Consider the following 144179-nt stretch of genomic DNA (forward strand, 5'->3'; position numbering starts at 1 on the left):
ATTCAAAAAGTGATAATAAAAGTTGAATAAATTGGTCAAACTCAGTTGAGAATCTATCTTTAGGATGTTTTTCACATATATATCCAATAACGTCCCAGACGGAGCATTTCTTCGTGTCTACCTAACGCATTGCAGACAACGATATGACAAACCTAAGTGCGTAGCCAAATACTGCCAATATGGCTGACCTCTCACTCCAACGACTCCCATCCGGTCCCACAGAAGGCTAGACACTTCATTCCACGTTCTACTGCCTGTTGACATCTAGTGGAAGGCATATGAAGTGCATACAGATCCATAAATACAAGACAATTGAATAGGCAATGCCTTTCACAGAGACCCATTTCAGAATTTTCACTTCCTGTTTGGAAGTTTGCCTGCCAAATGAGTTCTGTTTTACTCACAGATATAATTCAAACAGTTTTAGAAACTTCAGAGTGTTTTCTATCCAATAGTAATAATAATATGCATATCATATGATCTAGGACAGAGTACGAGGCCGTTTAAATTGGGCACAATTTTATCCAGAAGTGAAAAGGGCGCCCCCTATTTCCAAGAGGTTTTAAGCAGGTCATACCAAGTATCATTTTGCTATTTGTTTTAGAATTTTAAGACTCCTTGAAACAATTATTTGATAAAATGTTTTGGGGCCTTACTGCTATTAGCCCAAAATGCTACAAACGCATTGAATAACAGATGCACGACATGGAACAACAGATAGATAGTCACAAAAAAATAAATCAAAAGGAAGTTTGTTCTGAATTGTCTTTCATATATCTGAGAGATACAAGAAAGATCAGGAAACATTATATATTTTTTTACATTACTTTTGGCACTAAACAGTCTCCATCAGTGGAGGCTGCTGAGGGGAGGACGGCTCATAATAATGGCTGGAATGGAGTCAATGGAATGCTAACACCTCAAACACGTGGTTTCTATGTGGTTGATACCATTACATTGACTCCATTCCAGACATTATTATGAGCCGTTCTCCCCTCAGCAGCCTCCACTGGTCTCCATATATACTTCCGTAAATGTTTAAGGCGGATGCATTGGATTGAGATGCATCCAATGCAAAAAGACAGAAATCTCTAGTTTAAATGGACAGATTTGTATGGGGATTTTTTTGTATCATGCTAATTAGATTTCCGCAGGGGCAAGGACATCGACCTTAGGGGGTTAAATTAACTTTGATTTGTGGTTGCGATGGAGACTGTATATCTACTGTAGATACTGTATATCTAACATATAAATATACATTTGGAATCAACCAAAGCTTTAAACCCTAGACCTACAGTGTATTCGGGAAAGTATTCAGACCCCTTGACTTTTTCCACAATTTGTTACGTTACAGACTTATTCTAAAATGGATTAAATAAAACATTTTCCTCATCAATCTTCACACAATACCCCATCATGACAAAGCGAAAACAGGTTTTTAGAAATATTTGCAAATCTATTCAAAATAAAAAACAAATACCTTATTTACTTAAGTATTCAGACCCTTTGCTATGAGACTAAATTGAGCTCAGGATCATCCTTGAGATATTTCTACAACTTGATTGGAGTCCACCTGTGGAAAATTCAATTGATTGGACATGATTTGGAAAGGCACACACCTGTCTATATAGGGTCCCACAGTTGACAGTGCATGTCAGAGCAAAAACCAAGCCATTAGGTCGAAGGAATTGTCCGTAGAGCTCCGACAGGATTGTGTCAAGGCATATACCTGGCGAAGGGTACAAAAACATTTCTGCAGCATTGAAGGTCCCCAAGAACACCGTGACCTCCATCTTTCTTAAATGGAAGAAGTTTTGGAACGACCAAGACTCTTCCTAAAGCTGGCTGCCCGACCAAACTGAGCAATCGGGGGAGAAGGGCCTTGGTCAGGGAGGTGACCAAGAACTTGGTGGTGACAGAGCTCCAGAGTTCGTCTGTGGAAATGGGAGAACCTTCCAGAAGGACAGACATCCCTGCAGCACTCCTCAATGGTAGAGTGGCCAGACGGAAGCCACTCCTCAGTAAAAGGCACATGACAGCCCACTTGGAGTTTACCAAAAGGCACCTAAAGGACTCTCAGACTATGAGAAACAAGATACTCTGGTTTGATGAAACCAAGATTGAACTCTTTGGCCTGAATGCCAAGCGTCACGTCTGGAGGAAACCTGGCACCATCCCTACGGTGAAGCATGGTGGTTGCAGCGGGGATATTTTTCAGTGGCATGGACTGGGAGACTAGCCAGGATTGAGGGAAAGATGAACGGAGCAAAGTACAGAGAGATCCTTGATGAAAACCTGCTCCAGAGTGCTCTGGACCTCAGACTGGGACAACGGCTCACCTTCCAACAGGACAACAACCCTAAGCACACAGCCAAGACAACGCAGGAATGGCTTCGGGCCTAGTCTCTGAATGTCCTTGAGCCTGGACTTGAACCCGATCGAACATCTCTGGAGAGACCTGGAAATAGCTGTGCAGCGACGCTCCCCATATTGGGTATTGGGTGTAGATTGATAAGGGGAAAAAACGATTTAACCCATTTTAGAATAAGACTGTAATGTAACAAAATGTGGGAAAAGTCAAGGGGTCTGAATACTCTCCAAATGTACTGTATATGTATTGTCTATTTTTAGTTGAATCCTGGGTTAAATTTAAACAATAGCTGCTGATGACTTCACAAATGCTATATAGGCCTAAATAGAATTATTGATATATGATTGATATAGTGTAGTGTTTACATTTAATTTGCATGGCTCAGTTGGTAGAGCATGGCACTTCCAACGCCAGGGTTGTGGGTTTGCGTCCCACGGGGGACCAGTACTAATGAAACTGTACAGTATGCACTCACTACTGTAAGTCGCTCTGGATAACAGTGTCTGCTAAATGTAAACATTTTTAAACCTAACCTTTTGGAATTACTTTGACAGCAACAGTGAATCTTTTCAGTTTTTAAGTTGAGGTTTCTCAACAATTATTCTCATGATAGCACATTAGTAATAGTCAGTGACAAATATCGATGCTAAGCAGGGCTGAGCTTGGTTAAAACCCTCGATAGGGGACCAAAGGGATAGCTCCAGAAAGATCAATTTTCCAGTATTATTTGCTGCCCAGCCAATAGTTTTTTTTCTTATAGTGGATGTAACGTTGGAGATCTGATGTTATTTCAAAGGTATAAATTCAACCTATTTTATACAAGATTTGTCTATGTTGAAAATTGGTTACCATGATGACATAATCCTGTTTTTGACATTTCACTCTCATAAAAACTGCCTAAACAGTTTTTGTACATTGATGACTTTTTGCAAATCCAATGTATTTTGTATTTAGATTCCACACCACAATATGTTGAAAAATTACATTGAAACAATGTTGATTCAACCAGTTTTGTGCTCAGTGGGAGGTTAACAGGATATGTTAGCACAGGTGAGAGGAGAGAGCATATGGTTCTTGTTTTTGTGTGTGGTTCAAGCAAGAACACCGAGGTAACCTGCTTAAATGACTACCGACCCTTAGCACTCCCATTTGTAGCCATGAAGTGCTTTGAAAGGCTGGTCATGGCTCACATCAACACCATCATTCCAGAAACCCTAGACCACTCCAATTTGCATACCGCCCCAACAGATCCACAGATGATGCAATCTCTATTGCACTCCACACTGCCCTTTCCCACCTGGATAAAAGGAACACCTACTGTACGTGATAATGCTGTTCATTGACTACAGCTCAGCATTCAACACCATAGTGCCCTCAAAGGTCATCACTAAGCTAAGGACCCTGGGACTAAACACCTCCCTCTGCAACTGGATCATGGACTTCCTGACGAACCGCCCCCAGGTGGTAAGGGTAGGCATCAACACATTTGCCACGCTGATCCTCAACACGGGGGCCCCTCAGGGGTGCGTGCTTAGTCCCCTCCTCTACTCCCTGTTCAGCCATGACTGCGTGGCCAAGCACGACTCCAACACCATCATTAAGTCTGCCAACAACACAATGGTGGTAGGCCTGATCACCGACAACGATGAGACAGCCTATAGGGAGGAGGTCAGAGACCTGGAAGTGTGTTGCCAGGACAACAGCCTCTCCCTCAATGTGATCAAGACAAAGGAGATGATCGTGGACTACATGAAAAGGAGGGCCAAGCACGCCCCCATTCTCATCGACGGGGCTGTAGTAGAGCAGGTTGAGAGCTTCAAGTTCCTTGGTGTCCACATCAGCAACAAACTATCATGGTCCAAACACACCAAGACATTCGTGAAGAGGGCACGACAATGCCTATTCCCCCTCAGGAGACTGAAAAGATGTGGCATGGGTCCTCAGATCCTCAAAAAGCTCTACAGCTGCACTATCGAGAGCATCCTGACTGGTTGCATCACCGCCTGGTATGGCAACTGCTCGGCCTCCGACTGCAAAGCATCACAAGGAGTAATGCGTACGGCACAGTACATCACTGGGGCCAAGCTTCCTGCCATCCAGGACCTCTATACCAAGCGTTGTCAGAGGAAGGCCCTAAAAATTGCCACGGACTTCAGACACCCTAGTCATAGACTGTTCTCTCTGCTACGGCAAACGGTACCGGAGTGCCAAGTCTAGGTCCAAAAGGCTTCTTAACAACTTCTACCCCCAAGCCACAAAACTGCTGAACTAATCAAATGGCTACACCCCCACCCCCCCGCCCCCCCCCGTATTTTTACGCTGCTGCTACTCGCTGTTTATTATGTACACTGCTCAAAAAAATAAAGGGAACACTTAAACAACACAATGTAACTCCAAGTCAATCACACTTCTGTGAAATCAAACTGTCTACTTAGGAAGCAACACTGATTGACAATAAATTTCACATGCTGTTGTGCAAATGGAATAGACAAAAGGTGGAAATTATAGGCAATTAGCAAGACACCCCCAATAAAGGAGTGGTTCTGCAGGTGGTGACCACAGACCACTTCTCAGTTCCTATGCTTCCTGGCTGATGTTTTAGTCACTTTTGAATGCTGGCGGTGCTTTCACTCTAGTGGTAGCATGAGACGGAGTATACAACCCACACAAGTGGCTCAGGTAGTGCAGCTCATCCAGGATGGCACAACATGTAGCTACTGGGGGTATTTTTATATAGTGTTTGCTTTTTATGGGATTGCCCTTTTTTATTTTTCAGTGACAATGCACTCGTGTAAGTTGGCCCAACACCCCCATTACACCCACAACAGAAATGCGCCCTGGACGATTTTATGTTTAGTGCATAGCACCACCTTGTGGGCAATGCTGCATAGTACTGAAGGAAACAGAAAATACTGCTGGTTCACATTCTGAACAGAAAAAAAGTAATGTGAAAAATGACCAGTGGTAGAAGAAGTACTCAAATGTCATACTTAAAGTAAAGATAGCTTAACAGAAAATGACTCAAGTAAAATTGAAAGTCACCCAGTAAAATACTACTTGAGTAAAAGTCTGAAAGTATTTGGTTTAAAATATACTTAAGTATCAAAATTAAATGTAATTGCTAAAATATATTTAAGTATCTAAAGTAAAAGTGTTAATAATTACAAATTCCTTATATTATGCAAACTCAGATGGCACAATTTTTATTCGATTTTGTATTTACAGATAGCCAGGGGCACACTCCAACACTCAGACATTAATTTACAAATGAAGTGTTTGTGTTTTGTGAGTCTGCCAGATCAGAGACAGTAGGGATGACCAGGGATGTTCTCTTTATAAGTACATGAATTTGACCATTTTCCTGTCAAAATGTAACAAGTACCTTTGGGTGTCAGGGAAAATGTATGTAGTAAAAAATACATTATTTTCTTTAGGAACATAGTGAAGTAAAAGTTGTCAAAAAGACAAACAGTAAAGTACAGATACCCCCAAAAACAACTTAAGTATTACTTTAAAGTATTTTTACTTAAGTACTTTACACCACTGAAAATGACACAGTTCTGGAAGAGAGGGGATTCAGTTACGGGAATACCAACATTTTACTTTGTCTAAGGCCATATTCTGCTCAAACATCTAATACAATGCTGTACTCTATAAATGAACAAATATAGTGACTAAAAGTTATTGGATTTTTTTTGTGTGATTATTCTGTCGGTTAAAGAGACAGGCAGTGCAGTTAACGTGATTTTCCTTCTTTAAAAAAAATATATATATATATTTCCACACTGAATTTGTGAAAATTATGAAAATAACTTTTTGTTTAAGAGCTGTTTGAAAAAAATGGCTGGAATTTCAACCTGTTCAGGTGGGATGGGGTTTTTGGCCCAGATCATGACATCACAATCTGATGTGATTATTCTGACCAATGACCATTCATCCTTTATTTGCACATGTATCCTTCTACTTTGAAGGGGTAAGCAGGGTAGGCTCTAGTCATCCTATCTGCCAATCAGGGCTGTGTATGTAAATATATTCAAATTTGTATTGACGCGCCCACGATCAGACTGAGCATTTCAATGGCAAAAGGAGGATCAGGGAAATAAATTATTAAAAAATATATTTTGAGTTATTTTCATGAAATAAACACACACAGTGATTTATTAGACATACAGTGATGATTTACAAATACAACATGGGAGCTTTAAGGAAATGTCTGCCATTAGTTTTTGCAAAGCATGTTGGGAGGTCGTGGTTGATGATAATAGACTGAGCAATTATTGATTCAGTTGTGTGATTCAGTTCTTAACATGACATCTGTTTGACCAACTGCCAAGTGTTTCAAAAAGGAGCAGTATTATTGTGAGCATCCTAATATTACCATGACTGGTTAGGCAATGTAGCCAAGTCTAGCAGTCTAGGCCAGCGGTTTTCTTGACTTCGTAACCGGACCAATTTAAGAAAATCGAGTCAACCTGTTAGGTTGGGCTATGGGCTTCCTGATGCATTCTCTCATTCATTTATTAATTAACTTTATTCATTCCGAATTTGAGAGCCATTTTGAAGGACCAATAAAATAACTGAGAATATTATAATATCAGTAGGCCTACTCTTATATCGAACAGGTGTTTTGTTGCAGGGTCAAAGTGGTAGCTTTGATCAGATCAGATGATGGGTGGTTCATGGCCACCAGAGGCTCCAGTTGCTCCATGGATTGATTTAGAATCAGCAGGCACAGAAATATTTCTCATAGTACCAAATAACTCTGAGTGGACACAAGTTGAGCTATGCATATAGAAATTGTGATTTTTAAACAATGCTTAATCTGAAAGGTATTTGGCAAAATTAGCCTACTGTAGACTATTATACCAACGATTTACAAAGTTTTATTGCACTTTTTGAATTCGACTAATCGTTTTCAGTAGGCTTGGGCATTTATGCATTTACAGACATAAAGGCACTTATTTCATAGGATAACTAATTTCACTGTTGTTGAACTATGTATTGTCGATTTTGGAAAACGAAATGTTAATATACAAGCTACATGTACACAAATATAATTTATTGAGGCAATACTTCATGTTCATGTTGAAAATATAAGTCAGTTCACATAACATTAAACAATCATCAAAAAAAACATGTTTAGAAATACATTTTTCACAGATTGTTCACACTATTCTAGACGAATAAATTCGACTGGTTCATGATAGGAGGAATACATAAGAGAATAAATAAGAATATACATGTATGGCTCCAGTGCCCAAAAGTATTTCCATCTTTAAGAACATTCATATGTGACTTTGAAATGGTCTCAACTTTGTGACATTCCAAGAGGATGAAAGGAGTTTCTGTCCAGCAGCAATGTCCCTATGTGGTATAGAATGTCTGAGTACCAGTCTATTCCATCTCTCTGAGGGATTCCCTCGCGCTCTTTGACTAGACCTGTCAAAGACATCAACGCGTGACCCAACCGGACTGGTGCAAAGGCCCAGTGCGCCCTTTTGTGGTCCTCGATTACCGCGTAACAGCTCGCCAAAACATGGTCAACTATGATGGTTCCTTGTGAAGTCACTGGGGAAGCAGCCACCCGATTTGGCAGCAACTGAATTTTCTAGAGAAGAGCAGAGAATAAATATAATTAAATAATACAGAATTTGGACCAAGTCACTATTGCCATATACAATTATAAATGTAAACCGAATGACCTGGACAAATATGGGACCTACTGCTCTAACAAATGAGGCATAGCAGTTGATCGGCTACATTGCAACATGAGTCACAGGCATTGTCTTATAACTTTGTAAACAAGGCACATACATAGGCCTATCGAACACAAAACCTAACGAATAAAGTGTTTTATTGGCATAGCTACGTACCACGTATGTAATAAACAGTTCATGGACGGTTGTGGAAATAATGTTGACATTTTTTGGACAACATTTGAAATGTACATACAGTATTATTATTATTATTATTTGTTCATCCGTTATTTACCTGCTTTCACAGAACAATGAATATGGGCTTTGGATTCATAATTGACCCAGTCGAATCCCGCCTCCACTGCGAGCCTGGATAACATTCCATACTTGTTTTTATCTCTGTCAGAGGTGGTGATATCCACAGCCCTTCCTTCATAGTGTAAAGATTCCTCGAAATGGTGTCCATCCTCGTCCCAGCCTTCTGTCACGCGCAGCTTCACTCCCGGCCACTGATTCATGACTGAAATAGCCAAAGAGTTCAGTTTGTCCTTACATCTCTGAAAAGGAGAGAAAGATAATTGAGATATCAGGAAACACAAGGGGTTAAACAGGAGGGTCGCACACACGCACTCAATATCGGTCTATAGCATGTACAAGACAGGGTGAAGACAGAGTCGTATATAGAAGCATCTGTTGATTTATTTTTCGATTTGAAAGGCACGGACTTTGAGGTCGGAAAAAATGTAACATTATTTTAAATGATTCTTATCATATGTGTATGCAGATATATATATGTAGGGGTTGCATAACTTCATTGCACGCTTGAACGAGCATCAAATGCAACTGACCATCCCAGAGACCCTGCGGCTGTCATCGGTCAAATTAAAACATACAAATCCCAAGCCACTTTCGATCGATAACTGAGTGGTACTAAAAAGTAGGCTATTCAGTCAGATTTTACCAAGTCATAATTAGAGGAAAAAGTTGTGTCTGTATATAGGGCTTGGGCTCCTGCCTCCGAACTATGCAAATTAAGCATAGATCCACAGGCAATACATAACGCAACTGTTTAGGATATAATTACAAATTACATCTACTATTATATCAACTAAAATCAGTTCACCCATCTACACATCAGAATTAAGTTTAAATATCAGTCAACTTCAAAAGGAATCCTCTCTCTCTCTCTCTTTCTGCGTCTGTGTGTGAGAGAGAGAGAATATGAGAGCGATATACAGACAGAGACAGACAGATAAACAGAGGCAGAGATGTAGGCTATTGTTAATGCCTATTGTTATGGGTCCAGCTGAAACGATCACTTGTTATTGATAGATCATAGACCTACTGAACGACTGAGAGAGGGATGGGAGGGAGTCTATAGTACAAGTGTATCATAGCCTAACATTAACCGTCTAGAACCAACCCCTTTAATGAGTTGTAGCAGTCGTGCACAGGGCATCCATAACGACGTCTTAATTTTCATGCTCGGATAAGCCCAACTGGAGACATAAAGGGTAGAACTGTCCATATACAGAAATAGTCCGATATGGTGCATAGATAGTTTGAAATTGCTTAAAATCTATCATAGCCTACATAGGTTTGCATAGTAACCATACATGTCATTCATCGATGTTTAACAACTGTCACTTCAAACTGAGCTGTCATTCATTATTCTCGTGCCAAATGATCACCCAGGACTCACAAGATGCATCTCCATGCGCTTTCTCAATATCTCACTATACGTCTTACTATCCCCACCTGTGTCATAAGTCTGTCAGCATTAGTGTTTTCCTCATCTTTGAAAATAATGTCAGGATTGTAGTTTGGTGTCAGGTCTTTAAATCTTTCAGAGTTCCTTGTGGTCTTCCCTTCGTATTTGCCACTGGCCCCAAGGGTCTTCTCTGCCACGTTGGGAATGAACTGCTTGTAAGCCAAAGGCTTCAGTTTTTTCGGATGTCTTCGTTTTCCATATCCCCTACCTGGACCACAGGCGAAGCCAGCGGATACTAAAGACAGGCAGATGAAGCCCACAAGCGCAAGTCTTATCGACATCAGCATCATGTCCATTGGATTAATTGTCTAGGTTCCTGTGGTGTAGGCTGACTATATCCTCTCGCTTATCTCGGAGTATCTCACTCTCTACCCTGTATCCGTTTCCTCGTTTCTCTCTCTGTACTCTAGAAGGAGGATATCAAACGACCCTCTACTGAAGCAGGTGCCGTAATGACAGTTATATTTTTGTCGCTGCGCTCAGAGCACATTGGAGCTGTGCTGCTGCTGCTTCAGAAATCGCTGTTCGACGGTGGATAGCCGTAGCCCAGACTCCGGTCCAGACGCATGAATGAGTTGGCTTCATTCTGCTCTAGTGCTCTATATTAAGATAGCTCATCAATGTATGTGAAGTAAAGAACCTGATTGGCTCCACTTGACAACCCGTTTTTGCTCCATGCTATTCAAATAGCAGGGTTGACAGTGTCAATAGGCCACTTAACATTAATTCCTGATTAATGACACTTTTTTGTATTATTATGAGATACACTTGGATTATATTCATATTGAATGAAATGATTGGGGGGTGGGAGGCTCGTATTTTTTTATTATAATACCGGCTCACGAATCCCGTTGATGATGTGATGCCTGGGGCAATTGCCTCTTATGCCTACATTTAAGTCTGCCACTATGGTCTGCATAGTCATTTCGATGCAGGTTAGTTGTACAGAAAGCATATGCAGGTCAGAATACATTAACTAAGGAGGATGTGAAGTGAGGGACACAGTCGTCAAAAGTACTGAATTATATAGGGAATAGGGTGCAATTTGGGAAGCAATCGGAATGTCCCTCAATGGGGATTAACATGTATGAGAGTTTATTGCAATCTCCGAGTTTCCCTCTGCCTCTGGACTTCTGTGCATATCACCACCAGTCTTCCAATGGCAAGCATCTGTAGGGCCAGCTGAACTTTATGGGTCAGCAACTGCCCTTACACCAACAATAGCTACTAATTCCAGTGTGACAGTAAAACAAGTGAATGGGATTTCTGTGATCAGATGTATGTGGTTGACATTTCAGATTGTTTCTTGTCCCCGAGTTGAATTGTGTAAAAGTATTTTCCCCTTGTCCCATTGCTGACGTTTGCTTGGTCCTGGTTTGCACTGGTTCAATGAAATTACATTGAACCAACGTGGAATAGATGTTGAATTGACGTCTGTGCCCAGTGGGATGTGTTCATGACTTTAGTACAAAATGTGTTTTCTAGAGGAAGCACTGCTACCTGTACTACTCTGGCATTAATATGTATTCACCTTGCTTAACCACATTTTGTACTAAAGTCATGAACACATCCCACTGGGCACAGATACATTTTTGTAGAATGACGTATGAACTAATCCATAGGGTAACCGGTGTGAAATGGCTAGCTCGGGGATAGGGAACTTGTGGCCCATGCGACCTGCATTTTGAAGGCCCTCGGATCAATACCCACCCCCCCAAAAAGTGTGTTGTTTTTAAATTATTATTATTTTTAGGAACTCAGTCGTGGTCTCAATGCTAAGTTAGTTTAGCGTCCAGCCATCTAAACTTGTTATCATGGTCGAATTACAGGCCGGAGGGGCCCCCATTGATTTTCTTAATCAGTCAGTCTCACTCAGATATCATATTAAAAACTGCAAACAATTCTCTCCACCCTATGGCAAAATGTGTAGAATTGCAGAAAATGTGCGGTAAAACAGCTAATTTCCCTCTCCGCCCCATAGCAAAATTAGTAGAATTGCATGAAATGTGTTATAAAATTGCTAAATCTTCTCTCAACTAGTATTGCATGGTATACCGAAACTTCGGTACTTTTTCGATATTAGAACATGAAAAACGATTCGATACTAGAATTTTTGTTACTTTCGGTACTTCTGTCAAATGTGTCTCACGTCATATACGGATTGAGAGGATCGAGTCTATTAAGTTGCCCATCCCTGAGATAGCTATTAGCGGTGCACACTAGTAGCGTTTCAATCGGGGACGTCACTCGCTCTGAGACCTTGAAGTAGTTGTTTCCTTGGCTTTCCAAGGGCCGCTGCTTTTCTGGAGCGATAGGTAAGGATGCTTCGAGGGTGACTGTTGTCGATGTGTTCAGAGGGTCCCTAATTCGAGCCCAGGATGGGGCGAGGAGAGGGACGGAAGTTACAATATCAAAATTCTAAATGTTTAGAATTACAGTAAAAAAAAAAAAAAATTTAACAGTAGAAAACTGCTTTAAAACGGCAAAACTTTCTCTCAGCCTCATGGCAAAATGTGTAGAATAGCATGAGATTATCATAAAAAGCTAAGGTTAAGGAGGAGGAGTGAGACTGGACTAGGTGAGGTCTGAGGAGGGATGACAAAGTTCCAAAAAGCTAAATAACCTTTAGAACGATGTTGCAGGTGGACAGATTATCGAAAGTATGTTTGTAGAAATACACTATATGGCCAAAAAGTATGTGGACACCTGCTCGTCGAACATCTCATTCCAAACTCATGGGCATTATTATGAAGTTGGTCCCACCTTTGCTGCTATAACAGCCTCCACTCTTCTGGGAAGGTTTTCCACTAGATGTTGGAACATTGCTGCGGGGACTTGCTTCCATTCAGCCACAAGAGCATTAGTGAGGTCGGGCACTGATGTTGGGTGATTAGGCCTGGCTCGCAATCAGCGTTCCAATTCAGCCCAAAGGTGTTCGAAGGGGTTGAGGTCAGGGCTCTGTGCAGGCCAGTCAAGATCTTCCACATTGATCTTGACAAACCATTTCTATATGGTCATCTCTTTGTGCACAGGGGCATTGTCATGCTGAAACAGGAAAGGGCCTTCTCCAAACTGTTGCTACAAAGTTGGAAGCACAGAATCGTCTAGAATGTATGCTGTAGCGTTAAGATTTCCCTTCAGTGGAACAAAGGGGCCAAGCCCGAACCATGAAAATCAGCTCCAGAGCATTATTCCTCCTCCACCAATCTTTACAGTTGGCACTATGCATTAAGGCAGCTAGCGTTCTCCTGGCATGTGCCAAACCCAGATTAGTCCGTCGGACTGCCAGATGGTGAATGCGATTCCACTGCTCCAGAGTCCAATGGTGGCGAACTTTACACCACTCCAGCTGAAGCTTGACATTGCGCATGGTGATCTTAGGCTTGCGTGCAGCAGCTCGGCCATGGAAACCCATTTCACGAGGCTCCCGACGAGCTGTGCTGGTGTTGCTTCTAAAGGCAGTTTGGAACTCGGTAGTGAGTGTTGCAACCGAGGTTCAGCACACCGACGCAGCTCTAGCAGAGCAGAAATTTGATGAACTGACTTGTTGGGAAGGTGGCATCCTATGACGGTGCCACATTTGAAAGTCACTTAGCTCTTCAGTATGAGCCATTCCACTTCCAATGTTTGTCTATGTTTGTCTATTTGTCTATGGCTCAATTTTATACACCTGCCAGCAACGGGTGTGGCTGAAATAGCCAAATCCACTCATTTGAAGGGGTGACCACATACTAGTGTACCTCGATGTTAAAATAACAGTGGAGGCAATGATTTTTTTGTGTTGCAGCACCATATCTAAATTAATGCTGTGGAAACACTGACAGGTAGGCCTACATACAGTATGTTCTTTTTAAAATAAAATATATATATAATTATTAACCCCCCTTCAGAGGACAAATATATATTCGTTTTTTTATAGCTTTTTTGCTATAATTTTTTTTTTTTACATATTCATTTTACATACACATTTTGCATACACATTTTACATACAGTCAGAAGTTTACATACACCTTAGCCAAATACATTTAAACTCAGTTTTTCACAATTCCTGACATTTAAAAATTCCCTTTCTTAGGTCAGTTAGGATCACCACTTTATTTTAAGAATGTGAAATGCCAGAATAATAGTAGAGAGAATTATTTATTTCAGCTTTTATTTCTTTCATCACATTTCCAGTGGGTCAGAAGTTTACATGCACTCATTTAGTATTTGGTAGCATTGCCTTTAAATTGTTTAACTTGGGTCAAACGTTTCAGGTAGCCTTCCACAAGCTTCCCACAATAAGTTGGGTGAATTTTGGCCCATTCCTCCTGACAGAGCTGGTGTAACTGAGTCAGGTTTGTAGGCCTCCTTGCTCGCACACGCTTTTTCAGTTCTGCCCACAAATTTTCTATGGGATTGAGGTCAGGGTTTTGTGATGGCCACTCCAATACCTGGACTTTATTGTCCTTAAGCCATTTTGCCACAACTTTGGAAGTATGCTTGGGGTCATTGTCCATTTGGAAGACCCATTTGCGACCAAGCTTTAACTTCCTGACTGATATCTTGAGATGCTGCTTCAATATAAAGCCACAGATTTTTCCATCATCATGATGCCATCTATTTTGTGAAGTGCACCAATCCCTCCTGCAGCAAAGCACCCCCAAAACATGATGCTGCCACCCCCGTGCTTCACAGTTGGGATGGTGTTCTTTGGCTTGCAAGCCTCCCCCTTTTTCCTTCAAACATAATGAAGTCATTTTGGCCAAACAGTTCTATTTTTGTTTTACCAGACCAGAGGACATTTCTCCAAAAAGTACGATCTTTGTCCCCATGTGCAGTTGCAAACCGTAGTCTAGCTTTTTTTATGGCAGTTTTGGAGCAGCGGCTTCTTCCTTGCTGAGTGGCCTTTCAGGTTATGTCGATATAGGACTCGTTTTGCTGTGGATATAGATACTTTTGTACCTGTTTCCTCCAGCATCTTCACAAGGTCCTTTGCGGTTGTTCTGGGATTGATTTGCACCTTTTGCACCAAAGTACGTTCATCTCTAGGAGACAGAACACGTCTCCTTCCTGAGCGGTATGACGGCTGTGTGGTCCCATGGTGTTTATACTTGCATACTATTGTTTGTACAGATGAACATGGTACCTTCAGGCGTTTGGAAATTGCTCCCAAGGATGAACCAGACTTGTGGAGGTCTACCATTTTTTCCTGAGGTCTTGGCTGATTTCTTTTGATTTTCCCATGATGTCAAGCAAAGAGGCACTGAGTTTGAAGGTAGGCCTTGAAATACATCCACAGGTGCACATCCAAATGACTCAAATGATGTCAATTAGCCTATCAGAAGCTTCTAAAGCCATGACATCTTTTCTGGAATTTTCCAAGCTGTTTAAAGGCACAGTCAACTTAGTGTATGTAAACTTCTGACCCACTGGAATTGTGATACAGTGAATTATAAGTGAAATAATCTGTCTGTAAACAATTTTTGGAAATATTACTTGTGTCGTGCACAAGGTAGATGTCCTAACCGACTTGCCAAAACTATAGTTTGTTAACAAGAAATTTGTGGAGTGGTTGAAAAACGAGTTTTAATGACTCCAACCTAAGTGTATGTAAACTTCCGACTTCAACTGTACATGGTACTTTTATATTAAGCAGTCACATAACAATAATACATTACCAAACATAGCTCTTTAATCCCAACCCTCAGCCACTCTCAGCCTATCCCACCTATCACCATAGACCACCCTCGTTTGGTTTCCATGTGCCATATATTTTTCAATTGTGCTGTGATGTTTTACATCATTTTTTAACCTTTCTAATCGCATAGTATCCACAGATCTTGAGCTAAAGATGAACACTTTTCCTACGAGTATTATTATACTATTTATTGACTGACTATGGCTTTCCAAATCACCCAACATTATTATTTGTAAGGTTAATTTTAGGTGCATGTTGTGATTTCTTTTAACCATATGGCCTAGATATGTTTATTAATAGGAAAAAAATATCCAATAGCAGAGAAGCTTTGCATTATCAAAACACGTATATAACAAGCTGTAATATCTCAGTAGGCCATCTCTCACCTATATGGTGTTTATGTTTTATTCATTTGTAAAGGACATAATTTGAGTCATTAAGAGGCAGAATTCAGGAATGAATTGTTAAAATGTTCAGATTTAAAAACAACATTGATCCTGATCCTCAAACTATGTTAAGAGTCTTAGGACTCAAATACTCAATCCGTAACATTTTCAAATGAGGACACTCTCTTTAGTATACTGGTGGTGGTACATAAAAACACATGGGACAAAGGTCAAAGAAAACAAAATAAATGTAAGAATTGAGTGTAAGGATCTCAAGTATTCTAATTTGGATTGTGCCTATGAAATCAATAGAATGGTTGGAAACCTTTCTCTTATAACATGACACCAGATTTACACAGACATATTTCTTGGTCAATCGAGCTCAAAAACCCTACCATGTCTACCTTGAATTAGTCTTTTAGCATGAGGTAAGCCATACTCTTCTCCACTGGCACTCTTAAAAAACAAATGACATCACCCCCAATGCTCAGACAGAATACTACTCTCGATTAAAGACGGATAAATAAATAAAAGGGAGAGGCCAATTTGCAGATTGAACATTTCTTGAGTAAGTGTGTGATTTAAAGGCTGTTTGCTGCAAAACCAGACTTCACCTCAAGTCCCAGGGTATCTCAGGACACAGTATTCTTTCAACCTACCAATTAAGTTTAGCTTCATATAACAAAACATAATACTACAAACATAAGAAAATACTGTATATAATCCCCATATGTATATTGCTCTAAAGATTGGATTACATTTTCAATGTGACCATGGGCCGGCCTAATGTCTATAGAAAAAAAATTAATATGAAAAACTGTGATTGGCATACCGTAGGTCTACTACAGTAGGTTTGTCTGTACTGTAGTTGGTTTGTTGGCAGAAGAGACATACAGAGACTCACTTAGATGTGGGCTCTCCATAGCTGGCCTTGTACAAAGCAGCTCCAACTGGGTGAAAATACAATTTAGGAACAGACTACAACCCAAATGGAACTACTATATAATCGTCCAGTCCTGTGAACAGTACACTGCTTATCCAACAAACCCAGTTGTAGATTTACAAAAGTGACATATCTGTGTATGCAGTGCTCCTTTCCATTGCTGCTGGTCACATGTATCCATCATGGACCAGGATGAAAATGAGCACCTCCAGTTTAACAGAATGAATGCGCACCATGTAGCACCACACACAGAACAATGATGTCCAACAGCCACAACTGTGAAATTCAAAAAATAGGCCTATCCTTGAAATTTCATGGTAATTAATCAGAAATCATCTAATCATGTTTTGAAACTACTTTATGTTTTCTTTTAGTTAATGGTAGAATTCCACAGTGTCCGTAACCCTTATTAGCAGGTCAAAAATGTTAAGCTGTTTCCATGTTGTTTTTTTCCTTCCTTCACTTACCATAATCCTGTATCCAAATGAAAGTGGAAGTGCTTGAATATCCTCAATAACCTTAATACATTATTCTGCGTTAGTAGATTGACACTAGCATCTCCAGCCTCAAACATCTAATCAACCATTTCTCCATAAATAGTTGACTATTGTCTCTAATTTGCACTTAAGTGCTAAATTACCCACAGGGAGACAGAAAGGTTAAGCTGTTGCAAACATGTTGAGTCTTTTTCCTAGGCAATAAAGAGGCTTAGAGTCATTTGTGTCAACTGGAAATCCCATACGTTCTTTTCAATTAGTGGAACATGAGAGAATATGGGGGTGGCCCATGGTGTCCATTATTTCACAATCTCATTACTTAGCAGGATAATAATATTGTTCCGAATTAATGGTAACCTCTGAGTGACACACCATTCTGCTTGTTTTTTAGGCATTATTCACTTACAGGTAGGGTCATTTTGGACATTGCTTTGTAAGGTGTTATTTGTAAAGAGATCCTTACCACTCATTTCTGAATTTTATTTTATTTAACCTTTATTTAACTAGGCAAGTCAGTAGTCCTTAGGTATTCTGGATGCAGATCAACTGCTTCTATACCCTCTCCAGCTATTCCTTTCTCATTTCATCCTCATATTGTCCTTTTACGAGCAAGTGAATCTTCAGAACCATTTGTCCAAGCCAACTGCAGTTAAGAGAGGAGACACAGAGGTACTATTTTCATCAATCAAAACTTGGATCTGTGGTTAGATCGAACAGTCTATTGCTATAGCAACCACTCTTTGCCCGGAAGAAAAGTGGCTGGCAATTCCACAAGGTGAAGGAAAATACCATTGTGAGGTGGACAGGATAGACATAATCAATAAAGCCAAGAATAATGAAGATTAACTGTGAAGATTAACCTTCCTCTGAAAGATGCCTCCCACCTGAACCACAGATACAGCAAAGAGAAAAGTGTATGTTCAGTTGGCCTAAACGAATGTATGAAACCTGTTCAGTGTATGCAAAAACAAATATCAAAAAGTGCATTGCTTATCACTGTCAATATCAAACTATAAATTGTTCAGATTTATCACCACTTAGACCTACCTCCACCCCATCCATAAGTATACAAAGTCATTGAAAAGGCCCTACTAAGCTTGACAATAACCATAATGATGAGCAACCTATTAAAATGTGCCAATGTTGACACAAGTTCCTCAAACTCACACACCCAAAACTCACAACCACAGGATTTTTGCTCAGCTATAGTATATCAAGTATTCCACACCTTATTCCTCTGTTGAGTCTTGTCTCATGTTCTAGAGCAGGAGCCAGAACAGTGTGAAGAAATATAACACTTCCACCAAAGTAAAACAATTTAGACAGAAAAAACCCTTCAGCAAACCATTTCTCCTTTCTGACTGACACCTGTGGTCATGGCCCTTCCATGACGTAATTGTAGATGTATTGTATTAGAAACGTATTGTGCTAGCCGCATGTATGCGGTTCTTTTTAACAAGTGATGTATTATGCTCGGATCCTTGTCTTTTAGGAAGAATAGAAATAGGAGGAAAGTGAAGATTGTTATAATAAATCCTCCACACAAAGCTCATTCATGGGGACATTTTCCTTTCGCTTTACAGTAGATATCTAGTTAAGTCGGACACATTCTCTAGTGCTGAAAGGGAGAAAAGGTCACCATAGGTTCCAGATTGTTCTTGACAAGCCTTTTGCAACAGTTACAAGCTAATTAAGGCAATCATTTTGCAAATCCACAACAGGGTTTGTTGGATAAGCAATGTACTTGCGTTTGGAAAAATATTTAACAACTTACTGGTAAATGTGATAACCACATAGCGTCTACACTAAATAAGTAATCAATCTAACATTAAGGAAACATCTGAGTTAACTGTTGGAAATTGGATATCACTAGAAATGTGGTTGAAATTGTGTTTGTGTAGAGTTTTCTAACATGGAGCTAGAGTATAAAATTACTCTAATCCTCTTTCCAATGCAAGCAACTACTAGGCAATGATATTTTACAAACATTCAGATAAAATATGTTATCCTGTTTCAGTCAAAACCACTTTCTCATCAGCGTGACTTTAGGGCCCTTTAAATGGCCTATTAGAGAGAACAACACGGAGTGTCTGCAACTCTGCACTGAACGACTAACAAAAGAGGATTTTATGGGAAATGTGCACAGGAATTTGTGCTAATTCTTGCCACAAATGAGATTAATTTATATTTCATAATCTTTTTCCCAGCCACCATTCAATGGATCAGCATATGAACCTCATAACCTTTCACGTTGACATCACCAACCAGTGTTAAAATCGATATGTTCTACCAATAAAGCGTCAGTTGAATCATATTTGTATAGACAGAGTGTGCAAAGCTGTCATCAAGGCAAAGGGTGGCTACTTTGAAGAATCTCAAATTTAAAACATATTTTGATTTGTTTAACACTTTTTTGGTTGCTACATGATTCCATATGTGTTATGTCAGAGTTTTGATGTCTTCACTATTATTCTACAATGTCGAAAATTGTATAAAAGAAGAAAAACCCTGGAATGAGTAGGTGTGTCCAAACTTTTGACTGGTACTGTATATGTTTTACAAAATGAGCTTTAAAACTGCAAAATGTTCTCTCTGCCGACAAGTGGGGTGTGAACAGTTTGTGTCATGAACATGACACAAGAAGGATGTTCCCCAATGCTGGAAGGGGGGTCTGAGTGAAACATTTGGGAGCCCTTGTATTACAGTACAGAAAAGTACAATAGAGTATAGTACAGTATAATGTACTGTATTGTACCCTACTTTACTCTAATGTACTCAACTCTACTGAACAAACTGTACTCTACTGAATTAAACTGTACTGCACTACTGAATGAAGTTGTACTGTACTTTATTGAATTAAACTCTACTGTACTGTACCCTACTTTGCTGAATAAAACTCTACTGCCCTGTACCATACTGTACTCTACTGTACTGAGCCGTACTGTACTGTGCTCTTCATGCTTCTGAAACATTGCCTATACGCCTATTATTTGTTCATATTTGGTCAGGTCCGGGAAGACCAAATGTGTACTTGTTTGGGGGTGGAGCTCATTAGAATAATATCCATTTACATTTTGGTCATACAGCAGACGCTCTTGACCAGAGCGACTTAGTCAGTGCATTCAACTAAGGTAGATAAATAACAACATATCACAGTCAGTCATAGCAAGGAAAAAATATTTATGTAACCGATACTGAGAATGTGATTGTTGTTGAAGTGCTGTTGGTTTATTCTGCAGGTTGGACTACTTTGAACATCATCACTGACAGTTTTAAAGCTGTAATTTTATTTTATTTATTTTTTGTATTAATAATAACAAAACATAAGTGCATGTGACAGATGGAAGCAATAATACATAATATGTTGCAATCTTCGGCTCCTGTCTCCTATATTAAATGGATCGAAAAATAATTTGTTATATGATGTTTACTTCATTGAGAATACACTGAGTGTACAAAACATTCAGAACACCCTCCTTATATTGAGTTGCACCCACCTTTTGCTCACAGAACAGCCTCAATTTGTCAGGATATTGACTCTACAAGGTGTCGAAAGTGTTCCACAGGGATGCTGGCCCATGTTGACTCCAATGCTTCCCACAGTTGTGTCAAGTTGGATGTCATTTGGGTGGTGGACCATTCATGATACACACGGGATACTGTTGAGCATAAGCAGAAAATACACAACAGCGTTGCAGTTCTTGACACAAACCATTCCGCCTGGCACCTACTACCATACCCTGTTCAAAGGCACTTAAATATTTTGTCTTGCCCATTCACCCTCTGAATGGCACACATACACAATCCATGTCTCAATTGTCTCAAGGCTTAAAAATCCATGCACTGATTAAAGTGGATTTAACAAGTGACATCAAAAATGGATCACATCTTTCACCTGGTCAGTCTATGTCATGGAAAGAGCTGGAGTTCATAATGTTTTCTACATTCAGTGTATACGTTGCATTTGGAAAGTGTTCAGACCCCTTGACATTTTCCCAAATTGTTAGCATTAAAGCCTTACACTAAAATAGATTTTTTTTAAATGTATCTAAACACAATACCCCATAATAACAAAGCAAAAACGTTTTTTTTATTTTTAAAATGTATTAAGAATAAAAAACAGAAATACCTTATTTACATAAGTATTCAGACCCTTTGCTATGTGACTCGAAACTATGCTCAGGTGCATCCTGTTTCAATGATCATCCTTGAGATGTTTCTACAACTTCGTTGGAGTCCACCTGTGGTAAATTCAATTGATTGGACATAATTTGGAAAGGCACACACCTGTCTATATAAGGTCCCACAGTTGACAGTGCATGCCAGAGCAAAAACCAAGCCATGAGGTTGAAGGAATTGTCCATAGAGCTCCGAAACAGGATTGTGTCGAGGCACAGATCTGGGGAAGGGCACTAAAAAATGTCTCCAGCATTGAAGGTCCCCAAGAACACAGTGGCCTTCATCATTCCTAAATGGAAGAAGTTTGGAACCACCGAAGACTCTTCCTAGAGCTGGCTGCCTGGCCAAACTGAGGAGTTGGGGGAGAAGGACCTTGGTCAGGGAGGTGACCAATAACCCGATGGTCACTCTGAAAGAGCCCCAGAGTTCCTCTGTGGAGATGGGAGAACCTTCCAGAAGGACAACCATCTCTGCAGCACTCCACCAATCAGGCCGTTATGGTAGAGTGGCCAGACGGAAGCCACTCCTCAGTAAAAGGCACATGACAGCCTGCTTGGAGTTTGCCAAAAGGCACCCAAAGGACTCTGACCATGAGAAACAAGATTCTCTGGTCTGATGAAACCAAGATTGAACTCTTTGTCCTGAATGTCAAGCATCACGTCTGGAGGAAACCTGGCACCATCCCTACGGTGAAGCACGGTGGTGGCAGCATCATGCTGTGGGGATGTTTTTCAGCGGCAGGGACTGGGAGACTAGGCAGGATCGAGGGAAAGATGAACGGGGCAAAGTACAGAGAGATCCTTGATGAAAATCTGCTCCAGAGCGCTCTCAACCTCAGACTGGGGCGAAGGATAACCTTCCATCAGGACAACAACCCTAAGCACACAGCCAAGACAACACAGGAGTGGCTTTGGGACAACTCTCAGCCAGAGCCCGGACTGAACCCGACCTGGAAATAGCTGTGCAGCGATGCTCCCCATCCAATCAAACAGAGCTTGAGAGAATATGCAGAGAAGAATGGGAGAAACTCCCTAAATACAGATGTGCCAAGCTTGTAAGAAGACTTGAGGCCGTAATCGCCAAAGGTGCTTCAACAAAGTACTGAGTAAAGGATCCGAATACTGATGTAAATGTGATTTCATTTTCTATTTTTTTATACATTTGCAAACATTTCTAAAAACCTGTTTTTGCTTTGTCATTATGGGATATTTTGTGTCTATTGATGAGGGGGAAAAAGTTAAGGGATCTGAATACTTTCTGAATGCACTGGATATGCAGTTGAAATTTGGCCAAAGAATCAATGACCAAAGATGTATTTTCAACATCTGTAAACTACGTATTTTCAATTTCATTCAGAACCGAAAATGACCCCGATTTCAGCGTCTGTAAAAAAAAATGTTTTCAACGTCTGGAAACGCATTTTCAAAGTCCGGAAAATACATATTTTCTTTCATTCAAAACCAATAATCAATCTAAATTCAACGTCTGGAAAATACATATTTTCAACTTCCCGAAAATATCTATTTTTTATGACTGGAAAATATCTATTTAAGCATCTGGAAAATACGTATTTTCACCTTTCATTCAGAACCTAAAATTAACCTAACTGGTAGATGTTTTAGATGTATTCCCAGCGTCCTTTTGCCTACTGGGTAGTGAATGAAGTAAAACCAATATATACGTGTTTTTTTTCTCTAGCTATGTTACTACTCAGATTTTACAAAACATGGTAACATTGCCTCAAAGAAAAACGTTAAATAGCCAACCGAAGTGCATAACTAGCTAGCCCACCAGGCGATATTTAACTACCTAGCTAGTTAACATTAGCTCATGTAGTCAGACTTTTTATAAGTGATGACATGCTAGCTAACCAACTATCCTTTCAATGGTGTTGACCTAACATTAGCTAGCAAGTCTAACTACACGAAGTGAGTTAACATTAACTAGCTAATGTTAGCTAAATATCCTTTCCCCTAACGCAAGCTAGCATGTCACCACGTGAAATAGTATGACTACCAAACCGTGAGCTAACGTTAACTAGCTGGCTAATTCAGGTTAACATTAAAAGTAGACTCAGCAAATGACGTAGATGCAGAAAGTAAACAGCATTGAGTACCACAGTATGAGTCATAATACCCATAAAACCTATTGGTAAAACCCGGAAGTGGTACAATCGTTTTTTCCACCATTCTTTGTGTCTGGGATTTTTTAACTACTTCATATAAAGGCTGTGTTTCGTATAGGCTTACCCTGGTGTGACGTTTTGATAGCCTTTACAACTCTCTCTCGGACAAACTTTTATCAGTGTATTCGCCTGTAATCACCCCCCAAAAATAAAATGCAAATTAGCCGCTAATGTGGCTATCATACAAAACTATGCATCCTGTCACAAGCTTTGAGGTCATCCCTCAAGGCACATTTCTCCATGCAGTCACCTGGCAAGTAGATATTGTAGCCTTGTAAGTTTGATATTGTGTGTTTCTCGTGTGTATTCTTGTTTAGCATTTTTAAAATGACCTAGCTAGCTACTTTTGCACTTTTTTATTACTAGAATTACCCTTACTAGAATTACCCTTCGTAGAGAACTAGCTAAACTTAGGTCTGTCCGCCAATCTGAAGCCAGCTGTCAGGATGGTTCTGTGCTATGTACCAGATTGTAACCACTACTCTGATAAGCACACGTGCATTTTATCATTTTCCAACCTCTAATCGAGAGGTGTCGCTGGAGCCGTGTCATAAAGTAATCCCTGTTTGCTAGCTGCTAATAAGCTGTTTTGGTTAGGTCAAAGATCTGTGGTTAGCTAGGTGCTTATGAAAATTTTCTAGATAACCACCGACTGTAGTTAGGTGTACAACACACGATACCTTCCTTACAAGTAAAAAAATAAATAAAAACAGCATATGCTAGCATAATGACTGTTGTGACCTTTTTATTGACAAGTATTTAGTAAACTAGCCGGCTAGTTAACATTAGCTCACGATTTGTAGGTCATACCTTTTCACGTGGTGACATGCTAGCTAACATTAGGCCGGCACCATGGCATGGATAGGTGTTTAGCTACCACTTTAAAAAGTCTGACTAGATGAACGGTAAGCTAATGTTAGCTAGCTAGATATCTAAATGTCGCCTGATGGGCTAGCTAGTTAGGCTCCTTGGTTGGCTAGTTAATGTTAGCTACATTAGCTAAAGTTGGCTAGCTTGCTTTCCCCACACAAAACACAAACTCATCAAACATGATACAATATTGTGAATAACATTGCATTCGTAGATGCAATCGAAATTGACTTCATGTCCCCCTTTCCCCATGATTTAGACAAGTGGCGTGACATGCGCAACATCAGGCTCAGCCAACGAGAAGCAGTGCATGATCAATGCCACCCTCAACAAGGAGATCTGCTGAAAGTGATGCACTCTATCTCTCACTCTTGGGGTAAGACATAATTTAAACATCACTGGGTCTGAACCCCGCCCTGTGCATATGGGTCCTGGACTTCCTGAAGGGCCGCCCCCAGGTGGTGAACACCTCCACTTCACTGATCCTCAATACAGGAGCCCCACAAGGGTACATGCTCAGCCCCCTCCTGTACTTCCTGTTCACCCATGACTGCATAGCCACGCACTCCTCCAACTCAATCATCAAGTTTGCAGACGACACAACAGTAGTAGGCCTGATTACCAACAGTGACGAGACAGCCAAAAGTGAGGAGGTGAGGGCCCTAGGAGAGTGGTGCCAGGAAAACAACCTCTCACTCAACGTCAACAAAACAAAAGAGCTGATCATGGACTTTAGGAAACAGCAGAGGGAGCACGCCCCTATCCACATCGACGGGACCGTAGTGTAGTGAAGAAGGCGCAACAGTGCCTCTTCAACCTCAGAAGGCTGAAGAAATTTGTCTTGGCCCCTAAAACCCTCACAAACTTTTACAGATGCTTAATTGAGAGCATCCTGTCGGGCTGTATCACCTCCTGGTACGGCAACTGCACCGCCTGGAACTGCAGGGCTCTCCAGAGCCAACACATCACAGGGGGCAAAATACCTGTCCTCCAGGACACCTACAGCACCCGATGTCACAGGAAGGCCAAAAAGATCATCAAGGACATCAACCACCCGAGCCATGGCCTGTTCACCCTGCTATCATCCAGAAGGCGAGGTCAGTACAGGTGCATCACAGCTGGGACCGAGAGACTGAAAAACAGCTTCTATCATAATGCCAGGCGACTGTTAAATAGCCATCAATAGTCAGCTTCCACCCAGTTACGCGAAGCTGCTGCCATATATACATAGACTTGGAATCACGGGCCACTTTAATTATGGGCCACTAGTCACTTTAATAATGTTTACATACTACTTTACTCATCTCATATACAGTGGGGAGAACAAGTATTTGATACACTGCCGATTTTGCAGGTTGTCCTACTTACAAAGCATGTAGAGGTCTGTAATTTTTATCATAGGTACACTTCAACTGTGAGAGACGGAATCTAAAACGAAAATCACATTGTATGATTTTTAAGTAATTAATTAGCATTTTATTGCATGACATAAGTATTTGATACATCAGAAAAGCAGAACTTAATATTTGGTACAGAAACCTTTGTTTGCAATTACAGAGATCATACATTTCCTGTAGTTCTTGACCAGGTTTGCACACACTGCAGCAGGGATTTTGGCCCACTCCTCCATACAGACCTTCTCCAGACCCTTCAGGTTTCGGGGCTGTCGCTGGGCAATACGGACTTTCAGCTCCCTCCAAAGATTTTCTATTGGGTTCAGGTCTGGAGACTGGCTAGGCCACTCCAGGACCTTGAGATGCATCTTACGGAGCCACTCCTTAGTTGCCCTGGCTGTGTGTTTCGGGTCGTTGTCATGCTGGAAGACCCAGCCACGACCCATCTTCAATGCTCTTACTGAGGGAAGGAGGTTGTTGGCCAAGATCTCGCGATACATGGCCCCATCCATCCTCCCCTCAATACGGTGCAGTCGTCCTGTCCCCTTTGCAGAAAAGCATCCCCAAAGAATGATGTTTCCACCTCCATGCTTCATGGTTGGGATGGTGTTCTTGGGGTTGTACTCATCCTTCTTCTTCCTCCAAACACGGCGAGTGGAGTTTAGACCAAAAAGCTCTATTTTTGTCTCATCAGACCACATGACCTTCTCCAATTCCTCCTCTGGATCATCCAGATGGTCATTGGCAAACTTCAGACGGGCCTGGACATGCGCTGGCTTGAGCAGGGGGACCTTGCGTGCGCTGCAGGATTTTAATCCATGACGGCGTAGTGTGTTACTAATGGTTTTCTTTGAGACTGTGGTCCCAGCTCTCTTCAGGTCATTGACCAGGTCCTGCCGTGTAGTTCTGGGCTGATCCCTCACCTTCCTCATGATCATTGATGCCCCACGAGGTGAGATCTTGCATGGAGCCCCAGACCGAAGGTGATTGACCGTCATCTTGAACTTCTTCCATTTTCTAATAATTGCGCCAACAGTTGTTGCCTTCGCACCAAGCTGCTTGCCTATTGTCCTGTAGCCCATCCCAGCCTTGTGCAGGTCTACAATTTTATCCCTGATGTCCTTACACAGCTCTCTGGTCTTGGCCATTGTGGAGAGGTTGGAGTCTGTTTGATTGAGTGTGTGGACAGGTGTCTTTTATACAGGTAACGAGTTCAAACAGGTGCAGTTAATACAGGTAATGAGAGGAGAACAGGAGGGCTTCTTAAAGAAAAACTAACAGGTCTGTGAGAGCCGGAATTGTTACTGGTTGGTAGATGATCAAATACTTATGTCATGCAATAAAATGCAAATTAATTACTTAAAAATCATACAATGTGATTTTCTGGATTTTTGTTTTAGATTCCGTCTCTCACAGTTGAAGTGTACCTATGATTAAAAAATTACAGACCTCTACATGCTTTGTAAGTAGGAAAACCTGCAAAATCGGAGGTGTATCAAATACTTGTTCTCCCCACTGTATACTGTATTTTAGTCAATCCTACTCCAACATTGCTCAATCTAATATTTATATATTTCTTAATTCCATTCTTTTACTTTTGTTGTGAATTGTTAGATACTACTGCACTGTTGGAGCTAGGAACGCAAGCATTTCGCTACACCCGCAGTAACATCTGCTAAATATGTGTATGTGACCAATAAGACTTTATTTGAGTAAGGATGGTCTTCATGGAGGTGGTAAGACCCTTCCTCCTCCTGGATATAGAAATCCTTCGACTTCACTGCCTCCTCAATGGTAAGGTCCCTTGCACCATAGAGACACTTGACCTCCACCAGTGGTGCCCACCAGACAATCCGGTGAGGATCCCAGATCCCAGATCCCGTGACCCAAAGCCCAGACTCGTGCACATCCATCCCTGAAGCAATTTTGAATGCCTTGATTCCCTCAGCTTTGTTATCTGTGCCCCAATTTACAGAAAACACCACCATCCAACGACTGTGGTCTGAGGTCCTTTTTTAGAGGCAATGGAGTAACGCGATTGGCCCTAACCACTGCTCCAAAATTGCTGGTCGTCAACATCCCTCTCCTCATTGTGTGCCAGTTGGGGTTGGTGTGCTGTCCAATTGTTGCCTGCCATATTGCTTCTGGCTGCTCCACCGACAGCACCATGCCAGCCAATATGCCTGCATGCCCCAGGTTCCCTTGTTTTTTAACCATGTCTGGTTCAGCCAGGGATGAAAGTGAGGGTAGTGGTTGTTCTGGCTCAGGTTCAAGGAGCCATGCCATTCCAATGAACCTGCCCCGGAGATGGTTTCTTAGCCACTGAAGAACCTCCTCTGTGGGCTCTAGGGATAGAGGGTTATAGTCTTCGGCCGGGTACAAGTCCTTCACTGACTGCACCTGATTGGGCACAGCTGTCTTCCTCCACTGGCATTCCACATCCGTACAGCGAATATTGTGAACCGCAAAAATAGCCAATGCAGCCGCGTGGCTACACTTATGAACTCCACGGGGGCAGTTGCATGCGGTAGAGAGAATCCCTTGGTCACCTATAGAGACCTGCCAACAGGAAGGATGTTAAGTGCCACATGCCTTTCAATGCATGACTTTGAACACCTTGAAATGCATTTGTTGTAAGAAATGTGCTATATATATATATATATATAAGTTAGATGTATTTGATTGACATTACAGCTATAGAATATTTAATAAACTAATTTTCACAAGGACAAGTGAAGTTTTTCCATTATCACTTGACATACTGGAGCAGGCTCAAGGGGGTGGGGGTTTCCACGTCACCAAGTTCAATAACCAAACACGCACACAAAGCACAACTAGAACACAAATGGGCAATTCATTAGGGAGATTTGCACACTGGGAAAGGGGGGAATTCAGCAACCAGTCCACAATCTGTTCTCGTTGTTTGTTCCGTTCTCCAAGGGTAATCCTAAAACTCAGATCCTAAGCCAAAATGGTTTGCTACACATTGGGGGTAATCAAACAGTCCAGGTCACAATGGGTAATCACACAGATAATTCTCTCTTCTCACACTCTCCATAACACGTTTCCATCTCAGTCCTCTCCCTATTTGTGCAGCCCGCTTCCTCTTTTATCCCCAAGCACTCAATGGCTTAATGATCCACTGGCTTGCCTCGTTGCGGCAGGAAGTCCATATAAGACTCGGTGGTGGAGCCAGTGGGCTGCAAGATATCTCCCTTGATTCACCACTCCCCTCACCTCTCCCTACCATCTGCCAACCCCTCCTCAGCTCCAACCTGGAGAGAGGGGCGGTCCAGCTCCCTAGAGCATCCCTCCTGGAGAGGGCATCGGTCTTTCCATGGGCTGCACCTGATCTGTGGATGACAGAGAAAGCAAAGGGCTGTAAGGATAGGAACCAGCGGGTGACCCAGGCGTTACTGTCCTTATTCCATGACATCCAAACCAGTGGTGCATGGTCCGTTACGAGGGTGAAGTGCCGTCCCAATAAGTAATATTTCAGCATCTCCAGTGCCCACTTTATCGCTTGACATTCTTTCTCCACAGTGGAATATCTTTGTTCCCGCAGCAACAGCTTCCGGCTAATGTCCACGACTGGGTGTTCCTCACCTTCTTGTAGCTGTGATAGGACGGCAACCACCCCTGTTTCGGACGCATCAGTCTGTACCACCAGTGGTTTGGAGAAGTCCGGGGTCACCAGCACGGGTCCAGTACAGAGTGCTCCCTTTAGGTCTTGGAAGGCTTTCTCCGTCTCCTCGGTCCACGTCACCTGGGCGGGCAGATGGCAGCTGGTCAGATCTGTCAGTGGGCTGGCTAGGGAGGCAAAGTGGGGAATAAATCTCTGGTAGTAACTAGTCAACCCCACAAATGTGCGTATCTGCTTCTTGGTGAGGGGGTTGGACCAGTCCCGAATCACCTCCACCTTCTTCACCTGGGGTTTGACACATCCCCTCCTGATCGTGTACCCCAGGTACTCAGCCTCCCGCTGGCCGAGCCAACATTTCCTTGGGTTAGCTGTTAGTCCCGCCCCCCCCGTAAGGCCTGCAATACCGCGTTCACCTGGTTTAGATGTGTCTCCCACTCGCTTCCATGGAACACAATATCATCGAGGTAGACCGCCGCGTACTCACGATGGGGACTGAGAATCCGGTCCATCAACCTCTGGAAGGTGGCCGGGGCCTTGTGCAACCCAAAGGGCAGCTTCTTGTAGTGGAACAGCCCGTCAGGGGTGGGAAAAGCAGTTAGTTTTCTCCCGCGCCTCGGGAGCTAAGGGCACCTGCCAATAACCCTTCGTCAGGTCGAGCGTACTGATAAATTGGGCTGTCCCTAGCCGTTCGATTAGTTCATAAATTTGGGGCATGGGGTAGGCGTCGAACTTTAAGATTTCATTTACCTTTCTAAAATCATTACAGAAGCGAATGGTGCCGTCTGGTTTCAGCACCACTATGGGGCTGCACCACTCACTATTCGACTCATCGATAATATCAGCTCCCAACATTGTTTTTACCTCGGTCCTGATGGCCTCTCTCCTTGCTTCCGGTATGCGATAGGGTCTCAACTTCACCTTTTTCCTGGGTTCGGTGATGATGCTGTGCTGTACCAGATCGGTGTGTCCTGGTTCACTGGAGAACACATCCTGGTTCTGGCCGACCAACTCCGTCAGCTACTGCTTCTGTGCTTAGCTCAGCTGCTCCCCCAGTAGCTCCTCCGCCGGCTTGATCTCTGTGGTAGCCTTCTTCGTGGAAATAGAGTAGAGTACATCACGTGCATTCCATTTCTTTAACAAATTCACATGGTAAATCTGGGTCAGATGCCTACGTCCCGGCTGTCTGACCCTATAGTTAACTTCACCCACCTTCTCAAGGACTTAGTTTGGCACGTTCCGTTGGGCCAAAAACATACATTCTGAGGTAGGGACCAACACCAACACTTTGTCTCCTGGCTGGAAGTCTCTTCGTTGTGCCCCTCTGTTGTACACCCACTTTGGTCTCCTGGGCCTCCAGCATGTGTTCCCGTACCAGGGGTCATAGGGTTGCTATCCGGTCTCTCATGTCTTCCACGTGTTCCACCATGGTCCGATGGGGCGACGGTTGCTGTTCACAGGCTTCTTTAGCCACGTCCAGCAGTCCTTGGAGTCGTCTTCCGTACAGGAGTTTAAAGGGAGAGAACCCGGTTGAAGCTTGGGGCACTTGTCGGATTCAGAACATCAGATAGGGTAGCAGCTGGTCCCAATTCTTTCTGTCCGCCTTCATCACCTTCTTGAGCATCTGCTTCAGGGTTTGATTTAATCTCTCCACCAACCCATAAGGTCTGCGGATGATACACTGAGGTGCGCAACTGGGTTATTTTCATTAGTTTGCAGAGATCCTTCATGATTTGCGACATGAACGGGGTTCCCTGGTCGGTTAATATCTCATCGGGGATTACTACTCGGGAGAACAGCATGACGTAACTCACGTACGATTCCCTTGGTGGCCATGGTGCGCAGGGGAATGGATTCCGGGTACCTGGTGGCATAATCCATAATCACCAGGATGTATTGGTGCCCTCGGTTGTTCTTGGGTAGAGGTCCAACCAGGTCCATTGCGATCCTGCTGAAAGGGACTGAAATAATGGGTAGGGGAATTAAGGGGCTGCGAAAGTGTGGTTTTGGCACCACCTGCTGGGCAACTGCGGCAGTAATCCTCCACAGCTCTCTTCACACCCGGCCAGTAAAATCGTGCCTTGATCCAGTCTAAGGTCTTCTCCACCCCTAGGTGAGCCCCAAGAAGGTGGGAGTGTGCCAACTGCAGGACAGATTGTACAAAGGGACGGGGCACTAACAACAACTCCATACATTCGTAATTCTTCTTCACGACCCGATGCATAGCCTTTTTCTTCTTCATAGAAAAATTAGGGTAGGTGATCTGACTTACCCCCTCCATGGGCTTTCCGTCCACCACGGTCACCTGCTGGAGAGCGCTGGCCAGGTTGGGATTATCCAATTGGGCCGTGCCAAACCGGTCCGCTAGAGAGGTGGGCTCTGGTGCCACGTCATGGTCCATCGGGAACATGTCTTCCAGACTCACCACACCTTCCTCCAGTCTTGCTTCATCCGAGTCACCCACCAAAAGGGGTTCTGTTGATGCCTGGGGGTCCACTTCCTGGAATCCACACATCAACATCCCTCCTTCTGGCGTCCCTCCCACCTATCCGGCTTCCTCCTCCCTTCTGGTTCCTTCAGTTCCCCATGTCTTTGGACATACTGGTCCACAGTTGGCGGAACATCAGGAAATCCCTCCTGATAAGGACCGGCACAGGCAGGGGGATGCTGTAGCATCATACGCCCAATCATGGAATCTTTGTGCCCTGCTATTCAGGGTGTAACCATACCGGCTCAGGATTTACTTTTTCAGCCCCTCATAATGCATCGCCTGGTCAGCCGTCAGATCATGATAGGGCTTCTGTGCCATGCCTGACAGGAAGGTTGCTAGCAGGCTGGCTTATTGCTCATGGGGCCATTTCTCCCTAGCCGCCTTCCTCTCGAAGGCCTGGAGGTAAGCCTCGATGTCGTCAGCCTCTGTCTGCTTCAGTATAAACCTACTGGGTTTGGGACGAGAGACTGCTGCGCCTGCAGCCACACTGGCCTGGGCGGCTGTCAGCTGGCTGAGTTCAGCTCGCAGGAGAGCGGTCTGCTGACGCTGTTCGTCCAGCAGCTCCCGATGCATAGCCTGCAACGCTATGTTCGCCTCCACCAACTGTTTCACCAATGCTTAATGGCATAATGATCCACAGGCTTGCCTTGTTGGGGCAGGAAGTCCATATAAGGCTCGGGGGTGGAGAAAGCGGGCTGCAAGATATCTCCCTTCAATCAGCACTCCCCTCACCATCTGCCACAATATCAATCATATAGTGGGAAGGATCATATAAATCAAGACTGTGTGAATGCATGTACCACCCCAAATAAATAAATACTGTGCCTTTGAAGATTTGTCTCTCGTCATGAAACTACAATACAGGCGGGATGTTCTACAAAAGTCAGATTTTTTTAGACAACATACTAGAATTGAGTTACCACTCATCTAAGTCTGGTATCCGTGCTTGCAGTGCTTGAGGCGTCACTACAGACCCGGGTTCGATCCCAGGCTGTGTCACAGCCGGCCGTGACCGGGAGACCCATGATGTGGCGCACAATTGGCCCAGCGTTGTCCGGGTTAGGGGAGGGTTTGGCCGGCCGGGTTTTCCTTGTCCCATTGCACTCTAGCAACTCCTTGTGGTGGGCCAGGCGCCTGCAAGCTGACTTCGGGTCGCCAGCTGGACGGTGTTTCCTCCGACACATTGGTGTGGCTGGCTTCCGGGTTAAGAAAGCAGTGTGTCAAGAAGCAGTGCGGCTTGGCAGGGTGGTGTTTCGGAGGACGCATGGCTCTCAACCTTCGCCTCTCCCGAGTCCGTAGGGGAGTTGCAGCAATGGAACAAGACTAACTACCAATTGGATATCACGAAAAAGGGGTAAAAGTAAGAAAAAACAATTGTATGAAAAAAATAAAGGCAACGGAAAGAGTTAATGGTTTGGACAGGGGTCTCTGATCGTGCTGGTGAACGGTAGCTGATGCCTCGTTCAAAACAACTGGGAACTCGGAACTGGGAACTCTCCGACTTCCGACTTCAGTGCATTCAAAACAACTGGGAACTCTGGAAAAGAGCTCTGACTGGGAAAAAATGTATTTGAACGGTCATCCAACTCAGAATTCCAACTCGGGAACTCGGGCCTCTTTCTAGAGCTCTGACTTTCCGACCTGAAGATCACTGACGTCATGATTTGACCTCATATTTTTCCGAGTTCCCACAGCATGACAGTGTCGGCTAGAGATGACGTGCAGGAGCTTCCTGCAGGAATTTGTAGTCTTGCTGAGGACTTCTCTGTTGCTAATTTGCATTTCATATTTTTGAGTAAATTGAGGTGAATATATTGATAAAACTCACCTTGTCCGAGAGAGAATTACATGGCTCTCAAAACGTCACACCAGGGTAAGTCTACACGAAACACAGACCTTATATGAAGTAGTTCTAAAATCCCAGATGCAAAAATTAATGGGGGAAAAAAACGATTGGAACGATTACCGGGTTTTACCAATAGGTTTAATGGGTATTATGACACGTCCACTGTGCCGGACTATAGTGGGTCAATTTCCACAACTAAGAGTGTTGAAGCGCGAGGCTCAATTTCTCTGCTGTTTTGGTCCCACTGTGAACAGCGTAAAGCGAACCCGTGCACATGCACAGATACTGTGTGTGACTGTGTGAGAGCAGTTTTGCATCTCGCTCATCTCAATATCTACGGTGCTGCTCGTGGCAACGTCATTTCATTGAGTCTAGTTACCTTTAAGATCGATGCCATCATTTTCTATCCATTATAGCAACCAAGACTCCATCAAATGATGTGAGAAACCAACATGTATAGAATATATATTGTTTTTATGTTCCCTACAGGTTATAGAAAAGAGCAGAACTCTCTCTCTACAGGTTATGGAAAATGTGCTCTTTTAGTATTTCTCAAGTAGGTTTTCTCAAGGAGAAAGTCCCCCACTACTATGTCAAAGATAATCAAATTAAAATACTTTAGTAAATACTACAGTATACAGTATACTATAACCTGTAGGGAACACAATATATGGTCTATATCTGGCATGTATGTTTCTCACTTACGGGTCGCACAAATTGGAATTGGGATATGGGGGATGGAAATAGGCAGGGTATATGTAAATGAAATACTGTAGTATTTACTATAGTTAAAAATATATACATCTTAGGAGCCCTTGCTGTCCTTGGCAGACCATAAAGAAGCTATGGCTAGCAATTATTAAAATATACATACAGATGTAGGATCTTCATTTGACCTATACTGTCACAGAAAAATAATCCTGTAGCAACAGGATTTGAACGTTTAGTCCATCATGTTGCTTGATTGATGGTTAGGCTATTAGCTGGCCAAAAGTAGGCTACATGAAAAGTGCAATACGGTTAATATAACTTGTGTGTTTTCACTGAATTGATGTAAATCACGAAGCTCATCAGAATTTCCTCCAAATTCTCAGCAACAAAAGAATGATCAAATTAGGTTACTACATCTGTACCATGACATTTTTTATTAAAAAGTCAAAACCACTTGGAATCGAGAGCAGCAAGGTCCACCTTAAAGTATGTGTGGGCCTATGTTTGTTCTTGATATTTTTTTATTTTAATTGCAAGAGATAACAATACATAGAACATCTATTTAATCAGTCATAGTACTCTATTACAGACATTGTATTTCCTTTTTAATGGATTGTAATGAGATTACCCACTGTAAGCAGCTCAAGGACAGCACAACTGACATGATATATCATTCATTTGAAGTGCCTCATAACGTTGCAAATAGTAGACCATCAAACTCACACGCCCGTGTGTCTCTACAATTATCTGGTCTGAGACAGGTGGTCGCTCAACAGTCACCTTGCTATAGGACAGGTAACTCAAATGAACTCATAGAAAAAATACCATAGTAGTGTTAAGTGACTATAAATCTGACATGTGCCAGGATGTTCTCAGTGCTGCACACAAGATACTTGTACTAAGTCCACATAAAATGTTAGTGTATTGTGTTGATAGGCTATTTAATTGAGACATGTTGAAAATGCTATAATCCTTCTCTTAGAGCTTTTTTCAGACTGTCAGGTTTTTATAGGTTTCTTGCTTGATTTACTATTGACAAGAAGCTGAAGCGAACTGGCAAACAACAGTGTGTGATGTATGAAAGCATGACAGGGTGTTCGGCACAAAGTCAGAAGAGAATGTAGGCACAAAGTGAGAAGAGAATTAAGGAAGTGTGCAAGTGTGCATATGAAGCCATTGGACTAAATCAAGTAATTGATTCCTATGTACAGAATTAAACAATTGCTTGAGTTTAAATACAGTGATTTTATTCCTTATACTATACATCAGGAATGAAGTACCTCACATTCTTCAAAGTAGAAAAATGGGTTGCTAATGCAACATTTCGTTAACATGGAGGAAAAAATATGGAAAATCCATTAGAAAATGATACAGTGGCAAAAAAACGTATTTAATTGTAAAATATTGATCTACATTTTATGACAAATTAACCTCCCAGGAATGGGTGTTAATAGATTTTGAAACAACCATTAATAGCACATAAAACATTTATGGTTGTGAGCATATCATGTGCTAAAATAAATAATTGATTTTGTTCATACTGTAGGCTTGGACAAATACAGGAGCTGTTGGCTGCTGTAATGGCAGAAACTATGATTGAATGTTTCAGATACCATGTTCCTAGAAGCTATATTGATTGTTCATTGTCTTGGAGAAGGAACAGGTTCCAGTTTCCATTACTTTGAGGGAAAGAATTATATATTGAGAGAAAATGACATTTACATTACTATATTGAGTAAAAACATTGGTAAAACTTCTGGTTGGTATGCCACACGATACACTCTTTTTCATGGTCCTTCAAGCCAGATATGGATAATGATCATGTTAACATGATGCCCCCAGGCAACATCCATGCCTACATTTGATGTAAGATATGTTAGTGTGACTCCGGAGTGGGTTTTGCTATGGTGCTCAAAGGCGGGAAAAGTCTTTGGAAGAGGAAGTGATGTATAACTTTCCCAGCATATTCATGAGCTTGTGAAAGGTTATGGCCAAATGTGAAAAATGTGTTAGTGTAGTTCAGCAGAATGGTTACTCACTTGGACTTCATGCTATTAAAAAAAACATTCAAGGTCTACAGTAATGGAGTCTTTTGAGAAAGACTCTCATGAAAAGTTTGCATCTATGGGAATTTAGCGCCATTGCATCATTAATTGGCACTGGTTGTTCTCTGGGAGTGAGCCTGCCAGCTACACTGCTGTCTGCCTCCGCTGCCAGCCAGTGCCCATGTACACAATGCCAGTTTAATTAATGACATCACTAAAAGGTTTGGCCCACTAAAGTTTGCAACCTGTTTAATATCCTAAGTGCCTCTGCACCTCTCTCAATCTCCCAAAGGTACAATATGAAGAGGGATCAATCAATACTAGCTAGGCCTAAACCTCCATACCACCACCTACAGCATTAGCAGCAGCTCCTCCCCTCTCCCAAATAAGTTGAAAGAAATCACCTGGTTCTTACCCAAAGTCTGAGACATATAGACAATTACAATGACAGCATCAGTGTGAAAGAATGACAATTTGCAACAATTTGGTTCAGGTTACTCATGAAGCCGCTGATACAATGTTGATGCTTAAAGGATCACATGCTTTACAATCCTATATCTGGTATAAAACAACGTACATTGTATGTGCAATGTAATGCAATGCACAGTGTCACAATGTGAAATTCTATTCCTTTAATCTGGAGAGGGTATCGCTTCGACGCCATTTGCTTTCCCCAGTGCAGTCTGTCAGGCTTAATTGGAAGCCCTGTTACAAGACTCTAATCTGACTCTGCTGCTCATTGGAAGTAATTCATTCAAGGCAGTGTCTATAAAAAGCCTATAACTCTCACTCCAGTCTCATCTTCTCCTTTATGCTCTCTCTCGCTTTCCAAAACACTGAATGAAGAGGGAATTATGAATTGGTTAACACAAACCTTTATTCACAAATTGTTGAATGGGAAAAAAACACTGACAAATCATTTGTATTATAATAAACCCACCATTTTCACTTGGTTTATGTAAGATGCAGGCCTAGACAATATTTTAGATGTGTGTTGCTGAGTTATTTACTTATATCTCTTTAAATTCATAGAGGGGTTATTTTCAGTTAAATCTATTTCTAAGGTGTAATCATTGGAAAGGTCATGTAATCAATATACAGTAGGTCTTGGACCGAGTTGCTTGCAGCCCACTGTTTTAGCCAACCAAGGTAATCAGGAGTAGTTTTTTTTTTACAAGAGGTCTAAGCTCTTTTTTTCACACAGCAAATGTAGTCCAAGCAGTCCCTCTCCCACTAATGCAGCACCAGGCCTGACTCTATTTATACGACTGTGGGCGACTGAGGATGGCAGAATCGATTATTCAGACTGACTCCGACTCTTCATTCGTATGAGCTGTTATTTAATGACTAGAGATAAAAATAGACATAGAACCTTACGTGAGGAGCTGAGGGAGGGAACGAAGGAGTGGACTTTTTAAGGTTCGGGGGTGATCATCATTTTCTTGGTTCATCTATTATTGATTTTCAAGAAGAAAATGATGCTGAGTGTGAAAAACAAGGAGAGTTACAGTGAGCTACAAAAGTGACACATTTACTGTAAATAATAATGGAATGCTTCTAAACAATTCTACATTAATGTGGATGCTATCATGATTACGGAGAGTTCTGAATGAATCGTGTATAATGATGAGTGACAAAATTACATGAGGCATAAATATCATCCCTGCCACAAAATGCTAACTTCCCCTGTTATTGTAATGGTGAGAGGTCAGCATGTCTTGGGGGTATGATATTTGTGCGTCTGTAAGTTTCTCACTCATCATTATTCACGATTCATTCAGGACTATCTGTAATGGGCACAAAATAATCTGAAACACAACCAGAGCATCCAGTTGGGCTGTATCACCGCCTGGTACGGCAACTGCAGTGCCTGCAACAGCAGGGCTCTCCAGAGGGTGGTGCGGTCTGCCCAACGCATCACCGGGGGCAAACTACCTGCCCTCCAGGACACCTACAGCACCCGATGTCACAGGAAGGCCAAAACGATCAAGGACAACAACTACCTAAGCCACTGCCTGCTCACCCCGCTATCATCCAGAAGGCGAGGCCAGTACAGGTACATCAAAGCTGGTACCGAGAGACTGAAAAACAGCTTCTATCTGAAGGCCATCAGACTGTTAAATAGCCATCACTAGCACCTTAGAGGCTGCTACCCTATATACATAGACTTGAAATCACTGGCCACTTTAATAATGGAACACTAGTCACTTTAATAATGTTTACATATTTTGCATTTCTCATCTCATATGTAAATACTGTATTCTATTACATTCTATTGTATTTTAGTCTATGCCGCTCCGCATTGCTCGTCCAAATATTTAATTATTCTTTATTCCATTCCTTTACTTTAGATTTGTGTGTATTGTTGTGAGATTGTTAGATATTATTAGGATGTATTTGGGCTAAACAGTGTTTCTAGTGGCAAAATACTCCCCCCTTCCTTTTCACTCTTGTTAATCAAACAAGATAGACAAATAAATGCATGTTTAAAAAAAACAAGGCAAATAAGGTTTCATCTTCTATTATTTCACAGAATTTGCCATGTTTATATCAATGAGCTATAGCTGACAACGTCACGAAAACGATGCATATACTTCAATGGGGCAGAATTCCATGAGTTATTGTGAATTTGGATGGCAATTTGGATGGCCAGATAGCTACCAACAATGACAAAAACTGCCATGTGGGGAATCGTGACTCGTTTCAGCTAGTTTAATCTTGTTCTTGATACCATGTCTTGTTTTGAGCTGTTTTGACTGATTTCATGTCAATTTTAATATGGTAACTAACTAACAACTGTAATGATGTATTTGAGACAACAAGTGCTCACTGTTCAAATGTTTTTTATGTTTTCAATAAACATTGGAGACGAAACATAGTTTACATGTTGTCAACAATCTAAGCCAAACCCATCTGTTTTGCCTCCATATTTGTGCACGCGTCGGTTTTGTTAGTAAACAATCAACCCATCTACAGTATATACTAGTGTACATCGTTGGTTATACCCCTCATATGTGGCGGCGAGGTTGAGCCAACTGATAGTCTGGCCGTCGTCACCAAACACGGAAGAAAGAGCAGTCGTTAACCGGATGTTACGTCAAATCCACAAACAACCCAAGGCTGCTGAAATTTCTCTGGAGCAAAGCAGCATTTTCTGGAATAACCCTAAGTGGAAAACGATTATAAATCAGCACTGGGAATTTATCCGTCTATAAAAGAAAACTGGGACGCTGAAGAGCAAGGTAATTTGACTTCGTCTTTTGTTTTACAAGTGACACATTACTTTGAGTTTGATTGCTGGGCATCACCATCATCACAAAAACATTAACGTTAGCTACAGTAGCTTGTTGGCCTGTTAGTTAGCATTACCTATCTAGTCATAATGATCATTTTGACAGCAACGCAAGTTACAGCAACATTTAGATGTTGGCTAGAACACTCCGTATGGTCTTTCGCTTTGGTGTTATTAGTGTTTACTTGCTAGCTAATGTTTCATGCTAGGAGGCACAGTCAGGACGGCGAACAAAACTGGGGGTGTATTCATTACGTCTTGCAACGGAAACCGTTTAAGAACCAAACGGAAACAGAGCAAGCGGAACGAAACGGAATTTGTCCAATAGAAATTCGTCTTCGTTGCAAAATGTTTTCTGTTGTAAAACGTTTTGCAACAGACGAAACGTTTTACAACTATTGGCGTAATGAATATACCCCTGGTTATGCTATCGAGCTAACGTTAGCATAATGAGCAGCACAAATGCATTAGCTAGATATGGTGGAAAGAGAAAAATATGAGACTGTACCAAGTTCTATAACGTTACATTTATTTTTTTTGTGAAAAAAATAGCTAACGTTACATAACTAAACAGTAGCTAGCTAGCTGACACATACCTGGCTAGCAGGCGTAGCACAATGCGTAATTTCCCACTAAGTTAGTTACTAGTAAATCTAGTAAATGGTACAAACCTGGAGTTTCATTACACTTACTATTGTAGCTTTTCCCCTGTGGTTGACTCGGGGGGGGGGGGGGTTGTCAATCAGGCCTGTTTATTGTGAAGTTGTACCAGGGGTTAAACTCAACACTGCGCCAGAATGTGACCTCTTTGGATGATAAAGCGTTGACCTTATGGCACCGTAACCCTCCAGCTGTCACTCAGACATACGAATTAGTTACTAGACAACTGCCAGTCCAGTCTCAGGAGGATAAAGTAATTGGAGTCTAAGATTAGCCCATATTCAAGGTGCTTCGGTACTTCCATTGTTATCTTGGATATTTTGTTCCCTGAATCCTGGGGAAATAATTGCCCATTTGCACCGTAGTTTGTATAAGATTAGCCAAGTTTTTCTCAACTCCATGATGTACATTGCATCCAGTAACGGTGCGTGGGTAAATTCACTGAGCAAGCCAAGCCAGTAAAAAGCCATATTACAACCTATGTTTAGATAATTGCATTGTTTGCTTTATAACCCATTAGTTCATACACCACCATGATATACAATAAGGCAGTGACAACAAAAAGACAAGTCACACAGTGGTGGAATAAATTCAACAACGCATACGTTTTTTCATCACAAAACCAGAGAGCAACATCTGTCCGGTGAAGTCCACAAAGCAAATATTGCATACAAACAGTTATGTCACCTGCAGCATGGTCAAGCAAGTTAATGTTTTCAACAGTTTACTAAACAACTACTGATTTAGAACCATGGAGTAACTGTAAGTCAGCACAAAGACAACAGGAGCGCTGCCTCTGCTATTCCAGCCCCATTTCAATTTAATAATTTAAACATCATCAAATCAACAAGACTATATATGCTTTGTTTTCGGTTTATTAAGCTAACTTAAAGATACCAAAAACAATTGAGTCCAATCAATGATGCTAAATATTGTGTGTGTGCGTGCAATTAAAACAAGAAATGTTGACTCACCCTACTTGTAGACTAGTTGAATGCCAATGCCATCCTTCTCTCTCATGTTGGCAAAACGGTCTATGACTCTGTCATACAGTACACTTGTACTTTTTATTGTCATAAACTAGCTAGCTGAAATGCTTGCTAGCCTGACTTCCTTTCATGGGCTAGCTAGTTAGTTAATGTGAGACTGCTAGGCTACATATTGAACTTCAATCGTCTCAGGCCAGTGGCACAGCATACGCATTTATGGATGGATTAGAATACATAGATACATGGGCTACACATACTGAAACAGAGGGGCACTGTTTCCCTAGCTTGGATGATTTCTCCGGTGAGATTCAGCCTCTTGCAAATTGACAGAACATTTTGAAAACACAGAGAGATTAAAGATAATTCTGTTATAATTTTAATGTATTTATTGGTGAAATATTTGGGGAAACCTGGCTTTCATTGGCATCCATGAATACACACCACTGATCACATCAATGGAGTTGAGCGGAGACAACTAGATCGAGTCGCTGTCAGTCATAACTTGTAAAAATAAACATCTTACACCCTTACCGTGTACCTCTGTTTTTCCACCCGAGCTGCGTGCTTTTCTTTGATTTCTGAAATGATTGCTTTTTACTAAAACATTTGTCCCATGCAACCACTGACAGCGACTCAATCTAGTCGGAGGTATGCTCCGCCCACAGTCGTCGCAACCCAACTCCACCGAGATGTATATATTGTGGATTTGAGAAACTCAACTAGTTTAAGATGTGCAGCCCTGCGTCTTATACTTTACTGTTTTCTCTTTACACAGGTTGAAAAAAGTTCTACAAAACCATGGTGGAATATTATCACATTTTAGGTGTCCAAAGAAATGCATCTCAGGAAGACATTAAAAAAGCGTAAGTATCCTTGTCAAGTGCTGTATACAGTGCCTTCAGAAATTTTCACACCCCTTGACTTTTTACACAGTTTGTTGTTACAGCCTGAATTTAAAATGGATTTAATTGAGATTTTGTATCACTGGTATACACACGTTATCCCATAAAGTCAAAGTGGAATTATGTTTTTATACATTTGTACAAATTAATTAAATTAAAAGCTAAAATGTCTTGAGTCAATAAGTAGTCAACACCTTTGTTATGGCAAGGCTTAATATGTTCAGGAGTAAAAATGTGCTTAACAAGTCACATAATATGTTGCACGGACTCACTCTGTGTGCAAAACAATGATCTGTAAGGTCCTTCAGTCGAGCAGTGAATTCCAAACACAGATTCAACCACAAAGACCAGGGAGGTTTTCTAATGTCTCGCAAACGGCACCTATTGGTAAAAGAAAGCAGACATTGAATATCCCTTTGAGCATGGTGAAGTTATTAATTACACTTTGGATGGTGTTTCAATACACCCAGTCACTACAAAGATACAGGTGTCCTTTCTAACTCAGTTGCTGGAGAGGAAGGAAACCGCTCAGGGATTTCACCATAAGGCCAATGGTGACTTCAGAACTAATGGCTGTGATAGGAGAGAACTGAGGATGGATCAACAACATTGAAGTTATTCCACAATACTAACCTAAATGACAGAGTGAAAAGAAGGACACCTGTACAGAATAAAAATATTCCAAAACATGCGTCCTGTTTGCAATAAGGCACCAACGTAATGCCGCAAAGAAATTAACTTTATGTCCTGAATACAAAGCATTATGTTTGGGGACAACACAACACTGAGTACCTCTCTTTATATGTTCAAGCATGGTGGTGGCTGCATTGTGTTATGGGTATGCTTGTCATTGGCAATGGCTAGGGAGTATTTCAAAAAAATAAAAAAATGGAATAGAGCTAAGCACAGGTGAAATTGTAGAGGAAAACCTGTTTCAGTCTGCTTTCCATCAGACTCTAGGAGACATTCACCTTTCACCAGGACAGTAACCTAAAACACAGGGCCAAATATACACTAGAGTTGCTTACCAAGCAGACGTTAAATGTTCCTGAGTGGCCTAGATGAAATTTGGACTTAAATCGTCTTGGAAATCTATGGCAAGACTTAAATGGATGTCTAGCAATGATCAACAACCAACTTCAGAGCTTGAAGAATTAAAAAAAAGATATAATAATGTGCAAATATTGTGCAAAGCTCTTAGACTTACCCAGAAAGACTCACAGCAGTAATTGTTGCCAAAGGTGATTCTAACATGTATTCACTTTGGGGTGTGAGCACTTGTATTGTAAATTAAATATCTAATTTTCAATACATTTAGCTAAAATGTCTAAACATGTTTTCCCTTTTTCATTATGGGTTATTGTGTGTAGATGGGTGAGAGAATTCATTTTTTTATTCAGGCTGTAACACAGCGAAACGTGGAATACGCCAATGGGTATAAATACTTGCTGAAGGCACTGTATGTATTCCAATAGATCAGGGAGGGTAAATTTTGATCTGAACTCATCATGAGGGGCTGCAGTGGTTTGCGGGTCTGTGTACCCACATCCATACCCACACATGCAGTCAGAGGGGGCCCTAAGGGATATTTTGCCATGACTCAGGGTATGTTAATATGATATCTGAGTGCGAGCAACAAAATCAATGGTTCATAATTTGATCATGATTACTACAAGTTTAGATTGATACATTAATCTAAATCATTTTAGCTGACATGGTCTAATTTGAGTTGCCTGGCTACGCAAACGCTACGCCAATGTTAGTTTGTTCTCCGCAATGAGTCTGGATCTGAGTGCCTCTCCGACAATTTCTAGAACTCAAACACATTCTAATCATTCTGGTTGGTCCCAGAAACCAATGGGTTGGGCCAGAGCCAGAACACACTTGGGTGAAGGGGCATTTTGAAAATTCATCATTGGCGTTGAGACTGATTGGACAGAGATGATCCAATTGCTGATGACTTTTTTTGTATCACACCCCTCATTTTGACCTCACCACAAACGACTTCAACAATGGCAGTCTGACTGAAGTACAGTTTGTAGTGAACATGGAGCAGTGGAAGAATTCAGTTTGTCGTCAGGTAACTAATTGAGTGACTGACATAAGAGAAACTGTTGATGCACAACCACGTTTGGAAATTGCATTCTATTATTCTAACTGCTATTCTATTTTTATTTTTCATAAATATTTTGGGAAATTGATCTGCGGGCATACAAAAGGGGGCTGCCAGTTGCCCATCCCTGCAATAGACTGGCACTAGATGTAGATGGCTTTTTCTGATATTTTAAATGTGTGATCTATACTGGGATAATGACATTTTGTATGAAACAGGCCCCTTGAGTTGCTGTCTAATGTATTTCTAAACTTTCAGGTACAGAAAATTGGCACTAAAATGGCATCCAGATAAAAACCCAGAAAATAAGGAAGAGGCAGAGAAAAAGTTCAAGGAACTTTCTGAGGCCTATGAAGTTCTGTCAGATGGTAAGTCATACATTTTGAAAGGTGTTTGAAGTCGAGAGAACAGTATTTATGATACACTAAGCAAAGATATAAACGCAACATGTAAAGTGTTGGTCCCATGTTTCATGAGCTGAAATAAAAGATCCCAGAAATGTTCCATAATGCACAAAAACGTATATTTCTCTCAAATTTTGGGCACACATTTGTTTACCTCCCTGTTAGTCTGCATTTCTAATTTTCCAAGATAATGAATCTACCTGACAGGTGTGGCATATCAAGAAGCTGATTAAACAGCATGATCATTACACAGGTGCACCTTGTGCCGGGGACAATAAAAGGCCACTCTAAAATGTGCAGTTTTGTCATATAACACAAGGCCACAAATGTCTCAAGTTTTAAGGGAGCGTGAAATTGACATTCTGATTGCAGGAATGTTCGCCAGAGCTGTTGCTAGAAAATGTCATGTTAATTTCTCTACCATAATCCATCTCCAACGTTGTTTTAGAGCATTTGGCAGCACATCTAAATCAAATCAAATCAAATTTGTCACATACACATGGTTAGCAGATGTTAATGTGAGTGTAGCGAAATGCTTGTGCTTTTATTTCCGACAATGCAGTAGTAACCAACGAGTAATCTAACCTAACAATTCCACAACTACTACCTTATACACACAAGTGTAAAGGGATAAAGAATATGTACATAAAGATATATGAATGAGTGATGGTACAGAACGGCATAGGCAAGATGCAGTAGATGGTATCGAGTACAGTATATACATATGAGATGAGTAATGTAGGGTATGTAAACATTATATTAAGTGGCATTGTTTAAAGTGGCTAGTGATACATTTTTTATATCAATTCCCATTATTAAAGTGGCTGGAGTTGAGTCAGTATGTTGGCAGCAGCCACTCAATGTTAGTGGTGGCTGTTTAACAGTCTGATGGCCTTGAGATAGAAGCTGTTTTTCAGTCTCTCGGTCCCTGCTTTGATGCACCTGTACTGACCTCGCCTTCTGGATGATATCGGGGTGAACAGGCAGTGGCTCGGGTGGTTGTTGTCCTTGATGATCTTTATGGCCTTCCTGTGACATCGGGTGGTGTAGGTGTACTGGAGGGCAGGTAGTTTGCCCCCGGTGATGCGTTGTGCAGACCTCACTACCCTCTGGAGAGCCTTACGCTTGTGGGCGGAGCAGTTGCCGTACCATGCGGTGATACAGCCCGACAGGATGCTCTCGATTGTGCATCTGTAAAAGTTTGTGAGTGCTTTTGGTGACAAGCCGAATTTCTTCAGCCTCCTGAGGTTGAAGAGGCGCTGCTGCGCCTTCTTCACAACGCTGTCTGTGTGGGTGGACCAATTCAGTTTGTCTGTGATGTGTACGCCGAGGAACTTAAAACTTACTACTACAGCCTTTCAACCGCAGACCACATGTAACCAAGCCAGCGTCGTTTGGGCATGCGGTTTGGTGATGTCAATGTTGTAAACAGAGTGCCACATGGTGGCGGTGGGGCTATGGTATGGGCAGGCATAAGCTACGGACAATGAAGACTTGCATTTTGTCTATGGCAATTTGAATGCACAGAGATACCGTGACGTGATCCTGAGGCCCATTGTCGTGCCATTCCGCTGTCATCACCTCATGTTTCACCATGATAATGCAGGGCCCCATGTCGCAAGGATCTGTACACAATTCCTGGAAGCTGAAAATGTCCCAGTTCGTCCATGGCCTGCATACTATGTGAAGGAGATATGTTGCGATGCATGAGGCAAATGGTGGTCACACCAGAGACTGGTTTTCTGATCTTAAATATATATTTTTAAAGGTACGCTATGTATACAAAAGTCTGTGGACACCCCTTCAAATTAGTGGATTCTGCTATTTCCGCAACACACGTTACTGACAGGTGTATAAAATTGAGGGCAAAGCCATGCAATCTCCATAGACAAACATTGGCAGTAGAATAGCCTTACTGAAGAACTCAGTGACTTTCAATGTGGTGCCGTCATATAATGCCATCTTTCCAACAAGTCAGTTTGTCAAATTTCTGCACTGCTAGAGCTGCCCCGGTATACTGTAAGTGCTGTTATTGTGAAGTGGAAACGGCTTGGCGCAACAACGGCTCAGCTGCGAAGTGGTAGGCCACACAAGCTCACATAACAAGACCGCCGAGTGCTGAAGCGCGAAGTGTCTGAAAATTGTCTGTCCTCGGTTGCAACACTCACTACCCAGTTCCAAACTGCTTCTGGAAGCAACGTCAGCACAAGAACTGCTCGTTGGGAGCTTCATGAAATGTGTTTCCATGGCCGAGCAGCCACACACAAACCTAAGATCACCATGCACAATGCCAAGCGTTGGCTGGAGTGGTGTAAAGCTCGCCTCCATTGGACTCTGGAGCAGTGGAAATGCGTTCTCTGTAGTGATGAATCACGCTTCTCCATCTGGCAGTCTGACGGACAAATCTGGGTTTGGCGGATGCCAGGAGAACGCTACCTGCCCCAATGCATAGTGCCAACTGTAAAGTTTTGTAGAGGAGGAATAATGGTCGGGGGCTGTTTCATGGTTTGGGCTAGGCCTCTTAGTTCCAGTGAAGGGAAATCTTAACGCTACAGCATACAATGACATTCTAGACAATTCTGTGCTTCCAACTTTTTGGCAACCGTTTGGGCAAGGCCCTTTCCTTTTTCAGAGAGGTCCATACAGAAATGGTTTGTTGATCCGTGTGGAAGAACTTGACTGGCCTGCACAGGGCTCTGACCTCAACCCCATCAAACACCTTTGTGATGAATTGGAAGGCAGACTGCGAGCCAAGCCTAATCGCCCAACATCAGTGCCCAACATCACTAATGCTATTGTGGCTGAATGGAAGCAAGTCCCCGCAGCAATGTTCCAACATATAGCGGAAAGCCTTCCCAGAAGAGTGGAGGCTGTTATAGCAGCAAAAGGGGGACCAACTCCATATTAATACCCATGATTTTGGAATGAGATGTTGAATGAACAGGTGTCCACATACTTTTGGTAATGTAGTCTATCTGTGACCAACAGATGCATATCTGTATTCCCATTCATGTGAAATCCATAGATTAGGGCCTAATGAACTTATTTCAATTGACTGATTTACTTATGAACTGTAACTCGGTCAAATCTTTGAAATGTAGCATTTTTGTAACTTTTGTTCAGTATTTATGAATAATGCACTGATATCGGCATCCGTGACATGTAAGGTCCATCTAACCAAAATATATATATTTTTCTTGCCAAGGAAACTGTTTGTTCACATACCATAGCAGCGCCCACAACAGTTATGCTATTGTTGAACTATGTGTTAATGCAATGTGAGTAGTTGAGGTTGAAAAAGATTGCATTTGATTCCTTTTGAAATTCCTCCTAATAATCCCATAAGAGATGTACGCTTATCTGCAGGTACTGACCCAGAATGATTTCCACCTGAACGCTTGGCAAGCATAGTGTTTTTCACTTGTTATCTTGCTGTTTGAGTAATTTCACTTTGTTTTGATGGGAGTTGACTTTTTTCTTCATATTCTGTTGTAGCCAACAAGAGGAACATGTATGATCGCTATGGTAAAGAAGGTCTAACAACAAACAACGGAGGAGGTGGTGAGTCCTTTCTTTATTAGGCTCTTGGCGGATTTCTCAAATGTATGCATTTATTTTGTGGAAGTGTTAATTTTGTAAATCTGTAATAATAAACAATCATAACACTTATTATTATTTCCACTAACCATATTTATCCTTTGTTTTCATTTAGGTGGACATTACCACAATGGTGATCACTTCAACGAAGGGTTCACGTTCCGCAATCCAGAAGACGTCTTCAGGGAGTTCTTTGGGGGTCGAGATCCTTTTGCTGATTTCTTTGGTGAGCATTTCTGAGTATTGTTTTTTGAGTATTGGTAAGACATTGTAAAAATATATATATATTGTCAGAGCCAGCTGCAGACGGAAGTGAGGGACAATCAGTAGGAAATAGGCGAGCAAAGAGAATGAAGGACAGAGATGAAAGCGGCAGCCAGAGAAGGAAGGACGGAGAGGAAAAAGGGAGCCAGTCGTCCTTTATGAGGACCATGTTGGGTTGGTTACTATAGACTTAGAAGGCTCATTCTATCAACTGATAATATTAATAATTTAGTTCAGAGCATCTACTAAATTTGAGTTTTACTGTTAGTAAATTGCATTACATTCACTTTCAATTATTAGATCTATTTATATAATACAAATAATTTGGTGGGTACTTATTTATGTCCTGCTTACAGTGCCTTCAGAAATTATTCACACCCTTTGACTGTTTCCACCACATTTTGTTGTGTTACAGCCTCAATTTAAAATTTATTAAATTGGGATTTTGTGTCACTGGTCTACCCACACACAATACCCCATAATGTCAAAGTGGAAATATGTTTTTAGAAGTTTTTACAAATTAATGAAAAATCAAAAGCTGAAATGTCTGGGGTCAATATGTATTCAACCCCTTTTGTTTATGGCAAGTCTAAATAAGTTCAGCAGTATACATGTGCTTAACAAGTTGCATGGACTCAAACTGTGCAATACTAATGTTTAACATGATGTTTGAACGACTACCATCAAAAGGCACTCGCACATCTGAGCTATCTTTTTTGCAGGTGCATGGTAACAGTTGAATAAAATGAGAAAATAGAAGAAACCCGCACACTGCTCTTGATAGGGGCATAATTCATGTTCACATTTACAACACAACATACATAGGCATTTCATCATTAAGACCTTTAGGAAATAATGTCTGGAGGGTGAAAATCCCAAAACATTCTTTTGCTTAGAGTATTATTTATATCACCTCCCCTGTCTCATATCTTAACTTTCTCTGTCACAAAATCTAAAGGTAGAAATGTCATGTTTTGGGTCATTAAAATGTACTGCGACTGGATAATCCCTGTCGTTTCTCCTAATTTAACTTTTATGTTCACAGATTTTCTGTGAGAACGAGAAGTTTTACTTACATAGCACAGCCCACATGGACATTTAATAATGTAGTTAACATTGGTGGTGGAGCACATAATAATGCCATTTATTTGGCACTGTTTTCCTGTATGTGGGTGGCAGAAATATTCACACTTCATCATATTGTTGCACTATGCACAACCTCTGCATTTATAGCTACCGTTCGGAAGAGGGCATAAAAGAGACTGGCTGATTTTTTTTGTTTGTCGTGGCTGGCAGTTGGCATGGACCAATTTATCGCGTAAATTGCGACCTCCTATATACAGTAAGTGGTGGATTCTTAAATTCAGCTGACAAAGCTGGGTCCAATGATAAAACATGCCAGTGACTACCTTCCAATGCCTCGCAAAGAAGGGCCCTATTTGTGGATGGGTAAAAAAATAAAAGCAGACATTGAATATCCCTTTGAGTGAAGGTATTAATTACACTTTGGATGGTGTATCAATACACCCAGTCACTGCATAGATACAGGCGTCCTTCCTAACTCAGTTGCTGGAGAGAAGTCCAATAGTGACTTTAAAACAGAGTTTAATGGCTGTGATAGGAGAACTGAGGATGGATCAACAACATTGTAGTTACTTCACAATCCTAACCTAAATGACAGAGTGAAAATAAGGAAGCCTGTACACAATACATATATTCATCAACAGGCATCCTGTTTGCAATACGGCACTAAACTAAACCTGTAAAAAAATGTGGCAAAGAAATAACTTATGTTTGGGGTGAATACAACACATCACTAAATACCATTCTTCATATTTTCAAGCATGGTGGTGGTTACATCATGTTATGGGTGTGCTTGTAATCGGCAAGGACTATGGAGTTTTTTGGGATAAAAAGAAACAGAATAGAGCTAAGCACGTGTAAAGTCCTAGAGGAAAACCTGGTTTAGTCTGCTTACCAACCGACACTGGGACACAAATTCACCTTTCAGCAGGACAATAACCTTAAACACAAGGCAAAATATACACTGGAGTTGCTTACCAAGAAGACAGTGAATGTTCCCAAGTGGCCGAGTTAAAAATATTGTGCAATTCAGGTGTGCAAAGCTCTTAGAGATTTCTCCAGAAAGACTTGCTGCCAAAGGTGATTCTAACATGTATTGACTAAGGGGTGTGCATATTGTATAAATCAGATATTTCTACATTTCATTTTCAATCCATTTGTAACAAATTCTAAAAACATGTTTTAATTTTGTCATTATCGGGTATTGTGTATAAAATATCATTTTAATCCATTTTGAGTTCTGGCTGTAACACAACAAAATGTGTAATAAGTCAAGGGGTATGAATACATTCTGAAGGCACTGTATATTTGTCCTGAAATGGAAATGTGTTTTTTGCATATCCCAACTCTCCCTTGGACACCCTCAGAAATTAGGTTCAGGGTCCACCATTAGCAATGTCAACCCTGGCGCAATTAGGGTTAAGTGCCTTGGGCACATCGGCAGTTTTTCACCTTGGCTCAATTATTCGAACTAGCGACCTACCTGCTGACCTATAGCTGAAAGCTTGCAGTCTTTCTCATTGTTTATAGCTTGAGTTGTCATCTGGAAACTGAAGTCTTTCTTCTCTTCTCGGTTTTTCTTTTCTTCTCATGCAGGAGGGGATCCGTTTGGGGATGAGTTTTTTGGTGGAGGGCGGAGGCACCACAGGGGGGTGAGCAGGAGTCGGACGGGGGGTCCCTTCTTCGGGGGATTCGGAGGCTTCCCACCCTTCGGTGCAGGTTTTACAGCATTTGAACCAGGTCAGGAAACACTGGTCCCTCTTTAAAAAATGTATTCCAAAGAAACAAACCTTTTAATTGTTATGTTATTACATGTAACTAATTACCAGTTCACACTGTATTTTCTTGGGAAATACCAGGTCCTGTCTGTACTGTCAAACTGTAGGGGCGAGTCGGGTATGTTAAGCCATTCTTTTTTTTTTTACATTCGGTATCACTACATCAAGAGAGATATTGTATTATTTCTAACAAAGATATCTAGATATATTTCAAGACGTTTTTAAAATTTTATTTAACTAGGCAAGTCAGTTAAGACAAACCCAACCGAGGAAGGCATTTATATATATTTTCTCCCCAATTTCACCCACTAATCACACGAATGTGACGTGTCTTCAAAATACTGTGCATATTATGCATAAAACTGACCAATCATCATTTTGTATGGAGTATATCGATTAGCCATTGGCTCAACTTGGCCCTGGCCAAATGGAACAATTTACCCCAAAGTAACTATTTTGACTATATTAGCCCACACAGCTACAAGGATGCACTTCATGCTGATGTGTAAAACGGTCTTAAAATGATCTACTTTGGTTTAGATAAAAACATCATGAAACCTATAACACACTACATTTATTTTACTTTTGAAAATCTACTTTTTGGACCTAACTTGCTTACCACTTTTCATGTGGTTTCTGCCTTCAGACTGACTCCATGATGACCTTTTCCTAAATATTTGGTCACATGATTCATTTTTCTGTATGATTTCCCAGAAACAAGGGGTGGCTCTACTAATTCTTTGGCACAACTTACCCCTCTCTCCCCTACAGCTATCAATCTATAGCATTTTTAGATTTGTTTGTTATGGATCCATGACTGAATGCCATCTCTCTGTTCTCTGACAGGCTTTACCTCTTTTGGACACATGGGTCACATGGGTCACATGGGTCAGATGGGTCAGATGGGTCAGATGAGCCACATGGGTCATCTGGGAGGAGGCGGCGGCCACGGCGGCTTCACCGCCTTCTCCACCTCTTTTGGCGGTGGGGGTGGGGGTGGGGGTGGAGGTGGTGGGATGGGCAACTTCCGATCTGTGTCAACCTCCACCAAATTCATCAACGGCAGGAAAATCACAACAAAAAGGTACTTTAGAATAGTATTAGCTCTCTAACCACACAGTGAAGTTGATCATTTTTTTTGTCTTTAATTGTGATGGTTTCAAGGGGAAAAAGAACAGTAGATAGCTAGTTGCAATTAGGCTAGATAGCATCTGATGATAAAGTGTATCCTTTACCATTGATTCTTTTAGAAGTGCATTGATTTAGAAAAGGAACACTAAAATGTATCTTAAATTCCCCCATACTTTAGAATTGTGGAGAATGGACAGGAACGAGTAGAGGTGGAAGAAGACGGACAGTTAAGATCACTAACCATCAATGGTAAGGAACAACTACTGCGACTGGATAACAAGTAATCTCCTGGAACATTACCAGCACAAACTTGAGCTTAAAAAACAATGTTATACCATTGTTTGGATGTATGTACTTTTTGTTTTTCCCTTGTTAGCATTTGTCGGTCAAGGTGTCCGTTAGGAAAATAAAATGTTCTATGCATTTTGTTAATGTATTTATGAATTGGAGCTGTCAACAATTTGGCTTAGGATGGTGTGTTTTTACTTGCGTTTGGGTAAGTTAGGACCAGACAACTTTTGTTTGTACTGTCTTTCTGTATGCACTTCTTCGCTCTATTGCAGTCTCCATGGGCTTATTGCCTTTGATAGTGTTTTGGACAAGGAACGCATTGTGCATTTAGATAAAGCATGACTTTGCTTTTTCGTCTGGACATTAATATGAGTGTTGAACTGGAAAACTTAACCCTTGCTTTAAAACCCTGTTTACGACCTGATTGCTTGTCTAACCTTTGTTAGTAACATTTCTTTTGTAAAATGCCTGTAGAAAGTGTTAATATGCTATTTTATTTGTTCTAATACGAGTGTATTTAGTTATTTTGTTCATTTCAGCATGTTTGCCAATAAATGTTTCTCAGTCTTAATGTTATGATTGCATAACCATGCACAAATTAATGATTCATTATATAAATTATAGATGAATATACAACAAATTTTGTGTACTTTGTAAAACAATTTAAAATCAATAAATATGAATTTCATCCTTTTTGGGGATGGGACAAACAGTCTTGGGTGGCGTGGTGTGCGGTTTCTTTTAACAGAACAAGCAATTCATCGTCATGAGTTGCTAAATGCTGCTTTAATTACAGAGGATAGGTCTCTCTGTGTGAGTGCATGCTCCTGTACTAACTGCATGGATGTGCTTTCTATCTTCTAGATATCTTTCTACATGTGTTCTCTCTTTAGTCTTTTGCTTGAAATGGCTTAGTCTTGTCATTTACTTATCTTTGTGGTGTGAAGGCATAATCAGTGGGGGATATTATTGCCATGTGCATGATATCAATGGGTCAGCTGAGTCCATAATAAAGTGGCATGAGAGCTACTAGGACCATAATCAATTTATTGTAGTTTGGGTAAACTTGATAAAGTTCCATGCATTTATTGTTTAGCCTCATTCACATGTATCTCTGTGAGATGATCAACTCCCCATCTTTACATTTCAGGCCAGGACCAGCCCTAGGTTTTTGGGGGCCAAAACGAGATTTGGTTTAGGTATCCCCCCCACCTTCCGGCTAAAAACATTTTCTTGGTCCCCCTGTTGACGGCGGAGAGAATTATTATTAGTTATTTTTCTAAGTACATTTACTGCAATTCTACATAATTTTCTACGGGGTACAGAGACAATGTTGCAGTTTTAAAGATAATAAAAATAAAAAAAAGATAATTTCCTGAAATTCTACACATTTTGCCATGATTTATGCCATGTTCATATGATATCTTGAGTGAGAATGACTAGCAAAATCAATTGGGGCAGGGCCCCTGGGCACATGTCCTGGGTGTGCCTGGTCAGTAATTCGGCCATGATTACTACAAGGTGTAGATAGCTGGCTAGACTAATTCACCCAATTTGTTTTCTTTTTTTAAACTGACATCTTAATTGAGTGACTGCCACTACAATACAAGAGAAAAACTGCTGATGCACTACCACATTTAGAAATTACACCTTGTATTCTAACTCTTAGCAGTAAGTTCCTAAAAACCAACGCTTATGCCCAGTGCAGGGATTATTATTTACAGGGAAATATTTAGCGTTGTTGCAGATAAAAAAGATGCAATATAGAACAACAGACTGATCTCTTTCTCTTACACACACGATACAGCATGTTTCTCTCTCCTGTGTTTCCATGCCCCAAAATAATGCAGCTTATTGAATAAGCCACCACTTTCACTACAATATGGCCTGTTCAAGATTTTGCAGCATTTTACAACGTCTCCGCCACTATGTGCCTTTTTATGCATTTTTCAATTAACTGTCCAGTTCAACATTATCCATCGATGGTTGCACCTGTTTAGGTTCATTTATTTCCATGTCTTTCCTGATCCATGCATGGAAATCCATTGAAGGGTTTCCTATTGAAGACTGTATGTACTGTAGGAGGTAACTGGTACTTACAACACCCCCATTCCTCTCTCCAGGGACAAAGCCTAATGCCGCAGTCCAACAGGAGGAGTGCAGACAAACTGTTACTGCACACTCCTCTAGTGCACACGCCTCCCGGGCCCCTGTTTCCCGTCCTCCTCATCATCATGTAAAGACTTCCTCCCAGACTTCCTCCCACAGTCCCAATCCAGACAGAGAGGAGGGAAGGAGCCCTGCTTCAGGTTAGAACCCATTTTAATACATGACCCCCAAACATTACCATAATAGTACAGTGGGCTATTGTTTTACTTACAAGATTCATTGATTGGAGAACGTGTGTAGGCATTCAATTCTCAAACAAAGTGTAATAATGTGTTATCAATAGTTTTCATACTGTAGTTCTGGGCCTGTGTTCACAAAGCCTTTTGCCTTTTAAATCATGATGAATAAGACAAGGAGAGACCTGATCCTAGATCAGCACATCTACTCTGAGACGCTTTGTGAATACGGGTCCTGGACTCATTGGATTGACACTCAAATAAGCTGTCCTTTTTTAAAATGTATTTCTCTCCAGGACACAGTGAAAACAAGAGGAAGAAACCCATGCCCGAGCCCACAGAGGATGCCAAAAAGAGAAAAACATAATGGATTCAGTATACACATCAGATCCTTGTCCTTCTAGTCAGCTACATAAACAACATGTCATTAATAATTAATACACCATAACAAGTAATATTGTTTAAAGGACACTTAAATATGGGGTGCTCAAAGCTCTTTATCAAGCATGCACACATACTATAAATGTATAATCCTGACTACTTTTCTAGTATATGTCCTATCTTATGACCATTTGAAAATACCAAGAGCAAACATCCCCATGTGGTTATATTTGACCAAATGATTCAGAAAACCATGCAAATTACAATTGAAATGATTTTAAATTGTGACACTTGTGTTTCCTTACATACTGTAATGTGCATTACTAAAGGAACACTATGTCAATTAGTTTAACTGCATTATTGGATGGGTGATGTGCAGGGGTGAAATTATGATAAGTTTTAAGGGTGGTGGTAGTTGCAGGGGGGGTGGTTATGTGTATTAATAATAGTCAAAATCAAGGAGGATGCACCAAGTCTTCTTTTGTTAACAATGGTGATACCATACCTCGACATTCCTTCTTAATCGTACCCCTGGTTTTGTGTACAGTACATTTAGTAGGATGCTGATGATAATATATGTGTTGTTGTTACTTCCTGGCTGCCAGTGCCCTCAGTAGAGGGTTCCATTTGCTCTGACAGGGGAGGGACTTGTCCCTGTAGCCCTGGAACAGCTGAGGACCGTCGTGCTCTTCTGCCTCTGAACTGATCTCCATCTTCTGAACGATCAGCTTCAGAAGGTTGTGCTGCTTCTCAATAATATTAGACATTTCCTTCAACCTGGAGAATGAATAGATGATCTATTTGAATAGTCTCAAAAAGAGTGTAGAATGGAAGCACTTAATAAAACATTTACAGAATGCACTAAATACTCATACATGTTTTAATACTGATAAACTAAATGCAGATAAACATTTTAATGTTAATACTTGTAGTGTATTGCTCTGCTGTTGTTTTTAAATAAGGTCAAACAAACAACTGGTGTGAACTAAGTACTTACCTGTACTTCTGTTTACTGATTTCCTGTTCCATAAGTGTAGGTGGATGTGAGGTGAGGTTGAGAGTGGTTCTCTCATGCCCCATACCCAGCATTGAAAATAACATTTCTCTCTGTTAAAGGAGATTCAAACTATTCATGACTATGTCGTTTACCAAGCGCCTCCCATACCAAATACTAACAGTGTCCTATGATGGGCTTGGGCAATCTCCATGTCTCTCTATGAATATTTCCATGTGGAATATTAGTTGATTAAACAATCCTTTAAACTAAGTGATTCAAAAATGTTGTAGATCATCAATATATAAACTAAAGAAAGTCCTTTGAGAAGATCTCAAAATATTTGTTCTGTTCTTTAGTTTGAAAGCCCTTCAATTTTATACAAACATTCAAATGACAGTTAGCAACATATTCTTGAAAAAAATGACCACTTGTAGAAGGGACATACCTTTCCGTCACAGGCTCTGTTAGGGTACTCAGTGAGCGAGATCTGATCAACCCTCTTCATTAACCAGTATGGCATTTTCTCTTCCAGACTAGTGTGAAGCTCAATCTGTTGAATAATGATTTATAATATACAGTCCCGTGAAAAACTATTTGGCCCCTTTCTGGTTTTCTCTATTTTTGTGGCAGGACTAGAAACGAGCAGTTCATGCTTGAAAACCCACAAATGTCACTGAATTAAAGCAGTTCTGCATGCAAGAGTGGGTCAAGATTCCTCCACAGCGATGTGAGAGACTGATCAACAACTACTGGAAGCATTTGGTTGGAGTCATTGCAGCTAAAGGTGGCACAGCCAGTTATTGAGTGTAAGGGGGCAATTACTTTTTCACACGGGAATTTGGTGTTGCATAACTTTGTTAATTAAATACATAAAATAAGTATACTTTTTTGTTGTTGTTATTTGTAAATCAGCTTCCCTTTGTCTAATATTAGGTTTTGGTTGAAGATAGGATAATATTCAGTATAAAAAAGATAAAAAAATAGAGAAAATCAGAAAGGTGGCAAATATTTTTTTTCGCGCACTGTATGTCTTATTTTAAGATCCTGCCAGTCAATCACTAGTAAAGATTTTGAAAATGCTTTATGATTTTGAAAAAGCACAACAAAGAAGTCAAAACACACCTGCATTCCAATTTGCTTCAGCTCAGCATTCGCCTGTACCTCTGCTATGTCACCAACAGCCAAGCCAATCTGTCACACAATATGTAGTCATGTAGTTGTAATGAAGCATCAGAAGTTTATAAAGGGAGTATAGATAAATGGTTTCATGTAGGATTTTAGGACTTACCATTAGGTTAATGAGGAGAATGGGCACAGCAAAGGTGAACATAACAAAAATGCAGTAGGTCAAATATGGGAAAGGCAGAATCCCTCCCAGAAATGGCTTCAGGACATTTTCTTGGTAGTTGAGTTCTCCAGCCATCATGACAAATGTTTGCATGATTACTAGCGGTATGCTAGCTCTATTTTCAAAATGTTTCTGGGAACAACAATGTAGGAACAAGTAATTGTAGGAATGCATTATACAAATACAGGTACAAGTTATCTGCCATTTTAAACAGATTTTCACAGACATTGTTTTTCACAGACACAATACAATGTTCAATCATCACATTTGTATATCTATATGGTCCTGTAAACATACATGATCTAGCATCAGGGCATAGAAGGCCAAGGCAAATGCCAGCAGCAGGAAGAAGAAGAGTACAATGATGCTTATAAGAGTTTTTGCAATCTCTAAAAACATCACCACGTAGATCCCAACGCGTTCAAACCTGTGGACCAAGAGTAAATGTATTTGTTAAAATTGCTTTTGTTGATCAAAACATTTATTTAATCAATTTATATAAATGTTACTTCAAAGATGGGTCTCAGTAAACCTACACTATTTTATGGCAAAAATAACTTTCAGTCTCCATACCGTTGAAAATAGAGGAGAAAGTTGATCCAGGATAGAAGAACTGCCACCACACCAGCCTCCCAATGCCATGTGTCCTTCAGGTCCATCAGTAAAGGGATCACAAACAACAGCGTACTGATGGCAGAACCCCAGTCCAATGCATTGGTCACATCACAGAAGTACTTTGAACCCTTGAATAGAAACAAATTACATTAACTTATTTTTCAATATTGTAGCAAATTCCAGGGGGTAGCACTGACTGGGACTTGAACCCCGGTCCAGCAACTGTCAACCCAACACCTTAGCCGTTAAGCAAAGTGATCCAAACCCCTTGACAAGGTTGCCAGGTGTTGGGTTAACGTTACAATATATTTGACATCATGTTGAATCGCACTACCAGATAAATCACATATCATGGCTTAGGGCTACAGTATTTAGAACAGCTTGAGATGTCTATGATTACCTGCTGAACTATCTGCACAAGCTCCTTGCCAACTGCGTACAGACTCATGGCAAGAATCAGGAACATGCATGTGGTGATTATGTAGCATTGCTGTCAAGATGAAGAAGTTATTATTGAACTGGCGTGTGAGACACATACACTTAAAAATAAGTCTAATGTCTTGTTGTGGATGTAATCAGATCTTAAACTGCACCTCGTCAAAGGATGTGGTCACCATGCTGACGGATGATGATGATGATGATGATGATGGTGACGTGGTATTGGTGACATTGGTGTTGAGGATAGGCTTCAGAGTATGAATGATGTGTGTCAGAGGCCCCAGACCAAGTGAGTAGATGGCCAGATTTAGCAGGTGCACTTTCATACCATAGGCATTCCTAAATAGATCAAATAAACTATATGGTGAGTATTCGCAGGTGACTATGCATTAACATATGTTTTGTATATGACCTGCTATATTCGGTAGCATGGCATACACAACTTTTCATTTGATGGTGCCAATATTTACAGTGTTGGAGACAGTAGTATGATGCTAACGTTCATATATTATATACAGGTATATGCAGTCTAGAATTGTCACTCACCATTTCATTTCCAGATACTTCTTGCAGACAGGATGGGTCAAAAGCTCTATGCGGTTAAATTTCACCATGTACTAGTAAAAAAAAAAACAATACACAGACTTTGACAACACATCAGATAATTATGTTTTCCTTTCATTTATCCAGCAATGTTGTGTTGTGGGAATGACAAATACACCTATGACCTGTTCCTGATACTGTACTGTTTTGTTTTAAAATGTTAGTTGGGGTAACTTCATTGTCCTTAACTCTGGAGCAAAATACCATGTTTGAAAACTGTGAAGTTCAGTCTACAGTATTACAGTGGATACTCACATTCAGAGCAGTGAGAGGCTGGAAGTCGAAGCTTTTGTCTGCTTTTGCAAGCTTAATGACATGCATGGGAGCTTGTAGCCATCTGAAAGTGTACTCGATCTGTTGTATAAAAAATTATATTACATTACAACACATACCCTACCTGGAACGTGTTTTAGAATTTGATTAAGCAATAATGAATCTGAGTTTTAAATAAGTAATATCAGATATAGAATAGAGAGAACAGACTTACAGAGTAGTTGGTACTATTTATGTCATCATCTGACTCCTTTACACAAGTGTCCAAAAGATGCTGTGGAGAAACACTGCACCATTGCAACATTGACTGGGAAATGGCAGAGATTTGTATCCATTTCCTTTATGATAGTTTCCTTCATGCATAGTTTGTTGGGTACAACTAACCTTGAATGACTCTGGCAGGAACTCTATCATGTCCATGACAACGCATCGCTTAGTTGACTTCACTTTGAACAATAGCATAGCCTCAGCGCATCTGAAACAAGCAGGTTATATTGTACGTGTCAATATGGCACTGTCATGCAATTCAACTCAATACCAATCATCAAACACATCACTGTACTGTCAGAGCATCATAACAGCACATACTGTAAGTAGTTACGAGAATAAGTATCCACTGTATTTTATAACATTGGACCAACCTCTCATTGTGGATGACAGCGATGGCTGCGTCCTTCCTGCCGTTGAGAACAGCTTCGTGGAGGAAGGAGGCATCACTCTTGTTGAGCGTTATCTGCGCCCCTCTGCCCAGGAGCAGTGTCACTGCAGCCGCATGGCCCTCTCTGGCAGCCAGATGTAACGCTGTGTTCTGCACCAACAGTAAAACATAGCACTTTGAAATTAGAACAGAGGATTGTATGCACCTGCAACTATAACATTTAGATTCACTTTTTTAGAAAGAAGAATGATATCTATATAAGTGGAATACTTCCTCTGTATTTCAACATAGACATCTTACAACCCTTAAGCAAAATAAAAAGGAAAAAGACAAGGATGAGCACACCTCGGGGTAAGGGAATGTAGAAAATGAGAGAAACCAAACCCTGTCTTCATCTGTTTTGTCCAGCAGTTTGATATTTGATGCCAGGAGTATGATAATGGTCTGGGTATATCCCTCTGCTGCAGCGTGATGTAGACATGTCCAACCTTTATAATCACTGCAATGGCATACAGTAAACATTAATTACTACTGCAGCTGATTCAAAATGGGAAAAGTAGTAAAAAGATAAAGACCCTGGTTTTCACTCAACAGACTTTGGTTGTGGACCTCTACAGGTGCTGATGAGGGTAATAATGGTGTGTGTGTGTGTGTAGCAGGTCTGAAGTACTGTACCTGTGGAACAGCGCTCCTTTCCGCAGCAGCAGGTCCACCACTATAACATGGCCACCACGGGAAGCCAGGTGGAGGGGAGTCATTCCCCTCTCATCTCCCTCATTCAGCAGTCTGGTGTTGGTCATGCTCTCCAGGAGTCTGTGGCAGGTGTTTATCCTCCCATACCTGGAATAGAAAAGATTGCTCATGAAAATGTTAGCAAAGACAAATATTCTATAATATATATACATCCATTCTTGGACTTACACATTCATGATATGTACCCACTGATTCTTGAAGAATGTAACTTATAAATGCTTCCTGAATGCTTCCTGACCTTAGCTCAACTGTCGTACCCCATCAGAATGCAAAATATAAGCTTGTTTTACTCCAATGTTTGTAAACAAAGAAAATGTAAACAAACACTATAGCCCCAAAACATGGTTAAAACTATAATGTTGATATCATAGATGGTCAATCCTTGCATCCATTCCTCTCTCTATGAATTTGAGAGCGACTACATTTCTCCAGCCCTATCCCTCAGCTTCTTACCAAACCAGGGATGGGGAGGCTGCTTTGTTATCGTTTCTACTGCTGATTGCTGCTTTAAAGGTAAGTCAACTGGTCAGTCATGTATTAAAAGTTTAGAGTGTTGAATTTATTCAGAAGTAACTCACTCGGCTGCGAAATGCAGTGCAGATTTCTTCTGCTTAGACTTCTGGTCCAGTGAGACGTTCAGTCTGAGCATGTTCTTCACTGACTCTGGAATGCCCAGTCTGCAGGCATAGTGCATGGGAGTACAACCCTCATTGTCCTCTGCATCCAGGAGCTCTCTCACACTGCTGCACTGTGTAGGAACAGATGATATGAGAACTTTGTCACCTCAGGAGTTTAACAAACCAAGTGTAAACTGTCCTCTAGATCGAACAATGATTTGTAAATAGTGACTGTTTGATTCTACATGTTACTAGAAAATACATGGTCTCAATATTTTACCTTCAATACAAAGCCTAACAGTGTTGCGTTTGTTTCAACTTCTCTACAATAGGTGGCAGTGATGCCCTACATCTTCCTACAAGATCCCCACAAGAATAGAAATATATGAGCTCATCTTTGCAATATTGAGAACTTATGACTATGCCTTAAAAATGAACATGGACCATGTAGTCATTTTGGAGGCTTCATCATTGTTACTAAAAGTTCTGTCAGGTCGATGAATGATAGAATATTACCTTTAAGAATTCTGGAGGAAGGTTTGTCAGACCTTTAGGCTGCAAGATGGCAAGGTGAAGGAAATTGCAGCCATGTTTGTCTTTTATTTTCAAATTAGCCCCTAAAATATAATGAACATGAGTATAACAAACCATACAATAGTGTAAACTTAATGTGGGAGACATACTGTATGCCTTTCTTTGAGAAACTTACCATGTGTAAGAAGAAGGCTCACTGTTTTCCATGCGCTACAACTTGTTGCCAAAAGCAGTGGGGTATGACCCTTACAGTCAATGGCATTAATGTCTCCGCTCTGTCAAAGAAGAAGATTATGAAACACCGTAAATATTCATTCTGTTCTCTTTCAGGTGGTTCTTTTCATGTTCTGTTTACCTTTGAAATTAGGTATTCAGCCAATTCAACATGGTCAAATATTGTTGTCCTGTTGGTGAAAAACATGATAAAAAAGTAAGAAAGCGGGATATCATTTTTACCCCAAAACATTGTCCAATGAAAATACATACGGTGTACACTACAGTATTTTACTTATGCAGTGGGGTTTGGCAAGCGCCATCTGTGAGATTGATGACATCACAGACTCTATCATGTGCTGATAGCATGAGTTTGACGGCCTCGGTTGCTCCCTGGGTGCAGGCAAAGTGGAGGGCTGTGGATTTGTCACACTGTAAAGAGAAGCACAAAGACATGACAGAGAAGTTGTTCTTAATTGACTCGCCTAGTTAAATAAAGGTTAAATAAAAAATAAATACATTACAATCAATCAGACCAATTTGAAATGATGTCAGGATATTACAGATTACAGATTAGATTTAGTGGTCATCTTCCAATGTCTCGTGGGAGTAACATGAACTGATAATGTACTAATTATGGGTGGATGATTATGGATGCATAATAACCTATTGTTACTTACCGTACCACATTGTATGAATCTCAGTTCTAAGAACCTTTCAAATGAATGCCTGTGATATTTACATTGTTTTCTATTGGAAGAAAATTATCATTAAGGTTTCTAATTGGTATTATTTATTACTCAGAAGCCTTCTAAATATATGTGCTTTTGTCTATGGTTCTGAGGAAGAACCAAAGTTATTTTTGTGTTCGATTTTGAAATCCAGACACGGTATATGATATTTGTAGGTGCAGTTTGAATGATTATTTACATATCAAAAGCTTCTTAACTTCATCATCACCAGTTGAAATACCTGTTGTTGGTCCATTTTAGCTCCCTGTTCTATGCAGAGTTTGATCACCTCCAGGTTGCCTCCACGGACGGCCAGATGAAGAGGAGTACTGAATGATTTGTCCACATAGTTGATGTGCGTTTCAATTGAGTAACCTATTTCCTCACCTCCAGCAGAGAAAATGAGTGAGTAAGAATTATCTGATGAATATTGTTTGATTACCAAAATATAAAACAATATGTACAGTAGGAGGGACATTGGGGCTCGGAGACATATGTTTCTTATTTACCTTTCTGAAGAACCACCTGCATTGATTTTTTGGCCCCTGCAAAGGCTGCTGCGTGAATGGGATAATGCCCCAGCTTGTTCTGTTGACATAGTCTGGCTCCATATTTAAACTGAGAACAGCAGGTGAAATTAGTGCAGTTAGTAGCAGTTGCATTACAAAAAAACGAATGTAGGACACCAATAATGAACAATTAATCACACACGTCTCCTTGTTCAAACATGCAACAACAAACAATTAGAAAATTATACAGTGGCCATATATTCAATATTCACACACAAGTAGATGGAGAGCTTCATGGTTATCAACACAGCAGGCCAACATTACAGGTGTGTTCCCCAGTTCTCCCTCCAAGTTGGCATCCGTGTTGCTGTGAGACAGTAATAGCTGTGGAAAAACACAATTACATATAATATAGTATCATATACATTAGACTTTTCTTCTTACATTTTAGTCATTTAGCAGACACTCTTATCCAGAGTGATTTACAGGAGCAATTAGGGTTAAGTGCCTTGCTCAAGGGTACAATGACCGATTTTTCACCTTGTCGGCCCTGGGATTCGAACCAGCGACCTTTCTGTTACTGGCACAATGCTCTAAAAACTAGGCTAACTGCCACCCCTAATGTCATATAATATATGTTATTAGACTGAATAAATAATAGCATCCTCCATAGAGGTGAGCTAGCTAGAAGTTTAGAAGTATAATATAGGTGTATTAAAGAATAGAGGGGTGTTAGAATTGCGGTGTACTAGAGTAGAGGTGAATGGGGGGTCAGGTAGGGGACGGACCTCAATGAGAGTGTTGTGTCCGAGGCTGACAGCCATGTGTAGGGGAGACATGAGGCGGCGGTTGAGGATGTTCGGGTTGGCTCCCAGGTCCAGAAGGCAAGCACAGCTCTCTCTCTGGGTCCTCTGCACAGCCCAGTGTAATGACGTGTTGCCCTCCTCATCACTGGCACTCAGTTCTTCATCAAGGTCACAGATAGAGATTTATTTTCTTCAATACATCAATAATATATGATTGATAAAACTAAAAAAATATAGATTTTTGGGATAATGTGGGGACAATAAGGAAGATATTCCCTATGACCCGTGGTACCACTGCATAAATAAAAAATATAAAAAATAGTTTCAAGTTTTATTAATATAATAATTATATTAACATAAATACATAAGTAAATATGTAAGTCTTACCATCTGGACCAGTCAACTGCACAATGAGCTGTATGGTGCTAATGTGCCCGTGTGAGGTGGCATAGTGCAGAGGGCTAGCATTGGCATGGTCACGGACACCCAGGTGGGCTGAGTGCTTTTCCAACGCTGCCGAGTCACCTTGTAGAGCCCACTGTGGCAACATCAGTACAGAACAGTACTCTATTACGATATGGTCTACACTACCACATCTACAAACTGAATTCTTAGTCAGATTATTCATTATTCATAACTTTGAATCTGCTCTAAACCCAGAATAAAATATATGTTTAATCAAAAATGTACAGTACAATACATATTTCTATTTTTAAAATGATAGCCTTCATATTCTATAAAAAAATGATGGTATAAAATGTACATTGCCTATAACAGTTTTTTACTTACCTCAAATATTTTGTCAGAAATCTGTGTAGCATCATCTCCGTGCATCACAGACTGATAGGTCTTGTCCTGCATCAGGCCTGTCTTTAAGGGGCTCGTCAAGCTTTTCTATTCATGTCCACATTTCCACAAGGACTTGAACATTTCATGTGGTTTGGCTTGTGACAGAATTCATAGATTAGTAGTATGTTCTACAATGGGTAAGAGCAGAGAATTTCAATTTCAACATACATATTAATATCTACAGTAAATATCTGTCAATGCATAAGCACGGAGTATACATAAAAAACATACAGTATTGCAAATAAACACATCCAGCAGGCTGCATAACCTGCTGTAAAATATTATAGTATATTTATTTTTATTTTATTATACCAATGAGACCAACCAATAAGATATAATACATTATGTTCTTACCTTTATGTTCTCTGGGTGTGAGATGAGCTTTCTAGTGTCTGCTGTTATTAGAGAGGGGGTTTATATAGAGACATTTGGCAAACAGATCGAATGACATTGCCTCTTGGTTGGTCAGACTTTGGACTGACACTGGAGAGGGTTATTATCCTAATGTAAATGCATCTGGTCCATTGCGAGTTAATTGGAAAAACAGTCCTTCCTGAAAAACAACATTAGTTGAAAATGAGGGGTAACTTTGTTATTTAGTGTAAACCTATGAGAATCACAGGCTCATTACAGCACTATGGTCCTATGATTTCTCCAGTAGTAAACTCAAATAAATTAAATTATTCTTTCTTTGTTCCTAATTGTGTAATGATCACAATGGAATGGTCCTATTCACTTATGTTTTCACATCATCTTATAATTTCATACCATTACCATAAAGAATGATTAAAACCAAGAAATTACATCATTTACTATCAAAGCTGATATTCAATCTACATGGATTTTAGAAATGTGCTAATTTAGCTCTGTGATCCTAGATGTGAAAACGTTTTTTTCACAATGCTTGCTGTTACACAAAGTCTGCTGTAACAAAAAATACGACTAATGTATTCACAACTCTTTTGTCATTTACTGACTTTAGCTTTTATGAACTATTTTATTATATTATAGTTGTGCTGGTTGGTGCGACTATAGTATGCATTGGTTGAAGCTAAGTGTTAAGTTAAAATCTAGCTAGTAGAAGGCTAGCAGCTGTAGCTAGCTAGAAATCACCAGTTGGGTGAGAAGCAAAAGGAAGATAGCTACCTAGCTAACTAGCTAGCTAGGTAAGTATATTTTGCTATGGAAGGTTTTTCATATGGCTGAAGTAATCTGTGTAAACATGGGGTGGCAGGTAGCCTAGGGGTTAAGCGTGTTGGGCCTGTAACCGAAAGGTTGCTGGATCGAATCCCCGAGCTGACAAGGTACAAATCTGTCGTTCTGAGCAAGGCAGTTAACCAGTGGGTTCCCTGGATGCCGAAAATGTGGATGTTATTAAGGCAGCACCTCTCATTCAGAGGGGTCGGTTTAAATGCGGAAGACACATTTCAGTTGTACAACTGACTATGTATCCCCCTTTCCCCCCTAAACTGCTGACCTGGATACTTCTGTGTAATCAGAGCACAAACAAATATGCTAGCAAATGTTCTTGGCTGCTATTATAATCAGTTAGATGCACCAAACTTTGGGAAAACTGAAACACTGCTAATTTATAATGCATGCACAGGGGCTTGCAAGTGGCACAGGGGCTCGCAAGTGGCACAGTGGTCTAAGGTGGTGCTTGAGGCATCACTACAGACAGGTTTGAATCCAGACTGTATCATAACCAGCTGTGATTGGGAGTCCCATAGCGACACAGTTGGCCCAGCGTCATCTGGGTTTGGCCGGTGTAGGCCGTCATTGTAAATAATAATTTTTTCTTAACTGACTTGCCTAGTTAAATAAAGGTAAAAAAAAAAAAAAAAAAAAATATGCACAGAACAGATGTGTGGCTGTTAGACGATCAGAAGAAAATCCTATCAATGGCAGTCGGTGCTGTTCAAGGACTTTTTTTAATGGGCATGGCCTTATTTATATTACAACATATTGGATAACTGTCATTCATATTCCATTCACCCAGCTCAATGTTACATTGGTAGGTTTAAGCTACTACATGATACTTACATTTTCCCTATACCCATCATGAGGTTGCTACAACTTAGCCGACGAATGAAAGTTAGCAACTTAGATGCATAAGTTTAAATTTGAGTAGTCAAGGTGACAGACAGTGACACATTCAATAACACCTTGCACACTTTTGCATGCATCTAGCTGACCTAAGTTGTCATCATTAGTCCAACAGTTGCAAACGAGAGTTTCAAGTGGACAAATTCAGGTATATTTTTCCCCGTTTCATTCCGTTTGCTTCTGTTGAAGAAATGTTTTTCTACAGAATTGGCTGGAATGAATGTACCGCTGATCACAAGCAAACACAGAACTAGCAGCCATATACAGTATAAACCACATGATCACTTTGCTTGTTGTATATATAAATCCTTCTCGCTTCTACACTCTCTCCTCCTCTTACCTTTTTCCTTTGCTTGTGGACTTCAGTGCACAATACAACAGCTGCAGGTGACCAGGTGAAAAAAACTTTCCAATCCAGACTTTCATACCATAACAGCTAACCGTTACACACAGCCTACATCGTTGTCAACATATTAACATCATATTAACGTCATAGTCAACATAACAACTAGAACTAATGCGGTAGTAAACCTGCTACAATCATGCATTGCAGTGTACAGCAAGCAGTTTAGCAGTTATACCGGCGGACCCTAGTGGCAATAAATGAATAAAACCAAAAGCGTACCTTGACTTGGAAGAGTTTCCGTGTTGGATAGCCATAGCCAGCTAGCTAACATAGCATTTGATCCGTTTGAATTGGGTGTTTGAATAGACTAAACTAGTTAGCTGCATTTGCTAGCTAAGTAAGTGAAAGTAAAAATATGTATACAGTACCAGTCAAATGTTTGGACACACCTACTCATTCCAGGGTTTTTCTTTATTTGTACAGTTTTCTACATTGTAGAATAATAGTGAAGACATCAAAACTATGAAATATCACAAATGGAATCATGTAGTAACCACAAAAGTATTAAACAAATCAAAATATATTTGAGATTTGAGATTCTTCAAAGTAGCCACCCTTTGCCTTGATGACGGCTTTGCACACTCTTGGCATTCTCTCAACCAGCTTCACCTGGAATGCTTTTCTAACAGCCTTGAAGGAGTTCCCACATATGTTGAGCACTTGTTGGCTGATTTTCCTTCACTCTGCGGTCCAACTCATCCCAAACCATCTCAATTGGGTTGAGGTCGGGTGATTGTGGAGGCCAGGTCATCTGATGCAGCACTCCATCACTCTCCTTCTTGGTCACTATTTTTATTTTTATGAAATTCACTGAGAAGGATGGTCCTCCCCTTCCTCCTCTGAGGACTCTCCACAGAATTCAATCCCTTGCCTTATACATTAATTCAGTATGCTCCCTCCTCTGTCAATACAATTTCCGTCTTGTCATTATAATCCAAATTTGCAGTGACTGATCAACACAGAGTCAAGCTCCCACAAACCAGAAATCAACATCCACAACTAAAAAGTAGCAGGAGTGCGAGTTGCACACAAAGCATCCAGTTAAAACAACAACATCATAATGATCATTGCTTGCTAGCTTGCGCAACCTGTGAGCAGTCAATAGAAAACGCCATGCTTGCTAACTTGATTGGCTATGTGATAAAATTAAACTGTTTTCAACACATCAACTGTTTTAGACCCCAAAAAATGCTTTACAAAGCAAGATAAATAAACGTTCAATCAGTACTGAGTGAATGAACAAAAACATTTTGGAATTAACGCGTGCTATCATCACCAGACTGTCCATTTGAATAGTGTCAAGTTGACATACAGTTGAAGTCGGAAGTTTACATACACCTTAGCCAAATACATTTAAACTCAGTTTTTCACAATTCCTGACATTTAATCATTGTAAAATGTCCCTGTCTTAGGTCAGTTAGGATCACCACTTTATTTAAAGAATGTGAAATGTCAGAATAATAGTAGAGAGAATTATTTCTTTCAGCTTTAATTTCTTTCATCACATTCCCAGTGGGTCAGAAGTTTACATACACTCAATTCGTATTTGGTAGCATTGCCTTTAAATTGTTTAACTTGGGTCAAACATTTCGGGTAGCCTTCCACAAGCTTCCCACAATAAGTTGGGTGAATTTTGTCCCATTCCTCCTGACAGAGTTGGTGTAACCGAGTCAGGTTTTTAGGCCTCCTTGCTTGCACATGCTTTTTCAGTTCTGCCCACAAATTGTACATATGATTGAGGTCAGGGCTTTGTGATGGCCACTCCAAAACCTTGACTTTGTTGTCCTTAAGCTATTTTGCAACAACTTTGGAAGTATGCTTGGGGTCATTGTCCATTTGGAAGACACATTTGCGACCAAGCTTTAATTGCCTGACTGATGTCTTGAGATGTTGCTTCAATATATCCACATCATTTTCCATCCTCATTATGCCATCTATTTTGTGAAGTGCACCAGTCTCTTCTGCAGCAAAGCACCCCCACAACATGATGCTGCCACCCCCGTGCTTCACGGTTGGGATGGTGTTCTCTGGCTTGCAAGCCTCCCCCTTTTTCCTCCAAACATAACAATGGTCATTATGGTCAAACAGTTCTATTTTTGTTTCATCAGACAAGAGGACATTTCTCAAAAAAGTATGATCTTTGTTCCCATGTGCAGTTGCAAACCGTAGTCTGACTTTTTTATGGCGGTTTTGGAGCAGTGGCTTCTTGCTGAGCGGCCTTTCAGGTTATGTCGATATAGGACTCGTTTTGCTGTGGATAAAGATACTTTTGTACCTCTGCTCAAACATTCTCCAACCTATCTCCTGATTCTGCCTCCTCAACCCTCCTCTCCTCCCTTTCTGCATCCTTTGACTCTCTATGTCCCCTATCCTCCAGGCCGGCTCGGTCCTCCCCTCCTGCTCCGTGGCTCGACGACTCATTTCGAGCTCACAGAACAGGGCTCCGGGCAGCCGAGCGGAAATGGAGGAAAACTCGCCTCCCTGCGGACCTGGCATCCTTTCACTCCCTCCTCTCTACATTCTCCTCTTCTGTCTCTGCTGCTAAAGCCACTTTCTACCACTCTAAATTCCAAGCATCTGCCTCTAACCCTAGGAAGCTCTTTGCCACCTTCTCCTCCCTCCTGAATCCTCCTCCCCCTCCTCCCCCCTCCTCCCTCTCTGCGGATGACTTCGTCAACCATTTTGAAAAGAAGGTCGACGACATCCGATCCTCGTTTGCTAAGTCAAACGACACCGCTGGTTCTGCTCACACTGCCCTACCCTGTGCTTTGACCTCTTTCTCCCCTCTCTCTCCAGATGAAATCTCGCGTCTTGTGATGGCCGGCCGCCCAACAACCTGCCTGCTTGACCCTATCCCCTCCTCTCTTCTCCAGACCATTTCCGGAGACCTTCTCCCTTACCTCACCTTGCTCATCAACTCATCCTTGACCGCTGGCTACGTCCCTTCCGTCTTCAAGAGAGCGAGAGTTGCACCCCTTCTGAAAAAACCTACACTCGATCCCTCCGATGTCAACAACTACAGACCAGTATCCCTTCTTTCTTTTCTCTCCAAAACTCTTGAACGTGCCGTCCTTGGCCAGCTCTCCTGCTATCTCTCTCAGAATGACCTTCTTGATCCAAATCAGTCAGGTTTCAAGACTAGTCATTCAACTGAGACTGTTCTTCTCTGTGTCACGGAGGCGCTCCGCACTGATAAACCTAACTCTCTCTCCTCTGCTCTCATCCTTCTAGACCTATCGGCTGCCTTTGATACTGTGAACCATTTACATTTAAGTCATTTAGCAGACGCTCTTATCCAGAGCGACTTACAAATTGGAAAGTTCATACATATTCATCCTGGTCCCCCTGTGGGGAATGAACCCACAACCCTGGCGTTGCAAGCGCCATGCTCTACCAACTGAGCCACACGGGACCGCATAGCTTTGTACTGAAGCATATGGGGGCCAGACGTATTCACTGACAAAGACGGACAAAATGTATTACCTTGTATGTTCTTCTAACAACATATTTTGAGGATATTTGGATCCTCCTCTCCACCCTCTCCGAGTTGGGGATCTCCGGCGCGGCCCACGCTTGGATTGCGTCCTACCTGACAGGTCGCTCCTACCAGGTGGCGTGGCAAGAATCTGTCTCCGCACCACGTGCTCTCACCACTGGTGTCCCCCAGGGCTCTGTTCTAGGCCCTCTCCTATTCTCGCTATACACCAAGTCACTTGGCTCTGTCATATCCTCACATGGTCTCTCCTATCATTGCTATGCAGACGACACACAATTAATCTTCTCCTTTCCCCCCTCTGATAACCAGTTGGCGAATCGCATCTCTGCATGTCTGGCAGACATATCAGTGTGGATGACGGATCACCACCTCAAGCTGAACCTCGGCAAGACGGAGCTGCTCTTCCTCCCGGGGAAGGACTGCCTGTTCCATGATCTTGCCATCACGGTTGACAACTCCATTGTGTCCTCCTCCCAGAGTGCTAAGAACCTTGGCGTGATCCTGGACAACACCCTGTCGTTCTCAACTAACATCAAGGCGGTGACCCGTTCCTGTAGGTTCATGCTCTACAACATTCGCAGAGTACGACCCTGCCTCACACAGGAAGCGGCGCAGGTCCTAATCCAGGCACTTGTCATCTCCCGTCTGGATTACTGCAACTCGCTGTTGGCTGGGCTCCCTGCCTGTGCCATTAAACCCCTACAACTCATCCAGAACGCCGCAGCCCGTCTGGTGTTCAACCTTCCCAAGTTCTCTCACGTCACACCGCTCCTCCGCTCTCTCCACTGGCTTCCAGTTGAAGCTCGCATCCGCTACAAGACCATGGTGCTTGCCTACGGAGCTGTGAGGGGAACGGCACCTCCGTACCTTCAGGCTCTGATCAGGCCCTACACCCAAACAAGCGCACTGCATTCATCCACCTCTGGCCTGCTCGCCTCCCTACCTCTGAGGAAGTACAGTTCCCGCTCAGCCCAGTCAAAACTGTTCGCTGATCTGGCACCCCAATGGTGGAACAAACAAACAAACGCCAGGTCAGCGGAGTCAATCACCACCTTCCGGAGACACCTGAAACCCCACCTCTTTAAGGAATACCTAGGATAGGATAAAGTAATCCTTCTAACCCCCCCCCCCCCCCCCCTTAAAAGAGTTAGATGCACTATTGTAAAGTGGTTGTTCCACTGGATATCATAAGGTGAATGCACCAATTTGTAAGTCGCTCTGGATAAGAGCGTCTGCTAAATGACTTAAATGTAAATGTAAATGTACCTGTTTCCTCCAGCATCTTCACAAGGTCCTTTGTGGTTGTTCTGGGATTGATTTGCACCTTTTGCACCAAAGTACGTTCATCTCTAGGAGACAGAACACGTCTCCTTCCTGAGCGGTATGACGGTTGTGTGGTCCCATGGTGTTTATACTTGCATACTATTGTTTGTACAGATGAACATGGTACCTTTGGAAATTGCTCCCAAGGATGAACCAGACTTGTGGAGGTCTACCATTTTTTTCTGATGTCTTGGCAGATTTCTTTTGATTTTCCCATGATGTCAAGCAAAGAGGCACTGAGTTTGAAGGTAGGCCTTGAAATACATCCACAGGTACACCTCCTATTGACTCAAATTATGTCAATTAGCCTATCAGAAGCTTCTAAAGCCATGACATAATTTTCTGGAATTTTCCAAGCTGTTTAAAGGCACAGTCAAATTAGTGTATTAAACTTCTGACCCACTGGAATTGTGATACAGTGAATTATATCTAATTATATCAGAAATAATCTGTCTGTAAACAATTGTTGGAAAAATTACTTGTGTCATGCACAAAGTAGATGTCCTAACCGACTTGCCAAAACTATAGTTACTTAACAAGACATTTGTGGAGTGGTTCAAAAACAAGTTTTAATGACTCCAACCTAAGTGTATGTAAATTTCGAGTCTCATATCAAACGGTCTGAATACTTATGTAAATAAGGTATTTCTGTCTTTTTATTTTTTATACATTTGCAAAAATTTCTAAAAACCTGTTTTTGCTATGTCATTATGGGGTATTTCTTTGCTGATTGATGAGGCCATTTTTTTAATTAATCAATTTTAGAATAAGGCTGTAATGTAACAAAATGTGGAAAAAGGCAAGGGGTCTGAATACTTTCCAAATGCAATGTATCTGATCCAAAATCTTGTTTAGGAGTCACACCTGTCCCAACCAGAGACTTAATGGGCTGGAGTGCTCCCACAAGAAGAAATGGCTTTTTCGCTCTCAAATTTTTCTGTTTCAACTGAGGACACTGAGTGACAATGTGTCCTTTCTCACGGCAGTAATGACAAACTGGCGGATACTAAAAACCTGCTTTCTGCTTTTCTTTATCTTTGGGCACTTTAGAAATGGACTGAAACCTTGCAGTAAGAGGTGACTTCTCTGTATTGCTTTTCGGGTATAGATAACGACTGGGTGCTTTGTCTGTGAAGGTAGTTTTATGTGTCAACACAAACTGATCTGCAAGAACTGCACCTTTCTCAAGAGTGAGATCCTTGTGCTCATAAATGTAGGTAGCAACCCTTTCGTGAAGGCAATTCTTGAACTGCTCGAGAAATATGAAAGTCTTTAAATCCTCAATCCTCAAGGTCCTTGACCTTTTGAGAGCCACACCACCGACCAAAAAGACATGCTTGTTCCATTGCAAACTCAACATGACTTCTTGATTCTGTCTTTCGTAATTCACAGAACTGTTATCTGTATGCTTCTGTGACCAATTCGTATGCCCAAAGGATAGAAGCTTTAACAGTGGCATTGTCACGCTCGTCGAAATGATCGGACCAAGGTGCAGCGTAGTAAGCGTACATTTTTCTTTATTAGAAATGTCGCCAACAAAACAAGAAACAACAAAAACGAACGTGAAGCTTACTAGGGCTATACAGGCCACTAACAAAGACAACTACCCACAACTAAGGTGGCAAAACAGGCTGCCTAAGTATGATTCCCAATCAGAGACAACGATCGACAGCTGCCTCTGATTGGGAACCACACTCGGCCAAACACAAAGAAATACAACACATAGAATGCCCACCCCACATCACACCCTGACCTAACCAAATGGAGAAATAAAACGGCTCTCTCAGGTCAGGGCGTGACAGTGATTGGTGCACTTCACAAAATAGATGACATCATGAGGAAGGGAAATTATGTGGGTATATTGAAGCAACATCTCAAGACATCAGTCAGGAAGTTAAAGCTTGTGTCACGCCCTGACCATAGAGAGCTTTTTATTCTCTATGTTGGTCAGGTCGGGGTGTGACGAGGGTGGGTTATCTAGGTGAATATATTTATATCTATGTTGGCCTGGTATGGTTCCCAATCAGAGGCAGCTGTTTATCGTTGTCTCTGATTGGGGATCATATTTAGGCAGCCATTTCCCCATTGTGCTTTGTGGGATCTTGTCTAGGTATAGTTGTCTGCGAGCACTACATTGAGCTTCACGTTTCGTTTTGGGCTTTATTGTTTTTTTTCTTTGAGTTTCTCTTCAAAATATAGAGGATGGAAACATATCACGCTGCATCTTGGTCCACTCAATATAACGATCGTGACAGAAGATCCCACCACAAATGGACCACACAGCGTGGCCAGGAGGAGCAGACATCCTGGACATGGGAGGATATATTAGACGATAAAGGATCCTGGATGTGGGAGGAGATCCAGGCAGGAAAGAATCACCTTCTATGGGGGCAGACGAGGGCAGCGAGGGAGGAACAACGACGACACCGGGGTTCGCGGCCACGACGGAAGCCCGAGAGGCAGCCTAAATTTTTTTTTGGGGGGGGGCAGGCTTTGAACCAGAGCCAACTTCCCGTACTCACCGTGGGGAGCGTGTGACCGGTCAGGCACCATGTTTTGCGGTGATACGCACTGTGTCTCCAGTGTGCATTCACAGCCCAGTGCGTCCTGTGCCAGCTTCCCGCACTTGCCGTGCGAAGGTGGTCATTTGTCCAGGACGCGTTGTGCCAGCTCTACGCTCCAGACCTCCAGTGCGTCTCTACAGTCCAGTACGGCCTGTGCCTCCTCCCCGCACTCGCCCTGAGGTGCGTGTCACCACCCCGGTGACGATCTGCGGTCCGGAGTCCCTGGCGACGATCCGCGGTCCGAAGTCCCCGGCGACGATCCACGGTCCGGAGTCCCCGGCGACGATCCACGGTCTGGAGCATCCGGCGACGATTCACGGTCCGGTTCCTCCGGCGACGAGCCACGGTCCGGTTCCTCCGGCGACGATCTACGGTCCGTATTTTCTACTCCTCAATTGTCCAGTGTTGGTGATCGCGTGCCCACTGGAGCAACTTCTTCTTGTTTTTAGCTGATAGTAGTGGAACCCGGTGTGGTCGTCTGCTATAATAGCCCATCTGTGACAAGGACCGACGAGTTGTGCATTCCGAGATGCTGTTCTGCACACCACTGTTACAATGCCCTGTTATTTGCCTGTTTGTGGCCTGCCTGTTAGTTTACACGATTCTTGCTATTCTTCTTCGACTTCTCATCAACGTGCTGTTTTCGCCCACAGGTCTGCCGCTGATGTTTTTTGTTTTGTTTGTGAATGTGTATTATTGTAGTGTCATCTTTATTGCAAAACTAAATACAATACACAACTTTAAGCTACATAGTCATTTTACAGAGGTAATGAATTGCCCATTTGATAAAACAGGACCATGTTTGAAAAACAAGTGGTTACGGTATGTCAATATTACATAGGTAAGCTAACTGTTACAGAAATCAGGAATGCAGACTGACCCTATAAACCTCTATATGTACATGAGTGACTGTGTCAAACACACCACCGCCTGTTATGTTGGGTACCTGCTGACGAAAAAAGATGTTATGAAAAATGTTTAGCTTTCAATTACATGTATTGTTAAAATAAAGGTTTAAGGAGTTACAGGCAGGGACCACATTACTACAAGACAAAACAGCTCACTCAATCAAGCCTGATGGCGTTGGAAGTATAAAAACAAAGCTTGCTGTCATATAATAATAAGAAAAGCTTGAAAATGGGGTAATGTCTTAGTGTGGGATGGAAAGAATTCAATACATTACCTTGTATGAGGTACAAATCATATTATTGTGGGAGCATATGAATTAGCCTGCCTACACATGGTTGGAAATACAAATAGACTGACATAGCTACTGTAGTAGGTCAAAGCTGTGTGCTGGAAAACCTTGGTAGGCATGGTTGAAGTACACATTTTGGTTCTCCTGAATGTCCTTTATATTTCGGGCTTCACGGTTGTTTTTTTATTATTTTATATGATGGCTTTCATAAGACGTTCATGTTTTCTCTTGAAACAATTCTATGTGGGAACCTGGGAAATGAACCATTTATATGTTCAAGAATATGTTCAATAAAGATAGGGACCTCTATTATTGAGTCCAATCATAGTCAATATTTGTTTGGTTAGCATGGTCCCTGGCCATCATCTAGTTTATTGTGTTTTTAATTGGAAATGTGTTACTATGTTTGATTGATTGCCAGTATAGTTGAGCTATAAATGTCCCAACACATACACATGTAGGATCTTAATGTGTTTTCTACAGCAGGAAAATAATCCTGCAGCAACAGGGAATGTGAATTATTATGTGGATTATAATTAATGGACATTTCTATGGGTTGATACATTTTTCGTAATGGAAAATAAAGTCTGAAATTTCTAAGTGGAAATTACAAACTTCAGAAGGCTTTTAAACCTCAAATACACTACATGTTCTCCTGCAACAGGGTGATCAAATTAAGAACCTACATCTGTACAGAGTTCTTAGTCATAAATGTCATGAAGCATTGCTTTAAAATGTATGATACTATGAGGTATTTAATGAAATAATGATGTAAGGTATTTAATTTAGTGGAATTTTCTACTATCATTTCATATTAATTTTACTGGGGTAAGACAAGAGTCAATGGAAAATCAGACAGATTTGTTTAGTGGTAATGTAAGTACGCCACTGATTTGAATGTCAAACTTTGTCAATGCGAAATAATGTTCTTACAGAGAGCAGTAGTAGTTTATATGCTTATACTGTGTGGAACATATTTTGTTCTCTGAATAAGCAAACTACCCCCTCTTGTGGTCACTTTTGAAACAGCTATTTCTCTTCTCCGTTATGAAGTCATCAATGTCCCTATGGGGGAACAGGATCTTCTTGGCTCCATGAAAATGTTAACTACGTATGTACCTCAATTATACTGAATGGAACATCTTTATGCAAAATTCAACCAAGTAAGGCTCGTTATAAAATAATGGGATCAAAGAATCCGTGCTTGAAAATAACCACAACAGAAGGATTTTTACAGTTTGCACATGACGAATTCCAATGCCCTCAGTTTGTTCCTTAAAACAGTACTTTATGACGTGTTGTCACCTGGGATGAATGATATGATAATGTGTATTTTGGAGTTGCCTGTCCAGGCTCACCAGACCAGTTACATTACCAGGCTGCGGCAGGGACATCCCACATCCTCAATACAATAATAGATTGGGACTCCTAGTCCTTCCTTTGTACCTTGGAATATGTAGTGAATAATACTACAGAAGAAGAAAAAATAAATCCTGCCATGGATGACCATTATCAGCCAGGGAACCTAAATATCTCACGTTAGAGGTTTATTCTAGAAGGCTATTTCTGGTGAGCAGACAGATGCAATCTGCCGCTGCCACCTCCAGCCAAGGGGAGGGTACCCTTTAGTGATGGGTCGTACGCGAACGAACGGCTCTTTTTGAACCGCTCTTTTTGGTGAAAGTTGGGAACCGAATTACATATGTGAAAGAGCCATTCATTTGGCTCCCTGATTTGCATACTGTACTGTTATTATTTATTTTTGAGATACAGACATGGATTATCTGCAGATAAATGACAAAAACATGATCTGAAGATGGTAATTCCTCATTGCAGAAACAAAATAGTGAGGAGAGAGCCACATTCTGGTCCACACCAAATTAGATTTAGGCATCCAATGTTGGCCTACGCGGCCTCTGTAGCAGGTTGCTGGCAAGATAATAGGGACAGGTCATGCTTCCCTAAGCCAAAGGACAAGTCACGACAGTTTGGACAAGTCACGACAGTTTTTCCAGCACAGGCTACAGTAAGTAGTCTACTGCTAGTATGAAAACAGCATTGTTCCGCACACAATGTTTAAGATCTGCGTTGGTTTGGTTCTTCTCTGGTCTTCTTGCTCCCAGAACGACTTATATATATATAAAAATGTACTTTACTGATTTATTTGTAATATGTGATGCTTTATTTTTGGCTGGGCAATACTAGCCTATTTCTGACTAATGTAACACTACATAACTATATAGGGAAAAGGAAGTTGTTCTAGTCTATTCCAAAAGTCGAAATGTATAGCCTAACATTTTCATTCAACCGCAACAGTGTTTTTTGTATTTTTTTCTTATCAAAGTCTTCAGAAAAACTTTGAATGCTTGACTAGACACTAGAACATTACAACATGCAACCTCCCTCGTTGACACAGGTCTCGCGCTGAGTAGAGTTCGTAGATCTACCCGAGCTCGCTCTCGTTGATCTGGAGCTGTCCTTGATGATGTACATCTCAATCCAATTAGCTTTCACCTCCGGGCTGTGTTGCAGCCAGCGGGTGGAAAAAAGCTCCCCCCTATTACTCGATCCTGTGCGTCTTGCTATACAGATAGCCCCATGGTGCGCTCATCCGTTTATTTTTACATGTTCGATACCCGAGGACAACCTCTTTTATCATATCCCCATGGAGTGTGCCATTTGCAGTTTTACTACTGGTAGTAGTATTTTCTCACTACAAGGACGATATTTCTCTGTTTATTTCTAAATGTGACAAAGATAAAATGTGGAAGACATCCTCTACTCCAGTTACAGACGGTTTGCGGTACTAGCCGGATGGGAGGGTAGCCTAATCACGGATAACCTGCCTCTTCAATTCTCTTCGAGGGAGAGGAGTTTGGTTTGAAAGATAAGAGTGATACAAAAAGGTAGGCCATCGATTGTTATTAGGCTATATTAGACTCGGTTTTTTTCTGAAATGTTCACTTTTTACTTCTTTTCTGAAATGTTGTTTAAAAATAATAATATCTTATCTTTTAGCCCATCTACTGCTCTATTATTTAGGTTGTGTAAAACGCAAAGACGTTCATAATATACTAAATGTGAAATAAATTATGTTTGATTACAGAGAAATACAGGATCAGTAAGGATCTGATTACCAGATAAGATGTTCGAAAAGTTCAGGTTACTGAATTGATATGGTATATTGGGTAGGATACCAAATCATATATTGGTTCCATTTGATCTTGAATGAGGTTTTCTGTGTATTACATAAGTAACCTTGGGGTGATAAAGTACAACTATGTGACCTCTATTAGAATTTACCCTAGGCTATAATAAAGTGCCTTATTATCAAGACCTATCATGACAGGGTTGGGTAAAATTTACCCTCCAAGTGACACCCTCCAAATCTAGTGTAAGTTGGTTAAAACGAATGCCCTAGAGTTTCCTGTATAAATAGCCTGGAGGCTATTATGAAGTCATGAACAGTAGCCTACACTCTGTGGAAACGGTTCTACATGGAACCCAAAATTGTTATACTTGGAACCAAAAGGTTCTACCTTGAACCAACAAGGGTTTTTCAAAGGGTTCTCCTATGTGGACTGACGAAGAACCCTTTTAAATTCTAGATAGCACATTTTTCTAAGCGTGTAGCTAAGTGTAATAGGCTACTTGCGGTGAGATTTATGGTTAACTTAAGCCAACACAATTACATTTTAGGCCTATTGCCTTCAATGCATAGAGCACTCTTTATTTTATTTGATGAAGAATAACTTTTCAGTGTGGTTCTGCAATACCGTGAGCTCACATAACATTTATTTAATGGATTGGCTATACTGTTCTTCAATCCTGGTCTTGGGGAACCACAGGGTGTGTAGGATTTTGTTCCAGCCATGTAATAACACTAGCCTGGAAATCTAGACTGAGTCACGCTAAGGATAATAATTCAGTCTGGATTTTCATGCTATTCTAGCACACCTGATTTAACTAGTCAAGGGCGTGTTGATTAGCTGATTAGTTGAGGCCTACTGGGCACAATGAGCATGCACACCCTCTGGGTCCCCATGACCAGGCTTGATGAGTTAGTAAATTATGTCACTGCTTACATGTAGTCATTATAAACTGATGTGGATATTTTAAAATCAGGTATTCAAAAATGATCATGCATTCAGATGCACATTTGTCCTCAACTAATGGACAACTAAAATTAACTAAAATTAGTGTCCCTGTTATTTCATTTTTTTCTTTCAGTTGAAGCCATGGGGAAACCGGTTTGAAGTTCATCTCACATTCAAAGTTGTTGGGCCCAATCCTATTTGAGGGGTCAGTGGATTTGACCTGACCTAGCATAACACCTGAACTGTGACCATTATGGCGGAGAGAGCAGGCTTTGGTATCCCCAAAAGCAACTCACGTCCTGTAGGCTCACTCCCACCAGAGCCGATCGACATCATCCGTACTAAGGCTCGATCCAGAAGAGTCCGCATCAATGTTGGGGGGCTGGTCCACGAGGTCCTATGGAGGACCCTGGACCGTCTCCCCAGGACCAGGCTGGGTAAACTCAGAGACTGCAATACCCACGAAACCTTAATGGAGATCTGTGACGATTACAGCTTGACTGATAACGAGTACTTCTTCGATAGGCACCCAGGGGCGTTCTCCTCCATTCTGAACTTTTACAGAACAGGGAAGCTGCACATGATGGAGGAGATGTGCGCCCTGTCCTTTGGCCAGGAGCTCGACTACTGGGGTATAGATGAGATCTACCTGGAATCCTGCTGCCAGGCCAGGTACCACCAGAAGAAGGAGCAGATGAACGAAGAGTTGAGGAGGGAGGCCGAGTCTCTCAGAGAAAAGGACGGGGAGGAGCCGGAAGAAGGCTGCTGTCCAGACAAGAGACAGAAGCTGTGGGACCTCCTTGAGAAGCCTAGCTCTTCTCTTGCTGCTAAGGTAAGACCAAAGCGTTGACCTGGGTTGAGTTTAGGCATACTGACTATGGGTCAGTCCAAATCCATCCCATCCCATGGTGTCATAGCTGCTGCAGGAATCTCTCTAATTTCATAATATAGTCTCATAATGTATGATCTTGGTTGCAGTAAAGTAGGGGAGTACTGTAGGGGCTAGACCTGCTTAACCCGTTTTCAACTTCAGCTCAGCTGCTGGCAAAACTCTGTACGAGGTGAATCTCAATATATCAGATATATGGAATTTGATCAATTAGTTTATTAACAGATCTTGTGTCCCACATTGAATTTGTCTTTAGATATCTCTTTACTTCCAACTCAATCAAAACAGTAGAGGAGAATATTGTGCCACCAGCAGCTTAATCCTCTTTTAACCTATGAAGTAATCAGATAAGAAAGAACCCGGAAGATGATGGTTAATGTGTGCTTAGTGCATAGTGCTCTGTGTGTTGTACATTTGAGACGATACATTAAACAAATACAGTATATGAATAATATCACACATACTGTATTTTGATGCACAGTATTTTGCACTCTTAACCAATACATTTATACTAAACAAAAATATAAACGCAACATGCAATAATTTCAAATATTTTACTGAGTTACTGTTCATATAAGGAAATCAGACAATTGAAATGAATTCATTAGGCTCTAATCTATGGATTTCATATGACTGGGAGTAGAGATATGCATCTTTAAAAAAAAAAAAGTAGTGGCATGGATAAAAAAAAAACGGTCAGTTTCTGGTGTGACAACCGTTTGCTTCATGCAGCACGACACATCTCCTTCGCATAGAGTTGATCAGGCTGTTGATTGTGGCCTGTGGAATGTTGTCCCACTCCTCTTCAATGGCTGTGAGAAGTTTCTGGATATTGGCTGGAACTGGTTGACGCTATCGTACACGTCGACCCAGACCATCCCAAACATGCTCCATGGGTGACATGTCTGGTGAGTATGCTGGGAACTAGGCTATTTTCAGCTTCCAGGAATTGTGTACAGATCCTTCTGACATGGGGCAGTGAATTATCATACGACAATGGATCTCAGGATCTCGTCATGGTATCGCTGTGCATTCAAATGGACATTGATAAAATGCAATTGTGTTTGTTGTCTGTAGCTTATGCGTGCCCATGCCATAACCCCACCGCCACCATGGGGGCACTCTGTCCTCAACGTTGTCGTAAGGAAACCGCTTGGCCACACAACGCCATACACGTGGTCTCCAGTTGTGAGTCCGGTTGGATGTACTGCCAAATTCTCTAAAACAATGTTGTGGGAGGCTTATGGTAGAGAAATGAATATTAAATTATCTGGCAACAGCTCTGGTTGTCATTCCTGCAGTCAGCATGCCAATTGCCCGCTCCCTCTGTGGCATTGTGTTGTGTGTCAAAACTGCACATTTTAGAGTGGCCTTTTATTATCCCCAGCACAAGGTGTGCCTGTGTAATGATCATGATGTTTAATTAGCTTCTTGATATGCCACAGCTATCAGGTGGATGGATTATCATGGCAAAGGAGAAATGATCACTAACAGGGATGTAAACAAATGTGTGCACAAAATTTGAGAGAAGTAAGCTTTTTGTGCATATGGGAAAATTCTGGGATGTTTTATTTCATCTCATGAAACATGGGACCAAGACTTTACATGTTGCGTTTATATTTTTGTTTAGTGTAGTTCATTTTAGTATATGCTGATCAGTTGATCATATGAACTCCGGCACCAAATGTCTGTAGTGTAAGGTTAGGTATTATGGTTTGGTATTCATGTTCAAGTTAGTTCTTGGATCTATGTCTCCAGGACTAAGGTCTTATATGAATCTGTCTAATGTGATAAATTGTTAAATAATATTTTACAGACAGCAGCTTTATTTATTGTCTTGCATTCACACTCCCAATGGTACACCATGTGTACTGTGCTTCCCAGAATTCAGTCCAAGAAAAGCAGTCAATTGACCCATTAGTAACGGTTTAATGTGCATGCTTTTATCTCTTTTTTTTACTAGAGTGGGGAAGTGTAATGCATTGTATTCCCACAATTGCACATTTGTCCTCTCTATGGGCAAAATCTAAAGCATCTAATGGTTCAGTCCACTGCCAACCTCAAATGGTATAAACAAGAGGTTTTCTGAAGAACCATGCTGGAGTTTTAGGGAGACTAGATTTAGTTCCGCTAATAAACACAAGTGATACAAGTAAGCGCAGTGTACAAGTTTTTATTTTCTTATAATAACATTTAGTCACCTAATTCAAGAGGAGGTGCTTAGTGTCTGTTAGGAGTTTTAGCAGTAGGCCTGATAGGAAAAGGTTTTAGGAGGAGGTGCTGGAGGTGACAGATGGTCAGGGGAACCCACTGTTGGCTCACACACGGGTCAGTCCCCATTATCCTGCTTCAGTAAACTGGCAGGACACTCAACAGACTGCAGTGTGTTCTATGAACATTGGTTACACGTGTTATGTTGTGGTTGTCTAGGTTCTGCTCAGAGGGTTGGCGTCAGTTCCTGATCGCATTCATCAGCGTGACATCACAGGTCGCTCCTTGACTAGGCAAGGCAGTAATTGTACCAGTGGTCACATCATGTGACTTTAATATAGGCCTGCGTGGAGAAACATGGAGGAATGGAGACAAATGCTGAGTTGATTTTGTCAATCAGATGGGCAACTGCCGACTGGGCAATCCTTTTAATTGAATTTTCTCCTTGTGCAATATTTGAGTCACTATGGACATCATGTAATTCAAGCTGACGGGCTCCAAAACCGGAAACATGTTCCACTTCACATACATGTACTGTATTTTTTTCAACTGTAACATTGAAACCTGACTACCCAGAGATTGGTGCAGTGCCATCAGACCAAAGGTCTTTGTGAAATGAGCTTGGTGATTCGTAACGATTAAGTGAACAGTGAAGTAAGATAGGGCATTCCTTACCCCCCAATGACAGACACTAAGCTCCTGTTGGCTTGTGGAAGGAAGCATGGGGGTAGCACTAACTAGCACATGGAGCTTAGGGAGTGCTTAAAGCACAGGGGTAATGCCAGGGTGTGTTGCCTCCTTTGGCCTGAGAAAGGACATGGAAAAGCATAAGGCACAGGGAAGGACACTGGCTGTGTGTGTCGCTAACTCGAGATACCGGAGGAGTGGCCATGGGGTATACCCAGCCTGTCACAACAGAGCAGTATGTTATGGTTGGCTCCCAGTCAGTTATATTTTGTGAGTCAGCACAATGACACAGCATCCACTCAGGGCTCTTGTCATTACACACACACATGCTGACAGGAACGGAAAGGGCCCTTGCTTGACCAAATCAAATTACTACTCCAGAAGAAGTGTCATTCACAATTTTGTGAGGCTACTGTTCAATACTGTAAAATATTATTTCCAGTTTATTACCTATAGTACAGTATTTGATTTGGTATACCTATAGAATCGGAATGTTTTATTTTGAAATTATTGGAAACAACTTTCCAACAATTTTGTGTGATTTTCCAATGATACAAACAAACATTGGAAACTTTAGCAAATGTGAATAACTCCTTGACACAGAGCATGTGTAACTTCCATGTGAGTGTCAGCTGCTTATAGCCTGCTGTGTCCTGCCCATACTGTTCACCACCTCCTTAATTCTACACATCAGTCAGTTTTAACATACTTTTATATGCTATGAAAGCCATCAGGTTCTCATACAGGTAGGCCTACTACGTAATAGGGTGTGTCCCTAGTTTTGCTGAGGCCTGGTTGTGCGGCTCAGTACTGTAGGGAGTGATGGAAGTGAGACTTAATCTTCTTTGGGGGTTTGACCCAGGCTGCGTCTGCAAATAGACCGTTGCGAAGGCTGCACACCTTCTGGCTCACATCGAGCTGGGTTTGCAATATGCCGACCAGCCCGGGCGGGGGTCACGTGTGCGGTAGAGCTGTTAAGCAATTACTGCAGTTGGGTTGGCTGCTGCTATAAGATTAACAAATGACGTAAAAGCAGTCTCCTCTATTCATGATTAGTTCCTGTTCAGTACTTGTTGAATAGATACAGGTTGAGTGCCCACTGGTTAATTTGAGTTAATGACTGTGAGATAGTGCAGACGGCAGGAGCATGTCTCCTTATCATGCTCAATTTAATCTTGACGAATGATTAAAAAGCTTGAGTGAGATTAATTTGTCCCTTTGGCAGGTTAGACAGAATGCTTGGATAGCATAATCGTTTTTCCCAAATGTGTTGTCTTTTAAATTCGATTCTTTCACCCATTTATGTCAATTGACCTTCAATTGGAGCTGAATATGTCATAGGGTCATAGGGCATTGTTCTCAAATAGAGGTACAGGTTTTTCACCTGTAACTCATGTGGCTCAGTTGTTGCAATCTGGACATGCACTATATTATTACAGGGTTATTTTAGCCTTGACTAGATAGGAATTTTGTACATGGTGAAACTGTACTCCAAAGTTTTTGCTTGCACATGATTGTTTTGAACAGAAATCTCTCTCCCACTGAGTGCTGTCTACCTCTCAATCTAAAATGAGAGGCATCTTTCAATCCACCTCAATTAACACACTGGATAGAAAAGGTCAACAAAATGTACATATGTACATGGGTACCTGGTCAACTCAGAGCAATACTTTATTATCCATTTTCAAATGGAAATGGATTGATTTGCTGTCACATTACCCAACTTAAGTGCTCATGATATTTTGGGCATTTACTGTATATATGAGTATATTCACATCAAGGATGTTATCCTGTTATTGATATATTGGATGAGGGATTTTGAGTCTTGGCAAGGAAACTGCACCTCTCAGCATAATCCATTTTGCCTTCAGATCGTGTACCCAAGCATGGCAGTGTGAGGCGCAGGAAAATGCCACAGGCATCTGTGTGGTAATTTGCCACCATTTATATAACTATTTCTCATCCCTCTTCCCCTCTCCTCAATCTGCAACTACCTTGATATTAAAAGCCACAATTAGCTGATTTTTTATCTCCAGGGAAGCAATAATCCCATCACTTCCTATACTATGTGTCACTTCATATACAGTATACATTGTGGTGTTAAGTCATTTAATTTCAAATGCCCTTCACATTCCACTATAGTAGCCAGTTGTTAAAATTCTAAGCATGAGCCATCCCCTTTCTTTTTAAAAACTGCTGTTTAAACTTTTCAAATAACGACTCACCTTTTTATCCCAGATTTATACCAACTTTGAGAGAAATTCATTCCATTATGGCAGAGGATTCATTCCATCTGGACCTTTTTAGAGCTAATGTTAATCATCAGTTACACTCCTCGGTGAGGTTGTTCAATATTACTCAGATGCCAAACAAAGGCGACTTGATTTGTTGTACAATAGTTTAATCTACTGTAATGTGATTTTCCTACTTTTTGGAGGGGGGCAGATTGAATGAGTCAGAGATGATCCTCTTTAATAAACACTGGAAAGTCAAGATAATGCGATCGATAAATGTGCTTTAAAGGTACAAATGTAGGATCTTAATTTGAAAATGCAAACTTCCCACTGGGCACAAACTGGTTGAATCAACGTTATTTGTCAACGTATTGTGACATGGAATCTACACGGAAAAGACATTGGATTTGAAAAAAAGTTAACTGTTGTTTTAAAGGTGAAATTTAAACTACAGGATTATGTCAACATGTCACAAATAAAATACAATTGAAGTCGGAGGTTTACATACACCTTAGCCAAATACATTTAAACTCAGTTTTTCACAATTCCTGACATTCAATCCGAGTAAAAATTCCCTGTCTTAGGTCAGTTAGGATCACCACTTTATTTAAAGAATGTGAAATGTCAGAATAATAGTAGAGAGAGTGATTTATTTCAGCTTTAATTTCTTTCATCACATTCCCAGTGGGTCAGAAGTTTACATACACTCAATTAGTATTTGGTAGCATTGCGTTTAAATTGTTTAACTTGGTTCAAACGTTTTGGGTTGCTTTCCACAAGCTTCCCACAATAAGTTGGATGAATTTTGACCCATTCCTCCTGACAAAGTTGGTGTAACTGAGTCAGGTTTGTAGGCCTCCTTCCTCGCATACACTTTTTCAGTTCTGCCCACACATTTGCTATAGGATTGAGGTCAGGGCTTTGTGATTGCCACTCCAAAACCTTGACTTTGTTGTCCTTAAGCCATTTTGCCACAACTTTGGAAGTATGCTTGGGGTCATTGTCCATTTGGAAGACAAATTTGCGACCAAGCTTTAACTTCCTAACTGATGTCTTGAGATGTTGCTTCAATATACCCACATAATTTCCCTTCCTCATGATGTCATCTATTGTGTGAAGTGCACCAATCCCTCCTGCAGCAAAGCACCCCCACAACATGATGCTGCCACCCCCGTGCTTCACGGTTGGGATGGTGTTCTTCGGCTTGCAAGCCTCCCCCTTTTCCTCCAAACATAACGATGGTCATTATGGCCAAACAGTTCTATTTTTGTTTCATCAGACCAGAGGACATTTCTCCAAAAACTACGATCTTTGTCCCCATGTGCAGTTGAAAACCATAGTCTGGCTTTTTTGTAGCGGTTTTGGAGCAGTGGCTTCTTCCTTCTTCCTGAGCGGCCTTTCAGGTTATGTCGATATAGGACTCGTTTTACTGTGGATATAGATACTTTTTTACCTGTTTCCTCCAGCATCTTCACAAGGTCCTTTGCTGTTGTTCTGGGATTGATTTTCACTTTTCGCACCAAAGTACGTTCATCTCTAGGAGACAGAACGCGCCTCCTTACTGAGCGGTATGGCGGCTACGTGGTCCCACGGTGTTTACTTGCGTACTGTTGTTTGTACAGTTGAACATGATACCTTCAGGCATTTGGAAATTGCTCCCAAGGATGAACCAAACTTGTGGAGGTCTACAATTTTCTTTCTGAGGTCTTGGCTGATTTCTTTTGATTTTCCCATGATGTCAAGCAAAGAGGCACAGAATTTGAAGGTAGGACTTGAAATACATCCACAGATACATCCAATTGACTCAAATTATGTACATTTGCCTATCAGAAGCTTCTAAAGCCATGACATAATTTTCTGGAATTTTCCAAGCTGTTTAAAAGCACAGTATACTTAGTGTATGTAAACTTCTGACCCACTGGAATTGTGATACAGTTAATTATAAGTGAAATAATCTGTCTGTAAACCATTGTTGGAAAAATTACTTGTGTCATGCACAAAGTAGATGTCCTAACCGACTTGCCAAAACTATCGTTTGTTAACAAGAAATTTGTGGAGTGGTTAAAAAAAACGAGTATTATTGACTCCAACCTAAGTGTATGTAAACCTCCGATTTCAACTGTACACTGGAGTTGCTTACCAAGACGACATTGAATGTTCCCGAGTGGCCTAGTTACAGTTAGGGCTGTTGTAAATGGGTTGAAAATCTATGGCAAGACTTGAAATTGGCTGTCTAGCAATGATCAACAACCAACTTGACAGAGCTTGGATATTTTTTTCATAATAACGGGCAAATATTGTACAATCCAGGTCTGCAAAGCTCTTAGAGGCTTACCCAGAGAGACTCACTGCTGTAATCGCTGCCAAAGATGATTCTAACATGTATTCACTCAGAGGTGTGCATACTTATGTAAATGACATATTTCTGTATTTCATTTTCAGTACATTTCCTCAAATTTCTACAAACATGTTTCAAATCAAATGTAGTTATATAGCCCTTCTTACATCAGCTGATATATCAAAGTGCTGTACAGAAACCCAGCCTAAAACCCCAAACAGCAAGCAATGCAGGTGTTTCATTATGGGGTATTGTGTGTAGATGGGTGAGAAACAACAATTTTAATCAATTTTGAATTCAGGCTGTAACACAACAACATGTGGAATAAGTCAAGGGGCGTGAATACTTTCTGAAGGCACTGTATAGGGTCGTGGCCAAAAGTTTGGAGAATGACACAAATATACATTTTCACAAAGTCTGCTGCCTCAGTTTGTATGATGGCAATGTGTATATACTCCAGAATGTTTTGAAGAGTGATCAGATGAATTGCAATTAATTGCAAAGTCCCTCTTTGCCATGCAAATTAACTTAATCCCCAAAAAACATTTCCACTGCATTTCAGCCCTGCCACAAAAGGACCAGCTGACATCATGTCAGTGATTCTCTCGTTAACACAGGTGTGAGTGTTGACGAGGACAAGGCTGAAGATCACTCTGTCATGCTGATTGAGTTTGAATAACAGACTGGAAGCTTCAAAAGGAGGGTGGTGCTTGGAATCATTGTTCTTTCTCTGTCAACGATGGTTACCTGCAAGGAAACACATGCCGTCATCATTGCTTTGCACAAAAAGGGGTTCACAGGCAAGGATATTGCAGCCATTAAGATTGCACCGAAATCAACCATTTATCGGATCATCAAGAACTTCAAGGAGAGCGGTTCAATTGTTGTGAAGAAGGCTTCAGGGCGCCCAAGAAAGTCCAGCAAGCGACAGGACCGTCTCCTAAAGTTGATTCAGCTGCGGGCACCACCAGTACAGAGCTTGCTCAGGAATGGCAGCAGGCAGGTGTGAGTGCATCTGCACGCACAGTGAGGCGAAGACTTTTGGATGATGGCCTGGTGTCAAGAAGGGCAGCAAAGAAGCCACTTCTCTCCAGGAAAAACATCAGGGACAGACTGATATTCTGCAAAAGGTACAGGGATTGGACTGCTGAGGACTGGGGTGAAGTCATTTTCTCTGATGAATCCCCTTTCCGATTGTTTGGGGCATCCGGAAAAAAGCTTGTCCGGAGAAGACAAGGTGAGCGCTACCATCAGTCCTGTGTCATGCCAACAGTAAAGCATCCTGAGACCATTCATGTGTGGGGTTGCTTCTCAGCCAAGGGAGTGGGCTCACTCACAATTTTGCCTAAGAACACAGCCATGAATAAAGAATGGTACCAACACATCCTCCGAGAGCAACTTCTCCCAACCATCCAGGAACAGTTTGGTGACGAACAACGCCTTTTCCAGCACGATGGAGCACCTTGCCATACGGCAAAAGTGATAACTAAGTGGCTCGGGAAACAAAACATTGATATTTTGGGTCCATGGCCAGGAAACTCCCCAGACCTTAATCCCATTGAGAACTTGTGGTCAATCCTCAAGAGGCGAGTGGACAAACAAAAACCCACAAATTCTGACAAACTCCAAGCATTGATTATGCAAGAATGGACTGCCATCAGTCAGGATGTGGCGCAGAAGTTAATTGACAGCATGCCAGGACGGATTGCAGAGGTCTTGAAAAAGAAGGGTCAACACTTCAAATATTGACTCTTTGCATCAACTTCATGTAATTGTCAATAAAAGCCTTTGACACTTATGAAATGCTTGTAATTATACTTCAGTATTCCATAGTAACATCTGACAAAAACATCTAAAGACACTGAAGCAGCAAACCTTGTGGAAATTCATATTTGTGTCATTCTCAAAACTTTTGGCCACGACTGTATGGTTGAAAGCATAGTGATAACACACTGAGAATTCAACAAATTTCTGGCTGTCTTTTTGAGTGGATAAATAAAGGTTGAAAGCTCATTGATCAACGTCTCAACCAAATTTTACCCAAATTTCCATGTTGAAATGACTTGGTGTGCCCAGCGGGTTGTAATGTATTTAAGGTTTAAAAAGGCATCTAAAGTTTGTAATATCCACTTAACAATTTTAACCTTGATTTGTCCTAACAAAAATGTTTCAATTTCTACAAAAATGTCCATTAATTATAATCCATACAATTATAATCCATACAATTATAATCCATACAATTATAATCCATTGCTGCAGGATTATTTTCTTGCTGTGAGAATTTGGTCAAACTAACATCCTTTTTCTGTACTTTATTATTTTTTTTAAGTTGTGTTTATTTGAAAAATCATACACTCTTTCTTAGGGAAATAAAGGTGCTATCTAGAACCTTAAAGGGTTCTTCGGCTGTCCTCATAGGAGAACCCTTTAAATAACAATTTTTGGCTCGAGGTAGAACCCTTTCGTTTGCCGGTAGAACCCTTTTAGTTCCAGGTAGAACCCTTTTCGGTTCCATGTAGAACCCTTCCAAAAGGTTTCTACCTGGAACCATAAAAGGTTCTCCTATGGGGAGAGCTGAACAACCCCTTTTTCTAAGAGTGCACAATTGATTGCATGGCTTGAGGGTGGTGAGTGTAATATGATTTATTTCACGGCAGGCGGCAGGCTGTAGGCCTACAGCACATGAGACGAACAGGGTAATCTGTTCCAGACATGCCACCAGGTGTCTTTTCACAGTCCCCAAATCCAGAACAAATTCAAGAAAGCTCACTGTATTATATAGGGCCGTTATTGCATGGAACTCCCTTCCATCTCATATTGCTCAAATAAACAGCAAACCTGGTTTAAAAAAACAGATAAAGCAACACCTCACGGCACAACGCCTCTCCCCTATTTGACCTAGATATTGTGTGTATGTCTTGATATGTAGCCTATGTGTGCCATTTTTAAATGAATGTAGTCCTGTTCTTGTCTATTTGTGTTATATATTATGTCATGTTTTGTCTGGACCCCAGGAAGAGTAGCTGCTGCTTTCGCAACAGCTAATGGGGATCCTAATAAAATACCAAAATATTATAGTTGCAAATCATTGCCCTGAGTTGAGTAGGCCTAGTCTATTTGTGGAGTGGGTAGTAATCAACGAAGTAGTCGTATGCAAATTAGCTCTGCATTAGCAGATGACACAAACATCACATTAAAAAAACATGTGTAAGTATGCTGTGGCAGTCTGTTCTTCTCCATGCAATAGTGTGTGGTGTGCATGTAGCCATTGCAGGATCCAATGTTTGTCCCTAGAACAGAATACCTTGGACATTGGGTTTTGTTTTTTTGGTTAAATATCAGTTCAGTTTACATACTGTGTTTAATTACAGGTTGCCCAATCATCACGTCGTCTGAATCTGTCACATGGTCATGTCACCTTAATTACCAAGCTTGTGGTTGGCCTGTACGTTGTGATGACCAATCAGGCGCATCTATTTGACTAATTACTATAATCATGGCCTTCTCCCTTTTCCCCTCACACAAAGAGAAACCATCCCATCATCAGCAACTCACTGAACACAATCCAGTGGGCTCTGGTCTACATGGATCGCAGTCAGAAACAGTAGCCTGAGCCAACATGGTCTAAATAAAGCCTATTTTGGGAGGTAATAGCATGGTGTCTGTCACCATAGTAATGAACAGTGAAATCTATGCAAATTGTCTTGATACTGCAATGTTATATTGATTAAAAAAATGTGTGTCTATATGCAGTTTCACTGTCTATTGATAATTGAAAATTGTGTCATTACGTTTCTAAGGAAGTGTCATATTTTAGGTTTAAATTACAATCCAGTGGTACATCCCTAATCAATAGTGAAAATATACACATACATACACGCAAACACATAAGGCTTGATATTGGTTTAGTAATGGTCTTTAGAAGGCTATATAACCATTTTCTAGTTGGTATTGCTGTACAATGGCCTGTAAAATTAAATGGCACTCCTCCACTGTGACCCTTACTCAGCAGAAGCTCCTTGAAAAATGTGGTGGGTTGGTTCCAGCTACATCTCCCATATAAAAACACAGCCAATCCAATATATCCCATGTCACTTTTCCATAAATACCTCCTGATATTGATCAAGACGTTCTTGGGTTTCCTTTCCGAGTTAGTTTCCCCTCCGAGGGCGGCCTGCAGCAGTCATAATGTTTGCCAGAAATAATCTAACCTTCAAGCCTTACATCCTTTGCGTTGAGGTGGTATTTCCTTTTTTTTCCTTGAGAATTTTACAGTGTGTTGTTTGTCTTGTTGCTTTTTTGTCTCGTTGTCTATCAGATCTATAAACTGTGGGCTCTTTGCTGTATGGCCTGTATACCTCAGAGAAAGTAGGTTCTGTATGTCAGCCATTTTGCTATTGGCTCAGAATAAATATTTTATATAGGATTCATTTTATTGGCTGTGTACTGGCATACATTTTACAGGCATACTTTCATCTCAATGAATTTGTTTAGTTGATTACATTTAGCCTTTGGCAGTCAGATCACGATATTGCTACTGGACTTGAGGTGAGGTCGGTTTGAGGCGAGTGTGGAACCGTAACACTGTTTGACTGTGGTGTTTCTCTTTTATGTCATAACTATAACATTTGTGATGTTAAGCCACAGTTCTCTGCCTTCCACACGTGTTCATTTCCTCTCAGATGTTGCTGTAAATCCAAACTCCTGTCACAGATTATAGCTGGAACAAATCCCTGTGTTTTGCCTGATTGAACCTACAAACAATCTTCCCTGGATTTTTTTCTGTCTGTTTCCTGGGAGCCTTTGTTTGAAGTTTAGCAGCAAACCAAGAGCTAAACGTAACTGAGTGGGAGGACGGACCTGGCCAGGGCTTAATGAGGGAAATCCAGATCTTTCAATTAATCTGCTTACCTCTCAGTAGCCAGATGTTCCCAAGGACTGCACCATGCTGGTCCAGGTCACACATGCATGGAGCCTGGTTGGGACAGAGAGACACACAGCAGAGGCAGCTCAGCCTGTGTACTAGCCCCATTGTCCCGCAGTCCCACCTCTCACCTAATGTATTGGACACCTCCGCCACTCATAAACATAGAGAATCATGCTCAGATTGAGTCATGATCAATCATCATACTCTTGGTTTTGTTTTGAGGGATTTCTGTGTATGAATGAAGGGCTTTAGTGTTGCAGCATATTTTAATGAAAATGTGGATTAGCAGAGTATAATACTCAAAGGTCTTAGACTGGGTCTCCGGAATGGATTCCTTTGTTGGATCTTGAAATATCCAAAGGGTCGTTTCTAAATACAGAACATGGCTACATCTATTTGACCTCAAATGCAAATTACTTTATTGTCCCCTGAGGGAACACCCAAAAAATGTCATCTGTAGTGTTATATGAAAATATATGTTATCTATATGGAACATTGTAAATTGTTATTGCTGTGAAAAAGGTATTTCATGTACAAGACTACGGATGGATATGGTAATACTGTACAATAACTGTTGTAGATACTCATAACCATATCTGATTTGAGAAAGTAATGAAGTACTGTAACATATTCTGTACATGTACTTAGTGTATATTGTCTATAATTCACCTTATTATTTCCTTTTTGGAAATTCAATAAAAACACAGCAAATGTGTGTCAATGGTAATTGTTCAACTCCACTGAGAGCTCCAGGGGCAAAGAGGAGACTGTCATTTGCAGTGCTTAATGAGAGATTTGGCAGCAACAGACAGTGCTCTTTTAGTGGGTAAAGATTGTCTGTCAGGACTGTTGGAGGATAAAACCATCCAGGATGTAATGCAGGAGAAGAACAATACAGGTGTTTTATGACTGTTTCACAGCGTATCAACGAACACCCTTACACTTGAGTCACAAAGGTGTCTTGTGGCAGAGTATCTGCTGATCCTTTGGCGTTCGCTCCCTGTTTGCACACGCATGCCCTGCCCTGGAATCTTCTCAAGATGTGGGCTAGCGATTTCTCTGTATCCAGATCACTGTTCACGTAATTACGTTTCTGCAGATCTACAGATCAGGTCAGGAGGAAGCTAATCCTGCTCCTTCCACCCCCACAACCTCACCACTGATGTCTGTCGACCTAGACTATATCTAAATGCACCACACGCACGCAAGGCCCATGAGTGAATTACTCTGTATTAAGTGCTTTGGTAGTATATCACATAGCAATCAATCAATCAAATGTATTTATAAAGCCCTTTTTACATCAGCAAATGTCACACATCACCAACGATCTATCATGGTCCAAACGCCCCAAGACAGTCGTGAAGAGGGCACGACAAAAACTTTTCCCCCTCAGGAGACTGAAAAGATTTGGCATGGATCCCCAGATCCTCAAAAAGTTATACAGCTGCACCATTGAGAGCATCTTGACCGGTTGCATCACCGCCTGGTATGGCAACTGCTCGGCATCTGACCGTAAGGCGCTACAGAGGGTAGTGCGTACGGCCCAGTACATCACTGGTGCCAAGCATCCTGCAATCCAGGACCTATATAATAGGCGGTGTCAAAGGAAAGCCCATAAAATTGTCAGAACCCCCCCTTCATTTGTTTTGTACACTGCTGCTACTCAATGTTTATTATCTATGCATAGTCACTTCATCCCTACCTACATATACAAATGACCTCTAACCTGTACCCCCGCACACTGACTCGGTACCGGTACCCCCTGTATATAGCCTCGTTATTGATATGTTATTGTGTTACTTTTTATTATTTTTTACATTCGTTTATTTGGTAAATATTTTCTTAACTCTTCTTGAACTGCACTGTTGGTTAAGGGCTTGTAAGTAAGCAAAGGGCTTGTAAGTAAGGTCTACACTTGTAGTATTCGGCGCATGTGACAAATAAAGTTTGATTTGATTTGAAGCACAGTGGCTAGGAAAAACTCCCTAGAAAGGCAGGAACCCAGTAAGAAACCTAGAGAGGAACCAGGCTCTGAGGGGTGTAACAGTACATGGCCAAGATGTTCAAACTTTCAAAGATGACCAGCAGGGTCAAATAATAATAATCACAGTGGTTGTAGAGGGTGCAACAGGTCATCACATCAGGAGTAAATGTCAGTTAGCAATTTTTTATTTTTTAAATTTTTTTATTTGTGAGGGTATAATTTATAGAGTGTTTGCTGAAGAAGGCAGAGTGTTCTCAATGACATAAATGGCATGTTTTTTCATAGAGAAGACAAAGACACATGGTAGTGGCCCATTAGTGTGGTTTTCACAGAAAAGTCATGTAAGCGTATAATGATGAATGTTGACCTCAGTGTCCTGCCTGTGAAATAGTCAAACTTTTTAGCATAGTCTTTTCCTTTGTGTTGTTTCTTTATGTACAAAGCAACAAGTCACTCAAGGTTATTACTAATTTCTATGTGAAGCAGCATGGATTTAGATTAGGCCAAGGTGCAAAGGTCCTACCATTTGGCAGCTATTATGCCACATTATTTAGTGTTGACAAAATTGACTTTCATATAACTCGATCCCAATTGCCCTTTGACCCACCTGGGTGGGTGATAGTTCAGGTCACAGTTGACCAATGAGACCTCCAGCAGCTCTGCCATCACAGCCAATAGGCATAATGCTGCATGACCATTGACTTGACCTCAGCAGCCATGACTGTGGCCAGACTGGGTGTTCATCCTGACATGCCCGAGACAATCTCTGCATCACGCGATGGCTACAGCCAAGGCTTTTCAGAGGCTTTGTCTTATCCATCCCTCTGCATCACACAATGACAGACTCCCTCTCTAGGTCTCTGTAGTGTAATGTAAGACACCTTTCTTTGAAGCGGTTTCAGTTAAAAGTGTTTAAAATGTTCTTATATCTGGTATCTTTCAAATTATTTGGGTTGTTTGGTGTATACTTAGAACTGTAGTAAAATAGTTGTTACATAAATATTTACTTTCCCCCCTTAGGATTCATCAAACCAAGCACAAGTATGATGGATACTATTATTATGATGGATAATATTATTATTATTATTATTATTTATTAAACTTTTATTGCACTTTTCATTACTCACAAAATCTCAAAGCGCTTGTTAAGCAAAATAAACAATAGCAAGTATTTAGACAGAAATATAGGCTACAACAGTAGCTAGATCAGATCGATCAAATCTGTTTGAGTGCTTCTTGAAGCCTCCAGCGGATGGGCAGCTGCGGTCATGAGAGGATCTAAAAGCTCATAGCTAAATGGTCAGCGGAGATGGTGGTCAGGTCAGCATGTCCAAGGGCAGACAGACAGGCAGGCAGCTCAATGTTATCAGTGCATCTCCGCCGTCTGCAGCTTCTCTGTATTGGGATTCTGTGATGAAGTTTGAGCTCCCCACAGAGTACAGCCCACTCCTTACTTCAGAAGCATGGCCGTAACTATGAGGACACCGAGGTCCGGACTTCTGTAATTTTTTCTAATAAAAAAAGTATACATATTTTGTACACAATAAAGAAAATGAATTATAGGTCAATATCTAAATGTTGGTCACAGCTTTGATCAAAGCTCAGAACGCTAATCACGCATGTCTCTTTGCGAAATAGTGGAATCATGAACAGTGGATTGTTCGTTATATTCGCCTGCGTCCCCTGGATTTGTCTCCCGGACTTGCCTTTTTAGCAGCACATTCACCACTCTCTCAAACGGCTCACGGCACAGCCCGAGGGCCTGAGACGTGAAACAAACTACCCCAGCCCGGAGACGGCTCACTGGAGAAGTAGGCAACACTAGAGGTGCCGCTGACAGTGTGTTTGTGAGATGCCGGACAAAAGGCAATCTTAAAACTATCCCGTATCTCCTGCCGTGTCTACAGACATCACCCAAACAAACAAAAACCGACTCTCGGAGAATGAGTGCACAACTGGTAGTCGCTTATAGATACAGTACCTTCAGAAAGTATTCACACCCATTTACTTTTTCCACATTTAGTTGTGTTACAGCCTGAATTTAAAATGGCTTAAATTTACATTTGTTTTGTTACTGGTCTACACACAACACCCCATAATGTCAAAGTGAAATTATGTTTTTCGAAAAAATAATCGAATTAATTAAAAATTAAAAGCTCTTTGTTACAGCAAGCCTTAATAAGTTCAGGAGTAAAAATTTGATTAACAAGTCACATAATAAGTTAAATGGACTCACTCTGTGAGCAATAATAGTGTTTAACATGATTGTTTTATGACTACCCCACACATACAATTTATCTGTAAGGTCCCTCAGTCGAACATTGAATTTCAAACACAAACCACAAAGACCAGGGAGGTTTTCCAATGCCTCGCAAAGAAAAGCACCTATTGAATATCCATTTGCGCATGGTGAAGTTATTAATTACACTTATGATGGTGTATCAAAACACAGACAGTGATGTGGTGCTCAGTGGTGAGGCTGAGGCAGGCTACAATGCATGCAGGTGTCACGGCCGTCGTAGGGAGGAGACCAAGGCGCAGCGTTGTATGCGTACATTCTCTTTATTATAAGAATGAACACTGAACAAAACTAACAAAACGAACCGTGAAGCTATACAAAGAGTGCTGAACAGGCAACTACACATAGACAAGAACCCACAAAACCAAAAGGGAAAATGGCAACCTAAATATGATCCCCAATCAGAGACAACGATAAACAGGTGCCTCTGATTGGGAACCAATTCAGGCCACCATAGACATACATATGCCTAAACTTACAAACACCCCTAGACATACAAAAACCCTAGACAATACAAAACAAGCATACCCACCCTCTTCACACCCTGACCTAACCGAAATAATAAAGAAAACATAGATAACTAAGGTCAGGGCATGACAGCCGGAGGAAGCATAGGAGACAGAAAATGAGGAAGCAAGCAGAGAGAGAGGTTAGTACAATGGTTCCCAAACTTGGGGACAGGGCCCCATGTGGGGTCCCCTGTTAGGAACTCAAAAAATAAGATATGTTTCAATATGAACGTTTACACATGGCCTATCTTCCCTATAATCAAAATGCAAACAATACAGTATGTCAGTGTGAATCATTTATCATATTTCCCCCCCTTTCAGGGGTTTAACATTACAATTGTATAAATAATAGGCTTTTGTAGATTGACTGAGATGAAAGAACCCACAGCAGCCAAGGTGATAATGGTTGGGGTCATTTTTCCTTGTTTTTGCTGTTCTCCAAATAGCATTTTTAAAGTGTTTTAATTGTGTAGAATGCAGTAAATTAGCTTCAATTTTAAAAACACCACCCCCTTCTGGACCTCACCAAAACTCAAACCCTGGTTACAGCCCTGTTCAGAAGTATCCTCCTGTGCAATGAAAAACTGTCCCACTGCCAACTCTGCATGCATTAAATATGATTATATATGTACAGAATGTACATTAGCCCTCTGCCTAGGCTGCCACTAGGCGCCATGACAACTATATAACTATCAAAATACCAGGAAGTAGGCCTAACCATTGCTACTAACCACATAATTGCTCAGAAAAATCAGCATTACCAATACTTGTATGGATCACTGTACTTTATTACTGGAACCAACAGATATGTTTTCCCACCAGTTGTGGCTCATTTTAAGCAACATTTTGATTTTATATTTACAAGCCAAACTACTCTACAGTATATCATGATTATAGAGTGTCCATTTGCCTGATGGATCAGTGCTCAGGTGTGATAGAGTAGATTCTTAGCTAGTCCTTGGCTCGGTCTTGGCAGGAGGCTTTCTCAGAAGTAGCTGGCAACGGATGCAGGCGGTTGTCAGTGACTCACGTGGCATCGACAGGCTGTCACAGCTATGGCCACTCTCCACCGTAAATCACCTTAGGTGCTCTTCTGGACATTTTTCATTCTTTAACATATCTGTGATTTATTCACTTAATATATAGATGCGGGTATAATAAGTCTGTATAAACCCTCCCCTTCTCCAGAGGGCCATAAGTATAGGAGCTTCAGCATGTGCTTGTCTCTGTGAGGAGAACATTTCAGGATAATTGTAATAGGATTTGGTGGCTATCTATAGTAAGGATAGAGAGAGGTTAGAAGTTTACTCATTCTTTCCTCAACAGGAAGAATCAACCAATAATCTGATACTTCTTATTCAGTCAACATTGTCATTCTAAACACACCCACTAAAAATGCAAGCCGCAGACAGGATATTGTGCATAGAAAGCTGATTGTGCATAATCATTGATTTAATGCAACGCATTGTGATCCATACAATGTGTATGTATGGCTATAGGCTATGTGCAGGAACTTAAAGTTAGCATGTATCAGCCTACAAATATTATATTTGTGTTTGAAATTATAAGAGAATCCATGACAGGTTATAAACTCTATATTTGCATTTGCTTCATGGGATGAGGGGAAACCCCTCCAGAAAGGGATTGTTCTGTGTAGCCATCTCTCACAAGGCCAAGAGTCTCATCAATAGCTCTCTAAGCCAGTCATTTGAGCTCCCCCACTTGTCCCTGGCAAGACTGCCCTTCACTTTCATTGCACTCATATTTTAAAGGACTAATGACACTGAAACACTACAGATGCTTGCCAATACAGCCACTATGCCAATATTGAGACTTAAGCTCATACTCTCACATCTTTGTTGCACACATACAGTATTGCTCATTTCACAATATGCAAATTGGGCTTGTTTGCATAAAGCACTTGGAGATGTGGAGAGTGGTCACAGTTATGTCAGTTAGTCGTGTTACGTCCTGCAGCACTGCAGCAAGGTTGTCATGTGAAAATCAACTGTGCTAAATACTACAGTATGGCCCGACCTGTTTGGATATACCTTGTGTAGGCAAAGTAATGATCACATCTTGAAAAGTTACCGCTAACTCCTAACTCTATTACCTGCAATGAGGGATCTGTCATTTTATTGAATTAGTTATCTCATTCAAACACCTGTGAATCCTTTAAGACGAGTTGAAATTAAACCGGCAACTTTTTCTTTGTCTTTCACTGTCTGTGATTGAATCTCCCACAGATACTCTATTCTCATGTCATAGTTTTTGAGCTCTGTCTGCTAATCACAACTGATTGTATTTCTACACAGGAGTTGGAGATGCAGATCTATTATGGTGTCTGAGTCTTTTGTAACCTGGGGTTAATTCTCCTCTATAGCCGTGATTAAGAGAGTATTGCAGGGAGGTCAGGCCGGTGCGATGACAGCGTCACAGCCTTGGGGACCCAGGAAGGGAAGGAGGGCGGCTGGACCGACCAGGGATAGCTAAGAGAGATATAATAAGAATTTGATTATTTCCACACCCTTGTCTTGATGAAGAAGTGAACATACACACGCAGTCACACAAACACACAGGTTTGACCTACAACAACCTTTAGTATTTGCGCATGTTAGTGCTAATTTAACCTGAGCATAATGGCCGTTGACAAAGACTTCTTAGAACCATGACATAGAGGAAATAGCAGACAGAAATCTATATGCTGTTAATTAACTGATGTGATAAGTGGTGATTTGTTTGTTTCCTGTATCAGATATCTCTGATTTGAGTGTTTCTTCGGTTAAGGAAGGAGTGGCCAATGTGCTGCAGAGTTGAGAGGATATCTGCTTTTAACATTGATTATCAATCCATAATAGAGCCTCTGCTGCCGCCCACATTTAGATGGATGTAAGGAAATATTGCCCTCTGCTCTGTCATCTGTGCCTTACACAACCATTTCTGGTATTGCTCACATCATCTTATCCATTGGCTTATACAGCACAGTATATAAACATGTAATGTTGTAGAACCATCTAATCAAAGGATGTTGTGTAATAAATAAGACACATTTGGTGTAAGTGGTGTTGAGTGAATACTGTAACTAAGTATTCTAAGTAACTAAGTATTCTAAGTAACTAAGTAACTTGCCAGCAATATCAAAATTACTTTATGGTTGGATGCGCTAATAAATCTCTCTCGTGAGGTCAGGGCACCTTATGAGGCTATGAAGCCTATGTCAGACCACCCCACCAGCACACTTTCAGTTAAGGGGTTGCATGGGGAAAACAACCCTTGGCCTAGGCAATATAGCTAATGAAGACAAAAATTACAGTTGAGGTGTAGTACGGTTGATTTACTTAAACAACATCACTAGACCTTAAGCACAGTACGCAGTGGACTTACTGCTTAGCTGCAAATACAGCACCTGCTCTTAATGATCCTCCTGGCAACGTTAAATGTGAGCAAATATCAATCTCACTTACTATCTGTTCACTTGAAGGCATAATTCATGTTTTCCATGCATCTTAGTAAGGAAGGCTTAGTCCTGAGAAACCAGGTTAACTAGAATAAGTAACCAGTATGCACACACACACATACACACACACACTGATGTTTGTGTGTAATAAGAGTTGTCTCAGCTATCTGATCATGACTCATTTTCAATTTTTTTGTTTCTTTGTCTTTCAGTTCCTGGCCTTTGTCTCCGTCTTCTTCATCGTTCTATCAACAATCTCATTATCACTCAATACCTTGCCAGAGCTACAAGTCGTTGATGAGTTTGGACAGGTCAATGACAATCCCAGCCTAGCGCATGTTGAAGCTGTGTGCATCGCCTGGTTCACGATGGAGTACCTCCTCCGCTTCCTCTCTTCTCCTGACAAGTGGCAGTTCAGCAAAGGCCCACTGAACGTCATTGATTTACTCGCTATCCTGCCCTACTATGTAACTCTCTTCCTGACCGAATCCAACAAGAGTGTTCTACAGTTCCAGAATGTCAGACGAGTGGTCCAGATATTCCGTATCATGAGAATCTTAAGAATTCTAAAACTGGCCAGACATTCCACTGGACTGCAGTCCCTTGGGTTCACCCTTCGGCGCAGTTACAATGAACTGGGTCTGTTGATATTGTTCTTGGCTATGGGCATAATGATCTTCTCCAGCCTGGTATTCTTTGCTGAAAAAGACGAAGATGCCACCAAATTCACTAGTATTCCTGCTTCATTCTGGTGGGCTACCATTACCATGACAACTGTAGGTTATGGGGACATTTATCCACAAACTCTTCTTGGTAAAATAGTCGGTGGGCTCTGCTGTATTGCAGGTGTGTTGGTCATTGCATTGCCCATCCCCATCATTGTGAACAACTTCTCAGAGTTTTACAGGGAGCAGAAGAGACAGGAGAAAGCCATCAAGAGGAGAGAGGCCTTGGAGCGGGCGAAGAGGAATGGCAGTATTGTGTCTATGAATCTGAAGGATGCGTTCGCTCGCAGTATGGAGCTTACGGACGTTATGGTGGAGAAAGGTGATGAGAAACGGCCAATGGATAACCATCTCTCACCTAGTAGGTGGAGCAGTAGGCAAGGCAACTCTGAGGTTAGTCCAAAATCCCAGGCGAGGTATAAAGAGGTTGCTCAACTGGGATCTCCAGATAGGGTCAATCCTCTAAGAACCAGCCCACAGCACCTGAATGCCAAGATATTGGAGGAGATGTACAACAAGATGACGACCACTGCCAACGTTGGCTCGGGAGCTCCACATGAACAGAAGCTTAAGGAGGAAATGGAAATGAGGGTGGTGTCTTCTGGACTAAAGCCCCCCCTAATTAGGGAACGAGTCAGTGGTGACCTCAGGAGCCCATCCAGCGTGGACAGCTTCGCCAGCTGCACTACAGAGTTCAGTGTGGCAGAAAGCAGTGCCCTCCTCCCTAACGTAGCAGGACGGAAGGCACCTCCTCCCCTCGACCTCAGCCAGATCAGCTCTATGGAACCAAAACCCCAAGAGAATGTTCCGCCGGCTACCATCATCAAGGAGGGTCTTTATGAGTATGTCTCAAGCAATCCAGAGGGGGCGTCACAGGGGGAGGATAATCAAAGCTTTGACATGAGCGTTGAAAACATCCGCAGTTCTCTTAGAGGCAACCCACAGAAGACGAAAGCTCTAAAAGTGAATTTCATTGAATCTCAGGCAGAGATGCCATCAACGCCTCCCTGTGCTACTCTGTCTCCACAAGGATACCAGCCCTCCCCACCCCCAGGCCAGGCCCCGGTGACCAGCCCACGGGCTCCAGGAGAGTCAGGCCAAGGAGAGGATGCAGCCAAGGGCTTAGAGGGCGAAGGTCAGCCTTCCAGCTTAAGCCACAGGGGAAATCACATGGACAGGGCCGCTGTCTTCAGCCCTTTGTCACCTAAATCAACCAACTGCACTACTCAGGAAGTGGTTGTTGCTGGCAACGGTGAAGGAGAGGCAGGCAACAGCCAAAAGGAAAACCACATAGTTCTGGATGGAAGTCTATCTCCATCTTGTGAAACAAGCATGTGACTAGTATAGGTGGAAGGTCAAGGAAAGATTAAACAGACTCTCTGTTGTCTATGAAGAACAAAAAGATGAAGCACACTAATGTATTAAAAAATAAGTTGTCTGCATGGCTTGACAATTATTTTTTCTGATAACATCACTGTTTCTGAAGACCTATGAGAACTGCTGCTTGCTGCAGACATTGAACTTTTAACAGTGAATTTTACTATAAGGCTCCAATGTGAGCAAAAAAACAACCTAGTATGAATGAGGACATTTATGAACAAATTGTACTTTATGGTCCTGGACTTTTTACGCAGCTAGCTGTACATTGCAAGTTTCTTTTTTTAGCTTGCTGAATATTTTTTTCTGAAGTGTGGTGGGACAAGGACATCGACTGAAGAGGGGAATGTGGAAAGACTTTGGGATTTTTATATAAGGCCTCATCATTGGTCGAGCAGTATCAATGTCATATCATATTCTGTTACTTGATATGGCTTGCATTAATTAGCAAAGTTTCGATTCCATCTCATGTTATTGTATCTGTTTAGATTTTGCACCGTTCTCAATCAAGTCAACCGAGAGATATACTGTATATGGAACAAGCAAGGGCCTCCTAGTTCAGGGAAATGAGAAATGAATCTAAGCAAAAATAAAACGAAAGTGCAGCATATTATATAACAATTCTTAAACATCTGCCAATATGGAAATAGACCAATAAGAAAAAAACAGTTTTAATAATAGCCTATACATGGCTATCTATGATTGCTTTTAAATACTTTATATTCTACTATGTTATATTCTGTTCATGTGAATGAGCTTATGTCCCTCATTTCTATGTTTAGCATTGCTGTGGTGCAACCCTGCATTGATGGAATGGGAAATGGACAAGCCATATAAGTATTGCACCTCATGTACTGGTATTTACACTATGACAAAATTGATTAGATAATGGCATTATACTTAAAAAAAATAGTATCATACAGCAGCACTTCCTTCACTTAGATACGGATCATATCAACTGAATGGTTATTCAGGTTCTTCACTAAAATGGACATGCATTATTGCTGAGTTCCAGATCCATCATGATCAAAGGAAATCTGTGTTGTTACACTCCTCACTGTATTTATGTTGTTGTAATGCTGCCTTTTGCTTAGAGAAGTGCAGAAAAATGTATTGGATATGTACATGTACGTATGCTAGTTGGAACAAATAATGTGTATGTTTGATGTGTCAAGTTTAATTTATATTGTATGGGGATGATTGTGGTCACAGTAGGTCTAATACTGCATGGTTTCCCAAAATCAGTCCAAAGGCCGCCCCTGGGTGCACATTTTAGTTTACGCCCTAGCATTACACAGCTGATTCAAGTAATCAAAGCTTGATGACAAGTTGATTATTTGAATCAGCTGTGTAGTGCTAGAGCAAAAACCAGGGGGGGCCTAGGACTGATTTTGGGAAACCCTGCAATACAGTACAGCACTCAGGGAGAAAGTGTAACACTGCCCTCTAAAGACAGAGGATTTTAAGGCATTTTAATTAATCCAACAATTCATGCATATCTCTAATTGGAATTCCTATTAATATTGAAGAAAGTAACATCTTTATTCAATTCATTGAGCATTTTCAAGTTTTGCATGGCACATCTCAACTGTTGCATCTTTAAAAAACTATACTTATACATCTGAACTGAATCAGGAGGGCCATCTGCAGACAATCTGAATACTACAGTGTATTCACTATATCAATTACTGTGCTTATATTCTATTTAAAGTAGATCATGTTACCATATTATGTTTTGTTTGTTTCCTTGTATGATTGATTCCATTTTTCTAAGATGAAATGGATCAGGACTGTAATATTTCCTGGTAAATTTATGAATTGTGTGCCTTTTCATAAATAGACATTTATGAGAAGGCGAAAACCTACATAATTTGGCTGGTTCATAGAGATCTATAAAGAATGTATTTCTAGTAGGGAGATATATGAGATGATGATATGCAAATAACTATTGTTCTGAGTTATCAAGTTTTGTATAACTTGAAAGCTTTGTCATATCATGGATTACATCCTCCTTTCAAAGTACCATTTGTTTTCAGTAATGTACAGTACAGTAGGCTTATGTTAGTTCATGATTGAGATGTCAGGGCAACTGGAAAAGTTACTGCACTGACACTCCTTGAAATAACACCAGCTCATTCACCAAGTCATCTGTAAAACCTCAATGTCCATTTGTATTTTTGTTGTAATTATCTTACATTATTTTGTACAGTTAGCTCTATCCTACTCATATCCTCAAATCAATACTGACAACCACAGCGTAATGTAGGTAACTCTAGGGTCAATTCCTCATCTGCCTGCTTTGTGTGATGTTCCCTCCATACCCAATTTTCTTTGGTTATTTTAAAGGTATGTGACCATAGTCATCTTAATTGTAAGTCAACATAACTTGATAGTGAATGAGTAGTAACTTATTGTTTCCAATAAGTTGATTACCATATGCAAGACAAATAAAATGTGCTCATGTGACCCTGCCTTTGTAATTGTGTGTTTACAGAGTGGTCATCAAGATTCTTATTTTACATGTCATGGACATTTTCAATAATAAGGTGAATAGACCAAACGTACACAGTATGAGAGCAGAGAACAAAAACATGTTTTCTGGGGCAAATGTGCTAAATTCCCTTCTATGGAATGGCACTGTAGTAGCCCTATCTAGGAACCATCCAACCAAGTCCATCGGGGAGCTCTCAATTCAGTGATAATCAGTCAATCCCTGGCTGTTGTCAAATGAACACAACATAATACAAAGCATTAACCCAGGGATATGTTTAGGGGAAGTGCTTTAATGATCATTGAATGATAATGCAACAGCAATAGATGTACCTTACACTTGGACCTAAGGTTCAGAATTCTCTGTTTACTTCCTGCATGCAGGATTTTAGGAAGAAGGAGGGGCTGATTTGCACACGCTAGTCTTCTAACAATAAGGAAAGGTTTAATCATTACACTCGGAAGTCAGAGGAGTGAGGTTGAAGAAAAGTGGAATATGTTTTGAGTGAGGTGGGTTTCTTAGCATTCATAGCCATGGTTGTCAACTGTACTGCAGACATGGAATGTAAGTCACAGAAAATAGAGGTTGTGGTGGCAACTGCAGAGAAGTACATGGGATTACGAGGTTTTACTGTTGAAGATTTGCAGAGGGTGTTGACTGGTAGTGTTCTATCCTCTCAGACCGTTGGCCTGGAGTAAGCTTAGATAGGGTTAAATAGTGAAATGGGCTGGTGTTTAAAAAAAAAAAAGTATTATAATTATTTTTTGTGAGGGTTATGAGATGGAGTTATGTTGGGATGCCACTGCGCTGCAAGCAAAGTTGGGAGAAGAGGAATATTGGGACAGGGTCACTAAAAGGTGGATTTTTGAGGAGGAATCAAGGGGGAAAAAAGAGGTCAAAGAGAATGAGGAAAGCAGAGGTTGGATTTGAGGAATATGGCAATTAAAAAGGGAGATGGGGTGTTGTAGAAGATTGGTGTCAAGTGCAAACAGAGTGAGCTGTGTTCCAGACCAAGCTCTGGAGGTGAAATGGAAGTGAATGAGCGTGAGTTAAGTAAGGTGGAAGGTGTGGTAAAGCTCTGGCATCAGTGGACATGTTAAAAATCTGGTCTAGTAGGAGTAACATTTTTGGAGAAAGTGGATCCTTGGCTTTTGGCAGAATAATTTGTGGTTTCAGGGTGGGTGAGAAAGGAGTTGGGTGCAGATGAGTCAGTGAAGGTAACCTGTAGTGGACTTGTGATAGTTGTGTGTGGTTACCACAGAAATGGAACGTAAATCACAGAAAATAGATGTTGTGGTGACAGCTGCAGAGAAGTATTTGGGTATACGAGATTTGACTTCAGAAGAGTTATAGTGTGTGTTAAGTGGTGGTATCCCGTCCTCCCAGGCCGTTGGCATGGTGCAGGAGTAGATGGGGCAAAGTGGTGGAATGGGATAGAGTGTTTTTAATGAGTGTAGGGTTTGTTTGTGGTTTATTTTTATTTAAATTGTTATTTTTATTTATTATATATTTATATGTATGTGTGTGTGTATATATATATATATGTGTGTGTGTGTTTGGATGCCAACCGCCGTTAAACTCCAAGAAGAAGAAAATAAGAATCATGCGCAGTGCCTTGTGCAAGTTGACCCTCGTGAACAAGCATTAGTACTCACAACAAAGTAGCAACTAGCAATAATTAGCACAACAGCAGCACAATAGGCTATCAAAGTCAAGTTTGTTGTCTCATCTTTCCTCGAAATTGTCACGGTCAGGAAATCTTTCTGAAGGCATATTTATTTTGTTGCTTACGATGAATATCTTTGTTGAATTCTGCTTGGTGTCGTGCAAAGTTCTCTGGACTTTTGTGTTGGCTGGAACGAGATGGCTCGTGCGTCCAAAAGAGAAGAATGTAATGGGTCAGGTTTGTGTGATCACTGGGGCAGGAAGCGGTCTTGGAAGACACTTTGCCAAGGAGTTTGCCCGAAGAGGTGCTACGGTCATCCTTTGGGACATAAATTGGGAAAGTAACGAGGAGACTGCTGAGATGGTGCGACAAATCTACAGCGACATTACCAATAGGAACCCCGAAGGTTGGCAAACTGCTGCTTTATTAAATTATACTACTTTATTGTTAAAGGGGAAATCATGAGTTGCTACATCAATGTTTGGACTTATAAATGAATATGTACCCATTGAATAATATAATTTATACATTACATGCTTCATGGGCTTAGTTTAACTGTTGTCATAATCCCAAATGTAAAGTAACACTGTATAGAATCAAAACATGGTTAAAACTATAATGTTGATATCATGGATGGTCCTTGCATTCCTAGCTCAATGAATTTGAGTGATTACATTTATCCAGCCCCATCCCTCAGCTTTTTACTGAAACTGCTAAATTACCCTTTTAAAAGTGCAATCCAGTATTTATAGCGTTGGTCTTTTCAATGTAGACCTCTTGATCAAAAAAGAGAGAAGCCTGTGATTCATATTATGATTTACATTACAACCCCAAAACTAGGACATAATCCATTCATGTTATTGTGCTGTCATAGGACACTTAGGTAGGCCTGCACTATTTAGTTTCAAATTATATGATGGTCAAATATGTATCTATTCTAATTCCTTTAACCCTAAAGATTGAGGGATATCACGAAATAAAGTGCTGTTTGTGTTTGCAAATGTTACGGAATGCACCTTGAAATATTGTTCCACTAAACCAGACAGGGACCATCTCCCCTGCTCTACAGGTTCAGTGGATGGTGAGGAGGGAGATGTATCTCGGATTCAGCCCAAGGTCTACACTTATCTGTGTGATGTAAGCAAGAGAGAGGAGGTGTACTTGACTGCAGATAAGGTGCAACGTGAAGTGGGCAACATTGATATCCTGATCAACAATGCTGGGGTGGTCTCAGGACGTCACCTGCTGGAGTGTCCAGATGAACTCCTAGAGCGCACCATGATGGTCAACTGCCATGCTCACTTTTGGGTCAGTTGCACTGTACTCAATCTGATCACTTAGTTTCACACGGACTAGTCCAGTGACAATGAAGTGTATTTCCAAAGGAGATGGGATAGACCTATATGAAAATCTGCTTAGGACACATTTTTACACCATAATATCAATTGTCACTTGCCATGCAATGTTTGTATTCTTACCGTAAGAATTCTTTTGGCATGTTTTTTAATTTCAGACTACCAAGGCTTTTGTTCCCAAGATGCTTGAGCTGAACCATGGGCACATCGTGACGGTAGCCAGCTCCCTGGGTCTGTTCACCACTGCTGGTGTTGAGGTTAGCAGCATATTCTCCAATTATAAAGCTACAGTATACCTTCCTACAGTATACCAGAGTCTTTTATCTGAAAACTCAGGTCAAACCATTATCTATCGCAAATTCTGTCTTTTACCAGGACTACTGTGCCAGCAAGTTTGGTGCTATAGGTTTTCATGAGTCCCTCAGCCACGAGCTGAAAGCAGCTGAGAAAGACGGGATAAAAATGACGCTGGTCTGTCCTTTCTTAGTTGATACTGACATGTTCAAAGGGTGTAAAATCAGGTTGGTAAAGTGTTACATTTAACAAGTGTATTCAAACACTTGAACACAATGCTAATTTATTCTTGGCATCATCAAATATGTAATCACTACAAACTAATTGATGACTACTTCTGTCCCATCAGGAAAGAGATTGCCCCACTCTTCCCTCCGTTGAAGCCAGAGCAGTGTGTGCAACAGGCAATGAGGGCTATCCTAACAGACCAGCCCATGATCTGTACACCTCGGATTATGTACATGGTTAGTTTCATGAAGACGTAAGTAGTACACAACATGAATATTGAGATACCCAGGTTTTGTCAAACAACTCTATAGGTGAACTTAATGACATCCTTGTATATTCTCTGATTTCCCCCCCTCTTGCAGGGATTGTGTCACCATCAAATGTATATCATGGGAGCCATAGCTTTATGCGCTTACTGATCATTTATTAATTTCTGTATCCCTGTCTATTTCAGTGTCTTGCCCTTTGACGCCATCGTTTGCATGTACCAGTTTCTTGGAGCAGACAAATGCATGTACCCGTTCCTGGCTCACCGGAAGGAGGCTATGAACAACAATGAATCCAAGCTGCCTTCCACCCAGCAGCCTGCCACCCAGCAGCTGCCACTGGAGAAAACATAATGTTACATATACCCTTTGAAACTCAGATTTATCAGGTGGAGATGTTTACCACATTGTCCCTCTGGAACAAACTACATATGCTGTGTACTTTATTAAGGGTTCACATTGGTTCTTTTGGTTTCTTGAGACCAGTTTTTGTATTTGTTTTAAACATAATAATTGACAGTAAATGTGTAAATTTCATTGTTTTGTAGACACTCACTGTGTATCCCTATCCCGCGCTTTGTTCCATGGTGGCCGGCTTGATCATTCCTCATGCAGTGTCTTATTCTGGTTGCCTTTGAGTCATTAAATAGCTTTTTGTATTTTGCATTGTATAAATTAGTTTTGTGTAGAATGTCTTCATTTAGAAAACAGATTTTTGGGAAAGAGTCCTTTCACTCAGAAGTGCCACATGTTTTTGAATGTGAACACTTCCTAGAATGCTGCCTCTGTGTGCATAACTTGTGTGTTCATTTCTGGGGATCCTTCCAGGCTACGACATAGCTGCAAGCAATTTATCTGTTTGGGATACAAAAGAGAAACAAAAGCTAAGCAATTAACAGTGAGATACTCATCTGCAGACATGTGCAGTATGTGACAGCACTGTCACTAACCTAAACAGAATAACTATTTCTATTATTACCTTTTCAAGACTTCACCAGTCCTTGACATAAAACTATAGACAGAGGACTGCGGTTTACAGAGACTAATCTACCATGGCAGTCATTCACCTATTTTTCAAGTATTTTTATTTTTTCAGAACTGTATTATGTCCTAACTGTACATGCAAAGTATCATATGCAACAGCTTCTGCACTTGGAACTCCAGTGAGATGAACCACTGCAGTTTTCTTACATCATTTGATTGTCCTAATTAGTCAACAAAAACACAACTTTGACTGAGGTTGTATTCATCAGAAAAAGCCTAAGGACATTTTGCAGCTCTGATTATCAGTAGGGAGATTAAGTAACTGGGAACCAATTTTATGAGTGAGCTGTGCTATTGAATCATAACTTTTCAATATTAAACAATATAGGTAATAAAATATTGCAATTTATAAATAGCCTGCATATTTGATGCTGACGATTGAGGATCAATTATCAAATTACATTTTTGACATTTGTGAACTTGTACATATATCTAACAAGGAATTTTATTGTGATATTACTGCCTCATGCAGGAAATCCTGTGTGTACCTTGGCACAGAAGGGAGAAGCTATAGAGAGAAATAGTAATGTCATCTTTTTGTAGGCACTAACTAACTTTTGGATAAAGCCTATTGAGGAAAATTAATGGTGTTTTTGGATAAATGCTGAAAATAAGGTCTGGTAAACACAGAGATAATCTTCAGCTAACTTAACTTTTGTGAATTTTAAAGAATTTATGTATTAATAAAAAACAAATCACAGGGCTTCACAATTCATAAAGGTCATGTTTACTGACTGCAATTATCTCATAGAACAAAACGTATAAGATCTCCTAAACCTGTGTTCATCTCAGACCTTATTTTCTGCATTTATTCCAAAACCCTATTTGTTGTCCCTTCCCAGCTACTGTAGCTAGTTTCTGCTTGTGGCTGTAAACTTCAGCAAGAATTTGAAACTTGTCTGCCAAAGTTGGGACTTTTTTTTAATGCCGACGTTAATGCCGTAGTTGTACATTTTCAGTGAAAATCACTAGCCAACAATACATGTCCTGAGGAGGCAGACTCGATGTTGCAGGACTCTTTTGAGAATACTGATTGGAATATGTTAAAAGATTCATCCACCCAATACTCATTCATCAACATTGGGGAATATGCATCGTCAGTCACAGGCTTCATTAGGAAATGTGTTGATTATGTTGTACCCACAATGTTAATCTGGACATACCCCAACCAAAAACCCTGGATGAACAGCGATATCCGTACTATGCTGAGAGCCCATACTGCAGCATTCAATGGTAGCAGAACAAACCCCAATGACTCGGTGGCACTCTACGTGTTCAAGGCAAGCAGGTACGAGCTCCATTAGGGATGTAAAAAGACAATACAAACTCAAACTTGAATTGATGTTCAACAACTCAGACACGCAATGGATGTGGCACGGACTACAAACTATCAGTCAGCACCTCAGGAGTAAATGTCAGTTGGCTTTTCATAGCCGATCATTAAGAGTATCTGTACCGCTCCTGCTGTCTCTAGAGAGTTGAAAACAGCAGGTCTGGGACAGGTGGCACGTCCAGTGAACAGGTCAGGGTTCCATAGCCGCAGGCAGAACAGTTGAAACTGGAGCAGCAGCACGGCCAGGTGGACTGGGGACAGCAAGGCATCCCTGGCCATGTCCTCAGAGTGTGCCCTGACCAGCTGGCTGGTGTCTTCTTTGACATATTCAACCTGTCCCAGGCTATAGTCCCTACCTGCTTCAAGGAAACCACCATTGTCCTAGTGTCCAAGAAAAACAAGGTGACTTCCCAAATGACTCACCCGTCATTATGAAAGGTTGGCCATCAAGACCAGCATGCCAGGCACACTGGACCCACTTCAAAATAGTGCACCAACATCTTAGTTAAGTGTAAAATTGTGTGACTAAGACCTCTGCAAAAAAACGTCAAAATGAATGACAGATATCTTGATTTATCTTAGAAGTGTTTTGGCTATGCTGTTGGTAAAGTAATTCAAGAGGGACAAACAACAGTAATATTGCCTGGGTTTTTTTCTTCATTTTTTAATCAAAGGTCTTTAGGGAGTATGCGAGCACAGACGTTCACTTCGCCTAGCCGCATTCTGCTAGGAGCAAACCGAACCTATGTATGTGGATGCCATACAGCTGCCCGGTGAGACGCAACTGCTGCCCAGTGGGATGCAACTCACATCGGCAAAGATGCTCGATACAACACTGTTGCTATGGTCATTCATGCCGGCTTGTTACGTTAGCTAATTGGCCTGTCACGGGGACATCCAGATGGTGACCAATACTACAGGTTAATTCTCCCTCGCCCATCAAAATAAACATGACTTTCATGCTGCAGTGCTGTTGTTTCCAGCTAGCCAGCCCAGCATATAAACTAGCTAGCTAGGAACGGCTGCTCAGGACGACTGCTTGAACTGAATTCATTTGTCTCCACACTCGACTCTCAGCTGCACAACATACAACATCAATGTGGTCACCAGGCGTGTCTGTGGGTTTATAATATATAGTTTACAATTGCACTTTCATATTAGTACATAATTTTTCTTTATTTGAACTAATGATAGCTAGCTACCAAGTGGCTGGACCAGTTTTCACAAAAGTGAATGATGTGTAAAGTCAAGTTCCCTTTCAGTCAGTCAACTTCTGTATAACATACTATCGGAACTTAGGCTGAAAAATCTAAATGCACGCCTGACAAGGCCAATGAAATCCGTGCCTCGCTGGAAGACCCGCATTCCACACGTGATAAGCGTGAGGCTCGGATTCATTGCTTCAATTATTCCGCTCTTCACCTCAGTGTTAACAGGAACAATTCACATTATGAAAATAAACAATTGGAACACGAGACTGTCTTACATTGCGCCAACTCGTTCGGTCTGCCAGCTATGGTTGGAAACCGTGTATTAAAAAACTACATTTCCAAGAATCAAGTTACAGAGTTTGTCTAACTACTTAAGGTTTGGAGATTAGCTGTTTTGGCCCTTCCTGTTGAACACAGAACGAGGAAGAGCTCGGTTTGTTGTTTTTAAAAGTCTTTAAAAAAAGTTTGGTTACTAGCTAGCTACCTTTTTGAGTTTGGATCCTGCAACACGGTTGGCATCAATTGCTGAGGAGCTGTTTGGCGTAGCAGCTAGCCTAGCAGCTAGCAGGGTTTTCTTGAGGGCTTGAACGCAGCCCGTAAAACGGTTAGCCTTTGTGTCTGGGACGCGGATTGTCCCGGGCTTGTGGCTGCTCGACCCCTGCTGTTTGTTGTTGTTGTTTTTAATCTTCCCTGTGACCTGCCCTGTCTGGAACTGCGAGGAGTAACAGTGTAACCTATAGTTGTTACCATGACAAAGACCAAAGCCGGCTGGAGTACCGTTGAGGACAGTGTTGTTTCGCTATCACAGGTGAAGGATCTTTTAAACAAACAAAAAGAGTTCTACAAGCAGTTGTTACAACAACAATAAAATAGCTTCAAGTGTTTTGTCCAAATACTGATGGAGTCAACAAAAAAATGGACGACCTAATGTAACAGTATAACTTTATGGCGTCCCCTCGCCCCGACTCGGGCGCGAACCAGGGACCATCTGCACACATCAACAACGGTCGCCCACGAAGCATCGTTACCCATCGCTCCACAAAGGCCGCGGCCCTTGCAGAGCAAGGGGAACCACTACTTCAAGTCTCAGAGCAAGTGACGTCACCGACTGAAAGGTTGCTAGCGCGCACCACCGCTACCTAGCTAGCCATTTCACATCGGTTACATTCGCCCCCCTTTCGACCTCCTCCTTTTCCGCAGCAACCAGTGATCCGGGTCAACAGCATCAATGTAACAGTATAACTTTATGGCGTCCCCTCACCCCGACTCGGGCGCGAACCAGGGACCCTCTGCACACATCAACAACGGTCGCCCACGAAGCATCGTTACCCATCGCTCCACAAAGGCCGCGGCCCTTGCAGAGCAAGGGGAACCACTACTTCAAGTCTCAGAGCAAGTCACGTCACCGACTGAAAGGCTGCTAGCGCGCACCACCGCTACCTAGCTAGCCATTTCACATCGGTTACACTAACCGGTGGTCCAGGACCTGAAGAACAATTTGCAGTTCTCCCAGGGTCAGCTCGATGAGTTTAAACAGGAGAACGGCAAGATGACAGAAATCAGTAAGTCATTAAGGGAGGACATCAGTTCTGTATGTGAATCCATGATAACAATGACGGAGAAATTAGATTATATTGAGGGACAATCAAGGCGGAACAACATGGTTATGGACGGAATTGCAGAATTTCCACATGAGACCTGGACAGAGTCTGAGGACAAAGTGAAGGAAATTATCTTGGAGAAACTGAAGATGGACCACAGGAAGATTGAGGTGGAGCATGCCAACAGGACTGGGAAACCCACCTCCGGCCCAGGTGACAGATAGTTGTCAAGTTCCTGAGGTTCAAAGACAAGGTAGCTGGAAAGAGACAGAAACTTGAGAGGAACGTATATCTTCCTCAATGAGGACTATCCTGAAGCTGTGCACCAGAAGAGGAAAGAACTGATCCCAGCCATGAAAGCTGCCAGAATGCGCAGGGACATTGCTTACATCCACTATGACAGGCTCATTGTCCACCCTCCCTCCCAAAAGCCTGGAAGGGATGAGAGAGCCAAGCCTAGGGGTTAGTAGCTTCAACCCTGCAGCACACACACACACATACACACACCAGCTGATTAATGGACTGCTGAATGTAAATTTGTTTCTCTTGCTTTGTTTGCTCTTTTCCATGTTATGTCTATCTCTGATAAGCTACCCAGGAAAGGGATGAAAATAGCCCTTATTAAGATATGTAGCCATAGAAATAAGGTTCATGAAATCAAGAACTTGCTAACATCAAATAACATTCATATACAGTGCCTTGCAAAAATATTCATCCCCCTTGGCATTTTTCCTATTTTGTTGCATTACAACCTGTAATTTAAATAGATTTTTATTTGGATTTCATGTAATGGACATATACAAAATATTCCAAATTGGTGAAGTGAAATGAAAAAATAACTTGCTTAAAAAAAATAAAAATAAAATATATATATATATATATATAAAAAAACGGAAAGTGCATATGTATTCACCCCCTTTGCTATGAAGCCCCTAAATAAGATCTGGTACAACCAATTACCTTTAGAAGTCACATAATTAGTTAAATAAAGTCCACCTGTGTGCAATCTAAGTCTCACATGATCTCAGTATATAAATACACTTGTTCTGAAAGGCCCCAGAGTCTGCAACACCACTAAGCAAGGGGCACCACCAAGCAAGCGGCACCATGAAGACCAAGGAGCACTCCAAAACAGGTCAGAAACAAAATTGTGGAGAAGTACAGATCAGGGTTGGGTTATAAAAAATATCCGAAACTTTGAACATCCCACGGAGCACCGTTAAATCCATTATAAAAAAAATGGAAAGAATATGGCACCACAACAAACTTGCCAAGAGAGGGCCGCCTACCAAAACTCACGGACCAGGCAAGGAGGGCATTAAATCAGAGAGGCAACAAAGAGACCAAGATAACCCTGAAGGAGCTGCAATGCTCCACAACGGAGATTGGAGTATCTGTCCATAGGACCAGTTTCAGCCATACACTCCACAGAGCTGGGCTTTATGGAAGAGTGTCCAGAAAAAAAGCCATTGCTTAAAGAAAAAAATAAGCAAACACGTTTGGTGTTCGCCAAAAGGCATGTGGCAGACTACCCGAACATATGGAAGAAGGTATGATGAGACTAAAATTGAGCTTTTTGGCCTTCAAGGAAAAAGCTATGCCTGGCAGAAACTCAACACCTTTCATCACCCCAAGAACAACGTCCCCACAGTGAAGCATGGTGGTGGCAGCATCATGCTGTGGGGATGTTTTTCCATCGGCAGGGACTGAGAAACTGGTCAGAATTGAAGGAATGATGGATGAAACCTGTTTCAGTCTTCCAGAGGTTTTAGACTGGGACGGAGGCTCACTTTCCAGCAGGACAATGACCCTAAGCATATGACCCTGCTAAAGCAACACCTGAGTGGTTTAAAAGGAAACATTTAAATGTCTTGGAATGGCCTAGTCAAAGCCCAGACCTCAATCCAATTGAGAATCTGTGGTATGATTTAAAGATTGCTGTACACCAGCAGAACCCATCCAACTTGAAGGAGCTGGAGCAGTTTTGCCTTGAAGAATGGGCTAGATGTGCCAAGCTGATAGAGACATACCCCAAGAGACTTGCAGCTGTAATTACTGCAAAAGGTGGCTCTACAAAGTATTGACTTTGGGGGGGGGGGGTGAATAGTTATGCACGCTCAAGTTCTGTTTATTTGTCTTATTTCTTGTTTGTTTCACAATAAAAAATATTTTGTATCTTCAACGTGGTAGGCATGTTGTGTAAATCAAATGATATAAACCCCCCAAAAAATCTATTTTAATTCCAGGTTGTAAGGCAACAAAATAGGAAAAATGCCAAGGGGGTGAATACTTTCGCAAGCCACTGTATTAGCCATTTCTGAGACTCACTTAGATAATTCATTTCATGATACATTAGTAGCAATACAAGGATATAACATCTATAGAAGAGAAAGGAATGCTTATGGGGGAGGTGTTGCTGTACAGCCAGAAGAGGACTGGCCCCCCCTCAGAGCCTGGTTCCTCTCTAGGTTCCTACCTTTCTAGGGAGTTTTTCCTAGCCACCGTGCTTCTACATTTGCATTGCTTGCTGTTTGGGGTTTTAGGCTGGGTTTCTGTATGCACTTTGTGACATTGGCTGATGTAAAAAGGGCTATATAAATTGATTTGATTTGATTCAGAGCCATATCCCTGTAATGCTTAGAGAAGAACTTATGTCAATTGTTATTGAAGTGTTGTGGTTGTCGGTTCACCTGGCACATCTAAAGCCTTTTCTACTCTCTACTTTCTTGGGGAAGTGAATATTGACTGGTTTTCATCAAGCTGTCCGCTCAAGAGGAAGTGTCTCACTGTAACCAGTGCCTGTAATCTGGTTCAGGTTATTATTCAACCTACCAGGGTGTTTAAAAACACTACAGGAACAAGAACATCCACATTTTTACTAATACTGTAGAACTTTGTTTTTAAAGCTGTATCCGTACCCATTGGATGCAGTGATTGCAATATAGTGGCTATATCTAGGACAGACAAAGTTCCAAAAGCTGGGCCTAAAATAGTGTATAACAGATCATACAAATGATTTTGTATGATGTTAAAAATATTTGTTGGTCTGATGTGATTAATAAGGAGCATCCAGATGCTGCACTTGTGGAATGTATTAAATTGCTTCTTCCAATTATTGATAAACATGTACCAGGTAATACACTGACTGTTAGAACTGTTAAGGCCCCAGCGATTGATGAGGAATTTGAAAAACTGTATGGCCGATAGAGATTAAGCAAAAGGAGTGGCTAATAGGTCTGGCTGCACAACTGACTGGCTGACTTACTGCAACTTGAGAAATGATGTGACTAAACTCAACAACAACAACAAGAAACTGTATTATGAAGCCAAGATCAATGATATAAAGAATGATGGAAAAAATATTTGGAGTACTTTAAATTTAATTACGGGCAGAAAGACAAATTCAATTCCATCTTTCATCGAATCAGATGGCTTATTCATCACAAAACCAGTTGATGTTGCCAAATATTATAATGATCACTTCATTGGCAAAGTGGGCAAACTTAGGCAGGAAATACCAACAACGAAAAGTGAGCCATCGTACTCATGCATTAAAAAAAACGAATAATGAAAGAAAACATTGCACGTTTGAATTTTGTAAAGTTAGTGTGGGAGAGGTGGGAAAATTATTGTTATCGATCAATAATAACGAACCTCCTGACATTGACAACTTAGATGGAAAGCTACAGAGGATGGTAGCTGACTCTATAGCCATCTGTCAAATCTTTAATCTGAGCCTAGAGGAAAGTCTTTGTCCTCAGGCCTGGAGGGAAGCCAAAGTCATTCCGCTACCCAAGAGTGGTAAAGCGGGCTTTACTGGTTTGAAACGCAGACCTATCAGCTTGCTGCCCGCTCTTAGCAAACTGTTGGAAAAAATTGTGTTTGACCAAATACAATGCTACTTCTCGGTAAACAAATTAACAACAGGCTTTCAGCATGCTTATAGAGAAGGGCACTCAACATATACTGCAATGACACAAATGACTGATGATTGGTTGAAAGAAATGTATAATTTGATAATAAATAGATTGTGGCAGCTGTACTGTTAGATTCAGTGCAGCCTTTGATATTGTTGACCATAACCTGTTGTTGAGAAAACGTGTTGTGGCGTTTCAACCTCTGCCATATCATGGATTCAGAGATATCTATCTAATAGGTCTCAGAGGGTTTTCTTTAATGGAAGCTTCTCTAATGTCAAACATGTAAAATGTGGTGTACCACAGGACAGCTCTCTAGGCCTTCTACTCTTTTCTATTTTTATCAATGACCTGCCACTGGCATTTAACGAAGTATGTGTGTCCATGTATGCTGATGATCGAACCATATACAGTGCATTCGGAAAGTATTCAGACCCCTTGACTTTTTCTACATTTTGTTATGTTACAACCTTATTCTGAAATTGATAAAATTGTATTTCCCCCCCTCAATCTACACACAATATCCCATAATTACCAAGCAAAAACTGGTTTAGACATTTTTATAAATGTCGAAAAAATAAATATCATATTTACATAAGTATTCAGACCCTTTACTCAGTACTTTGTTGAAGCACCTTTGGCAACGATTAGTCTCGGGTCTTCTTGGGTATGACACTACATGCTTGGCACACTTGTATTTGGATAGTTACTCCTATTCTTCTCTGCAGATCCTCTCAAGCTCAGGTTGGATGGGGAGTGTCGTTGCACAGCTATTTTCAGGTCTCTCCAGAGATGTTCAATCGATTTCAAGTCCAGGCTCTGGCTGGGCCACTCAAGGACATTCAGAGACTTGTCCCGAACCCACTCCTGTGTTGTCTTGGCTGTGTACTTAGGGTTTTTGTCCTGTTGGAAGGTGAACCTTCGCTCCAGTCTGAGGTCCTGAGCACTCTGGAGCAGGTTTTCATCAAGGATCAGTCTGTATTTTGCTCCTTTCATCTTTCCCTCGATCCTGACTAGTCTCCCAGTCCCTGCCGCTGAAAAACATCCCCACAGCATGATGTTGCCACCACCATGCTTCACCGTAGGGATGGTGCCAGGTTTCCTCCAGATGTGACGCTTGGCATTCAGGCCAAAGAGTTCAATCTTGGTTTCATCAGACCAGAGAATCTTGTTTCTCATGGTCTGGGAGTCATTTAGGTGCCTTTGGGCAAACTCCAAGCCGGCTGTCATGTGCCTTTTACTGAGGAGTGGCTTCTTCTGGCACTCTAGCATAAAGGCCTGATTGGAGGATTGCTGCAGAGATGGTTGTCCTTCTGGAAGGTTCTGCCATCTCCACAGAGGAACTCTGGAGTCCTATCAGAGTGACCATCGGGTTCTTGGTCACCTCCCCGACCAAGGCCCTGCCACGATTGCTTAGTTTGGCCGGGCGGCCAGCTCTAGGAAGAGTCTTGGTGGTTCCAAACTTCTTCCACTTAAGAATGATGGAGACCACTGTATTTTTGGGGACCTTCAATGCTTCAGAAATGTTTTGGTACTCTTCTCCATGTCTCTGCCTCAACACAATCCTGTCTCGGAACTCTACGGACAATTCCTTTGACCTCATATCTTGGTTTTTGCTCTGACATGCACTGTCAACTGTGGGACCTTATATAGAATATTGTCAAATCAATTGAATTTACCACAGGTGGACTCCAATCAAGTTGTAGAAACATCTCAAGGATGATCAATGGAAACAGGATGCACCTGAGCTCAATTTCGAGTCTCATAGCAAAAGTTCTGAATACTTATGTAAATAAGGTATTTCTGTTTTTTATTTTTTAATAAATTAGCAAAAATTTCATAACTGTTTTCGCTTTGTCATTATTGGGTATTGAGTGTAGATTGATGAGGGAAAATGTCACGTGTACTCCTGCTCCCCCTGTCTGGCGCTCAACATCGCCAGATTATTAGGCACACCTGCCACCATCGTTACGCGCACCTGCACCTCATGAGATTCACCTGGACTCCATCACCTTCCTGATTACCTCCCCTATATCTGTCACTAACCTTGGTTCTTCCCTCAGGCGTTATTGTTTCTGTTTCATGTCTGTACGCTATTCGTGTTTCTTGTTTGTTCCATGTTTTATTTATTATAAAATTTTCACTCCCTGTACTTGCTTCCCGACTCCCAGCCTACACATCACAGAAAACAATAATTCAATCCATTTTAGAATAAGGCTAAAGTCAAGGGGTCTGAATACTTCCCGAATGCACTGTATTAGCGATCGCACAATTTAATGTGCATCCCGCCACCTACCATGCGGGATGGAAACACGATTCCCAAAAAATGGAACAAACTACCATACTACCCCCCCAAAAAGAAATAAAATAAACCACACAACGTTTCTTGTTTGGTTTAGTTTAATAAAACAGGGCCAGTCGCCTGCAAGCTGACTTCGTTTGTCAGTTGGGCGGTGTTTCCTCTGACACATTGGTGCGGCTGGCTTCCGGGTTAAGCGAGCGGTGTGTCAAGACACAGTGAAGCTTGGTAGGTTATGTTTTGGAGGACGCATGGCTCTCGACCTTCGCCTCTCCCGAGTCCGCTGGAGAGTTGAAACGATGAGACAAGATCGTAACTACCAATTGGATATCACGAAAATGGGGAGAAAAAGGGGGTAAAATATATTTTTAAATATATAAGAATTCATAATAATAATAATAAAACAGATCTGATCCCTACAGGCTCAAGGGGAATCTGGGAGGGCGGGTCTTCCGGCAGCAGTACCCCTTGCAAGTCTTCAGATGTAAAATCCTTAAGTCCCAAAAACTTTTCTGCCGCAGCCACAATAATGTCCAGTTTCTTAGACTTCTTTGAGACTTGTGCCGTTCAGTTCATAACTGTGACAATGAAATCCACCTTTTTAACACACAGGGTATCTTTTGACTGGCAGTAAACATTTACTATAGGCTGTGGTGCGTCCACTACCATATCTTCAATAGCATCACTTGTTTTCTCAATTCTTTTAATCAGCTCCGCATACGAGATTCGATTGACCGCTCTAACTTTTGCCACCTCAATCTCCTTCACCCTTACAGGGCACTCTACACACCGTTCTTCAGTAGACTCTGTCCATCTGCACACACTTGAAACATGGCCAAATCCTTTACAATTCTTACCTGCAATGGTTTGGGGACAAAAGCTCTTACAGTATATATTACATAACCAAGCTTCAAATGTGTAGGTATCTCAAATTCAAATTCAAGCTGCTTTATTGGCATGAAAAACATTGTGTCAATATTGCCAAAGCAACAATGTATACAATATACATTGTAATAAAAAATAAAAAAATTAAACTATAACTAACTTATAACTAAATAACGGTCATCTTCACCATTACATCGGTACTACAACTACTATCATCATTACCACCACTACCACCACCACCATCATTAAACTGCTATCATTACCATTACCACCCATACCACTACTATTTGGAATGATAAACAACAATAATAATAGTAATAACAATAACAGTCATAATAAGTAAGTTACTGCTTACTATGCAGATGTTATTATTCAGTGTCCCTCAGGCTATGGCAGGCAAATACATATTTGGCTGCAAGAGGAGCCATTGCTCCTTCGCCCATGAGTATTTTTTGTTTTTCCTCTGGGTTTAATAAGTTAAAATTTGGAATAAATGTAGTCATTTCTGTGAATAATGAATCTCTTGGTGAGGAATATTTATCACAGTAAAGGAGAAAGTGCATCTCTGTTTCTACCTCCCCTGTCGTGCAGTGACCACATACACGCTCCTCTTTGGGTAGCCATGTCTTTTTATGTCTGCCGGTTTCTATTGCCAATCGGTGGTCACTCAGCCTGTACTTGGTAAGGATCTGTCTCTACTCTTTAACAAAGAACAACAGGACCGACCGACTTTTTTCTTTATTTAAAAAGCGAGTCAGATGCCGGATATCAACCACACCAGGAATTCTCTTCATGTACTCAACCTGAACATCTGTCGTCACTCCCGAGATTGATTGACGGGTGCTCTATTCCGAAGTTCAACACACAAAACTTCTGTTGTCCAGATTCTTTTGAGGATCACTGCAATCTTCCTATGTTCTTCAGAAATACAATTAATCAAAATAAGACCACTCAGACAGACTCCACTTTTCCCAGCGCATACTTCACCATTTGACACCTCAAACGGGCCTCTCAAATATGCATTCTTACCCAACAAACGCATCCAACAAGAAGCGATTCATTATCATTCACACACTTATCAATTTCCTTTTTGTTCCAGTTTTCGATACTACTGTTGTCCATTCAGAACATTCGTCTTCACCAACTTTGTTCAACGCGCTGCTTGATTCGAACTCAGCATCCACTTCTGCCTGGATAGCGCCATTGATCTATCTCTATTTTTAAGTAGTCCATTTTCTTATTCACGATCGCCTGATCTCTTCTGATGACCCGGTTGGACATGAGGGTCACCAGGAGGGATTAGCCAATGAAGTTGGAAGTCCCACCCAGTTGACTACATTAAAATGGTGCGGCCTTCTGGCCACTAGGGGTTGCTATGATCCCGTGTCGGTATAGCCTTTCCCACAGAATAAGAAAGTGGGTTGGGTTTGTAGGCTTCTGTTGTGTATGCTAGTTTCAGTTAGCTAGCTAGATAGTTAGCAAAGAAGCTAGCCAAGGCGGCTTAACTTTATTATTTTAGAATGTTTCAGCTTTACTTTGCACGTGGATTACGTACTGGTATTTCGCAAACGTTTAGAATCCAATTTGCTGCCCTCCGATATGGGAGGCCTGCTTCTCACGCGTGCAGAAGGCTGCCATTGAAGACCCGAGAGCAATTGTATCACACTGTCAAAAGGTCGTTTCTCAATGATGCGTCTAACAAGGTATGTGGCTTTATTCCTTTCTCTCTCAAATGTATCAGTTACTTCCATTCAATGCATATATGTTCTATTAGCCACTTTTTCCATATGAAATGATGTCATGTTCGCTAGCTGACTACCTAGTTATTGGCTCTGCGTTCGATAATTTATCAATTACAGCTGGTTGAACAGGCCAGTGCGTTAACTTTTAAAGTGCATTAGGTATTCAATTAATATCGACAACTCCTGTGCATGATTGAATGATGCAATATTATAACCATTTCTTCAAGACCTCATTCTAAAAGGTAATTCTTAAATGGAGGTTATTTAAAGGGATACATTCTTTGTTATAAATTGTAGCAGACATTGAATGGAAATAAATAGTTTCCCATTTGTGTCCATCTCTGCCCAGGTACAGTTAGCATCTATACAGCGGATGGTCCGCAACTTGTCTACATCCTCCACCTGCCACTCTGAAGAGGGGAAGCTGATCTATTCAGGGAGCCTCGGCAACGCTGTTCGAGGTATTACTTTATTATCATCTCATTATTACCATCATCAACATCGGTGATATCACTGCATAACTAAACATAAATTGCACCTTTTTAATAATACTGTATATTCTGTATTTTTGTTGCAGGTGTGAAGATGTTCTCCTACACCAGTAGCGGGGCCAGCCTATGCGTGATGCCATACATCCTTCTGCAGACGGGCATCGGTGTTCAGAGTCTGGTGCTGAAAGGTGCCTTCTGCGGTGTCATCGGTTTCTTTACATTCCTGACTCCCATCCTCCTCCACATCATCACCAAAGGCTATGTGGTCCGCCTGTACCACAACCAGGACACTGACACTTACACAGCTGTCACTTACAATGTCCTCCTGATGGAGAAAAAGACTGTGTTCCGTCAGAGTGAGGTCAAGATACCGAGTGTCAGCAAAATGTTAACCACATTCTATGCCGACAAGAAGTCGATGCTTGTGAACCCGATGTTGTTCCCACTTCCTCATGACTATAATCACCTCATGGGTTACGATAAGCCCTTTTCATTTGATACGTTAGACTTGCATGATAATCCAAATAAAAGTTAATCGATTTCTACAGATAATGCCAATAGCAGTCTAAACTGCTGAATGGTGTGTGTGTGTGTGTGTGTGTGTGTACGACTAACTTAAAGTGTAGTCGCAATAGCATATTAAAAAGAACCATTGAAATGTTGGTGACTAGGAAGAGGTGATGTAGAGGTGTATTATGGTAAAAAAAAAAAAATTTGAACAAAGCTATGTCATTGCTGGAAAAGTACATTTCACCTGACATGACTGGTTTGATTATTATTTTTTATTTTTTTATTCTTCAAACAATGCCTCTCTTCAGAAAAACACTGCCAATTTTCTGATGGAAAAATTACAAGTTCCTACTTATGGTTTGGGCACTGTCTAGCAGTTTGTATATTGCATGAAAATAGGAGACCAGCAGTCAATCAAGCCATTGAGTATCTTTCAATTTCAGTTGCAATAATTACCATGCTGTTTCAAATCCTGGTTATTGTTTTAAGTGTTTTGGCTGCTTATGGACAGAGATTGCTTTGCTTTTCAGAAACTATCAAAGCCTGGTATACTTGGCATGGTAGGACAGCACTTTCCATATACTTATCTAGTGTGACCAAATAGAGAAGAATGTACAACTTTTTATAACATTTAGATAAATCTAGTAAGGTAATACCAGAAATACTAGGTGTCTGGAAGTTGTGTTTGCTATATTTAATCTGACACACTTTTACCAGGGGCAATGTATACATTTTCTGACAATGTCACCCTGCAACAATGGAATGACAGTATTTGCAGTTACCTACCTATTTAAGTTGATTTATTTTTCAATATACATTGTAAACACTTTCTAGTCTTGTTGCATTCTTGACAGTTCAAACAGCCTTGGACCTAACCCATAGCTAACACACTATCCTTTAGTTTAACTTCCAGTTCAAACAGCCTTGGACCTAACCCATAGCTAACACACTATCCTTTAGTTTAACTTCCAGTTCAAACAGCCTTGGACCTAACCCATAGCTAACACACTATCCTTTAGTTTAACTTCCAGTTCAAACAGCCTTGGACCTAACCCATAGCTAACACACTATCCTTTAGTTTAACTTCCAGTTCAAACAGCCTTGGACCTAACCCATAGCTAACACACTATCCTTTAGTTTAACTTCCAGTTCAAACAGCCTTGGACCTAACCCATAGCTAACACACTATCCTTTAGTTTAACTTCCAGTTGAGCCACATTGGTTTCCGGGTATGTGTCTGGTATAAGAATTGGAAGTACATCGAATTTTCCGAGACAGATTACTTTTGCCGCAATCTGAAAATATTTAACATTCTCAAAGGAGGTATGTATCAGAAAACTAAGATTGATATCGATCATCTAGTCCAGCTTTTAGAAATTGTATGCTGTTTAATTTAACTTCTGGTGGTTGCGTGTGAGTGACAGATACTCTATACCTCTTTGCAGAATCCCTACATGATACCGTTCCCTTTTATATCAGGGCATATGGTGGGTTACCAAAAGTGAGTACAGTTCTTACTGTGGAAAACCACATTCTATGTATTGTAAAAATATTGTCGGGTCCAAAATGATTGGCACCCTTGATAACTCAAAGGCGGCATGTAGCCTAGTGGTTAGAGCGTTGGACTAGTAACCGGAAGGTTGCAAAATCGAATCCCCGAGCTGACTAGGTAAAAATCTGTCAATCTGCCCCTGAACAAGGCAGTTAACCCACTGTTCCTAGGCCGTCATTGAAAATAATAATTTGTTCTTAACTAACATGCCTAGTTAAATAAATAAATTTTTAAAATTAAATAAAGATGAGAAAAAAAGACTGTATAAAATATAACAAATACTGAGCTATATTTTATGCAACAAACAAAAAAAGTACAATTATATTATTTTATGCTAATACAATTGCACAGAGAAAGAGATTTTGTTAAACAAGAAATATTTGTTTTTTCCCAAAAATATAGGGGTCAAAATGATTGACACCTCTGTTTTCAATTCCTTTCAATACCTCATCTTCTGAGGATAACCGCACTGAGCCTTTTTCTAAAATGTTTTATGAGATTGGAGAACACATTGGGAATGATCTTAGATCATTCCTCCATACATAATCTTTCCATATCCTTGATATCCCTCGTCTGCGATTATGGACTGCCCTCTTCAATTCAAACTACAGGTTTTCAATGGGGTTCAAGTCCCGAGACTGAGATGGCCATTGCAAAATGTTGATTTGTGGTCAATTAACCATTTCTTTGTGAATGTTGATGTGTGCTTGTGGTTATTGTCTTGCTGGAAGATCCATTTGTGGCCAAATTTCAGACTCCTAGCAGAGGCAACCAGGTTTTTGGTAAAAATATTCTGGTACTGGGTAAAGTTAGTGACGCTGTTGACTTGTGATGCACCGATAGCCAATATTTTCCTTGCCAAAAAACCCAATACCAATATTTAAAATGTTAGCGGCCTTTTAAGCATTCTAGTACAGTTAAATCGTTAACACACACATGGACAAGGCGGTCTAAAGCACTGCATCTCAGTGCAAAAAGCATCACTACAGTCCCTGGTTCGAATCCAGGATGTATCACATCCGGCCGTGATTGGGAGTCCCATAGGGAGGCGCACAATTGGCCCAGCGAAGTCCGGGTTTGGCCAGGGTAGGCAGCCATTTTAATTAAGAATTAGTTCTTAACTGACTTGCCTAGTTAAATATAGGTTACGCACACACACGCCACACTGACCAAAAAGTTATTTTGTTGTCATTTACGTATGTCCCCATTACCAGTAAAACATAATCAAAACCAATTTCTTTCACTTACTTGCTTTGCTGTTTCGTTGTTCATTTGTTCAGTTGTTTCATTCTCAACCAGGATTTCATCATACATGTCAAGCAGTGAAGTTTCAGCTCTCTCTGTCCATGGCCTCTCATCCTCAGTGCGCACTGTCACTGTGTCTGTTTCCATATTGTCCAGCTGTGTATGTAACATTTCACGTAAACCCTGTTTCTTGTCTGCATCGACGTAGCGGTCCTTGTACATAGCATCGAGCATGGCGGCGACACAGTAAAGAGAGAATGCCACCGAATCGCTTGTTCACAGCCTGTGTCGGCAGTTTAGTTGAGCAGGTGTTTCAGTGTCATGACAGAGGGTACCACGTCTGCCTCAGGCACAGTTGATGAGCTTATTTCTCGAGTCAGTTGTTCGAATGGAGCTAGCTAGTGTGTTCATGTTTCCAAGTTTCAAACATGTTCTCAAATGCCATTGAAATGGCAGCAGCGGTATGACAACCAGCGCATTCATGAGCATACAATACGACTTTCCTCAGTACGAAATCTTCGACGACCCACTCTGCTGTCAGACTCAGCATGCTCATGGGGCTGATATCGCTGGTCCAAATGTCAGTCATGAAGCTAATAGTGGTGACGAAATTACTGTGTAACTCCGGTAGGGCAACATCTGAAAAATAGCGCACTTGGTAGGGTGTACAGGTGCTCGACCAGTCGGCGAAAGCCAACATCACCCACGACAGAGAACGGTTGATTGTCAAGGGCAATGAATTCCATTATCTTGGCGTTAATGGATTTCGCCATTGAGTTGTCTCGCTGAAATGTTCTTACTCTTTCAAATGACTGCTCAACTTGTCTGCTCGATCCACACAGCAGACATTGTGGGCTAGGCTAGGAATGCTGTGTTACATGTGTAGCGCAAAATTGTACGTGCCGTCATTACGTCATGTACCTACGTTATAAAGGTATGCACGTCAGCTTTGACATCAAATCAAATCAAAGTTTATTTGACACGTGCGCCGAATACAACAGGTGTAGACTGTGAAATGCTTACTTACAGGCCCTAACCAACAGTGCAATTTTTAAGTAAAAAATAGGTATTAGGTGAACAATAGATAAGTAAGGAAATAATAAACAACAGTAAAAAGACAGTGAATAATAACAGTAGCGAGGCTATATACAGTAGCGAGGCTATAACAGTACCGAGGCTATATACAGACACCGATTAGTTGGGCTAATTGAGATAGTATGTACATGTAGGTATGGTTAAAGTGACTATGCATATATGGTAAACAGAGAGTAGCAGCAGGGTAAAGAGTTGGGGATTGGGGGACACACAATGCAAATAGTCCGGGTAGCCATTTGATTACCTGTTCAGGAGTCTTATGGCTTGGGTGTAAAAGCTGTTGAGAAGCCTTTTGGTCCTAGACTTGGCCCTCCGGTACCGCTTGCCATGCGGTAGTAGAGAGAACAGTCTATGACTGGGGTGGGTGGGGTCTTTGAAAATTTGTAGGGCCTTCCTCTGACACCGTCTGGTGTAGAGGTCCTGGATGGCAGGCTGCTTAGCCCCAGTGATGTACTGGGCCGTACGCACTACCCTCTGTAGTGCCTTGCGTTCGGAGACTGAGCAGTTGCTGTACCAGGTAGTGATGTAACCAGTCAGGATGCTCTCGATGTTGCAGCTGTAGAACCTTTTGAGGATCTGAGGACCCATGCCAAATCTTTTTAGTTTCCTGAGAGGGAATAGGCTTTGTCGTGCCCTCTTTACGATTGTCTTGGGGTGTTTGGACCATTCTAGTTTGTTGGTGATGTGGACACCAAGGAACTTGAAGCTCTCAACCTGCTCCACTACAGCCTCGACGATGAGAATGGGAGCGTGCTCGGTCCTCCTTTTCCTGTAGTCTACAATCATCTCCTTAGTCTTGGTTACGTTGACGGATAGGTTGTTATTCTGGCACCACCCGGCCAGGTCTCTGACCTCCTCCCTATAGGCTGTCTTGTTGTTGTCGGTGATCAGGTCTACCACTGTTGTGTCGTCTGCAAACTTAATGATGGTGTTGGCCACGCAGTCGTGGGTGAACAGAGAGTACAGGAGGGGACTGAGAACGCACCCCTGAGGGGCTCCAGTGTTGAGGATCAGCGTGGCAGATGTGTTGCTACCTACCCTCACCACCTGGGGGCGGCCCATCAGGAAGTCCAGGATCCAGTTGCAGAGGGAGGTGTTAAGTCCCAGGATCCTTAGCTTAGTGATGAGCTTTGAGGGCACTATGATGTTGAACGCTGAGCTTAGTGAATGAATAGCATTCTCACGTAGGTGTTCCTTTTGTCCAGTTTGGAAAGGGCTGTGTGGAGTGCAATAGAGATTGCATCATCTGTCGATCTGTTTGGGCGGTATGCAAATTGGAGTGGGTCTAGGGTTTCTGGGATAATGGTGTTGATGTGAGCCATTACCAGCCTTTCAAAGCACTTCATGGCTACAGCCGTGAGTGCTACGGGTCTGCAGTCATTTAGGCAGGTTGCCTTCGTGTTCTTGGGCACAGGGACTATGGTGGTCTTCTTGAAACATGTTGAAAATGTCAGTGAAGACACTTGCCAGTTGGTCAGCACATGCCCGGAGCACATGTCCTGGTAATACGTCTGGCCCCGCGGCCTTGTGAATGTTGACCTGTTTAAAGGCCTTACTCACGTCGGCTACGGAGAGCGTGATCACACAGTCGTCCGGAACAGCTGATGCCCTCATGCATGCCTCAGTGTTGCTTGCCTCGAAGTGAGCATAGAAGTGATTTAGCTCGTCTGGTAGGCTTGTGTCACTGGGCAGCTCGCGGCTGTGCTTCCCTTTGTAGTCTGTAATAGTTTGCAAGCCCTGCCACATAAGACGAGCGTCGGAGCCGGTATGATTCAATCTTAGCCCTGTATTGGCGCTTTGCCTGTTTGATGGTTCGGCGGCGGGCATAGCAGAATTTCTTATAAGCTTCCGGGTTAGAGTGCCGCACCTTGAAAGCGGCAGCTCTACCCTTTAGCTCAGTGTGAATGTTGCCTGTAATCCATGGCTTCTGGTTAGGGTATGTACGTACAGTCACTGTGGGGACGTCCTCGATGCACTTATTGATAAAGCCAGTGACTGATGTAGTGTACTACTCAATGCAATCGGAAGAATCCCAGAACATGTTCCAGTTTGTGACAGCAAAACAGTCCTGTAGTTTATCATCTGCTTCATCTGACCACTTTTTATAGAACGAGTCACTGGTGCTTCTTGATTTAATTTTTGCTTGTAAGCAGTAATCAGGAGGATAGAATTGTGGTAAGATTTGCCATATGGAGAGGGAGGGAGAGCTTTGTACGCCTCTCTGTGTCACGATCGTTATATGGTGGAAGAGAGGAGGACCAAGGCGCAGCGTGATAACAATACATTCTACGTTTAATGAAACGAAACGAAGAACACTTGACAAACTAACAAAACAACAAACGAACGAACGTGACGCTATAAACAAATAGTGCTGAACCAAACACTACACATAGACATAGACAATAACCCACGAACTACCCAATGAATATAGCTGCCTAAATATGGTTCCCAATCAGAGACAACGATAGACAGCTGTCTCTAATTGAGAACCAATCTAGGCAACCATAGACATACATACACCTAGACTAGACACTGCCCCATAAACATACAAAACCCCTAGACAATACAAAACACATACATCCCCCATGTCACACCCTGACCTAACTAAAATAATAAAGAAAACAAAGATAACTAAGGCCAGGGCGTGACACTCTGTGTGTGGAGTACATGTGATCTAGAATTGTTTCCCTCTGGTTGCACATTTAACACACATTTAACATTCATCTCCCAGTGTCTGGTGGAAAGCAGACTGAACCAGGTTTCCCTCTAGGATTTTGCCTGTGCTTTGCGCCATTCCGTTTCTTTTTTATCCTGAAAAACTCCCCAGTCCTTAAAGATTACAAGCATACCCATAACATGATGCAGCCACCACTATGCTTGAACATATGGAGTGTGGTGTTCAGTAATGTGTTGTATTAGATTTGCCCCAAACATAACACTTTATAAAAGTGAATTGCTTTGCAAACATTTGCAAGTAATACTGCCTTGTTGCAAACAGGATGCATGTGTTGGAATATTTGTATTCTGTACAGGCGTCCTTCTTTTCACTCTGTCAATTAGGTTAGTATTGTGGAGTAACTACAAAGTTGTTGATCCATCCTCAGTCTTCTCCTATCACAGCCATTCAACTCTGTAACTGTTTGAAAGTCACCATTGGCCTCATGTTGAAATCCCTGAGCGGTTTCCTTCCTCTCTGAAAACTGAGATAGGAAGGACACATGTATCTTTGTAGTGGCTGGGTGTATTGATTCACCATCCAAAGTGTAATTAATAACTTCACCATGCTTAAAGTAATATTATATGTCTGCTTTTTTTTTATTTTCACCCATCTACCAATAGGTGCCCTTTGGAAAACCTCCCTGGTCTTTGTGGTTTAATCTGTGTTTGAAATTCACTGCTCGACTGAGGGACCTTACAGATAATTGTATGTGTGGGGTACAGAGATGAGGTAGCCATTAAAAAATATGTGGAAAAAGTCAAGGGATGTGAATACTTTCTGAAGGCACTGTATTTTCAGCCTGTGAGGATCAGCCAGAAAGGAAAGCCCTGAGACACTACCTCCTCCCTAACTCCTCACCCAAGCCTACCAGCCGAACATTTTGGTCCTACGCTGTGACTCATGGGGATGCACATTATCAGCTGCTGAGTATTGTCATTCATTGAGGAACTGACCTGATACAGATCTGATTTCTGTATGCACTGCTCTAACCAAACATGAAAGGATGGAGCAATATTCAGATATAAAAACTCCAGGACACACTACTGTCTGGGACCTTTTTGATACAATTGTAATGATCAGTTAAATTGGCTGTGTATATGTTACTGCAAATGTTTGGTATGTTGTGTGTGATTGCTAGGGAACATTGCCACAAATGTTTGGGTCATTGATTTAATTTAACAATGTTTTTGAGATCTAATTTAAGGGCTAACATATCTCTGCTCTTGTCATATGACATGATTTGAATTAAGCAGTAGCTGCAGCTCCTTCCTCTTGTTAGTAACAATGATAATGATATTCAGCCTGTGTTTATTTAATTGCAATGCTAGAGCCCTTGCCTGCCAGGTGAAACCATATGTAACTGAATGACGTACTTGGTTGTGGCAATCCAACAAGGTGGTCTATATATAAGTGGGCCTTGGCTGTGAGGAACTTGACAGTCTAGCTGGGTTTGAAGTGGCAGCAAACAGCCCGCAGGCAGCCGTTGGGTGGGTGCAATGTTGCGCTGCTGACGGGGAAAAGCAGGTGCCACTGGGCGGACGGGACGACCTCAGAGCGCTGACCCCCTCAATTTAGCTCTATTACACCTGTAATACATGTATTACAGGTGTAACGGCTGCCCTTTTGACCAGGGCATAGTAGATGCAACTTTTTCCGAGCATGGAACACATTCAACTAATGAATACATGTGAAATGTGTGTGTTGATATTCATTTATTTACTTTTAATATGATTTTAAGGTATATATTAACTTGAAATATGAGTGTGTGTATAGTTGGAGATGATTGGGATTTGACACTGTCTCCCATTCACATGCCAGCAACTGTAACCAACACTGTTTATCCTTGTCTATTCCCACAAAAATATATCTGAAATTGCGCACGGACTATACATTTACGACTATACATTACGAGACCTCAGTCGAGACCAAATATCTGATGAGCGCAGTACTATCAAGTAGATTCATTAAGAGATTGTTGATTGGGAGTGCATTTGGGAAAAATATAACACCTGCATAGGATTTATTGTCTGAAACAGGTCTCCTTCCAACAAAGTGTAAGTGCAATATGCAATTCTGTTTCTGGCATAAGTTAATTGATGCAATGCCAGAATCAGCTAGAATCCTACTTGTTTTTTTCCAGTTTCCATGTGTATTTTCACATTCTAACGTGTTCCTTGTGGTTAGTGTATGCACAAATGTATTTTTAATAATACTCCTGTTGTGATATCAGTATGGTCTACCAGTCCAGGCTTATGCTTGGAGTAATGACGTAATAACTGTTGAGAAAATTGGAGACATAATTGAAAAAAATGGAAAATTAGAATACTATTCTTAAGTGGGAAACGTTGTAGTGCTTCAAAAGCTAATGGACTCTCAGTAGGCTCTCTCCCCTAGAGGAACAGTATGAGTTGCCATGGCTGCAATACATTCATTATTTGGGGCCATTTCCTCTGAACCACTGTCCCTTACAGAGGTTGTCTGGAAACACAAATAGAATGGAACAAAAACAATTTGTCAGTGACGTTCCTTCCATTCACTCATACACACTGCGATGTGAGCAGAGTACATACAGAAAGAAATCCACAACCTCTTCTAGGGCTTTCAAATGTGACACTCTACCAGCAGCAGCTGTTGTACACTATTTTAGTCTCAGGATAACTGCAGAAATCCCTCAGACAAGGGACAATTTTTACACTCAGGGAGGTTAGACTGCTCTTAATTTAAATAGTATGCCTGCTGCTATGGCAAATCAATGTAAGCAAATGGGAATTCCCCCTTTCCTCTGACCACCAGTGTTAATAAGAAGTTTAATCATTTGAAGTATTACATCAGTATGCTTGAGTGAAAACAAGAGACAATTCAAAGTGTTATGTCAGGGTGTTGGAGTGAGAACTATAAAACATACAACGTCAACAACTGACTGGAATATCATTGTCGTTTGAGTATTAACACCTTTAGATCCATTGTCAAATCTGATGTGTCTCTTTTCAGATAACCTCCTTACCTTCACTGATCCAACTTCTGATAAAGGACAGAAAAAACCTGGCCACCACTCACACAAGATCACACAGAAAATCGGACAGTGAGAACTGCCCCAAAATTCATTAAGTCATTGTGGTCAGAAGTACATAAATATCAAAACAAATTGTCCAATATAGCTTAATGTTGTTTATTTTGTATTCAGTTACATTCTTTGTAAGCCTGGCAGCAGTTCACAAATATTGAATTGATATTAAAATCACAAATTAAAAATAGCTATCAAATTGTAAGTTACATTTTCCAAAAGTGTACAGGCTGGTTTTCCAATATATAGTTTAGAACATTTTAGAAAAATACAATCATACATAAATAGACTGTTACTTTGCCTTTAAACAGTAATAACAGCTCAGAATTTTGGGCAAAAAATGTATGTAGCATCAGGTACAATTAGTAGAAAATAGCCTTATACATAGCTGTGTGCAAATACAGTTTAGACAAGAAAAATAAATGATTGATCATTCATCGTGGTTATTTCAACTTTGAACTTTGCCTGTGCTCTTTAAAGGGCAACTCCACCCACTTTTCAAGCTCATTTTCATTATCTCCAGCACAATACCAGTGTCTACAGATGTGGAAACGGCACATTTCTATATTTAGTAGAAAAAAATATGAAGTAAAAAGTTCCACCTGATGACATCAAAAGTTAAGACATTTTAAAAACAGTGATTTTCAAACACTATGAGATTTGTGTTGACGTTGGGAGCAAGAAAATACCCTCCCTCTGGCTACAAACTCGTTACAAGTTTTGAAAATCACAGTTTTTCTTACTTTTAGTTCTACCCTGTGATGTCACAGAGAAGCATTTTTTAGGTATTTCCTCTTTTTAAACACGGATCATAGAAATGCACCGTTTTCATATATGTAGACACTGCCCACTGGGCACACAGTGGTTGAATCAACGTTGTTTCCATGTCATTTCAATGAAATTACGTTGAACCAACGTGGAAAAGACGTTGACTTGACATCTGTGCCCAGTGGGTGGTATGGTGCAAGTGATCATGAATATGAGGTGGAAAAGTGACGGAATTGCCCTTTAACTCTGTGCTCTAAATGTTCTTTATTACTTTACATTCAGAAAAGTAGTAATAAACATATCTGGAGCCATTTCCCCTTCTGATGCTTTCTTCTTCCAATCTCACATACTCTCTGTGGCAGTCTGTCTGACCAAACCTCTGTAAAACATCTCAATGTTACTGCCCTGAAATCCAACTGATGCATCCTTCACATCCTCCTCATACCATACTCTCAGCATTGTTGCAATGGAAATGTTACCATAACCAGTGAAAATGCATCTCCTACACCTATCAAACAGTTTACCAAAATGTACAGTTTTATAAATATAATACATTTCATTCTATTTTAACTGAGCAAACAGAACATATTTATTATTCAAAAAATAAAACCGAATATGCATGCTTAGCTAACTAGTCACAACAAAAATAAAATAATATATTGATGACATTGAATACAGTAATTAGACTTTCACATATTTAAGACAATGACTCTCTCTACTGTCTTATCCAAAGTAAACTGGAACGTCATGCTAATGTTATGACATTTAGCCAACCATTTACTCTACCTGAATGTATTCAACACACATAACAAGGTGTTATTGCGGAGTAGGTTTCGAGCATTGGGCTGCTTTCACAACCGTGCAAGTTAGTAAGTATGAGGTCCAGTGTTGGTAGGCTAGCTGTGGTGTTGGCTTGGCCAAATTAAAGACGCCAAACTATTAAGGAAACAATTTGACATGCATCAACCAACCAACCCGTGCACACAGTTTTAAAAAAATCTAACAATTCCTCAACATTATTCTACCAGATGCAACTGCATATTTTCTAATTAAATTCAAACCAAACAAATCACTTTATTCTTATGTATTCTCTTCATGTGCCAATCTACTGTGTATGTTATATTCATGTGGCAATAAATCAATGTTGGACGCCATATTTCCTACAAAATAGGAAAAAAAATAAGAAATTGGAAAGTCATATGCTTCCATTTGAAAATGAACCATTATGCCTTTATTTCACAAAACACTTTAGACTAAAAAATGTTTGCACATTGATCCTTGATTGCACAAGAAAAACTGGCAAAATCTATCTGCAAGTGCAAACCACTCCCACAACTACAGTCCTTTGCCTTAAAATCAATCAAATTACAAGCAACCAATTTGGTGCAATATACTGTAGGGTCAGTGTGCATAAAGTACACTGTGTGAATGACTAGCCATGTCAACTAACTTTATCACTGGCTGTATAGATAGATAGATAGATAGATAGATAGATAGATAGATAGATAGATAGATAGATATAAAAATGTGTTTTATTGAATCAGTCGGAAAGTGATTCAATATCCCAAATTTAGCTCTAAATTACTAAAATCTTCAAATTAAGTCTACTTTTTTATCACAGTGTTGGTTAACTATGTCATCTCATAAGTTTGTGTTATATGTAGCCAGCCTCCAGCCAATAGCTGGTTAGTCAAAAACTACTTCAATTGCATATAAATTACTCTCAAATTTGACTATTTAGAAATATGTCCTCACAATAACTGGAATTAAATGTTGCAATTTCTTTCAAATGAACTGCTTTGTGTAACATAGGCTTTATGGAAATTCCTTTGAATTTGAAGGATCTTCAAAAAGTTTGAGAAATGCATGGACTAGACTTAAATAAATACTATCTTATCTTAATCATTTGTAATACCTAAGGATAAACAGACAAAGGGAAAAAAAATATGAAAACCTAACAGTTACTAACTAATACATAAAACAGATGCACTTGAAACAGCCCCATGCACAAGCATCTTCTAACATGAGAAGTTAGACAAGGCTTTAGCAGTGGGGAATGGAATAAGACTGGTGAGTGCCACTTCGAAACATGTATGATTTCTTATCGACCAAGTGAATAGTATAGTGAACACTGAGACACACCGAGACGCACTCCCAAGGCAGCAAAGTCTGCCGAAACACATTCCTCTGGCAGCCTTGTGCACTGCATCTCCCCACTAAAACGTCAGATGGTAAAATAGTAAGGCAGCTGTTAGCTTCTGTCAACTAAAAGTGCATCTCTGAACATATCCCCCCCCCACCCACCCCCCTCCACATCCCCCCTGTCAGGGCATATGAAGTGGCAACGCACTTGACTGGTAACAGCTTGGATCAGCAGATTGTTTTTTTGTTGCTTTCCCAACGACTGCTTGCTTCAGCTTTCACAGAACCAATGCGAGTCACAAATCATCGCCAGCGAAACTGGGCAGCGTCTAGGCCGAATGGTCCTGGTCTCATCTTTCTCCAATGTTTCACTCTATTTACAGTCCTCCTTTGCCTGTGTCTGTGCTTGACCGGCGCCATTTTTAAAGGCCGTTGACGCAAATGCAGAGAGTTAGGGACCTATGCCACTAGTTTTGATGAGTTCACTGAAGGGTCAAAACAGTTAGAGGGTTAATAGTTATGTTGAATCACATTCAGGCTTATCTGTATCTTAATATGTCATGTAAAACTTGCAATTTACACTTTAAAATGTAATGGGGAAAAAACAACTGTATCACAATGCTCTACAATTCATAACATCTGAATAGATGTTATTAAGCTGACTCTTACCTCAGTTCAGATTCCGTCAGGTTAAAAAATGGACAAAAATTATTGCTAGACCAATATTCAACAGCATTACAAGGGCAACCAGTATTGAGTTAGGACCCTGTGAAGTAGGAAAGACAAAGCTTCAGGAGAACATTTCAATAACAGCATTTGAAAGTTAGCTAGGCATTATCACAGAAAATATGAGACTACCTTTGATGTTTCATACGTTGTTCTGAAATGACACCTTTCTTTCTCTTTGCTTCAGTTTTCCCATTTTCATCATCATACAGTATGAGTTACTTACTGACTCTTCCTCTACGAAATCTGTGGTGATCTCCAAGCTGGCTTGTTTCCTAGTTTCTGCTAGGCTTTTTGGCTTATACGAATCTTGTTTCTTAAGTGTTAGCTCAGGTTTGCTTTCTTTGGCTGCTGACTTTGGCGCTCCAGGTTTTGGGGTGGGTGTCCTGTATTGCGCCATAGGTTTTGCGGGCTGTGGCATCTGGGCGAAGGTCGACGGGGTAACATGCTCCTCCTCTACTCCCTCAGGTTCATCTGGGGGGATCTTCACGTCTGCCTTCATGTAGTAGCCGTGGTACTCAGTGTCAGTGTGCAGCTGTCCATTGCCAGGGCTGACGGGGACCGACTCCGCCATCTTGAACGTTTTCGGTTGAGGAGGCACTTCTTGTCTTACTTCCTGTTTCAACGATGTCTTAGACACTGCCTTTGTGATTACCGGGGCCTGGCTCTCTGCTGAAGGGGTTTTGTTCTCTTTCCCTGGCTTGGGGGTGAGCTTGCTGAATAAGCTCTTCTTGGGCTCTGGGACTGGCGCTGGTGGGGGTGTTGGTGGGGGAGAGGGCTGGGGAGTCGCAGTGGGAGAGTGGTCTGGGGTTGTGCCTTTACGGTAGAAATGAGGGCTACTTGAGGGGGACTTCTCTTTCTTCTCCTCTTGGACAATAGGTTCAATAGGCTCATTGAACCTCTGCTTTATATAATCAGGGCCTAGAAAATGGAAGGACATTATTATCATACAGTCTTTAGCTATACTAAGTCCATGTAAACAGTGATCTAATATATCACAATGTTTGAATTAATGCCATGTGTTTATATCACAATCAACACAAATTAGTTTTTTCCCCCCTCAACAAGCATTTAGGGCTGAATCCCAATTTCAGATACGGATATAAACATACACCTAAATATTATTTTGTGTTGCTTTTGGTAAATCATAAATTCACATTTATTCACTGTGAGTTATATCATGGTTAGGATGCCTTTTCTGCGTCCATGATTTAACATATGGAGTATTTGTTCCTTAATAAGGATCTGACCCTTTTTTTCAATTTCTGCCTAGAATGACATACCCAAATCTAACTGCCTGTAGCTCAGGACCTGAAGCAAGGATATGCATATTCTTGATACCATTTCAAAGGAAACACTTTGGAGTTTGTGGAAATGTGAAATTAATGTAGGAGAATATAACACATTAGATCTGGTTAAAGATAATACAAAGAAAAAAACTTGCGTTTTTTGGAGTTTTTTTTTGTACCATCATCTTTGAAATGCAAGGGAAAGGCCATAATGTATTATTCCAGCCCAGGCGCAATTTCGATTTTGTCCACTAGATGGCAGCAGTGTATGTTTCATGGTTCATAATATTTATTATACTATTAATAGCATCAAAGTGCTATGATCCCTTATTAAATCTCTACAAACTCATCAGTTGTTCATGAAAAGCCAATCAAATCACAAATATAAATCATTGTTAATAAGACATTTATATGGCATTAACAAACAGTACTAAGAAATTATTTAAATAAAAGAGAACAGCGCACATAAAAAAATACTATAGTAGGAATGCTGTAGTATTCACTGTAGTGTTTTTTGCTGGCTTTACTGTAGTAGTCACTGTAGTGTTTACAGAATACTATAGTATAAATACTGTAGCAAAAAAAATAGCAGTATATAATATAGTAATTTCTGTAGTGTTTTTGTGGACTGTAATATATTGTAGTTTTTACTGTTCTGTTTTTGTGGACTGTAGTATTTACTGTAGTGTTTTGGGGGACATTACTGTATTTACTAAAGTGTTTTTGTTTGATCATATTTGACATAGAAGTTGGGGGCTTTCTCCTTGAGGAAACCTACTGGAGAAATACTAAAGGAGCACATTTTGTAGGTAGGTAGGACTAGAGTCTGAACGGAGAGTTTTCTACAACCATAGGGAACACAACATGTGGTGTATACTTGGCATGTAAGTTTCTCACTTATGGGTAGCACAAGTTGGGATATGGGGGAGGGGAAAGGGCAGGGTATATGCAAAGGAAATACTGTACTATTTACTACAGTAAAAAAACAGTGTAGTGCTTTTGCTGATATTTCATTAATATTTACTACAGTTTTTCTGAGGGGGATAATACTGTAGTATTTACTATAGTATTCTACAGTATACTACAAAATGCTATAGTAAATATTACACATGATCGAGGGATACTACAGTGTGTAGTATAGTATTCAACAGTATAGTACAGTTTACTACAGAATTCTATAGTAAGTACTGTAGTATGCTATAGTAAACTGTGAGCTTGCAAGCTGGCTGGCTATGGAACATGTTGGCTGGTTATGGAACATGATTATTAATAGTCGGTGATATACACTATCCTGGTGTCAGGTCAAGTGTATAAGGTTTAAAGAGCCTATATGGTCCAGACCTGAGCAAGACCATGTGGTAAAAAGAGGAATGCCCAACGATGACATAAGACCACAGACCTACATGCATACAGGAGTTAAACATGCATGAGACCATAACACGAACACTACAGTCTCTGATCACACTGAAGAACCACCCTCTTACAAAACTAAGCAGGCTGACAAAAGCTGAAAAAATATTTTACATTTGTACAAGAATATGCTGTGCCGTACGATGTAGACATTCAGCCAGATCCAAAATGATTGGCACCCTTGATGAATATGAACATTTAGAAATTATATTATTTTATTTTACAATTGCTCAGAGAAATAGATTTTGTTTAACAAGTAATTTAAAAAGCTTTAAAAGATAGGGGTCAAAATTATTGGCATCCCTGTTTTCAATACCCTCACCTTGTGAGGATAGCTACACTGAGCCTTTTTCTTAAATATTTTATGAGATTGGAGAACACACTGGGAGGGATCTTAGATCATTCCTCCATATATAATCTCTCCAGATCCTTGATATCCTTCATCTGTGCTTATGGACTGCCCTGTTCAATTCAAACCACAGGTTTTCAATGGGTTTCAAGTCCAGAGACTGAGATGCAAAATGTTGATTTTGTAATCAGTTAACAATTTTGATTTGTGCTTGGGGTTATTGTCTTGCTGGAAGTACCACTTGTGGCCAAGTTTCAGCCTCCTGGCAGAGGCAACCAGGTTTTTGGTTAAAGTTTCCTGGTACTTGGTAGAGTTCATGACCCCGTTGACCTTAACATGGGCCCCGAGACCAGAGGCAGCAAAATAGCCCAATAACATCAAAGATCTACCACCATATTTTACCGTAGGTATAAGGTATTTTACTGCATATGCTTCTGTTTTTCAACACCAAACACACCACTGGTATGTGTGGCCAAAGAGCTCTATTTTCATGTCATCTGAGCATTGCACCAGTTCCAATACAAGTGCCATGCAGTTTAACTCCAGGCGGTGCTATGGTCAGAATACATAAAAATAGAGCTCTTTGGCCACACACACCAGTGGTGGATTTGGGTATATCAAGGATCTGGAAAGATTCTGTATGGAGGAATGGTCTGAGATCACTCCCAATGTGTTCTCCAATCGAATAAAAACATTTTAGAGAAAGGCTCAGTGTTATCCTCGCAGGGGGAGGGTGCTGGAGTATTGAAAACAGAGGTGCCAATCATTGTTAACCCTATCTTTTGTAGATTTTTTAAAATTCCCTTGAAGCAAAATCTCTTTCTCTGAGTAATTGTATGAGTATAAAATTATATAATTTCCCCTTTTCTTATACAGTACATCATAGTTCAGTATTTGTATTATTTATTTTATACAGTCTTGTTTAGTCTTTTTTGCCCAAGGGTGACAATAATTATGGACCTGACTGTACATCGATGCCGCAGAAACATGTTCACTGTAATATAAAATATTGTACTCATAAATATGTGACACTTGTTATCCCAAAAAACACTGACCTTGTATTTTTCTGAGGATGAAAAAGACCCCAAGGTAAATTATGCTAATTATATTCCTCCCTAAACAGATTTTCATTTACATTTGGTACATTTGCATATACATCTGCCCCAGACGGAAAATAAAGAAAAACACACAACCCAGACACAAAAGGCATTGGACAAAGGCGATTATAACAAGGGGCTGTGAGATAAATAGATGCTGGGGTCTGGTTGGGTAGGTTGGGTACGTTGGTTTACCTGGCTGATGGAAGTTGGGAGACAGTTCCCTGGCCACTGCCCTGGCGATGTCTGAGTCCTGACTGGCTGACTGACCGGCCTGGTCAGCAGCATCACCTTTAGTCCTGGCGTGAGCCGTTCTGGATGAAGGCAAAGCAGAATTAGAGCCGGTTAGACTTGGAAGGGTACATACCTGGGTTCAAATACAATTTGTTTACTTATAAATACTTTTAGCATTTGTTTGAGCATGTTGTTTGAGAGTCCAAGAGCGACAGAGTTTGCACTTTTGGGACTGTTCCATTGGTTTTATTTCTCCAGACAAGCCCAATCAGACACAGCTAAATTATACAAAATATTTCAAATACTACTTGAAGTCAGGTCTGGGAGGGTGAAGAATGACCTACATGGCTCTGGGCCTTCCAGATAGACACTGTCTTTAGTGTCTTATAGGGTTGAGACTGGAGAGATCAGTGGTGCTACAGTGTTCCCAATAAATATTGTTGGAGCCAA

The 144179-nt window shown here is 41.1% G+C and overlaps 7 protein-coding genes, 2 long non-coding RNA genes and 2 other non-coding genes across 14 annotated transcripts in view; 6 read left to right on the plus strand and 5 right to left on the minus strand.

The window, feature by feature from the left end:
- Positions 1-6471: 6471 nt before the first annotated feature.
- Positions 6472-10289, minus strand: LOC139560002 (tiggy-winkle hedgehog protein-like). Its single transcript, XM_071376512.1, has 3 exons — positions 9826-10289; positions 8363-8624; positions 6472-7939 (listed from the first exon to the last, which is right to left on the minus strand). Exons 1-3 carry the CDS (start codon positions 10132-10134, stop codon positions 7680-7682), a joined length of 831 nt encoding a protein of 276 aa, XP_071232613.1. The 5' UTR covers positions 10135-10289; the 3' UTR covers positions 6472-7679.
- Positions 10290-20614: 10325 nt separating this feature from the next.
- LOC139559772 (uncharacterized) lies at positions 20615-23595 on the minus strand. Its single transcript, XR_011671822.1, has 2 exons — positions 20842-23595; positions 20615-20731 (listed from the first exon to the last, which is right to left on the minus strand). It is a non-coding gene; the product is annotated as an uncharacterized lncRNA (long non-coding RNA).
- An 85-nt stretch (positions 23596-23680) lies between these two features.
- LOC139559771 (uncharacterized) lies at positions 23681-39613 on the plus strand. Its single transcript, XR_011671821.1, has 2 exons — positions 23681-23982; positions 24838-39613. It is a non-coding gene; the product is annotated as an uncharacterized lncRNA (long non-coding RNA).
- LOC139560694 (U7 small nuclear RNA) lies at positions 34480-34532 on the plus strand. The gene has a single exon (XR_011672033.1). It is a non-coding gene; the product is annotated as a U7 small nuclear RNA (small nuclear RNA).
- A 164-nt stretch (positions 39614-39777) lies between the features above and the next one.
- LOC139560661 (dnaJ homolog subfamily B member 6-like) lies at positions 39778-57811 on the plus strand. The gene is made up of 10 exons (XM_071377654.1): positions 39778-39947; positions 42422-42509; positions 44920-45029; positions 48561-48626; positions 48778-48888; positions 51606-51749; positions 52634-52871; positions 53097-53167; positions 55333-55518; positions 55851-57811. Exons 2-10 carry the CDS (start codon positions 42445-42447, stop codon positions 55919-55921), a joined length of 1062 nt encoding a protein of 353 aa, XP_071233755.1. The 5' UTR covers positions 39778-39947; positions 42422-42444; the 3' UTR covers positions 55922-57811.
- Positions 55514-65891, minus strand: LOC139560003 (transient receptor potential cation channel subfamily A member 1-like). The gene is made up of 26 exons (XM_071376513.1): positions 65820-65891; positions 65418-65568; positions 65013-65188; positions 64501-64608; positions 64225-64333; positions 63957-64102; positions 63280-63416; positions 63127-63175; positions 62947-63046; positions 62754-62854; positions 62199-62368; positions 61543-61707; positions 61252-61366; positions 60851-61017; positions 60594-60684; positions 60424-60483; positions 60192-60290; positions 59880-59950; positions 59489-59672; positions 59296-59385; positions 58854-59023; positions 58578-58707; positions 58221-58412; positions 58055-58123; positions 57336-57482; positions 55514-56732 (listed from the first exon to the last, which is right to left on the minus strand). The coding sequence occupies exons 1-26, from the start codon at positions 65889-65891 to the stop codon at positions 56523-56525; spliced, it is 3279 nt and encodes a 1092-aa protein (XP_071232614.1). The 3' UTR covers positions 55514-56522.
- Positions 65892-79436: 13545 nt separating this feature from the next.
- Positions 79437-107160, plus strand: LOC139560062 (potassium voltage-gated channel subfamily B member 2-like). Its single transcript, XM_071376555.1, has 3 exons — positions 79437-79878; positions 81203-81901; positions 102817-107160. Exons 2-3 carry the CDS (start codon positions 81323-81325, stop codon positions 104665-104667), a joined length of 2430 nt encoding a protein of 809 aa, XP_071232656.1. The 5' UTR covers positions 79437-79878; positions 81203-81322; the 3' UTR covers positions 104668-107160.
- A 1640-nt stretch (positions 107161-108800) lies between these two features.
- LOC139559860 (retinol dehydrogenase 10-B-like) lies at positions 108801-111670 on the plus strand. Of its 2 annotated transcripts, none has more exons than XM_071376247.1 (6): positions 108801-109269; positions 109906-110171; positions 110377-110475; positions 110594-110739; positions 110862-110993; positions 111195-111670. In XM_071376247.1, exons 1-6 carry the CDS (start codon positions 108990-108992, stop codon positions 111358-111360), a joined length of 1089 nt encoding a protein of 362 aa, XP_071232348.1. In that variant the 5' UTR covers positions 108801-108989; the 3' UTR covers positions 111361-111670. The 2 variants fall into 2 exon arrangements, with proteins under 2 accessions (XP_071232348.1, XP_071232349.1); XM_071376248.1 differs by having other exon boundaries at positions 108803-109269; positions 109933-110171.
- A 12991-nt stretch (positions 111671-124661) lies between these two features.
- tmem70 (transmembrane protein 70) lies at positions 124662-126868 on the plus strand. The gene is made up of 3 exons (XM_071376215.1): positions 124662-124999; positions 125388-125499; positions 125616-126868. The coding sequence occupies exons 1-3, from the start codon at positions 124817-124819 to the stop codon at positions 126062-126064; spliced, it is 744 nt and encodes a 247-aa protein (XP_071232316.1). The 5' UTR covers positions 124662-124816; the 3' UTR covers positions 126065-126868.
- An 8935-nt stretch (positions 126869-135803) lies between these two features.
- The window catches only part of LOC139559903 (junctophilin-1-like), an 18806-nt gene continuing 10430 nt past the window's right edge, over positions 135804-144179 (minus strand). The window contains exons 3-6 of one of the 3 annotated variants that reach the window (XM_071376348.1): positions 143691-143809; positions 139577-140271; positions 139294-139390; positions 135804-136861 (exon numbers count right to left, since the gene is read on the minus strand). In XM_071376348.1, the coding sequence (XP_071232449.1) occupies positions 139310-139390; positions 139577-140271; positions 143691-143809 (895 nt within the window). In that variant the 3' untranslated portion in view covers positions 135804-136861; positions 139294-139309. Of the gene's footprint in view, positions 136862-138782; positions 139110-139293; positions 139391-139482; positions 140272-143690; positions 143810-144179 lie in introns of those variants that run through there. The other 2 variants (XM_071376347.1, XM_071376346.1) reach the window with 2 other exon arrangements.
- LOC139560675 (U7 small nuclear RNA) lies at positions 141391-141443 on the minus strand. The gene has a single exon (XR_011672016.1). It is a non-coding gene; the product is annotated as a U7 small nuclear RNA (small nuclear RNA).

This window comes from Salvelinus alpinus, chromosome 30 (assembly GCF_045679555.1).
Source record: "Salvelinus alpinus chromosome 30, SLU_Salpinus.1, whole genome shotgun sequence".
NCBI classification, from domain to species: domain Eukaryota; kingdom Metazoa; phylum Chordata; class Actinopteri; order Salmoniformes; family Salmonidae; genus Salvelinus; species Salvelinus alpinus.

Bases quoted from the DNA above. Each gene is read 5' to 3' on its own strand.
- LOC139560002 (XM_071376512.1), bottom strand. From the start codon at position 10,134: ATGGACATGATGCTGATGTCGATAAGACTTGCGCTTGTGGGCTTCATC. The intron at 8,625-9,825 runs GTGGGGATAGTA...TCTCCTTTTCAG, and splicing joins CTGACAGACTTATGACACAG to AGATGTAAGGACAAACTGAA. The intron at 7,940-8,362 runs GTAAATAACGGA...CTGCTTCCCCAG, and splicing joins TCATTGTTCTGTGAAAGCAG to TGACTTCACAAGGAACCATC.
- LOC139560661 (XM_071377654.1), top strand. From the start codon at position 42,445: ATGGTGGAATATTATCACATTTTAGGTGTCCAAAGAAATGCATCTCAG. The intron at 42,510-44,919 runs GTAAGTATCCTT...CTAAACTTTCAG, and splicing joins CAGGAAGACATTAAAAAAGC to GTACAGAAAATTGGCACTAA. The intron at 48,627-48,777 runs GTGAGTCCTTTC...GTTTTCATTTAG, and splicing joins AACAAACAACGGAGGAGGTG to GTGGACATTACCACAATGGT.
- LOC139560003 (XM_071376513.1), bottom strand. From the start codon at position 65,891: ATGCAGGACAAGACCTATCAGTCTGTGATGCACGGAGATGATGCTACA. The intron at 63,176-63,279 runs GTAAAATACTGT...TTTCACCAACAG, and splicing joins TGCCAAACCCCACTGCATAA to GACAACAATATTTGACCATG. The intron at 59,386-59,488 runs GTGCAGTTTAAG...TCATCTTGACAG, and splicing joins TGACCACATCCTTTGACGAG to CAATGCTACATAATCACCAC.
- LOC139560062 (XM_071376555.1), top strand. From the start codon at position 81,323: ATGGCGGAGAGAGCAGGCTTTGGTATCCCCAAAAGCAACTCACGTCCT. The intron at 81,902-102,816 runs GTAAGACCAAAG...TTTGTCTTTCAG, and splicing joins GCTCTTCTCTTGCTGCTAAG to TTCCTGGCCTTTGTCTCCGT.
- LOC139559860 (XM_071376247.1), top strand. From the start codon at position 108,990: ATGAATATCTTTGTTGAATTCTGCTTGGTGTCGTGCAAAGTTCTCTGG. The intron at 110,172-110,376 runs GTCAGTTGCACT...TTTTAATTTCAG, and splicing joins ACTGCCATGCTCACTTTTGG to ACTACCAAGGCTTTTGTTCC. The intron at 110,476-110,593 runs GTTAGCAGCATA...GTCTTTTACCAG, and splicing joins TCACCACTGCTGGTGTTGAG to GACTACTGTGCCAGCAAGTT.
- tmem70 (XM_071376215.1), top strand. From the start codon at position 124,817: ATGTTTCAGCTTTACTTTGCACGTGGATTACGTACTGGTATTTCGCAA. The intron at 125,000-125,387 runs GTATGTGGCTTT...ATCTCTGCCCAG, and splicing joins TCAATGATGCGTCTAACAAG to GTACAGTTAGCATCTATACA. The intron at 125,500-125,615 runs GTATTACTTTAT...TTTTTGTTGCAG, and splicing joins CCTCGGCAACGCTGTTCGAG to GTGTGAAGATGTTCTCCTAC.